General features: G+C 41.4%; 1 protein-coding gene across 1 annotated transcript; it reads right to left on the bottom strand.

The window, feature by feature from the left end:
• Positions 1-24,111: 24,111 nt before the first annotated feature.
• NIPAL2 (NIPA like domain containing 2) lies at positions 24,112-124,359 on the bottom strand (the record flags this gene model as incomplete). Its single annotated transcript, XM_080694747.1, has 13 exons — positions 24,112-24,224; positions 25,603-25,697; positions 26,784-26,847; positions 33,832-33,920; positions 35,774-35,909; positions 44,806-44,902; positions 54,306-54,427; positions 66,862-66,921; positions 85,307-85,478; positions 90,526-90,594; positions 119,350-119,790; positions 120,463-120,546; positions 124,096-124,359. 13 exons carry the CDS (start codon positions 124,357-124,359, stop codon positions 24,112-24,114), a joined length of 1,806 nt encoding a protein of 601 aa, XP_080550873.1.
• Between the last annotated feature and the right edge of the window lie 19,820 nt (positions 124,360-144,179).

Here is a 144,179-nt window from a genome sequence, read left to right as displayed (position 1 = left end):
ATCCTAGCACTTGGGAGGCTGAGACAGGAGGATCACACAGGTTTGAAGCCAGCCTCAGCTACTTAGTGAGGCTCTCAGCAATTTAATGAGACCCTGTTTCCAAATAAAATATAAAATAGGTCTGGGAGGATAGCCTGGAGGTAGAAAGCCTCTGGGATCCACCCCCAGTACAAAACAAAAAACAAAACAGTCTCACTAAGTTGCTGAGGCTGGCTGTGAATCTGTGATCCTCCTGTCTCACCTCCCAAGTACTGGGATTACAGGCCTGTGCTACCACGTCTGGCTTGAATTTCTTTCTTTCTTTTTTCTTTTTTTGGTGGTACTGGGGTTCCTGGAAGCCCTTCTACCTCCGGGCTACACTCCCAGACCCATTTTTACATTTTTATTTGGAAACAGGCTCTCCTAAGGCAGAGCGTGCGGCTGGCTTTGAACCTGCGCGATCCTCCTGTCTCTGCCTCCCAAGCACGGGGATTACAAGCGTGCGCCACCATGCCCGGCTGGCTTGAATTTCTTAACAAAGTTTTTCCCACCATTATTTAGTAAGTATTATGCTCAGGTCTGAGAGAGGCAACATCTGTGTGGGGAGAGAGCCTGAAGAGTAGCAGGTGACGCAAGGATGCCGAAGGTAAAGTCTCAGGTTCCTGCCCTCGCCGAGGATACGGGCGAGCTGGAGACCAGTGAGTCCCGGGGGGTTCACAGAGAGAGAGCAGCGAGACATAATCTTTGCAGGATTCAGCTTGCATGGCATAGATCATCTTGTAAGGAGCTTGCATATTTAGAGAAACGGGAGGCTGCGGAGGGGTGATGAGACCTGTCTCTGCCCTGGCTCCGCAGGATGCTGCCACCACCTCAGGGAGCTCACCCAATAACGTTTTGACATACAGAGCCTGGGCTTGACACGTCTTTGTGGGAATTAAAATATTTGAGTCACCTGTAACAATAAACGTGACTTAAAAGCAAAAGAGAAAACTGCCAAGTTTGAATGCCTCAGTTGATACAGATGTCACCTCTTTGCCCACGACGAGTGTCTGGGACACAAAAGTCCTTTCAGTAGAGCCTTTGGGGCTCTGGTCCCGCCATCGCCAGTGTGCCTCGGAAGTTTGGGTTTGGCTCCAGCAGTTCAACCCTCTGTTAAATGTTGCTGTGACAGCGTGTGACACAGCGCTCGGCCCTTGCTGTGGGTTTCTCCGACAGGACAAGGACTGGCCAGCCTCACTTCATTGGCGTGTGAAGTGACACCTCCTTTGGGAAGCCCTCCCAGTCTCTCCAGTGCAAACCTCACGGCTCCTCCACTGTGCTCCTGCTGGACCTTGGACTTCCTCCCACGAGGGCGTCGGCCGTGTGGAACTTCACACCCTGGATGAGAGGCCTGGGTCACTGCCGGTGCCTAGCACTTTGTTGGTGCAACTCAAGTGTTTGTCCAATAGGTGAATGAAGGAACGGGGAGCCCTGGACGTGGAGGGGAGAAAAGTCTCTCTGGGCTTCTGACTTCCCTTTCCAGCTCCGCCCCATACTGCTCGTTGAAGACTTCCCCTGTGTCTACTTGGGGGATATCATGAAGTCATCCCAGGGAGACGTGAAGGGAGCTGGTAAGATGTATTTATTTGCTGCCCCGCCCGGAGGCCCTTGTACACCACGTGGGCAGTGACTCAATGTCCCGAGAGGCAGTGTGGTCGTTGGCCGTGGCTCTTCACCCCCAAGATCAACCTGTGTCCACTGAACAGAAGGCCTGACTGAGGAGGAAAATAAAATAGAAGTGATGGTGGTGGCTTCCAAGGCTCGGTCAGAAAGCACCGCGGCTTCTACCTTGACCCTTGGGTCACCTGCTTGGAGGAGGCTACCTGCTTAGTGATGAGAACACTCGGCAACTCTGTGCGGAGGCCATGTGGACGGGCTCAGAGTTTATGGCCAAGAGCCAGCACCAATTTGCCAGACTTGCCAGCGAGCCTCCTTGGAAGGGGACCCTCCAGACACAGTCCAGATTTCATATGATTGCAGCCTTAACTGGAACCCAACTACAACTTCATGAAGGACTTAGGGCTAGGTATTCCTCAGCCAAACTGACCCTCAACTTCCAACCCTCAGAAATGATGAGAAAGAATCAGTGGTTGCTATTGAAGTTCCTGTGGTTTGGGGTGATTTGTTACGTAGCTTTAGCTAGCAAATACATTCAGGGACTCAAATGATAGACTTTCAGACATCAAGACCCTTCCAGAGTTGAGCTGGTCATTCCTGGAGTAAGGCTGGTGCTGTGTGTCCTGAGAACAGATCAAAGTCATCTTGCTGCCATCTGCACTTCATGTGGTCGCCTTGCTGGCACTGCGCCCCTTGGGCAGGCTTGGGGTTTGCTTCCCCTCCCCACATCCGGCCTCACCAGCACTTCCTGGTGCCTGCCCCAGTACTTGTCACCACTGGCACAGCTGGCTTCACTCTGTCCACATTCTGCCTGGATCCCAGGACCCCAGGATCCTGTGAGGATCAAAACGCCACAGGTGACTTGCCTCCCAAGTCCTTTCAGGTGCTCAGCCATGGCTATGATCGCTCCAGGGGGAAAGGACTGGGGCAGCTGGGGTTTTCTGCTTGGGATCTGGAGGAAAGAGCTGAAATCTTTTAAGAGAAATGAGCTTGTGCTGTTCCTAAGTTGTTCTAAGCAAAACGATCTACCCAACTGAATAGCAAGGGCCTTGCGGGCAGGGACTGTGTGCCTTCTACTCTTCCTCCCTTCCTGTCTTCACTCACGCATTCATTTGTCCTCCATCTCAGTGCTCACCCATTCATCAATCTGGTGTGCCTTCATTCACTTATTCACCCGAGTCTTCATTCATTCATGTGTTCATCCACTCATTCGTGTGTTCGCCAGTGTGCGTGTGAGTGCCAGCTGCCAGGCATAGTGGCAGGCGCTGTGACGAGGCAAAGGTGACGATCTCTGCCCTTAGGGAGCTGACAACAGACAAAAGAAGTGAAGCAGACTGGGCAGAATATCTCAGAGCACGAGGAACTGTGAAGAAAGAGGAGAGAGCAAGTGTCAGGAGGTGGCCGCCATATTCAGTGAGGCAGAAAGACTCGCGGAGCAGGCAGCACGGGGGTGAAGGCTGATGGAGGTGAAGCCTGAAGCCGGAGTCTTAGGGTTGCTAAGGGAAGAGAGTTCCCTGCGGGGGAGCTGTCAGCGCAGAGGCCCAGGGGCAGGAGCATCCAGGAGCTGTCAAGAGACAGCAGGAGCTGAGCTGAGCTGAGCTGCGTGGCTGGAGGATGCCGGGCTTCTACCTGAAGTGGACTGGGGAGCCATGGAAGAGTCTTGAGCACCAGAGAGTCTTATTCCCCAGCACACTCCGCCCACGTCTCCTTCCCCCACAGCCCTGGGTAGATGGAGGCAGGAATTTAAAGTTCCAGGTGCATCTGCTCATCAGGACCCTCAGCCCTTCCCCTCCTGAGAGGGCCCAGGTGTATTTATACCTTTGGTCCATGGCTGGGATGGCAGGTAACCGGTACACAGGGGTGCAGGGATGCCAAATTGGGCCTCTCTTGCTCTAATTCTCGACATTTGTCCTTAGAGGGGCTGCTTGGAGCAACCTCACTGTGGCTCTGCTGCTGAAGTCCTTGCAGACAACAGTGTGGGTGTCCCCGTGACCACTTGTCCCCGGGAGCTGGCAAAGTGCACATTCTATGCAAGGACAGGAAAGAGGCTGTTCCCTGCAGTCCTGTGACACCTCTGCCCGAGCACACAGCTGCGGGACCAGCTGACCCGGTTTCCTCGCCACACAGCACCCCAGGGTTGGCTCTCACCTATCTGAGCGCTCCCACCCAGGAGCCAGGGCCTTCCCCTACTGCACCGTTCTTCTGCCCAACATGACTCCTCCCTTCTTATCCGATACAGAAGGGCCTGGATTCTGCAGGGTGAGAGGCGATGCGGACTGTCAACACCAGCAGGGTCTGAGGCCTGGGGCCAGCTGGCCAAAAGCCCCAGATGCTCACATTTGTCCACCAGTATCATTGCTTTCTTTTTTGATTTATTTATTTTTTAAGTTTTCTAAATTTTTATGTGGAACATACTGAAAATAGCATACATTCAGACAGTGCTTGGTGCCCTCCCCCCCACTTTCTCTTTCTCCCCCTCCCAACAGTGAGTGTCCAGGTTGACCATGCTACATCCATACTTTTACACATATTCGAATGTAGCTCCTCCATTAACAACCTCAGCCTTCTTCCTCTTCTACCCTTCCATTTCAGCTTTGCTGATATTTCCCCTATGCTGAGATTCCATCTAACCCCAATCAGAGTGGCAAACATAAAGAAATCAAATAACAACAAATGCTGGTGAGGGTGCCGGGAAAGAGGAACTCTTTTGCACTGTTGGTGGGAGTGCAAACTAGTTCAGCCACTATGGAGATCAGTGTGGAGATTCCTTAGAAAACTGGGAATGGATCCACCATATGATCCCGCTCTACCACTCCTGGGTATCTTTCCAAAGGGCTTGAAATCAGAGAACTACAGTAACAGATGCACACCCATGTTCATAGCAGCACAGTTTGTAATAGCCCCAAAATGGAACCAACCCAGGTCTCCAACAACAGATGAATGGATTGCAAAATTATGGGAAGTCCACACAAAGGAATTCTACTCAGCAATAAAGAAGAAAAAAATCATGTCATTTGCAAGAAGATGGAAAGACCTAGAGAACATTATGTTAAGTGAGATCAGCCAAGCACAGAAAGAGAAGGGACATATCTTTCCTCTAATATGCCCCAACTAGGGAGTACTAGGGAGACCATGGAGACCATTGCTTGCTTGCTTGCTTGCTTGCTTGCTTGCTTTCTTTCTTTCTTTCTTTCTTTCTTTCTTTCTTTTTTTTTTTTTTTTTTTTTTGGTGGTACTGGGATTCCTGGAAGCCCTTCTACCTCCGGGCTACACTCCCAGACCTATTTTTACATTTTTATTTGGAAACAGGGTCTCCTAAGCCAGTGCGTGTGGCTGGCTTTGAACCTGCGCGATCCTCCTGTCTCTGCCTCCCAAGCGCGGGGATTACAAGCGTGCGCCACCACGCCCGGCCATTGCTTTCTTTTTAAAAGGATGTTTTTGATGGGTGCACTACAATTATACATAATAGTGAAAAATGTTATTACATATTCATACATGAATATAAAATAGTTTGGTCGATTTCATTCCCCAGCACAGGCCCTCTTCATCCTCGCCTGGCATTGCTGCTTCCTGAGGTCCTGTCCCTTCGCATCTCCTCGGTCACGTCCATGGTCCTGCTCCCCAGGGCGGTCCCCAGGCTCCCCTCTCCGCGGTAGGCCCTCTTACTACCATTTCACCCTCGGTGGACCTTTAACTTTACATGTACTATCTGAGTCATGTAACAGGTACTCGGCCACATCTGGACACAGCCGGAGCTGACGCCCTCCCTCCGCCTTAGACACAGTACTTTATGCTTGCGACGGGCACATTGTGCGTTTGGGACAGCAAAGTCTTCTTGCAAAGCTGGGCCCCAGTGGGCTGTCGTCCTCACCTCCGCACTGACAGGCTCCTTGCTGTTGTTTCTTCTTCATTCCACAGACCTCCTCTGAGAGAAACCTTCCAGCTCTCCGCCCTCCCTGATCCTCTGTGACTCAGAAGCCCCCACATGAGAACATACAGACCACTCCTGCCGTGTGACCCGGTGCTTTCTCCAACAAGGAGGAACCTTTTCTGCAGTGACAAGGAGTCAGGGTTTGGTCCTGGGATGGCGACATTATTAAAAGCAGATTTAGTCCAGAAATGGTTCATCTTGGCCATAAAGCTAAAGGGTCCATTAGGGGGCCAGCCAATCTCTGCTTTTAGGCACAACCACAGTTATGTCATGACTGAGTTGATGGGATTATTTTTTATTTGTTGTGATTTTTTAAAGACCTCCGGAGAGAGCTCAGAGGTCAGTTTCCTTCAGAAAGCTACTCCAGTGTTACAATGTTCCTGTGGCTGTGCTGCCACTGCTGCTGATGTGTGTGTGTGTACGTGCGTGCGCGTGTGTGCACACACACATACATAAGTGTGATGTGAACACACCAGGGTTTCTGCCTTCATCACTTGCCCTCTGTCTGTCTTCTCTAGGCCCAGGGGCTGAGGAGGTGGAGTTCTGGGCATTGAGAAAGGCCGCACGCTTTGGTGCCTGGATTCAAATCTGCTTGGCTTGCCCTTGGCCCAAGGCAAGGATTATCTTCTCCCTGGGCCTCAGTTTCCCTGACTGCGAAAGGGAGCTGATAACTGACTTTGCAGGGCCTCTGGGACTGAAGAAGATGTCCTTCACATGCCACATCTGTAGGAGATGCTCTACAAACATGGCTGTTTTGGTGGGGGGCAGAGGAGTGCATGTGGGAACATATTGACTTGAAAGTCTCCTGAGAACAGAACTGTGTGGACTGTGTGGGCAAGCGTCGGGCAGGGGCGGATCTCCTGGGGAGCCACCTGCTGCTCAGTGCACGAGGTTCCTGGGAGGTCCCGAGGCCACCTGAGCCGAGATGGGTGCTGGCCCAGCACCATCTGCGTCCTTGATACTCTGGCTGACAGGTTGGTGTCTGGTCCAGGCTGCGGAGGGCACAGTGCACATCTTGTATTCTGGGGGATGGAGTGTAAGTGCCTGACGTCATGAAAAACAACCTGTGCCTGGGCTGTTGGTTTCCATGACAGCTAGGGATGAGCAGCCAAGCAACCAGGCAGTTATGCTTAAAAAAAAAGAAAGAAAGAAAGGAGCATGATTTGGGAACCTAGTGACTGCTGTAGCTGTGTGTACGCAGACTTCAGAGATTCATTTATGTAACAAATATTTACAATTCCTTTTATCACACTTCCCTTGATTGAGCTGTGCAGATATCAGTTTTTAAAATAACTGAAGGCTCATGGTGATTCTGGATGGGCTGACTTCTGTCTCTATAACATTTCAGTAACTTTTGTGATATTTCAAAATATTCAGTATTATCTGTGACCAGTGATCTTTGACATTACTATGTAATTGTTTAGGGTGCCACGAATGTTGCACATAAAAGACAATGAACTTATTCCATATATGTCGTGCATGTTCTGACTGCTCCACCCGCCGGCTGGGCCCCACCTCCCCCTGTCCTGGGCCTCTCTGTACCTTGAGGTTAGGTCGATTCTTCACCCTGCAGTGAGCTCGTAGGTGCTCAAGTGGAAGGAAGAGCCACACAGCTTTCACTTTAAGTCAAAAGCTAGAGATGATTAAGCTCACGAGGAAGGCACATGGAGAACAGAGACAGGCTGAGCTCCAGGCCTCTTGGCACCAGTCAGCCAAGCGGAGGATGCAAAGGAAACCAACAGTGGACACACAAAGACCACATTCCTGGAAGCCAAAGCCTAATCCAGGGCACGGCCCTAACGCTTTCATTTCTCTGAAGGCCGAGGGAGGCACGGAAGCTGCAGAGGAGAAGTTCGAAGCTGGTGGAGGCTGCTGGTTACCGAGGCTCGGGGAGAGCAGCCATCTCCATAACCTGCAGGCGTGAGGTGCCTCAGCAGGCACCGATGGAGACGCTGCAGCAGCCACTGGGAAGCTCTAGCCAGGACCTGTGATGACAGTAGCTTCGCCAAACAGCAGGTTTTCACCATAGACAGAATAGATTGGAAGAGGATGCTGGCTAGGACTTTCGTAGCTGGAGAGGAGAAGCTGGCTACTATTGTAATTGTTTTGGGGTGCCATGAATGTTGCACATATAACTGGCTTCTTCCCAGATTCAAAGGATGGGCTGCCTCTCCCATCAGGGGCGCAGGTAGTTGGTGACTTGAACTCGAAGCCAGTGCTCATTTACCATTAAAAAATGTGAGGGCCCTTAAGGATTATATTCAAGCCACTCCACCTGTGTGCTAGAAACAGCACCACAAGGCCTGATGACAGCACATCTGTTTACAACATGGTTTACCGAATATCTTAAGCCCACTGTTGAGACCTACTGCTAGAAAAAGACCTTTTTCCATATATTACTGTTCCTTGACAATGCACCTGGTCCCCAGAGAGCGCTGACAGAGGTGTGCAATGAGATTAATGTCGTTTTCATGTCTGCCGACACCATGTCCATCTATCCTGGGCCAAATATTAAGAAGGAGTAATTTTGACTTTGGAGTCTTATTATTTAAGAAAAATTTTTTTTGTAAGACTAAGGTTGCCATAGATAGCGATTCCTTCACTGGATCTACTAGGCAGGGTGAATTAAACACCTTCTGGAGAGGAGTCACCATTCCAGGGGTCTCTAAGAACTCTAGTGGTTCATGGCAAGAGGTCAAAAGATCAGTATCAACAGGAGCTTGGAAGGATTTGCTCCCAACCCTCACTAGTGGCTCACAGGGTCTGAGACTTCAGTGGAGGAAGTAACTGCTGGTATGGTGGAAAAACAAAGAGCCAGGCCTGGAGGTGGGGCCTGAAGATGCAACGGAATCGCTGCAGGTTCATGAGAAGACTTTCATGGATGCAGAGTTGCTTCTGGATGAGCAAAAGGAGATGGAATGTACTCTTGCCAAAGATGCTGTGAGCATCTGAAAAAGACAACAAGGGATTCCAATAAAATATTAAAGAAACTTAGCTGATAAAGCAGCAGCAGGGCTTAAGAGGATTGACTCCATTTATTTTATTATTTTATTTTTTGTGGTACTGGGAATTGAATCCAGGAGAAAGCTACCTCCAATCTACACTCCAAGCCCTTTTTTAAAAATCTTTTTGTTTTGAAGCAGGGTTTCATTAAGTTGCCCAGAGTCTCTCTAAGTTGCTGATGCTGGCATTGAACCTACGATCCTCCTGTCTCAGCCTTCCAAGTCCTGGGACTACAGGTATGGGCTACCATGCCCAACCGATTGACTTCAATGTTGAAAGACATTCTAGTGTGGGTAAAAAGGCTATTGAAGCCAGCCGTGATGGCTCATGCCTGTAAATCCGGTATTTAGGAGGCTGAGACGGGAGGATTGCAGGTTTGGCTGAGACGGGAGGATTGCAGGTTTGAGAACAGTTGTAGCAACTTAGTGTTAGAGAGACCCTGTTTCATAACAAATATTAAAGGGGATGGGAGTGTAACTCCAAGGTAGAATATCCCTGGGTTCAAAGCCTAGTACTGAACAATCACCCAGCTTGCATGCTGCAGAGAACTCTCTTGTGAAAGGAAGTCTGTCAATGCAACACACTTCACTGTTGTGTTATTTAGGAACCTGCAACAGCAACTCAACGTCCAGCAGCCCCCAAGCACCCTGACCAATCAGAAGCCAGCCATGCGAACATAAGACCCTCCTCCGCAGGAAAGAGGGTGACAGCCCACTCAAGACTCGGATGATTCTTAGCATGTTTTAGCAAAACAGTGTTTTAAATTATGTGCATTGCTTTTTAGACATAACAGCATCACACACTTAATAAACTATGGGATAACCTTTATGTGCACTAGGAAACTAAAATATTCCCATTACTCACTTTAGTCAGATAGTTTTACTGCAGTGGTCTGGAACTGAACCTGCAATCTCCGAGCAGTGCCTGTGTTCAGCGCCTACAGTGTACAAGGCCAACAGGATACCGCAATGAGCATAACAGACAAGATTCCTGTTGAGGGGCTGACCCAGTGGCAGGGAGGGTGCAGAGGCAGACCACGCACGATAAACATAGCAAGTACGTCGTTATACAGTGTTTCAGGGGATGATGTGAGCTATGGAGAGAGAAGAGAGCAGCGTGCTGGGGACCGAGGGTAGGAGATGGAGGTGGGGTAGGTTGCAATGTCAAATAAGGCAGTCAAAGTGGAACTCTTCGAGAAGGTGATTTACGAGCAAAGACTTTAAGAAGTTGAGGGGGTTAGCTGGTAGAAGAGACTGTGCAAAGGCCCTGAGGTAGGAGGGTGCCTGATGCATTGGAGGTAATGGGGCTGGAGAGAAGACAGCTGAGAGGGAGGAAGTGGCTTTGTGGGCAGAGAGGCCGTGGGCACTGGATCACTAGGATCTTTTTTCTTGAGCCTTTCCACACAATGGTCAGCTGGGAGCTGTAGCTAATCCAGGGAGAGATGATGATGGTGATGTTGGAGGTAGAGATGAGTTCAGGCCAATCTATTCATGAAGAGCTGCAGCTGACAAGACAGGCGTGGTGGCGCACGGTTGTAATCCCAGCCTCTGGGGGGCTGAGACCAGAGGATGGCAGTTCTCAGACAGCCTCAGCTACTCAGTGAGGCCCTTTGGAACTCAGTGAGACCCTGTTTCCAAATAAAGAATAAAAAATAGGGCTGTGGGTGTAGCTTGGAGGTAGAATGCCCCTGGGTTCGATCCCCAGTACCACACACACACACAAAAAAAAAAAAAAAAAGAAAGAAAAAAGGAGCTGGAGCTGAGTAGCAGCACACAGATGACCGTACCTTGAGGCAGAAAGGGCTGAGAATGTACCCCCAATGCAGAGGAGACTCAAGGGAGGGAGGAGCACCCTGGCTGATAACAATCGTCATCTGTAATAGCGACAGGTTAGGTAGATCCCAAGGGAGCAGGGCAGCAGGGCAGCTGGGCAAGGCATGAAGGTGGACCGGCAGCCTGTTTCTATCCAGACACCTCCCCAAGCCCACCATGTGCAAAGGAACCTGGGGAGCTGACGGTGGGTCAGACTGGCGGGGAGACTGGGGCAATGGTGCAGGTGGGAGGTCGGGGGACCTCAAAGGAGGGTGGTAGCTGGGGGCCTGGGAAGACGGGCAGTATGAGTGGATGCTGGGAGGGGGTCAGACAGCACAGGTGCCACCAGCAGAAGCAGGTTGATGGTGGTGTGGGACCCTAGCGAGACTGTTTCAGAAGAAAAAGGGGAAGGGGCCTGGGGATGTAGCTCAGAGGTAGAATGCTCTTTGGTTCAATCCGCAGTAGTATCACGAGAGAGGGGGGGGGGGAGGAAGGAAGGAAGGAAGGAAAGAAAGAAAGAAAGAAAGAAAGGAAAGAAAACTCAAAATTTATCATCTAGAAGTCCAAAAAGGGTGCCACTGGGGTTGGCTCCTGGCGAGGGCCATGAGGGCCGACCTTCCTATGCCTTCTGCTGACCTGCGGGCTCAGGCACTCCTTGGCTTATTGATGGCGTTTCTCTCCCTGTCTTCACAGGGTCTCCAATCTAGGCGTATCCGTGTCCAAATTTCTCCTCTTTATAGGGACACCGGTTGTGCTGGACCAGGACTTTTATCCTAATGACCTCCTTTTTTTTTTTTTTTTTTTGGTGGTACTGGGGTTCCTGGAAGCCCTTCTACCCCCGGGCTACGCTACCAGACCTATTTTACACTTTTTATTTGGAAACAGGGGCTCTTAAGCCAGCGCGCACAGCTGGCTTCGAACCTGCGCGATCCTCCTGTCTCCGCCTCCCAAGCGCGGGGATTACAAGCGTGCGCCACCACGCCCGGCGTATGACCTTTTTAACATGGTCTTGGTTATTCTCATGGGGGTTAGGACTTCCCTGTATCTTTCTGGAGGACCCAGTTCAGCCCAGGACAGTTCCCCACAGTAGCACATTGGTTTGATTTCTTTGTGACTTTTATCTTCTTGTCAAGAACAGGATGGTTTTCATCCTGATGGCTTTAGAAAGATATTTATGTAATTGTCGATTTTTAAATTATGGAAATTAAATAAATCTGCCTCACTGGTTCAATCATTCATAAAAATCAGTTAACAAGCTTTGGTTTGCGCTCAGCGATGTCTGCTGATAGACCGTAGAGCCGATGTTCTGCTTGCTGAGAGCGTCCCTGGCCGCGGGACGAATGTTTTTTCCATTATGAACTTTACTGTGTTGTGCAAGCATCAATCAGGAGAGTAAAGCCATGCTGGAGATGGAGATGCGTTCAGCACGTGGGCTGGGGAAAAAGGCCAAATACCAGTTTGCAGAAAAGGCCTGTCACCCACGGCCCTCCCAGGAACGGCTGATTCAGTCAGACCTTCTCCCCAGTGTGTCTGATGACCTGCTGCTTTTCAAGAAGGACTTACAGTCACGTGTGTGTTGTTAGGGGCAGCCCCGCTCAGTCCTGAATGAGCTTTACCGGCCTGGTCCTCTTCTGTCTCTGCTGCTCACTGAGTTCTTGTGTGTGTGCATTATTCTAAAGGGCAAAATGAAGTCTTGGTGCCGGGTGCAGACCCCCTCTTTCCACAGTCCTTTTGTACTTGTGTTCCCAGCTTTCTCTTCCATCTTCCTTTGGGGCCTGGCAGCCAGACATAATTAGATCTATGTTGATTGATTGATTGATTGATTGATTGTGGTATTAGGAATTGAACCGAGGGGCATTCTACTTCTCAGCTACACCCCCAGCCCTATTTTATTTTTTTATTTGGAAACAGGGTCTTGCTAAGTTGCTGACAGCCTCACTAAGTTGCTGAGGCTGGCTTTGAACCTGTGATCTTCCTGTCTCAGTGTCCCAGGTGCTGGGATCACAGGTGTGTGCCACTATGCCTGGCAAATGAAATAGTAGCCCATACTTGTGATCCGAGTACTTGGGAGGCTGATACAAGGAGGATAGCAGGTTCAAGGCCAGTCTCAGCAACTTAGTGAGGCTGTCAGCAACTTAGCAAGATCTTGTTTTCAAATAAAAAAATAAACAGAACTGGGACTGGGGGTGTCGCTTGCAGGTAGCATGCTCCTGGATTCAATCTCCAATACTATATTTACACACAAAAGAAAGAAAGAAAGAAAGAGAAAAAGGAGAGAGAAGGAGAGAGAGAAAGAGAGAGAGAGAGAGAGAGAGAGAGAGAGAGAGAGAGAAAGATAGGGTCCTCAGAGGCGGCCAGCACCTGGCAACTTATGGGTATAAAAAGGGGGTTTGGGGAATTAACCTAATAGACTCCCAGATAAACTCACACGGCATGGAACAAAAAGAAGAGAAATAGAGGGGGAAAGTCGCTCTCAGTGCTCTTTGCAGAGGGGCTTTGAAGTGAGCGGCCCAATGCAGTAAACAGGAAGTGCCACGCAGCTATTTTTATTCGGTGCTGTCTTTACTTTCCCTTGTTTCAGTGGAAAATGAATCTGGATTCCACAAAACTCCTTAGTGAACAACAAATGTCCCCGGGGGCGGTGCCAAGCCCGTCATTCCGCGGCCGTGGTTTGGCCCCTGTTGGTCTTTGCGGAGACCTTGGGAGGCTCAGGGTTGAGCCCAGGCAGGAAACAGGTGGTTCGCTTTAGAGAAGGCCCGTGGACCTGCTGGCCGGGAGCCCTGTGCCCCGGTGACAGATTTTTGTTCTCTTCTGCAGGAGCCTGTCTTGCCGACAGCAGCTGAGAGGAGGGGTCAGTCCTGTCATGTTCTGGACAGCAGCAGTGTCCCAGACTGCCACCGTGAGACTCCTGTGTGAAGGAAAAAGATGGCCAGGGAGTGCCAGGCTCCCTGAGGCTGTCCACCTGGTCTCTGCTGGTTCTGAAGGCGGAGTTGTGGAGCCGTAGCCAGACACGGGGTCACTAGCTGGGCGTGGGGTGGCAGAGCCTGGGGCTGTGCCACTGAAGGTCTCTTACCCTCTGCCACTTCATCTTCTGGTTTTGCCATAAGACTCAACTGCTCAGATTTACACTTCCTGGTGGACAGAGTTGAGGGGTGAGGTGTTTAAAGGACTCTTTTAGTACTTGGGAAGCTGAGAGGATTTCAGATTCGAGGCCAGACAGCAACTTAGGGAGATTCTGTTTTAAAACAAAAGATAAAATAAGGTTGGTGGTATAGCTCAGAGGTAGAATGCCCCTGGGTTCAGCCATACACACACCACCACCACCACCATTACCACCACCAACAACAAAAGGCTCTTTTTTTTAGCTGGATGTGGTAGCTCACACTCGTAATCCCTGTATTTGGGAGGCTGATACAGGAAGATCACTGTTTTGAGACCAGCCTCAGTAACTTAGTGAGAAATTCAGCAACTTATCATGACCCTGTTTCTTTTCTTTCTTTCTTTCTTTCTTTCTTTCTTTCTTTCTTTCTTTCTTCCTTTCTTTCTTCTTTCTTTCTTCCTTTCCCTTCTTTTCCTTTATTTCCCTTTCTTTCTCTTTCTTTTGTGTTACTTTGTTTTGAACTCAGGGGCATTCTACTTCCAAGCTACGCTCCCAGCCTTATTATTATTATTATTATTATTATTATTATTATTATTGTACTGAAGGTGGAACCCAGAGGCTTTCTATCTTTCTACCTCTGGGCTATACTCCCAGATCTATTTTATATTTTATTTGGAAACAGGGTCTCACTAAGTTGCTGAGAGCCTCACTAAGTAGCTGAGGCTGGCTTCAAACCTGTGCAATTCTCCTGTCTCAGTCTCCCAAGCGCTGGGATTATAAGTGCGCACCACCATGCCTGGCTTCCCAGCCCTATTTTAATTTTTAGTTTGAAACAGGGTCTCTCTGAGTCTCAGAGGGCCTCATTAAGTTGCTGAGGCTGGTTTTGAACCTGTGATCCTCCTGTCTCAGCCTCCAAGTACTAGGATTATAAGTGTGCACCACCATGCCCAGCTAAGAGTAGTAACTTTCTTTCTTTCTTTCTTTCTTTCTTTCTTTCTTTCTTTCTTTCTTTCTTTCCTTCTTTCTTTCTTTCTTTCTTTTTTTTGTGGTACTGGGGATTAAACTCAGAGATATTCTACCTCCAAGTTATATCCCCAGCTTGATTTTATTTTTTATTTGGAAACAGGTTCTCACTAAGTTGTGGAGGGCCTTGGTAAGTTGCCAAGGCTGACTTCAAACCTGTGATCCTCATGTCTCAGCCTCCCAAGTACTAGGATTATAAGTATGTAGTCTTGTTTCAAAATATAAAATAAAATAGAGCTTCAGTGTAGCTCAGAGATAGAAATTGCATCCCCTGTACGAAAAAAAAAAAAAAAAAAAGGACTGAATTAGTGTCCCACCCCAGATTCCTGCCTCTGTGACTGGGGAATTGAGCTTTCCACATTGAGAAGGGTTCCCATTCTGTCACCTGCTCCCTCTGGTCCCCTTCTGCACCCCTTTTGTCCCACAGGAATGCCTGGGCCATCACTAAATGCCTAGGCTATCATTAGACGATCACACATTGGCACACTACGCCTTTAAAATAGCAAAGCTGGGATGCTCATTAAGATTAGGATGTACCAGGACTTTTGGTCTTGCTTTTGGGCTCCCCTTCTTCCTCTTCTATCTCAAGTCTGACTCCTTCCAGTTATGGATGCCCAGTGGCCAGTTCTGCTCTGTAGTTTTCAGGAATGCCCTCTGGTCTTTGAGAAGTGTTTCTCACGGGCTGGTCCTTTTCCTTTTCGGCGCCCCAAGCGACTCTCATCTCCTGGGGCCAGTGAGCCCTGTGGACATCAGCCCTGCTGGTGGCCAGGAGCGGCATCTGGCAGCTGCAGGAGGCGCTGGCCTAGACCGTCGCTGGGCGCCTGGCCCTGAGCCGCGAGGGACTGCGTGCACCTGCGCCTGCGCCCGGGCGCTGGGTCTCAGGTGGCTCTTGGCGGCACAGCCGCTCTGCTGGCCCCACTCGCAGTCTCTGCTGCTCTTGCCATGTTTTTCTCCTCACTTTTCCTTCTCTGCAGACAGGTTTGGCTCTTGGTTCTTTTGTTCTCCTGATTCTGTTTCCCCTGGGCTTGCCCAGGGCCCTGTTGGCCTGTCCACCTCTGCACCTCCCTAGGCGGCGGCGTCAGCCCCTCTCTCCTTGGCTGCACCGACTCGAGTCCTCGTCCTTCTCTGGGCCCAGCTGTTTAGGCCTCCTCGGAGGTCGCTTTACTGTTCAGCCCACCCCCCAGCTATGCAGTGTGCCATTGTGCACAGCTTCAACTCAGGCTTCATTTCCTGAACACTTGCTATGCTGAAACGGGGGGTTTCTTCTGTGCCCCCAAGATGAAGCGGGGGGGGGTTCTTGAGAAGAAACCCGGAGTTTCATCAAAGATGAAATGGAGTTTCTTGAGAGGAAACTCGGCGTTTCCTTACCGGGTTCTTGTCTATGATGAGCGAAGAATGACACCGCAGACCGCAGGAAGGGGAGTAAATGGTTTATTGGAAGCAGCAGGGAATAAGGAAAGATGGCTGAACACCCCAAAGGGGCTGTCGGAACTCTGGGGTCCAGCAGCTGTCTTCAGGACAATACTTGGGAATAGCCCAAACCGAATGCCTTCAATTACAGGCTGCTTTCTTCCAGAGTCCATGCAATCTGCCAGAAAGGAGGTGCAGGTCACCCAAGGGCCTGGTCGGCCTTGATGTCCAGCAGAAGCCTTCAGGTCACTACCCGAGAGCAGCCCGGGCCAAATGCCTTCATTGCACTCCACCTTCTCTCAAGGCTAACAGGACCTGCGAGAGAGAAAAGCTCCCCAAAAGGGGAGGGGGTCCCCGAGAGGGGAAAAACCCATTTGGTGGCTGCGCTAGGGGTTTTGCCAGATGTCTGCGTGTCCTCTGTTTGGTTGTGGTGAGTTTGGGATCCTGGGAATTCTGGGAAGCAGCTCTCAGAATTTGCATAGGGTATTTGCAAGTCCCTCGAAGAGTCTCCTTTTAGAAGTATCAGATTTGCTCCAGTGATGGCTCCTGGGTTTGTTGATTAGTAACCAGATGGTTTTGTGAAGCTTTGGTCCTTATCTCTGAACCTTGGAATGGCTGATCTCAAAAGTCTTGGAAGTTAGTATTCCTCGCCCCTCAGAAAATTGACTTTTTTCTACCGAGGCCTCTTCCCTGTCTATTTCCTTTCTATCTCCTCAATGCCATCGTCTATTGATAGTGAATGACTAAGGATGTAGAGAAAATGCCATTAAGTACTGACAGGCGAGTTTCTGAAAAGATACTGATGATTGCATTATATTTACCCAAGTAATGGGGTAAATGCCATAATTCCCAAATCCAACTCTATTTTTTTTTTTTTTTTTGGTGGTACTGGGGTTCCTGGAAACCCTTCTACCTCCAGGCTACACTCCCAGACCTATTTTTATACTTTTAAAAAATGTTTTTCTTTTTGTTTTTCTTCTGTTTTTCTTTTGTTTTTAATTTATTTTTAATTTGTTTTTTTGTTCTTTTTTATATACTTTTTTTATTTGGAAACAGGGTCTCTTAAACCAGCGCGGCTGGCTTCGAACCTGCGCGATCCATCTGTCTCTGCCTCCCAAGCGCAAGGATTACAAGTGTGTGCCACCAAGCCCGGCCAACTCTATTTTTTTTAAAAATTTTACTCTATTTTGCAGAACTAGTGATCAAAGCCAGGGACATTCTGAGGTACACTCTGAGCTACACTCCCAGCCCTATTTTTCACTCTTTATTTTGAAACAGGGTCTCACTAAGTTGCGAGGGCTTCCCTAAGTAGCAGAGGTTGGCCGTGAACCTGCGATCCTCCGGACTCAGCCTCTTAAGTATTTAGATTATAAGTGTGCGCCACCATGGCCGGCCCAGATTTTCGAATCTGTGTCAGAGCAGCTACCCACGGCCTCTGAGCTGCCTTTCTGGACTGGTCTAACCGTCTTCCTCTTTATGTGACCCCATGTCATAGGGTTTCTCAGACTTGCTTCGAGCTGCTGCCCAGTTTCCCTTTCTCCCATTTCTAAATTCTACTTCCAACTCAAAGACCAACTCAACTTCTGTATTCATTTCCTAGGATCACCATAAATTACCACGTGCCCAATAGCTTAAAACGGCAGAAATGTATTCTCTTCCAAGGCCAGAAGTTCAAAACGAAGGTGCTGGCAGGGCAGGACTCCCTCCCAAGTCTCCAAAGAATGCGCTGGTTTCTCCCAGTCCCTGGTGGCGGCAGCATTCCTTGGCTTGTGGTCTCATGGCTCCCGTCTCTGCCTCTGTCTTCGTGAAGTCTTCTCAATGTGGCTGGGTCTTCGCCTCTTAAAAGGACAATTACTGGGTTTAGGGGCCACCCAGGTTGTTCATCTCAATAACCTAAATTACTTTTACAAATAACTTTTCCCCCAGTAAGGTCACATTCACACATCCACACATTCTAGGGTTTAGGAGGTGGACATATCCATCTTGGGGTCACCATTTAATCAACTATAATCCCAATTCCCTCGAAGACCATCGCTTGGCCTGAAGTGACCCTGCCTCTGTTTGGCTGCCATGTCCTTTGTAATGCTCTGAAATACTACTGTGTGGTATAGGTGTTTTGGCACAGTGGTGAGAACAGGAGTCAGAGATGTCCTGGGTTCGAATCCTGGCTCTGCCACTTAGCTGTTGAATGATGCTGGTCAGCTCAGTTAACCTCTCTTGCCAGGGTCAGGGCAGAGTGTGGCACCTAGATCATGGGATTTAAGGGCAGAGTGTGGCACCTAGATCATGGGATTTAAGGAGTCCCTGACTTTCGGGGCCCTGCACATGCAGGGTTGGCCCTCTTACCACCCTGAAAGTAAGATTTTCATGAGCTGCCCTCAATTTTACACATTAGGTATCTCTCTTGACTTTCTTTACCCTAGTCCTTGCCCTGTTTCTTGTCCTTATTTTCTAATTTTTAAAGTGAACATAACAACCTCCCTGACAGAGAAATTGTAAAGAATTCAATCTGTAATTCAAGAAAAAGACTAAGCACAGTGCCTGGCACATAGTTATGATTCAGTAAACAAAAGCAGTTGTTTCTCTAGTGAGACGGTAAGCCCCCAAAGAGCTGGTCTTCTTGTCTAACTCATTTTATATTCCTAATAATTATAAATTACCCAAACTTGAAAGCAATCAAGATGTGCTCTGGTGGATGAATGAATAAACTGTGCTATACCCTGACAATGGAATATTACTTAACCTTAAACAGAAATGGACTACCAAGCTATTAAAAGGCATGGTAGCGTAGGCCTGTCACCCAGTACTTGGGAAGCTGAGGCAGGAGGGTGATAGGTTTGAGGCCAGTCTCATCAACTTAGTGAAGCTCTCAGCAACTTACCAAGACCCTGTTTCAAAAAAAAAAAATAGGGTTGGGGGTATGGTTCAGAAGTAGAATGCTCCTGGGTTCAATCCTTAATACAAAAAAAAAAAAAGACTTGGAGTGACGCTAAATACAGACCACATACTGTATGATTCCAATGATATGACATTCTGGAAAAGGCAAAATGTTGGAAACAGTAAAAAGATGAGGGATTGTGGGGAAGGGGGGATAGATAGGCAGAACCGAGAATATCTAAGGCAACGAAACTACCCTGTTAGCTATTAATGTTATTGTCATGATGGACATGTGTTATTGTACATTTGTCCAAACCTAGAGAATGTATAATACTTAGAGTGAACCCCAAGGTAGGTGTGGTTGGTGTATGCCTGTAATCCCAGTATTTGAGAGGCTGAGATAGGAGGATTTTAGGTTCATCTTCAGCAAGTTAGGCCTTCTCAATTTAGTGTTTCAAAATAAAACACTTGGCTGGTTCAATCTCCAGTAGCGTGAAGCCCAACGTAAAGCAGGGACTTTGGCAGTAATGTGTGGATGTAGGTTCATCGATGTAATGAATGTACCACACTGGTGGGTGTTGATAACAGGGGAAGTCATGCAAGTGTGGAGAAATCTCTATACCTCCTGCTCAATTCTGCAGAAGCAAAACTAAAAAATGCTATAAAAACAACAAATACAAAAACAAAATATTTAACATGTTACATTAGAAATAGTAGGTAAAAAGAAATAGTAGGTGATCACTGATGCCTGTGTGAACTCATGAACATTTGCTAAGTTTGAGGCATTTGGTAGTTTATAATCTGGCAAAAACTCTAAGCTTTAAGACCGTAGAGCAAGAGTTTTTGAGTTGATTCATCTCTTTGTTTCTTCATCGTGTTTAGAAGGTTTAGGTGAGGTGTTTTGGGTCTAGGGAGTAGAGCCCAAACCTCAGAAAAGCTCTGAGGTTGGTTTTCAAATTAGAACCATGAAGGAAGGGCTCTCAAAGTGGGATGCATGCGTGTTGGAAGGATTGGCTCATGTCTACATAGCAGCAGCTCAGATGTGCAAAGTGGCTTTGGTCCATGCGAGCTGGTCCCATCAGGAATGGACCAGCTCCTTCTCGTCTGGGCACTTGCCAGCTCCCTGGGAAGGAGATTCTTTCCTGGAACACAGAGACTATCTTGCATCTTGCCTGGAACTCTATGAAACTCTTGGCAAGGCCTGGCCCAGCTGGGTGCCCTCCCCCAACACCACATTTATTTGATATTGGGACTGATATTCCTCTTTTACATTGTGGTTGGGATTCATTAACTCTCAATAAGGACCCACAATGAAGGAGGAGTTTCCTGCCTTTCTACAAAAAAAAAAAAAAGTTTGCTCCTGTAACTGATTTGCTCTCCTGGCACAGGACAGCATGTTGTGTGGTACCCTAAGGCTGGTGAGAAAGGGGACAGACTTGAGAACTCCTGGGTGGGAAGGCTCTTCCCTGCATTTACCACAATTGCTAAGACACTGTGCTTAATAACCCAAGACTGCTCTATATTTGCGTGGAAACTGTGTATGTGTGGAATTTTATTTTATTTTTTTGCTTCAAGATGGCCATAATAAGAGCCAGACTGTTGATGAGTCTAACGATTAGAAGCAGCCTTGAAAATTCCCCACACGATCGTGTTGGGTTCAGTTTTGAGATCTCGTTCTAATAGCTCCAAATGTGTGGTGTTTATCTAGCAACCACACTAAAGGACTCATATTTTTGGGTGCCAAACACGTGCACCAGGTTTGCAGCTGCCCTCTTCAAGGAGTGCCTCGGGAACCAGCCATGGGGTTACCATCGAGTGGCCTGGAAGGGTGTTGGGAAGGTGCGTTTTAATAACTGCTGTATCGATAGCCATCATATCAGTACTGAATTGGCGAGCACGAGCCAGCCTTCAGAGTGGCCGAGCACACACTCACCATTCCTGGATGCGCTGTGTGCTTGGAAACAAGAAGTGCAAAGAAGACTCTTGGCCCTGGGAACTTGGCCCGACATGTCCATCCATTTGAGTCATTTCACCACTGCACCTGCTGCCTTTGGAGCTAGATGTAGACATTACCGTTATTATCCGTGAACAGCACAGAAATTGCACTCAGCTATGAAATCTATTTCCTGGCTTTCTCTTCAGGACTGTGTGTGGAGTGTGTGTGTGTGGGGTGGGGGTAGTAAAGAATACATCCTGAGTCACTGCTTAAGAAAATTTTATTGTATTAGTTTCTAAGTGATTCTGGCAGTAAAAGGGTTATAATGATAGGGCATACAAGCATTTGAACCAAAAAGCCATCAGATGGTACAGACCTCAGCTTTAGTCTACTACCTGAGAGGTAATTTACAAAGTGACTATCAACTTGGAGTGTGGGACTGGAGAGGCTCTTCCAGTATAATTAGTGGTGTTCACAAAAGAACCACTGCCTTCCAAAGAGAAACTCAGGCCCCGAGAATAAACTTATTACAGTGATTTCTCTCTTATATGAGAGAAAAAAATCCTAGTGCAAATATCAAGACACAGTCCCATGTTCCCATAGTACCTGGTTAGTCATGAACCACGAAGAGCCACTTTTAAAACTCTTTAATGCCCAAGAAATAGAATCAAAAAGTTGCATAGGAGGAACCAGAGTCTAGATCAGGGACATGTAAATGATAGCCCATGGACTGGCCCACCTGTGTTTGCAAATAAAGTTCTCCAAGCACATGGCCATGCTCATTCATGTACGCATTGTTTATGGCTGCTTTTGTGCTACGATGGCAGAGCAGAGTAGTCAGCACAGATATCGTACGGGCAACGCAAACCTCAAAGTATTTACTCTTTGAGTCTTTACTGAAAAAGCTGGCCAACCCCTGGTCTAGACAAATAGTCAGATGAGCCAAATGTTGGCTACAGGTTCCCAACTCACAATGCCAAGAGAAGGACGGTGTTGGCTTCGGTTGCTGTCATGCACTGAGTACTTTTAAAAACTCTAAAATGAGTAAATGAATGTATACTATTCATCTTACTTTGGGGCAGCAATATGGAAGGTTAGATGTGAATGTGTTTTATTTACACCCTGGATTTCTAGTGCACGGTCAGACTGTATAAGTCAACGGCATTCTTCAAAGCTTTTAGTAGCTGCAAGTGCTGGTGGCCACTGAAGGATGGGTGTTATGCTTGTGACTGCAAAATTCAACAATGTTCAAAGCTCTGCACTCCAGCTATAAATGCAGCCCTCCTTAAAACTCTTCAGTCTGTTTCTCAGCCTTTGAATCCAGTTTCAAGATTCACCAGAAATCTGTAGCTTAAAGGCACCAGACACATTTCTTTCTTACCCGAGCCAACATGCTGCACCCTTTCAGCAAAAGATGCCAGAAATAGATGACTGCTGTGTCTGGATTGATGGGACCCTTTCTGCAATGGCAGACATGGTTACCAGGAGTTCAGAAGCCAGATGTGGCCCGAGGCTATTTTTCATACATAGAATTGCTCTCTGTGGTGGTCGCATTTGGCCCGTTGTGGACAGTTCAGGTTAGGATGAAGAACAAAACTGAAAGGCCTGAAGCAGTTAAGATGAGCATCTCACTAGCTGGAGCTGAACCCTCTACACACATGCAAGACACCTGCCTGGAATGGCATCAGACTGGAGTCTAAAGGCATTAGGCAGGAGCGGTCTGGAGGTTTTGAAATGTTATTAAGGATCGGGCTTATGATTTGGTTACAACTAAGTATTCCTTTTTTCTTCTTACTTAAATATTAGGTGGGTTATAAACAATAGACAAAAGGATTCTACCTGCAAGCATACCACTGAGGGCACAGGAGCACCGGGCCTCCCCTGTAGGCTCAAGTTTGACACTTAGCTGTGTTCTATGTCCACAGATTTCAATGGCTAACTTCACAAAGCTTGAGAATAACGACTTGGAGGAGAAAGGATGTGTCATGAAAATATCTCTAGGAATCTAAATGTGACTTTTAGGACTTGGGTTGAAGTTAAAACATATAAACCCACCTAATACATTACAAGATCTATAACAACTTTTAAAGGCACAGGACAGAAAATGTATCTTTAAAAGTACTGTAGAATCATGCAGCTGAAGAAAATGTCACCATTCTATATTTTTATTAAAAAAATAAACAAACATTAGTCCTAATCATTTTTTTTCTCCTTAACATTTCACAGATGTGCTTGTCATACTTGCACAAGGGCGGTCCTAATTTCTGATTGTTCCAATTTTAACATATGTGCGGTCCTATTTCTTAAATTGTCCTTTTAGACTTAAAAAAGTCTGCCAACCCAGGTCTTTGAGTTTGGGTCTATACCATCACAGAATACCACTTGTAAATTTTAATTTTAAAGGGGACCTTTATTTTCAAAGGAGGATTTTTGTTGTTGTTGTTGTTTTTTTTTTTTTTTTTTGGTGGTACTGGGGTTCCTGGAAGCCCTTCTACCTCCGGGCTACACTTCCAGGCCTATTTTTACATTTTTATTTGGAAACAGGTTCTCCTAACCCAGCACGCGCGGCTGGCTTCGAACCTGTGCGATCCTCCTGTCTCTGCCTCCCAAGCGCGGGGATTACAAGCGTGTGCCACCACGCCTGGCTCAAAGGAGGATTTTAAAAGCATTGGTTTTCAGAAACGATGACTCGCCCTTCTAATTCAGGAATAAAAAGGTGAGCTCTTGCCGGGCGTGGTGGCGCACGCTTGTAATCCCCGCGCTTGGGAGGCAGAGACAGGAGGATTGTACAGGTTCGAAACCAGCCACGCGCGCTGGCTTAGGAGACCCTGTTTCCAAAATAAAAAATGTAAAAATAGGTCTGGGAGTGTAGCCTGGAGGTAGAAGGGCTTCCAGGAACCCCAGTACCACCAAAAAAAAAAAAAAAAGGTGAGCTCTTTTCAGGAGGCTCATTAAAGGTGTCCTAGAAAAGAGAAAAGAAAAGAATGCTCTTAACCTCTTTTTTCCAGACTGAGGTTTTGGAGCCCAGCAACTGACAATGCTACAAGCCACATGGGAGAAGCCACCTAGGCCTTCAATGGCCGAATCGTGAACAAACATTTTTGTGTGACATTCCTGCCTGAGCAGCCAGGCTCTAATTAAGATCCAGCTGGTTAGATGATCACTGGGGAGAGGTCCAGGGTGTGGGGAACACTTCAAATTAAATTCCATGAAAACATTGGACTGTCAAAGCTCGGGACAGCTCTGATTGTCTGTAGCAGGGGGAGGATTGAAACGCACGCTCGCCCAGGTCAGCATGAAATGTCTGCTGACGCCAAGTGAACACGTGCAATTTCTGAAGAAGGTGGTATTGGATGGCAGGCCAGCCGCCATCCCTCTGGGCGGTTCAGACCTCCTTCTTCTCTCCGCTCTGACTCTTTGTTGAGTTACTTCCATCAGACAGGGTTCCATAGGATAAGCCATTGGAATCTGGTTGTATTTTGTCCAGCATTTGTTTCCCTGTGGAGATAATAATCTTAAGAAATCATTTGAGCTCTTACAGAATAAAAAGTCCTAATGATTTCTCTTCAATCTAGGCCACATTTTATTATTCTAAACAGAAGAGATAAAAGTCAAGGGAAGAACAGGTTCGCAGAATCCCCTATCCCTTGATATGCGTGTACTGTCCATGAGGGAGCGCCGTCCCTCACCTCTGCCCGTGCCGGGCAGGGAATCGGTGGGCTCAGTCAGGAGATTCATGGGAACCATTCACTCATCTCCAAACCTTGCTCTCCACTGTTCTGTCTTCTTTCCCATATCTAATCTAAGGCATATAACATCACAGGAAAATCGCCTTTTATAAGGGCTTCAAAAGCTGTTCCTGATCCTATATATGGGGTTTTGTGAGACAGAAAACAGAGTTCAAAATAAATAAACTTTATTTCCTACCACACATCATTTCCAAATGTGTCATCTCTAATACACACTCTTTTTCACAAATGTCTACCCTTGCACCAAACGCTCTTGGTTGACGAGATGGCTCACACGGCGAAGAGACTCTCGAGCTCATTTCATAAGACCACGGTTTCTCAGGCTTAGGGTCAAATATTTAATGTTTTTTGCTTCACAGGTATGGTGCTAACAGGATGGTGAAGGACTCTCTAAGAATCTTTCCACTTTCTGCCTGGAAACCTACAGGTCACCCTAAGTTTGTAGCACAGCTGGAGATATTGGGTGTGCAGTGTTTGTGTGTGGGTGCCTCGTACGGACACAGCAGGCTGCTTCCTTTCCTTCTGTTGTGTACATGACCGAGTGAGTTATTTCTTAGTGGACTGAGAACTGGAAAGACGATGCGTGTGAACCGGGTCTAGAGGAGTTTGGTAAGGAAGGGGGAAAAAGGCTACTCGTGTTCCAGCGGCCACAAGGACGTCACTCTTAGCACCTAGTGCCCGAGTCACCGCAGTCCTCTCCAGGAGCAAAGCCCCTGAGCGGCCCAAACTTCAGTCCCCCCCCCCCCCCCGTCCTTCCATGAGCCCTCAGAGGCTCCCCAGGGGCACAGACCCGCTGTTGGTAGCCATTCCCCACACTTGTGCCTATCCCTTTATACTTTAGAAGGATCCAAAATAGAAATTCCCCAAGCATCCCCAAATCAAGAAAACACGGCCAATTCTTTTATAACCCCAGTGTTCTGTAAGAGGCTGATAGTCCATACGTTCTCATTAACATTTACACAGAAAACACTACTTTAGCTTCATTATTAAATGTCATTTTTTGAGGGTAAGAATTATGTTTTATATTTACTTAGTACCTTTAATAATGCCCACAGTTATTAGTTTATAAGAACAAAATGTTTCTATTATAAGTGAGAAGATATATATATATATTTATATATTTTTACCAGGAATATTTCCAAAATCAATATAGGACTGTTGCAAATGTTCCTCTTCTCGATTTCTTGTGACCAAAAATACGCCAAGGAATGAGAGAAAGCACCTGTAAGAGAAGTATTAATAAAGACCACGGGAACACTGAAACAGCTCATGGTATTAAGTAACTGAGCTCCATATTCTACATGATGACATAAATTCCATCGGTTTTGTTTATCCTGTTTCTCATGGTAAGCTGCCTAGAACTTGTCTTAATTGTTGCAGCCAATACTATTTGTACCCACAAGGAAGACTTGGGCAGCTTCCAATAAATCTCTACCCCAGGTTTTTACCATCTGGAGGTTAATTCAGGCTCTAAACCCTTTGGGTAGACACTAGGTCTCGTTTTCTATCCATGCATGCTCAGACCTATTACTGGCATGCAACATGAGTGAAAAAACAATTTATTCTTTAATTTTCTAAGAAATCTCGTTGTCCTTGGCCATAAGAGTAGTCATAGTTTCCAGACCCCAGAAATTTGACCTCGCCCAAACGTCTTGTGAAATTGGATTTTCAAGATAGATGGTTTCCTATGCTGAAAATAGTCTAGGCTCAAGTTTGCATAACAATGGTCATGCTGAATATCAGATCCAGAGAAGCTGGGAAGCATGGATGCTGTGCTAGCTGGAGCCAATGGACACATCTATACATTAGCCCTATACTGTCAAGGTTCTGCTCTTTGTTGGCACGCAAAGCCAGCAGTGATATCCACCGAATCTCTAAGAGGAGTCAAGATGGGCGCTGTCACACAACGAGGGATGCCGCCAGCGAGGGACCTGCTCATTCTTGACCTTTTATTCTGGGTGATCAAAGAGGCATCTGCGGTTCTCTAATTGAGAGCTGATCTAGGAGTTCCCATGGGCATGGTAAGTCTGGTGTAGCACCAACAGGCTGCGGATTAACAACAGAGGCCAGTGGATTTATCTTGACTTTGGCTGGAATGGAAAATTCCCAGTGTTTCAGGACCCTCAGAGGCATACCTGAATCCCTGAACCCTGTGTGGGGTGTTAAGTTGAAAAATTTGTTTCTTTTAAGAGCTCAGGAAGCTGGTGTTTCTTACATTATTTTCCAACTTTCTATACTTCAGGTACAATGCTAAAAATCCTATACAAAAGTAATAGAATGTCATACACCTTACCTTTGAGACACTTACCCAAAAAGATATATAAATACTGTGAGGAAGGCAGCACCGCGGAATTCCTGGTAAAATACGATACCTGTGTAGGAATGGAGGACAAAATCATAGAAGCCTCTGTAATTTTAGGGTAGGAGTATTTATAATAGCTTTGCATTATTTTTAGAATTATGTTAATATTTTTTCTAAGAATGGTTACCCTTAAAATGCAGTTTTAAAAACTTTGCATGCCATACTTGCGGCTTAAATTACTCCCAAAGGAACACAGACATGTAGACTTTATGTAATGAGATTTAACGTGACTTTATGTAATGTGACTTTTTATAAAGAGATTATCATTATTATAAAATCTACATAATTGACACAACTTTTGCAGGCAGAAATTTCTTATCCAGGCCAGGATTTCCTCACAGGAGCATGCAGGAGAGCAAACGCCATTTCCCACCTATGGATTTAGGTTAGGGGTCAGCCAGCCTGGCCTGAGAGGCTGGGTGGACCACTGGGGTCACTGACCTGGCTGCCCACCTCAGGCCAGCTGCTGCAGCCCTGGCTCTCACTCTTGGCTCCGCCCTGCGGTCTGCCAGCCTGGGATGTGCCCATGTGGGCACTGAGGGACATTAGCAATGGGAGAGTTGCTCCAGCTCCATTCCTTCTGCCAAGCCCACTCCCCTCTGCTTCTTCTGGTTTCCCCTTTGAGGCCATGGAAAGCAAGCCCAAACCATCTACTTTGATGGGCTTTATATCTCTGTTAGTCTCAGTGATTCCTTCTTAGTTTAATATCCTAAAGCCTTTGTGAAGGTTTTTTTTTATTAATAAGATATCTTTAAATTATGAATCACTCCAACTTACATCTTTGTGTGGATGGTTTTAGCCTTGCTAGCCAGAGAATGGATATTTATTGAGTGTCTCCTATGTGATGTAGACTCACAGGAGACTCACAGTCAATAAGACCCTGTCCCTTTGTTAGAACTTTCTTTTGTCAAAGCTTTCTTAGTTTCAACCTCATCTCCTCAAGTAGAGAATGAACTTCTTAAGGAAGAAGCCATGTTGAGTTCTAGTAAATATTTGTTGAATGCATGGGCATTTATGAAGCATTTCCTATATTATTACATACTTCTTTTGTAATTATTTTAGTGTTTTCATGTTACTTTGGGCGGATGCATCACCATAATTACTTCTGCAAGGGCATTTTAAGTTGTTTCTAAATGTCTGTTCTTGACTTCCGGGAAGATGGCGACCGAGAAAAGCGGGACTTAAGAGCCCCGCTAACAACCTATCTCTATTACCACAAAATCAGTGCCTTTTATAGCCAGAAAACACCTTCACCTGAGAAACAAAAAAATGTAACTACAAGGGACAGAGAAAAAGAGGGCTGGAAAAACGGGACACCAGAAAGAAACCAGACTGCAGTGCTGCAGCCGGAGCCACGGCGCAGAGCGGCGGGCGCCATCTTTTCTTGCAGCACCGGGCCCAGAGAGGAGGGGGACTCAGAACGAAGCCCAGAGCCACAGAGGAGGTACGCCGGCCTCACGGCTGAGGACACACAAGCAGCGCCATACTGCCAGCGGCAGTGGCGAGTTCACCAGACGGCACCAGACCAACTCACTCAACAGCCCACCAGGCTCCAGAGAGGAGCGGTGGACAGTGAGCCGAGGTGAGCCGCTGCGGATCAGCTGGGAGGAATTCGGCAGATTTCTCGGCACAGGGAGCATCTAAAGCTCCCAGTGGCTGGGCTCAGCACACGCTGCAGGGACTCAGAGTGGAGCTCAAAACCAGAGAAGAAATACGCCAGCCTCACAACTGAGGGCGTGGCAGCAGCGCCATATTGCCACCGGTGGCAGCAGCAGCGAATTCACCGAGTCCACTACAGCTCCATCTGCGTACTCAACAGTGAGTCAAATTGTGGGCCCCAGAGGAGAAATCCCAGTACTGCACTCCCAGGGACTTGACCCAGTGGGGGAGTGGTGGTGGCAGAGATATCACACCATAGGAGAACGCCCAACCTGGCACCCCCCCCCATAGTCAAAAGCAGCCTCGATTGACTCCCTGGGTCTGAGACTCTGTGATACAACCCAGTAAAGGAGTAGTGGGGTCTGAGATACCACAGACTCAAGATCCAGAGCACCTTAAGTGAAGTCGTAGTGACCCAAGGGAAGAACCCAGAGAAGGCACAAACTTCCGAAATCATGGGAAAGAGGAATAACAATGGAGCAATGAATGCCCACTACCCCACAACATCAGAACCCGATAAAACAGAAATTCAGAGATTTCTAGAAGATCAAATCAGGAAAAAAACTGCAGAAATAATAGAGGTGCTTCGAAAAGAACTCAGAGAGAGCCAAAAAGAGATAAAGGATGCAATTAATGAAGTAAAGGCCTCAATTCAAAGCACAAACAACCGATTAGACCACATGGAGAACAGAATCTCGCTCTTAGAAGATGATCATTCCAAAAATGAATGCATAGTTTCTAATCTAGGAAAAAATATCCGACAGCAGGAATCTGACATTGAAGAAATATGGGCCCATTTTAAGAGAGCTAACCTAAGAATAATTGGAATAGAGGAGGGAAAAGTAGGTGAAACCAAAGGGATCAACAATCTCTTCAAGGAAGTAACAGCAGAAAAATTTCCAAACATAGAGCAAGAGGTCGATACACAGGTCCAGGAAACTTACAGAACTCCCTTTAGACAGGATCAGAGAAGAGGATCCCCACACAACATAATTGTCAAAATGACCAATGTGGAAGCCAAGCAGAGAATCTTAAAGGCAACAAAAACAAAGGGCCACGTGACATTCAGAGGCAAACCAATTAGAATCACTCCAGACTTCCCAAACCAAGTCATGAGAGCCAGAAGGGCTTGGAGTAACATATACCAAACTCTGAAAGAAAACAACTTCCAGCCAAAAATTTCCTACTCAGCAAAACTTTCTATCAAATTAGATGGAGAAATAAGAAGCTTCCATGACAAACAGAAACTGAAGGAATTTATGTCTTCAAAACCAGCTCTAGAGAAAATACTCAAAGAGATTAACTACAAAGAAGAAATAGGTAACATACACCAGAACCAGAGAAACAATATTTTCCATCCAACAGACAACTAAGATTAGTTATCTGTGGAGATTCATTATTTATGTTAGTCTTTTACCTATCTCTAAATTGTATTGTTTGCTTTTATTGTTGCTAATTTTTAGGATTTCTAGTTGGAATATTAATATACCTTCAGATATAGCATTTGGAAATATTTTATCCCATTCTATCAGTAACTTTTAACTCTGTTTACATTGTCTTTGGATATATGATTTTTTTTATTTTTTAGGGAGTTTGTATATCCTTCTGTTGCCTGTGCCATTGAAATCATATCCAAGAAATCACTGTCAATTTCAATGTTTAATGACCCAGATTTTCTTCTAAAAGTTTATAGTCTTAAGATTTATATTTAGGTCTTTTATCTATTTTGAGTTAATATTTGTATATAGTATTAGGTAAGGGTCCAATTTTATTCTTTTTCATGTAATTATTATTTTTCAACAATATTTAGCTAAAAGATTATTATTTCCTCCACCAAATGTTTGTGGAAACCTTGTCAAAAATAACTTGACAATATATGGAAGAATTTATCTCTACGCTTTTATTTAACTCCAATGGTTTATATATCTGCCTTTATAACAGTACTACACTGTTTCAATTATTGTAGCTTTATATGGTTTGAAATCAGAAAATATATATCTTCTAGCTTTGTTCTTTTTCGAGATTGTTTTGGGTACCTAGAGTCCATATTCCATATTAGGATAGATTTTTTCTGAAAAATAAATATATAAATATATGATAGTTTCACCTAAAAAAAAAGAAAAAAATATTCTTTGGTAAGAAAGAAAGCAAAAAGAAATATTGAAATGTTATCTTTAAGTTATCAAAAGCTTGGTATCAGACAAATGAAACTGTTCTGTGAGATTATTATTGTTAATTTTTGATAAATTGCTATAATGCTAGATGTCAACCACTAAGCCAAGCATGGGAAGGATAGATGGGGAGGGTATGGGGTGAGGATCGGGTGGGGGCTGACTGGGCAATGTGTGCATGTATGTCTACAAAAGTTTTTTTGTATCTCTCTATGATGTATGAATACAGTGCACCAATAAAAAAAAATGTCTGTTCTTTAGCAAAATAACAGTGAACTTCTCTGTACACATTTCTTCCAGAGTTTTAGGACTGTTTCTGTCATTAGACTGAATTTCTAGATGTAGAGTTTCTATTTCAAAGAGTAGAAACACTTCTTATTTTAAAAACTTATAGTGAAATAAGTTAGATATGATGGTATATGTCTATAACCCCATCTATTTGGGAGGCTGAGATTGGAAGATCATGAGTTCCAGGCCAGCCTCAGCAACATGGTGAGACCCTCATCTCAAAATAAATTATAGAAAAATAGACATAATGAAAAATTTACCATCTAAACCATTTTAAGTGTGTACTCAGTAGTGTACAGTGTATTCACATTGTTAGCACAACTTTTTAGAAATTTTTCCTCTTGAAAAATTGGAATTCTATTCCCATTAAACAATTTCCTATTTCTTCTTCCCCCAAGATTTTGACAGCCACATTCTTCATTCTATTTCTAGGAATTTGGCTATTTTAGATACTTCAAATAAGTGAAATTACACAGTATTTTTTGTGCCTGATTTATTTCAGTAGAATAATGTTCTCAAGGTTCATCCATATCATGGCATGTCAGAATTTTTTCTTTTTAAAAGCTGAATAATATTCCATTATATGTAGACTAAATCTTGTTTTTCCATTCATGTGTCAGTGGACACTCTACTTTTTGGCTATTATAAACAATGCTGTTATAAAAATGGATATACAAATCTTTTCAAGATCCTGCTTTCAATTCTTTTGGGTATATATCTAGAAGCAGAGTTACTGGATTATATGATAATTCAATTTTTAATATTTTTTGAGGAGTTGTCATATTTTTTTCTATAACAGATGCAACATTTTATACTCTACCAACAGTACATTAGAATAATTTCTCCACATCCTCTCTAACTCTTGTTATTTTCTGTTTTTAATGGTTTTCCCTTGCATTTCCTTGATGATGAGTGATACTAAACATATTTCCATATGCTGCTTGCCCTTTTATATCTTATTTTCAGAAACATCTATTTAAATCTTTTGTCTACTTTGAATTCAGGTTATCTGTGGTTTTGTTGTTTAGTTGTAGAATAAAAAAAAGAAAGAAAGAAAGAAAGAAAGAAAGAAAGAAAGAAAGAAACCATTCGTAAGGCCCTTGCTAAAAACTATGAAACTCAGTTCGAGGGGGCTTCTCATGGTGTAGGCTTGTCTGTACTGGCTATTGAAATAAAAAGAACAGGTAAAATTTTACTAATGTAGCAGGCAAAATATGGCATCTCGTTTTAAGTTCAAGCTATGATGGAGGCAGGGTGGAGAAGTTAGCTAAGGGTCTTTTCTTTCATCACACATCTCACACCAGCTGAGCATCTGCCATTGCTCTAGGCAAGTCCTGGCCTCCCTGACTCCTCACATACTCCAGGTGCTGACTTAGATGACCTAGCCCTGTTGTCCTCCTAGAATCCTTCTGCCAAGGAACTGCATTCCTTATACATTTTTCTGCACACTTATACTAATTATTAGGCTGCGTATTGTTTCTGTAACTCTTTTCAGCCTCATTTTCTAATAATTATAGGACACACTGATATGCAATATTTTCTCTCTTGTATCAGAAAACATAAAAATACTAAAAATGACATCTTGGGGTTTAATCTTTTTCTTAGTAAAAGGTTTAATTTTGGGAAATAGAAAATACATTAGTACTTTATAAAACTGCCCACTGGAAGTCACATTGCTTGCCATGAAGAAATACATAAAGTTTACATTGAGAAATGAATGCCCAAGATGATGACAAGGTAAAGACAATAAATAAGCCAGTGTTTGAACATATCAGTACCAAAAAGTTAAAAATGTATATACTTTTTTTGGGGTTTTGGTGCTACTGGGGATGATTGAATCTGGGGGCAATCTACTGCTGAGTTATATCGCCAACCCTATTTTTATTTTTTATTTTGAAACAGGTAAGTTTCTTAGGGTCTTTCTAATTGATGAAGCTGGCCTCACGGGAACCTGTGATCCTCCTGTCTTAGCCTACCAAGTACTGGGATTATAGGTATATGTAATGATGTCTGGCTCAAATTTATATTATTAATGCTACTGCATTTGTAACATTAAATAATTGTTTATTAAAATATAAGAACCCGAACAGTAGAAAAACAGAGGCCAGAATAGGGGAAATTGTAGTTTCCATTTTTAACTTTGACTATCAGGCCCTCCCTGGAATGTCAGCTGGATTTGGGCTTCACTCTCTGATCCAGCTAGAGAAGAGTTCATGGAGTTGGGGAGTTTGGTCCAGAGATGAGACTCAAGGGGCCCTTTCCATTTCTTTAATTATCATAAGAGCTGGAAGAAGAAGATTCCAGAAAGCAGAACAGAGTTGAATGTCTTGAATTCACAAGGCAATCACTGTCTCATAATTAGAACTCACTGAAATAGGATCCAAAATAGGATTGAGCTGTCTCAGGGGCAGAGAACACCGGGAAGACTTCACACAGAGAAGACCAGCTTGTGCTAGAGGAAGTCATGAGAAAATTCTGATGCCAGGCTGAGGCTGGGGAGTTATGGACTCCCGGTTTCTAAAGGACTAAACAGTCCTTAAGCTGGGCATAGTGGTATATGCCTGTAATCCCGGTACGTGGAAGGCTAAAACAGGAGGCTCACAGGCTCAAGGCCAGTCTCAATAGCCTAGTAAGGCTTTCAGCAATTTGTTTAGACCTTGTTTCCAAATAAAAAATAGAATAGGGCTGGAAGTGTAGTGCAGACGTAGAATGCCCCTGGGTTCAATTCCCAGCACACCCTCCATTCCTCCCCTCTCCCCCCAAAATAAAGATCACAAAAGATAAAGATTACAAAAGATTTCTTGATTTTATTTGCTTTGAGAGAGACTTCATGTACACCTGCAGTGGGGGTAGAACCACCTACCTATGGAACTCACCTGCGATAATGGCACTGGTTGTAAAGAAAATGTGGTTAACTGGCACCACCGTCGTTGTACTGTAGAGTTTCGTGGCTTGACTCAGGAACCTAGAGAGGAAGGCATTAGCTGAAGCACGGGCTTTGAAAGCTCAGCAATAAGTTAGCAATAACTTCAAGAAATGCCTGTTCTTTAGCGACAACTACAAAGGGAGGGGAAGTGCAGCGAGAGGGCATTTCCAATCAGCAGTCATAGCTTATATGCATCTGATGTATGAGATCAGATGTCAGGTTTTATGGTCTGTTTAAACCAACAACAGTAACAATGAAAAGCAATTAATCATATTCTGAGGCCACAGAAGTTTGAGTTGGAAGCGGTTCAAGCTGCTGGACCAGTATCATACTGGGGCTGATTCATTAGGATAGACCCTAGAATCTGTTAAATATCATATCTGGGGAATAGTCTAGCTATCCATTGACGTGCCACGTGCCAAGAAAGAAGATGAAGAAGCAAAGGAATGCTTAATGTTTCGAAAACAATGCTGGGTGCTGCAGCTGCAGAGCACATGTGGGAGCTCGGCTCCTCGCTGCGGCCACCGGCAGGAATGGGGTTCCCGCGCTGCACAGCCCGTCCAGGGCTAGACTGCTGTCTGAAGCTGTGAACTGCACAGCTAACACCTGAGTGCTTTAAAATAAAAGCACCCGTGCTTAGTAGGTCCTACTCTAGAGCACTTGAGCAGAGCCCAAGTGTACATACACATGTATGCAGGACAACAAAACGCAGGGATTTGTGAGCGTGTATATGTGCACGTACACACAAATATCCAAACAAACCTCTGCAGGTCATATGAATGGGTAGCCAGGGCTGAGAACCATAGTTTTACAGTATGATGGGGTTCGGGGACTAAAACAGGGGGATGGGGTGCAGTCTACCTTGAACCATGTGTGCCTTTTGAATCCATGAAACTTGGTTTAAGGTTAATAATGCTCATCACCAAATCCTCACAGATACTGTTGGTGGTACTAATTAGTTCAGATGAAAGAGAAAAGAAACAAAGGATTCAAGGATTATGCACACACTCAGTCTTGCGAGGAAATAGCAAATAAAACAGAGACATAGCCCTAGGTTTCTCCAGTGATCCTCTGGAGACCCTGCACCAGGGCCTTTATCCAGCCCGTAACAGTCAGTTTACTCCTGTCATGTACATAAGGAAGCACTCCTGTTCTGAGTTTGATCTCTGGTTTCTTCTCTGGCCCTGGGGTGGTGCTTCGGCACAGCGTTTTGGGGTGAACAGAAAGCTCTCTGGCCAACTCTAGAAAGCCTAGCAGGCAAAGACATCATGAAACGGAGGGGAAGTGATTAGAGTAGAGGGAGACGGGGGCAGGGAAGAGCAGAAATTAAAAATGTTCCATGTCACCACTATTAGGACCCAAGAGAAACATAAAACAATCATTCTTCAATCCTATGGGTGCAAAGAAAATTCTGGCCAAAGATGCAAAATTCTGGGGAAAAGATTTCCCTCCCGGCCAAACGTCTGGTTTTGTCCATCTCTGGGCAATTAATGAGCATGAGCTCAGAAATGAAGGTGAAGGGTTCACGTATTTCCTATATTTAGACTGAAATCCTGGATGTGGACCTGCCCCTTTGATTTATTGCTAATGACAACCTGTGTATGACGGATATTAATTACAAGCAGAAGAGCATCAGGAAAGCATCAAAGCGCACTTAGCCGGACTATGGCTGCATTTTAGAATGCGCAAGACATGAAGGCGATGCTTAGTAAAAGCTTATTACTGGATGTGAAGGGCAAAGCAAGGCATGTGAGCTGCAGAGAAGCTGTAGGTCCTTCACCCTCAGAAATCCCTTGCATCTAATCTTAGTTATCGTCTGCAGCCAATAAAGACGGATGCTTGCAGAACACAGGGATGTTGGAAGATTAGTGAGTGCGTAGACGCTAACTTACTTGACTTGGAAAACACAAGATGCTATCATGACGATAAACATGACATAGAAGATGGGATAAGTGAGTTGCGTTTTATCCGTCAGAGAGAAAGTGATCATGCCTGAGATGGCCTTTACTGAAATAACAGTCAATGAGGCTGGAAAAGAAAACAAAAACACAAATAAAGTACATATTTGAGGTAGAATTACAGATATATATTTTAAGTTTACCTAGTGGAGCAGGTAACTTAGCAATGTGCCAGTTATACTTTAAGAATAAAAACTGTCTTGAGGAGTGCAGAAGATGCCACACTAGCCAAGCAGCAGCTCTGTTGCTCAGGCTGTGTGGGACTTTAAATTTGCTTGAATGAGCTAAAGGTCCGCGGGGCTGGGTACTTTTTGTTTTTGGTGTAAGATATTTCTTTTCCATCTCTAAATGTTGCTACAGATATTATCATCACGAGTAGATGAGAAAGGCAAAACTAATGAAGGGCAAAACTAATCCAGATTGTCCTGGTGGCTTTAAAGGGAAAATAACTAGGGAGCTATACTTAAAAAAAAAATTAAAGCTAAGTAGATGAGAAGACGGGAAAGTAGAGAGCAGCTCACTTCTTGAGTTTTCTGAGAGTTGTACAAAGGATACGCAGGAGCCAGTGTATCTAGTCTGTCTCCTTTATGTTGGGAGATGCCTAGAAGTTAAAAGGCTTTTGACGGAGTTAATCATTTGAAGAGGGTCGGAGCTGAGTATTCATTTCTCAGGGTGAACCACAACTCTAACATTTACATAAGCATTATCTATTTTCAGTGTTAAAGAGAGACGCATGCCTTATGAGAACCAGCCCCCCCCCCATTGTTTCCAAACAGCAACTAAGCAAAATGGACCTGACCAGTTATATTGTGAAAACAGTGAGCATTTTCTCCTGACATCTCTGTAGGAAGAACATCATGTTTTCTTTCTGTCTCAGGTCCCTTTGAAGTTATGGTTGCAAATAATTCCAGGGGTTAGCGGAAACCCACAAAAAGTCCTAAAATAATTATTTACATGAAGTAAAATAATTACAAGTCAAGGCGATGTGAAAGAGAAACAGTCTGTTGCTGTTGAGCTTTCTGGTCATAATATAACTGAGTTTTTTTCTCTTTAGCTTTTAAATAGAATATGTATATATATAAAAATAGCTTGTTAAAGCCAACCTAGAAGAACGTCCCATAATTTCTTTTTCCAAAATCTGAAAATATGCTTTAACTTGAAGGGTACAAGGGCACACTTCCAAATTAGGGTTTTTTTTTTCCAATTAAAAGTCCTAATTAACAGAGCAGATCGGGCAACAACTATAAATGAACCCCCAATCTGAATGAGGAGGCCCTCATGATCAGGCCCCTCTCCATCTTAACATGTCTTTTGACCTGTTCTCTACATATTTTAGATGTCATATCCAACTGATTATGACAATATTCCTCTCTTAGCTGATCAGGAGATTTAAAATATCTATAGAGATCTATGTGTCACTTGATGGCATCAGTTTGTAGGTCAGCTCCTCAGGGACCCTGATTTCCTTCTGAAACATTCTGCCTGAAATTGGAGCACGATGTGGTTACAGTCTTGTGGTCAGAAGAGCCAGGTCTCCCAAAGGGGTAATTAATGGAGAATGCGTTGAACACACTGTTCCATTAGCCTCGGAACTTCAGGATTGCAGAGGACCTTAAAGGTCACCTAATTTAATCAACATCTGATTTTTAAATTGTATTTAAACACAAAGCAAAAACAAAACTAGAATTCTTTATTGAACTGCTAAACAATCAATTTTTGTAATTGTTATATTTTCAAAGCAGGTATAGTGTCACCAATTGATTAAGCATTATTTGTTGAAATTTTGCAAATTATTTCTAGGCTGGTATCCTATACTTAAGAGTTTATTTTATTTTGGGGAGAGGTTGGTGGTGGGGGGACTATTGAAGAGAGGTAAAAATACAAAATTGTAAATCATTATCATTCTAACATTATGCATATAAACATAGAAAAGTACTTATAAATGTATAGAAAAAAGGCTGAGACAACGTTAAGATCCTGTCAGTTGCTATCTAGAGCATTGGGAATATGAATAAACTTTAAATTTATTTTAAAAAATCTATAAAAGTATACATATTCACTTTAAAAACCTGGAAAATGCAAAGAGCATGAAAAAAATTAAAATCACCTGTAATCTTAATACTCACTCCCAAATAGTTTTTAACATTTGGGCACATCATTACTTTTCTATTTGTTAAGTATGAATATGTGAATCATATGGTATTCACTACTTAGCAACCTATTTTCCATTACCATTAAATATTTTCTATGCCATGAAGTATTCTTCTAAAACTCAGCTTTTATTGGCTGTAAAGAATGCTTTTGTATGAATATATATTTTGACAATTCCCTATTTTTGGATATTTAGATTGAATCCATTTTCTTTTGCTATTAAACGTGAGGCTGCAGTGAATATCCTTGAACATAAATCTGTCTATCATTCTGCCCGTTTCCTTTGGAAAACCACCTGGAGGAGAATTACTGTGTTGACAGCCACCGTGAAGGCTTCTGAGACACCCTCGCAAGCCTCCACCCAGAGAATACCATGCTTGCTCGCTTGCACTGTGCTGAGTCCCTTGACATGGATTTTTTTTTTTTAGCATCTTTCTCTATTTTCTTAATGAACAACAATACAAACACATATGCCTTTATCATTTGAACAACTAATTCCATTTTCCCCCAGCGTGTGCCAGCCCCGTTTTTTTTTTTTGAAAGTTAGCCCTTTTGGTTTATTCTTAGTTCCTCCTTCTGTTCCAAGAACTTGTTCCTAGATGCCTAGATCCTAGATCAATGTCTCTTGTTTAGAGTCATAAATATTTTGTTAGTTTTGTTTTGACAACCAGAGTATCTAAGGACAGAGCAGAACTTTCTGGCTTCCCCGGCTTCCTGACCAAGTGGAAGAAACCGTGCTAAGAGGCCTCAGATTCCTTCCAGAAAGGAGATGGCAACTGCTGAGTGCATGGATGTTCTGACCACTGAACTTCATTATAATGGGAGATTACAATGCACCAATACAAGTACATTAAAAAAAGAAAATCACACGATGCCTTATTATCCTCTTAATTATTCCACATAGTATTCATAAAACACAACATCACTTTGTATCCCATAAATTTATAGAACTATAAATTTTCAATTTTTTTTTGTGTGTGTGTGTGTGTGCGCGCACGTGTGTAATAGGCGCTCACAGCCACAGGCAAAGGGAGCCACTCCCTGGGAGCTATATTTCCTCCTTCCTGATTGCCCTCACGGTTTTTCTTTGTTAGCTTCATTTTCATCTATCACACAATTCATATTATAACAATAACAGAGAAAACACTGCACCTGGGTGCTTCCACCCTCTCCCATTCATGTCCAGGGGTTTTCTCTGTACTTTCAAGAGCACTGCAGGTAAGTACAATGTCGTGTGCATTTTTCCATTTTATATAACACTATAAATATTTTTTAAAGCTGCTCCATGACTGTCATAATAATTTTTCAACACTATAAATACTTTTCAAAGCTGCTCCATGACTTTTATCATACTTATTTTTCCTCGCAAAACTCATTAATGATCATTGTAAAATACTTAAGCAGCACAGATGAGCACAGTGAAGAGGGGTGTCTTTTTTCTTATTTTTTACTGTAATAAGGGTACTTGTACTTTCACCATTAGGCTTTTTTAAAAATTAGAAATGAATATTAAACTTTAACATAACTTTTTGGTACCCATTAAGATAACTATGTGATATTTTCCTTTGTATACATTATTTTCAGCTTTGTTAAAAATAACTTTTTTTTTTTTTTTGGTGGTACTGGGGTGGAACCCAGAGGCTTTCTACCTCCGGGCTATACTCCCAGACCTTTTTTATACTTTATTTGGAAACAGGGTCTCACTAAGTTGCTGAGAGCCTCGCTAAGTAGCTGAGGCTGGCTTCAAACCTCTGTGATCCTCCTGTCTCAGCCTCCCAAGTGCAGGGATTACAAGCGTGCGCCACCACGCCCAGCAAAAATAACTTTTTTTTTAGAACTGGAAATTAAACCCAAGGACATTCTATCTCTGAGATACACCCCCAGGCCTATTTTTATTCTTTATTTTTAAACAGGGTCTCACTAAGTTGCAGAGGGCCTCACTGAGTAGTTGAGGCTGGTTGTGAACCTGTGATCCTCCTGTCTCAGCCTCCCAAGTACCAGGATTATAAGCATGAGCTACCACACCTGGTGAAATATAAATTTGTCAAATTTAAGGTTTACAATGTGATGATATACATATACAATGAAATGACTGCCACAGTCAAGTGAGTAAACACACCTATCACTGCACAGTAACCATTTTGTGTGAGCACGTGTGCACATGTGTGTGAACTTTCAATATCTACTCTCAGCAGATTTCACATATACAATACAGTATTGTTAACCACAGTCACATTTTGTATATTAGATACCCAGAACATACTCATCCTATGACTGAAAGTGTGTACCACCTGACCAACACCTCAGTGTTTCCCTTAGTTCATTAAAGAATCATCCTTGCCAGGCGTGGTGGCGCACGCTTGTAATTCCCGCGCTTGGGAGGTGGAGACAGGAGGATCGTGCAGGTTCGAAGCCAGCCGGGCTGGCTTAAGAGACCCTGTTTCCAAAAATAAAAAAGTATAAAATAGGTCTGGGAGTGTAGCCCGGAGGTAGAAGGGCTTCCTGGAACCCCCAGTACCACCAAAAAAAAAAAAAAAAAAAAAAAAAAGAAAGAAATCATCCTTTTTCAGTTAGTTCAAATGTTTACTGAGTGTTCAACGTGACCAGTTCAAGGCAAAACACACCTAGTATAAATAAAAGACATTGTGCCGGGCGTGGTGGCGCACGCTTGTAATCCCCGCGCTTGGGAGGCGGAGACAGGAAGATGGCGCTGGTTCGGAGCCAGCCTCGCTGGTTTATGAGGCCCTGTTTACAAATTAAAAAAAAAAAAAAAAAAAAAAATATATATATATATATATATATATAATAGGTCTGGGAGTGTAGCCCAGGCATATAAGGGCTTCCAGGAACCCCAGTACCACCAAAAATAAATAAATAAGACATTGTGTCTTCATGTGACTAATTTGGTGAGGAAGACAAGCTCATGACAATATATTAAGCATATAAATTGCAAATACAAATTTAAGTGTTACAAAGAAAAATAACCAGTTTCTTTAAGATCACTTGGTCATGAAGTATGATTTATTCTGGATTCTATTTGCTAATGTACTTCATAGGGGATTTGTGCATCAGTAGTTGGCAGTGAGATTAGTTCATACTGTTCTATATTTATACGATCTTTTTCAGATTAGGGACCAGTATTATCTGATTATATTTTAAAAAATGAAAGCTTTCTTCTTATGTCTTAGAATTGTTCCAACAACATCAGAATCAACTGTTCCTTAAAGGTTTGAAGATGTTACCTTTTGAACTGCTAGGCCTGATTCTTACTTGGGATGTGGCTTTTTAAAAGTTCTTTATTTCTTCCATATTTATTGGCCTTAAAACTACATACTTTAAAGCTGGGAGTGGCGGCTCATGGCTTGTAATCCCAGTACTTGGGAGGCTGAGACAGGAGGCTCGCAGGTTTGTGACCAGCCTCAGCTACTTAGTGAGACCTTGTTTCAAAATAAAAAATGAAAAATAGGGCTGGGGGTGTAGGTCAGAGGTAGAATGCCTCTGGGTTCCATCCTCAGTATCACATACACACACAAAAAAATAATATATAGTTTATCTAAGTTTTATACAAGTAAAAAATAAGCAGTTTCTTTAAGTTTTACTGTGTGTGTGTGTGTGTGTGTGTGTGTGTGTGTGTGTGTGTGTGTTTCCACCTATCTAGCGCTCATTTTTATTTGTTTGTTTTTGTGGCACTGGGGATTGAAACCAGGGGCATTCTACCTCTGAGCTACACTCTCTGCCCTATTGTTTTTTTCTTTTGAAACAGGGTGCCACTAAGTTGCAGAGGGCCTAAGTTGCTACCAAGACTGGCCTTGAAGTTGTGATTCTCATGTCTCAGCCTCCCAGATGTTGGGCTTACAGGCATGTGCCTCTCATTTCTATTTTTGAATACTGTGAATTATATCTTTTTGATGGAGGATTTATTTTATTAGTATCTGTTAGGAACTGTTTCTTGGGTTTCTTTTTCTTTTTTCTTTCTTTTTTTCTTTTTTTTTTTTTTTGCGGGTCTGGGGATGGAACCTAGGGGCATTTGACCTCCGAGCTACACCCCCTGCCCTATTTTTTATTCCTTATTTTGAAACCGGGTCTCACTGAGTTGCAAAGAGCCTCACTAAGTAGCTGAGGCTGTCTGCGAACCGCGATCCTCCAGGTTTCAGCCTCCCGAATGCTGGGATTTCAAGCGTGCACCACCACGCCTGGCTTGGGTTTATTTTTCAAACCATTGCTTTTCTGTTTTGTATTTCATTCATTTTTGCTAATCTTTACCAGTTTCTCCTTTCTACAGTCCTTGGCTTTATCTCAGTGTTTTTCTCCCAAATTCTTTTTTTTTTCTTTTTTGATACTGGGGATGGAACCCAGGGGCATTCTACTTCTGAGCTACACTCCAGCCCTATTTTTTATTCTTTATTTTGAAACAGGGTCTTATTGAATTGCAAAGGGCCTAAGTAGTGAGGCTGTCTGAGAACCATGATCTTCCTGTCTCAGTCTCCCAAATGCTGGGATTACAAGTGTGTGCTTCCCAATTTCTTAAACTCAATGCTTTGACTTATATCTAAAATAATTTCCTCTAGCTAGGCGTGGTGGCTCATGCTTATAATCCCTGCGCTTGGGAGGCTGAGACAGGAGGATCACACAGGTTCGAAGCCAGCCTCAGCTACTGAGTGAGGCTCTCTGCAACTTAGTGAGACCCTGTTTCCAAATAAAGTATAAAATGGGTCTGGGAGTATAGCCCGGAGGTAGAAAGCCTCTGGGTTCTACCCCCAGTACCACCAAAAAAAAAAAAAAAAAAAAAATTTCCTCTGAATACACCATTAGTCATTAATTATCAGTTTTAACATTGTTTTCACAATAATTTAAAAAATATGTGCTGCAGTTAAATCTTGGTTTCTCATTTTTCCAGCTGCAGTTTAAGGGTATTAACATTCCCAGGTGGTAAGGTTTTACTGGCTTGTATTTTTTGATATTATTTTGTTTTGTTTTTCTTCCACTGTGATCTGAGAATGTGGTTTGTACTATTTTAACTTCCTGGAATTTATCTAGGATTTTTGTTTGTGGCCAATTATATAACCAACTTTTGAAAATGATACACAGGTAGTTTGAAAGAAGGTATATTCTTTGTTTTCAGGATTTCAATGTTGGGGGTACTAGTTCAACATTAAGAACTCAGACTCTCTATCTTAACTTTTTGTTGTTGTTGTTGTTGTTGTTGGTACTAGGGATAGAACCCTTCCACCTCCAGGCTACACTTCCAGACCTATTTTATATTTTTATTAACATTTTAAAGTCTACCTATCTTCCATGATCTGACAAAAGTCTCCTACTTGTCCTGCATTTTTATTAATATGCTTTTACATTTTTCTGTAGATATTCCATAGAATGTTAGAGATGACATTCTTCTGGATTAATCACCCCCTTTGTCAATTTAATGTTTTCTATCTTGATTCTAATTAAGATGTAATATCATGCTTTCTTTTACTTTCAACTTGAGTTACCTTGTTTTAGATAAAATGGATGCATCTAGCCAAAACATCTTATAGTCAACACAGCCAGTCAGAAGGGTGTGGGTCCTGGAAGCTCCTGTATTAATGCTTAGTGGCTACTTATGGCAGGACGAGGGGTTAGAGGAGAGGTGTCAGAAGGAGGCCTTGGTGGCCTGGGTGGTGGCTAGTTCAGTAACTCTCACAGAGATGAACCCGTGAAAATGGAATGAACCCAATTTCAGAATCTTCAAAATCAATCTGAGAGTTTCTCTGAGGTCCAATTTGCAATCTAAAGCTTTTCTTCTGTATTAGGTAAACTCATTCCATTTACATGTATGCCTATAACTGATACGTATGACCTTAATTCTGCTACTTTATGTTCCTATTTAAACTTTCCTTTATTTTAAATATTTTCCTATGTAATGTACATGTTTTTCTTTCTGTTGTATTGTTGTTGTTGTTCTAGTCTGGTAATTTCAAAAGAAACAAATATAGAGTGCTCTTGATCAACAACATGCCTACATATAGTGTAGAGGGCATTTGTTTCTAAAAGTAACTATTATAAACATAAATCCTCCAACACAAAGGAGAGAACTAGCGATGAGCTGGAAAGCTGAAGTCGCCAGCTCCTCATTTACATGGATGTGCAGCCTGCCCTGACGGTGCAAGTATAACCTACAGTCAGAGCGAAGAATACATGATGCCTGGGGTTCTTATTGGCAATGAGAGGTGAAGGAAGAGTTATAAAGTTTTAAAAAGGAAATACCCAAATGTTTAGTGACATCTCCTTGATATATATGGAAGAGAGAGAGAAAGAGATAGAGAGACATTGAAATATAGCGGGTTTTCCAACATCAAATTTAAATCTTATAAGAAATCTCTGGGAAAAAAAGTAAATGAGTTGGTAAACAATTAGTGAAAGAAATGTGGTATTTAAGAAAACCATACTGCATATATATATATATATATATATATATTTCATATTAGCCATATTTAAAAGTTTTTTTAAAAATGTAAACAAGATAGATTTTGTGAACCAATTTGTGACCTGAAAGTTTCAATTTGGCTCATTATTCTATTTAATATTTATTATCTTTTTTCTTAGAACATTTAATTTTTTGGTAATAAAAATTATAAGAAGTAAATATCCTTAAATATACCTTTAAAAGAAAATAAATCAATTGAAAAGGATAATTTATACAATTTAAACTCAATTTCTTTCTATTGAGCAGAGTCGAAAAATAGAAACAGGAAGGAAGAGAATACTCAAATAGTTTCTTTCAAACCTCATTTACAACTTAACATGGCTTAATTAGAATAAGAACAAAAGCCTCTTACCTAAAAGTGCCACCAGAGCAAGCAGAATCATGATATGCTCCACCCCCTTTCTTTTATGGAAATACAGGAGGACACAGAACAGTAATATTTCTAAAAGCTAGAAATGAACAAGATGAAAAAAAGAGTAAGTTATTCTGTATAAAATCTTCAAAATGCCACAGTTCTCTTTTTGATTTCCCTACAGTCTTAACTATCCAACTGCCTAACACACATGCCCCTGTGCATGTTTACTGGACATACCACACAAATATGAGCAACACTTGATTCTTGATTTCCTTCCTTCCTTCCTTCCCAACTTGCTCCTCTTGGGGCCTTTGTCCCTGCACAAACGGCCTCACCATCCCTGCTGCCCGGCCCCAAACTCCTCGGGTTCCTTCACCCTCTGCCGTCTTCTCTCTGGACTACTGCAACCATCTTCTAATTTCTCTGATTTTACTCCTGCCTCTCAATAAGCCAGCTGTTCAGCAGCCAGAAAAATCATTTAAAAATGCAATTGGGATAATGAAATATTTAATTTATAGAGGAGAATATATCTGATATACATATCAGGTATTTATCGTAACATGACCCGTATTTGTGTGCCTTTGACCCAACTCAAGAAACAGAACCTACCAATAGATCTTGGGAGTCTCTCGGGTGCCCTTCCCAGCTGCACGGGCCAGGAACCACGGAACTGAAGTTTATATTTACCATTCACTTTTTTTTTTATAGTTTATCACATTTTTACATAGTCTCAAACAACACCTTGCTTGTTTTTTTTTTTTTTTTTTTTTTTGCACATGCTTGGACTTTGCAAGTGGAGCCATTTCCCTGGTTTGCTTTTTCAGTCTGCAGTTTGCTTATGAAATTTATCCAGAATGATACAGGAAGCACAAATATAAATTAGAGCAGTCATTCTTTGGCTTAAACATTCTTTGGTTCTCTGTCTCATTTAGATTAAGATCCCATTTCTCTCACAGATCACAATGTCCCAACAAGTTTCTTGGATCTAATTTTGTACCATTTCTCCCTGGCTGGTCCACAAAAGCCAGCCACAATGGCCTTTGCTTTGCTTTTCTTTACCGTCTCCTTCTTTTCCATTTCTCCCTTGGTCTTCTCCCTCCTCCCCATATTTGCCCTTTGCAGTCCTCAGGTTGCTCCCGCCTTTGGGCTCTGCACTAACTGTGCTCCCCTGGTCACTCAGCTCTCAGCTAGAATGTCACCGCTTCTGCCAGCTCTTCCCTGACTACTCTGATCTAAGAGTCTCCCAGTCATCCCGTCAGACCCTAGCTCTAGCTGTAGCTGTTTTATCATCATATCATGGATTTCTTGTCTAATACTATGCATTTTTGGTCTGCGTCCCCCACCAGAATGCCAGCTCCATAAAACAGGGACCTTGTCTGTTCTGTTTGCCATGCTGTCTCCAGTGCCCAGCACACAGTGGGTCACTCAACAGGCATTTATGGAATTAATAGCTAAATTACAACTTAAATTTATTATGAACAACTTGCCCAATAAACAGACCTAATGTCGAATAAAGTGTTCAATAAATAGTAATTGATGAACAACTAAAAATGTCCTTTCCTTAAGAAAGCTTAAGTGTAATTTTGAATTTTGTTGTTTTTTGGCTTAACATTAAAATATTTTTATAGCTCTTAAGACAACCTAAAACAAGCTTTTATTATGTTTTGCTAAGAGATGATCTCTTTCGACTGACATCACTAATATAGACTTGTCTTTCTGATAGCAGACATGTAAAAGTGCAATTAATATATTTTTTTTCTTAAAAATAGTTAAAATTAAGCTGGGCATGGTGGGGCATGCTTGTAATTCTAGTACCTGGGAGGTTAGACAGGAGGATTGTAGGTTTGAGGACAGCCTCAGCAAATAGTGAGATGTTCATAAACCTAATAAGACCCTGTTTTAATATAAAAATAAAAAAATATGACTGTGGATGTATCTCAGAGGTAAAATGCCTCTGGGTTCAATCCCCCTCCCTACACAAAATAATTGGAGTATTGATGCATGTCTGTAATCTCAGTACTTAGAAGGCTGAGACAAGAAGATTGCAGGTTTGAGGCCAACCTGAGGAATTTAGTGGGACCTTCTTACAAAAAATAAAAGATGACTGGGGTCTAGCTCAGAAGTGGAAGGTCCCTGGGTATAGTATCCACAGTACCAAAAAAAAAAAAAAGGTTGGGGTTAGGGACTTTATTGTTTACTTACAGAGCCCTCTCTAAATCAACTTTAGTTTCTGTTTTAGTCAAGGTTCAAGGCTTTTCTTGTTGGTTTGTGTTTTCCTTTAATTCTCTATGGGCCTGGGTAGCTGTAGTGCCGCACTGTGCCCATTTAAAAAGCTTTTCAATATTATATGAAAGATTAAATCACCCTTTGGACTTTTCTTCTCTTGGTAAATTAAACCAATTATTTTACTTTTCCTTATAGGACTCATTTGCCAGATCTGTAATCGAGTTGTGCCACAGATCCTGAGTGTTATCTCCTTGCTTTCCCCAAAGCAGCCACTGACGCACTGAGTGTCCCAGTCTCTGCGCCCTCGCCAGTGGCTAGTGATTCCCCTCCCTGGCATCCCTGGAGCCCAGGCGTCCATTTTGTTTCTCACCTGACACAATCACAGTTTGTCGCTGGAGCACAGAAAGTTCTTCCCACATTAACGCCCAGAGCACGGTGGCTACATCTACTTGCATGCCAGTCCTTAACATTTTGTGGGGATGAGGGTAGTTGTTATCAGTTCTAAAAACCATATGTGCTATATGACTTTTTTTTCCCCCTCAAATTCCATCTCTGTTGCTTCAGATAAATAAAACATGAGCTCTCGTTATTCACAGAAAGACTACGGTTTCCCTGGGTTCTGCCTTGTGCCAAGGGTTACACGGCTCCCAGGGATAAAATATTCAAGCTGTATGAGTTAAGGCTAATACTTTGTCTGCAACACTCTTTCCCAAAATATCAATATTAAAGAAGCTGGGATTTCACAGGTTGCTGTGCTCCAGGAAGAGGCTGCATTGCTGATGGCTCCCTAGGAAGTCAGAAATGAAGCAGCTCCCACGGTGCACTCACTGCGCGCTGTGCAACATCTCAGGGCTCAAAGCACGGAGTCCTCAACAGCCACCGGAGGAGGGAGGCACTGTGGTTAGCTCCATTTTACAGGCGAGGCACTGAAGCTCAGGGGTAAACCATGTAGCTCTGGTGGGCAGCACAGGGTCCCCCAAAGAGGTCCATGTCTTAAAGCCCCAAGGCCTGTGGTTACATCGCATTACATGGTAAAGGGGCTTTGCAGATGAGGAAGGTGATCGGGATTTTACTGGATGAGTTAAGTGGCCCCCAAATCATACAAGTCTTTCAAAGCAGAGGACCTTCCCAGCTGTGATGTAGGAAAGACCTGAGCCAAAGAACATGGGCGACCTCTAGGAGCTGAGGAAACAAGGAAACTGATCCTCCCCTGACAGCTCTGGCAAGGAGCACAGCCTAGCAGCACCTTGGTCCCTGTCCAGTGGGATCTGAGGCAGATTTCTGACCTAGGAAACTACAGTAATAAATTTGTGTAGCTGGGTGAGTGGTGCATGCTTGTGATCCCAGTACTTGGGAGGCTGAGACAGGATGATTGTAGGTTTGTGGCCAGCCTAAGCTACTTAGTGAGGCCTTCTGCAATTTAATGTGACCCTGTTTCAAAATAAAGAATAAAAAATAGGGCTGAAGGTATAGTTCTGGGGTAGAATGTCCCTGGGTTCAATCCCTAGTACCAAAAAATAATTACTTTAAACCACTTTGTTTGTGACAATATTTTACAGAAGTAATAAAATACTAATTTCAGTTTTAGTACATGAAGTCTTTCCAGAGGAGCAGTATCTTCATTTTCTAAATTGATTTTGGGCTTTCTGGATTCATTCACTCATCTATTTGGACTTAAAGGGAACAGTCATTTTGATTTTAGTGGTAAAAAGGGCACTGGCAGTTCAAGGAGTGTTGTAGAAAGACATACACAATTTTAGCAGTGGATACCCCACTTCCTGTACCAAAATCTGAGCCTGAGTTTATCTCCTCTTCTCTCACCAAGTTCTTTCTCAAAAGCATAGCCTTCGATATGGCTTGTCAAAAAGAAACAGCTCTGCAAAAGTTCTCTCCAAGGCCACATTTGGGCAAAGGTTGATCCTTCATGGTCATGTCTATTAATTCTTCATAGAGAGGTGTTTAGTAAAGTGTGTTAGAGTGACTCCCCCCAAAGGAGGTCAGGCTGGTTTTGGATTCTAGCGCTTCCATTTCCCATTTATGTGACCTTGGGCCAGTTGCTGGACTCTCTAAGCCTCTGTGGATGGAGGAGAGGGTGCCCAATGTGGAGGGCTGCTGGGCAGGCAATGAACAGGCTGGGCTGCTCCACTGTACTGTGGAAGTGTCCCCCACTGCAGATATACGGATGCTGTTTGCACCCACACAACAAAGCAAAGGAACATCATGCAAGTGACGCTAACGTCTTATGAAAACACGCAGTTTCCACCCTTTGGGTTTTTAGCACCTGCTGGTGGGTTTTGAAGCAGCTTTGCCAAAAAGGCTGACTTAATCACCAGCTTTGGGTAGAGAATTATTCTGAATGACAAGCTTGGCCTCTGCTGATTTAATTTTTTTTTTTTTTTTTTTTTTAGGAAAGAAAAGGAGCACTGTGCGAATCATTTTGTGAAGGATTTTATGTTCACAACGGAGGTTTCAATTTGAACAGTCTGTTGGAAAATCTGGGTGGGCAAAATGGCCGTGCTCAAGCCTGCCAAAGAACATGAAGTAATTGAGGTTTAGGGCTTCATTCCCTCGTGTGGGCTCTGCAGAACACGTTAATAGGTATTACTCAACGAAAGGCCTTTCACGTAAAGACTCCCTCAGTTGAATTAGCCTAGGGTGTGGGGACTAACAAAATTAGACCTCTTTCCTCAAGGCCTTCTAGCAGTGCCTCTCCAGTGTGATTTTGAAACCCCACTCATTTTTTATTTTTGGCAAGTATTGGCGAGGAAGACTACCTATCTGTGGGAGATAGGTGGGGAGAAGCTAGTTAGTGGGTGAGTAAAGGGGGCTTCATTCTTCTCTGGTGAGGACACAGTAGGCTTCTTTCTTACAAAGGAGCCTCAGACCAGAGGACAAACTCCTGGGCCTAGCTGCTCTAAGACTTCCCCTTAATTAAAACCTTGAGAGTAGACAGATCCATTGGTCCATTTTTACAGACCTATTCTTCATCCAGTAAAAACAACAACAACAACAACAACAACAACAACAACAACAACAACAACAACAAAGTGATAGAGGGAAGAGTGATGTAGCCTGTGACCAGGAAATTAATAGCCTAGGTTGAATCCTTTGGTGATTAAAGATGTACCAAGTCTTATTTCCTGGATAAACTACAGTGCTTGATTATGATATGTCTTATATTGTTTTAACATCATAGAAAACATTTGAAATGAACAAATGTCCTTTTCCAGGGGATGGGGATGATAGGAGCCCATCTGTGATGCAACTTTACAATCCCTGCTTTGAGAAAAGCAAAACTTACCAAGACATTTAAATACGTTTATTCCCTTTATAAGTTATTTGATCAGTCCCAAATAGTAACTCAGGTGTTGTATTTATACTTGGCATATTACATAAACAGAAGGGTGATTTGTCAGAGAGTAGTGTCAGCTACTGTAATTATGATCTTTGCAGTCACACTTTACCAAAAAGGCACAGAATCTGCCTCATCTAAGGACTAAAGTTAATTATTTAGATGTTTAATAGATTTAAACCAAACTTTAGCTTAAAATCTTGGTATATAATTGATCCCATACCTAGACTCTTTAGAGATGAAACTGTATAAGAGATTAAATTCCAAATTAATATAACATGGACCTAGTCCTCGTAGAATCTGCCAGTGGTGCTGTCAAAATGTGACTTTACTTTTTTAATGTCTTATAAATACCTAGAATTACATTTTTCTGTGTAGCAGCTACTTTCAAATATACTTTCTTATTATAATATAATTTTACTAAAGTATAGGTATCTCCCAGGACTATAAAATTCTTGCTATAGGAATTCTTCTCTATAATGTAGGTATCTAATAAGTGGAATGAATGAGTGAATAAATAAATTTAAGAGTTGACTCTAAAGAATGGCAAAATTTCAAAGTATTTCTTGTGGAAATACAAGGGTCAATGGAAAGTAGTGTTGTGTTTTTAAATGTTTTCTCCAATATTAGAATAATAAAAGATGCATCATCATCAAGTGATGTAGTTTATTCTAGGAAATAAGTCTTGATGAATCTTTAATCTACAAAGGATTCAACTCAGGCTATTAATTTTTGGGTCATAGGCTACATCACTCTTTTCTTATTCCATGAATTTGTTTTGCCTGTAGGCAAAAAGTAGTAGTGTGTTGGTAGGACTTCAAGTCTGGATTGTCATGAAATATTCAACAAAGTATAAAGAAGTAAATCACAGAGATTAAAACCCCTTCTAGTACTTACAGTTGATCGATGAAAGCTGTGATCATCAAGGAATGAGTGTGGAGGACAAGTAGAAAAATAAATGGGGCAAGGAGAGAGCACAAGTAGGAAAGACCTCAGGAAGGCTAATCTGAGCTAGGAATCCCAATCCTACAAGTAGGGGTTGGGGGAAAGGGCTAAGAGGAAAGGTAGGAAGTGACAGAGCTAGGATAGAAACAAAGTCCATGAGAATGAAAGGCCATAACATGTCAGAAATTGGTGTTTCAATAGGTAGGGATTTGTCACTGATGGGCTGATCGAGTCACCAGTAAAAAGTCTACCCCTGGAATAATTGAACTGGAATAGAACAGACAAGTAAATAGTTCAATAAAACATAACATGGCCTGTGGAAAACTCAGGAAATGGAGCAATTAACTTGGTAATATCTTCATAGAAGAGGCCCCATCTGAGCTAGCCCATGAGGGTGAGTTTGCAGGTTGTAAGGGCATGGAGAGGATATGGGTCTGTTCTGGTTGGGGTCTGGAATATCTCTTCAGAAGCATGTCTGGAGAAGGTGGGTTACTAGGGGTGTGGCCTTGAGGACTATATCTGTCCCTGGCCCCCTCCTCTCACTCTCTGCTCCTGGCTGCCATGAGCTGAGTCCCTCTCCTCTGCCACAACCTGCCATCTCCATGTTTCTGCCACCATGATGTTCCAGTTGGCCATGGACTGAAGCTCTACAACTATGTGCCAACAGGAACCTTCCCTCCTTTAGGTTGGTCTTGTGAAGTCTTTTGTTCACAGTGATGGAAAAGCTAAACTAATACAGCATCAAAGGAGGTATGGGTCAAAGGACTGCCCTGTGTCCTGACAGAGGGAACCATAGTCTCAGTGACACTGGGCTGTGTGGCTAGGGTGGGCTACCCGATCAGATTTGTTGTTTTAGGGGAAAACTTTTATAAAGAGTGTGATGATAAGTAGCAGGGGAGACAGATTCATTAACAGGCAGCTGGTAGAGCCTGAGCAAGAGATGATGAGAGCTTGAATTAATACGATGGCAATGGGAATGTCAAAGAGGGGTCAAGTTCAAGAGACTTTAAAATACTCAACAGGATGAGGAGTAGGGTGGGGAGTAAAAGTGTGGGAAGAGTCAAGTATATCTCAGACTTCCAATATGAGAGGCAGACACAGAAAATATTAGCAAGGAAAGAGTTTGGGGGAGAATATATGGAGTTCATTTTCTGATATGTTACCTTTGAGGAACCTACGGAATATCAAGGGAAGAATAATAATTAACAAAGATACAGCTGGAGCACAGGAGAGTCCTGGGGAAAAGAACTAGGTTTGGATTTGGAAGAGGTAGGGTGAAAAGTTGGACCACTTTGGAAGACCTTGGGAGAGTATATAGCGAAATAGGTATGAGGGTTGGAAGGGGAGGAAGTGCCCGGCAAGAGCCTGGAAGGGTCAGAGAGGGAGAGGAGAAATGGAAAATATTCTGAGGAAGCCAAGGAAGAGAGAGTTTCCAGGAGAAGATAGAGGATGGGCATGGAGTAAATGTTGCACAAGGTTCAAGAAGAATCATTTCCCCAAAAGGCAATTCCATTCAGCAATATCCAGGGAAGGACCTACTAGACTGTAATGAGAGAGGAGTGAACAGGAGCTGAGAAAGTTGAGGGGCCAGCAACAGTAGACCATTTGAATACATTTTTGGTGGTGACCAGAAGAAGAAAAATAGAGTAGTTTATTGAAGGGTGTGTAGCCTATAAGGAGTTTTTGGAAAACAGGGAAACCTAAGTATCTCTAAGGGGTAAGAAGAAGAGAAGTAAGTAAAGAGAAAAGACTTGTGAATATTTGTGCTCTAGTGGTCAGAATTATCTGTCAGAAATGGTCAGATATATATAATTCTTGTCACATAGACTAGGAACTGCTGCCATAATACTGTGGGTCACACTTAGAGCCAAGTTTGTCAGCAAGCATGCCCCTGTAAATGCCAATGTTATCTTTTTAAATACCAGGCATGCACAATAGGATTGAACTATTTTGTTTAAGAGCAAAGGCTGCCGGGTGTGGTGGTGCACACTTGTAATCCCTGCACTTGGGAGGCGGAGACAGGAGGATCATGTTGGTTTGAAGCCAGCATTGCTGGCTTAAGAGACCCTGTTTCCAAAAATAAAAAAGTATAAAATAGGTCTAGGAGTGTAGCCTGGAGGCAGAAGGGCTTCCAGGAACCCCAGTACCACCAAAAAAAAAAAAAAAAAAAAAAGAGCAAAGGCTTTTTTTTGGTTGTTGTTGTACTGGGGATTGGACCCAGGAACATTTTATCTCTCAGCTATACTCCTAGCCCACTTTTTTATTTTTTATTTTAAAACAGGGTCTAAGTTGCAGAAGGCCTCACTAAGTAGCTAAGACTGGTCTCAAGCCTATGATCCTCCTGTCTTAGCCTCCTAAGTACTGGTATTGCAAGCATGTGCCATCATGCCCAGCTACCAGATAACTTTTTGAAGTCACTTCTAATCCTAAAAGAGTATGCTTCTGTATGCTTTGATTCTTTTTATTAAATCCCAAACTATTTCACAGATCTAGTTCTTGGTTAAATGCTCAGCTAGACATCCAAATTTTCTTACCTGCCCTTTCTAGAATATTCTTATTCTCCAATCTTAGCTCAACTCTATAACAAGTTGCATACCAAGCATTTCAATCATGTTTTCTTATATTCACCAGGTACAGCCACTGTATCAAATAATACACTCCAACTGACAGCTTCAAATACAAGCACTGTCTCATTTCTCATTTCATTCTTTCTTTTACACATCTCTCAAGATCATACTATGGCTGCCTGCTTTTTTCTGACAATCTGTTATATTGCTGTCAAAAAGGACATTTTTTGAAGATGCTTCTACTGTTGATGGTATTGCAAATATTTCATTATTGGTCAAATATACTTACATTTTGAAAAGCTATTAGTATTTGAGCAAAAAAGGTTATATTAGTTTTCTAACACTCTCAGGCACTGGTGATCTAGATAATATCACTTTAGGGATAGTAAAATATTTAGAATTCTTACCACATAGATCAGGAACTGCCAGCCAACGAAGTAATACTGTACTGTTCTTGCTGAGACAGCCTGAGTTATATTTGGAGCAAAGTTCACCAATAAATATGTTCCTGCAAATGCCAACGTCATACCTGTAAATAAAATGGAAAAGACAAACCCAATTGAAAGGGGACATTTAAAACTTTTTGTTGATGTAAATATTACTTAGAATCTTTCCTTGCAGCACCAGGCCCCAGAGAGGAGGGGGACTCAGAACGGAGCTCAGAGCCACAGAGGAGATACGCCGGCCTCACGGCCGAGGACACAGCAGCAGCGCCTTACTGCCAGTGGCAGCAGCGAGTTCACCGGACGGCTCCAGACCAACGCACTCAAAAGCCCACCAGAGGAGCGGTGGACAGCGAGCCGAGGTGAGCCGTTGCGGAACAGCCGGAGAGATTCGGCAGATTTTTCAGCGCAGGGAGCATCTAAAGCTCCCAGTGGCTGGGCTCAGCAAGCCCTGCAGGGACTCAGAGCGGAGCGCAAAACCAGAGAAGAAATACGCCAGCCTCACGGCTGAGGGCGTGGCAGCGGCACCATATTGCCACCGGCGGCAGCAGCAGCAAATTCACCGAGTCCACTACACCTCCATCAGCGCACTCAACAACAGTGAGTCAAATTGCGGCCCCTAGAGGAGAAATCCCAGTACTGCATTCCCAGGGACTTGACACAGTGGAGGAGTGGTGGTGGCAGAGATATCACACCATAGGAGAATGCCCAGCCTGGCACCCCCCCCATAGTCTAAAGCAGCCTCGATTGACTCCCTGGATCTGAGACTCTGCGATACAACCTAGTAAAGGAGTAGTGGGGACTGAGATACCACAGACTCGAGATCCAGAGCACCTTACGTGAAGTCTTAGTGACCCAAGGGAAGAACCCAAAGAAGGCACAAACTTCTGAAATCATGGGAAAGAGGAATAACAATGGAGCAATGAATGCCCACTACTCCACAACATCAGAACCAGATAAAACAGAAATTCAGAGATTTCTAGAAGATCAAATCAGGAAAATAACTGCAGAAATAATAGAGGTGTTTCAAAAAGAATTCAGAGAGAGCCAAAAAGAGATAAAGGATGCAATTAATGAAGTAAAGGCCTCAATTCAAAGTACAAACAACCGATTAGACCACATGGAGAATAGAATCTCGCTCTTAGAAGATGATCACTCCAAAAATGAACGCATAGTTTCTAAATTAGAAAAAAAAAATCTGACAGCAGGAATCTGACATTGAAGAAATATGGGTCCATTTTAAGAGAGCTAACCTAAGAATAATTGGAATAGAGGAGGGAAAAGAAGGTGAAACCAAAGGGATCAACAATCTCTTCAAGGAGGTAATAGCAGAAAATTTTCCAAACATAGAGCAAGAGGTTGATACACAGGTCCAGGAAACTGATAGAACCCCCTTTAGACAGGATCAGAGAAGAGGATCCCCACACAACATAATTGTCAAAATGACCAATGTAGAAGCCAAGCAGAGAATCTTAAAGGCAACAAAAACAAAGGGCCAAGTGACATTCAGAGGCAAACCAATTAGAATCACTCCAGACTTCCCAAACCAAGTCATGAGAGCCAGAAGGGCTTGGAGTAACATATTCCAAACTCGGAAAGAAAACAACTTCCAGCCAAAAATTTCCTACCCAGCAAAACTTTCTATCAAATTAGATGGAGAAATAAGAAGCTTCCATGACAAGCAGAAACTGAAGGAATTTATGTATTCAAAACCAGCACTAGAGAAAATACTCAAAGAGATTAACTACAAAGAAGAAATAGGTAACACACACCAGAACCAGAGAAACAATATTTTCCATCCAACAGACAACTAAGATTAGTTATCTGTGGAGATTCATTATTTATGTTAGTCTTTTACATATCTCTAAATTGTATTGTTTGCTTTTATTGTTGTTAATTTTTAGGATTTCTAGTTGGAATATTAATATACCTTCAGATATAGCATTTGGAAATATTTTATCACATTCTATCAGTAACTTTTAACACTGTTTACATTGTCTTTGGATATACAATTTTTTTTTTTTATTTTTTAGGGAGTTTGTTTACCCGTCTGTTGCCTGTGCCATTGAAATGATATCCAAGAAATCACTGCCAATTTCAATGTTGTGAGGTTTAATGACCCAGATTTTCTTCTAAAAGTTTATAGTCTTAAGATTTATATTTAGGTCTTTTATCTATTTTGAGTTAATATTTGTATATGGTGTTAGGTAAGGGTCCAATTTTAATCTTTTTCATGTAATTATTATTTTTCAACAATATTTAGTTAGAAGATTATTATTTCCTCCACCAAATGTTCGTGGTAACCTTGTCAAAAATAACTTGACAATATATGGAAGAATTTATCTCTAGGCTTTTATTTAACTCCAATAGTTTATGTATCTGCCTTTAGAACAGTACTTCACTGTTTCAATTATTGTAGCTTTATATGGCTTGAAATAAAAAAAAATACATCGTCTAGCTTTGTTCTTTTTCGAGATCGTTTTGGGTATCTAGAGTCCATATTCCACATTAGGATAGATTTTTTTCTGAAAAATAAATAAATAAATGTATGATAGTTTCACCTAAAAAAAAAAAGAAAAAATATTCTCTGGTAAGAAAGAAAGCAAAAAGAAATATTGAAATGTTATCTTTAAGTTGTTAAAAGCTTGGTATCAGACAAATGAAACTGTTCTATGAGATTATCATTTTTAATTTTGGATAAATTGCTATAATACTAGATGTCAACCACTAAGTCATGCATGGGAAGGAGGGATGGGGAGGGAACAGGGTGGGGATTGGGTAGGGTCTAATTGGGCAATGTGTGTATGTATGTATACAAAAGTTTTTTTTTTTAATCCCATTATGATGTATGAATACAGTGCACCAAAAAAAATTAAAATTAAAAAAAATTACTTAGAGACAGAGAATTTCTTGTAAAAAGTACTTTTACAGTCCTGCCCTATTAAAATAAGATTCACCATGGTGTATTCATTTCGCATCACCCCTCCATGCCAGTCTGGTATGGAGCTGTATTTCTATTTTCTGTATTTCTATCTTTCTAATAAACTTCTTTAAATCTTAAAAAAAAAAAATAAGATTCACCAAATCATCCTTAGGTAGCGCCGCCACACCTTCACCAAAAGATATTGCCTTAGACGGGGGATAAGAACCGGGGATTGGATGGGTCAGAAAATACTCCTGATTTTTCTTGATTGTTCCGGATGAATCCTGACCTCTTTAGGGAAGCTTTTCTGAAAGGTAGAGAAGGTCAGAGCATGTGTGTATGGAGATGTGAGGACACATCCATCCAAACTGACTGACTGTTTCCAGTCTAGGTCCATCTAGATGGCGATCACAGAGCCCAGAGGAAAGGGAAGTCTATCACATGATGACCTGCTCTGCATGAAGCACATCTGGAGCCTCCACATTCACTCAGGTGATTTTATGCTTTAATACTCTGGTAAAGGTAAGTCTTAGCCACTACCATTTACTGGACTTCTTTCACCAGAAGTAACAATGGTGGGTGCTGATCCTTGTTGAAGCATTTTAATTAATTGAACCTAAGGTCTAGAATTCCAGGCTTAGCTTGGTAAAAATAAATCACATCACAAGCCTAATGACAGGAGCGTGTTCCTGTTACCATTTCAGCCTTCCTTACAAGGATGGAGGGCTGGCGTGTGGGCGGGGTGGCCACTGGAGGAAGATGAAGGGGGTCTGCCCTTCTGAAGAACACTGGAACCCGCTTATTGAATATATAATTAGCAACCTAAGAAAAACTGACACGCATACTTTTCAGATAGCAAACTTGAAAACATAATTCAGCAGGTTTCATCACTGAGATAGGCACTGTGGCTTTGATTTACAATCAACATCAATTACAACCTGAAACAATTTGGTTTGTGTATAAAATCTCACAATTTGAAGGCAACGGTTTTCCATTTCTTTTAACCACAGGATTTAGGTTTTAAACTCTAGTTTCTGAGAACAGCATTTGGTTTTTCTCATAAGCTAGATAACACCTACTAAGGGTACTGTAGAAGCTATAAATAAATCTCCTCTAATTCGTTCTATAGTACTTTTTGAAGACAGATATTATAGACATATTTTAAAGCTACTTCTAAAGAAGACCTTTAAAATGAAAAAAACTATGCATTATTAAACATTGTAATAAAGGCATAATAATAATAAAAAAATATATATATGAACTTGGGAAAAATTATTGGTCAGTTCTTCTTTAGAAAATAAAAATTATATGAGATAATTATTCCAAATTAGATTCCCAATGAAAGGAATGTGTTCCTCTCAGAAGGGAGATATTTTAAAAAGTCAAATTTTTAAACTTGGTATAGTAAAGTAGCATCAATCCATTGAACATGTGTGTGTGTGTGGTGTCCTGGGAATTGAACCAGGGGCATTCTATCAGCAAGCTATATCCCCACCCCTTTTTTATTATTGTGAAACAAGGTCTCACTAAGTTATCTCATACTGTCAGCCTCAAATTTTGATCCTCCTTTCTCAACCTCCCAAGTACTACTATTATAATTATGCGCTGCCACCCCACCTCGCCACTGAACACATTTTAAAAAGTCTCAGAATTTCAACTGTTTCTTTTGTAAGGTCCACACTTCTTGTTTATATTAAGCTCCTCTACCAGATTTTCTTTGTCTCATCGAACAATACCCAGTGTCAGTTAACCTTCCTGTTTTACTTTCATGTTGAGTTGGTAACACACGTATGCTGTACAAAATTCCAGAGACACAAAGGTGATCAGTGGCGATGTAAATCTCTCCCATGCCCCAGTGGCCACAAGTTCCTCTCCCCAAAGTCCACCACCACCACCGAGTCCTAAGGCTTCCTTTCCAGACGTGCTTTATGAGCGTGTATGTGAGTACACATGAGGTTATTTTTGTTTTTGTTTTGAACACAAATGAAAGCATATTATATGCACTCTTTGTGTTTTGCTTTTTCTTTTTCCAGTAGAACATCTTGGAAGAGTGTGGTCGCATCCTTTTAAGTCAGCATGGTTTTCCATTATATGGTGGTAGCAGTATTCATTTCTTTTAACTTTCAAGATTGTCTCTGTTTTACATGCTGGTCCATCCCTCCCTCTTTCACATCTGCTTTTCTGTTTGCCTTTTGTGCACAGCTCTATCCAGGTATATCTTCATTGCATTTTAAAACTAAAAAAAAAAATGGCTGATTTTGCAGTCATAATTTCAAAGTCACTGCTTTCCTTGTACATTATTGCATCTGAGCCTCACATCATGGTGAGTCTAGTCAGTAACTCTACGGTAGCTCACCCATTCTTTCTTCCTACTGATTTTTATTTCAGCTACACATCACAACTGCAAAAGTAGTTCTGGATAGCTGCTGCTAACAGTTGTATACTTGTTTATTTGATGTCATTTGTCTTTTAAATATGATTTAATGTCTTCTTCATGAATCATATGCCTCTTTTCACAAGCATTTAAGTGTTGAAGATAGTAATTTGTACTTCCATAAATAAATTGTCTGAAAACTTATTTATATCCACTTTTTTCTAAAAGTGGCATGGTATGTGAGTTCCTGCTATTTTTATTTTAGTGAAGCTGCAAATATTCTTTTGAAGGACACAGACTTCTGACTTAGAAAAGTTGCTCATTTACTTTCTTGCCCAGTTGCCCAAGAAGTGATAAGGATGTGGAAGATCCCAGAGGAAGCAGGCAGTGTGGGCGTGTCCTGGCCCAGAGCAGTTACACGTTTGGTCAGGGCTTCCAATCCTGCAAGTCTAATCAGTTAAAACTGACCCAAACATTTCAAATGTCACTGCTACCTGCTAGCAAGAACTCAGGCAAAGTGTTATCTAGCTGTAACTTGGTCTCCTCATCTCTAGGTGCGAATTAAGTCATCATGCCTCCTAGGCCCCAGGAATTTAAGCAGCTGAAGATGCAAGAGAGCTCACCTGGAGATCCAATGTGACAGAAGACTTAGGATAGACCCATCTTGGGATGAAACCAAATTCATGTCTGTCATGCATCAAAGGTCATCTGAGTTCAATTTAAAAGTTAATCTAGCCGGGCGTTGTGGCGCACGCTTGTAATCCCCGCGCTTGGGAGGCGGAGACAGGAGGATCGCACTGGTTTGGAGCCAGCCTTGCTGGCTTAAGAGACCCAGTTTCCATATAAAAAGTAAAAAAAAATATAGGTCTGGGAGTGTAGCCCGTGGGAGTGTAGCCCGGAGGTAGAAGGGCTTCCAGGAACCCCAGTACCACCAAAAAAAAAAGTTAATCTAAAATTGTGTCTCTAATGTATACAGCCCAGGGATGAGCAGGAACTGTCCCTGGGATCAAAGGAGACAACGATGCCTCCTTGACAATGGAAGGTACAGGCGGGAGGGAATGGTTGACATCTTCCGATCATTTAGTGACCACTTCTCCCCATTGGTGGTAAAAGAAAACAGAAGAAAGAAAACTATCCAATGAACACAGAGAAGCAAATATGGCGGCACTACGCTGACTGTTCAAAGCTAATCTCAGGAGCTGTTGCTCAAAGCACCAAGATCTGGGTATTGGTGGAGACCAAACTGAGGCAGCAGGCAGCTGTGGGTAAGCTTCAGGTGGGAGCCAAGGTCGTCTGGGTGCTGACACTGCCCGTGATTCAGGTAGGGATAGAGACCTATCTCGCTCCCTCATTTCCAACCCTGCAGTGATTATATGTTCTCATCAGATACAACTGGAGTGGTTTAAAAGTCCAGAGTGGGCTGCTGAAAATTCCACACTTAGCTTGACACAATATATAAATAATTAAGTATCTTTCTATAAACATGTTTCTAACTAGGTAAAGAGCTAATCTCTGTTCCTTACAGTAGATAGATGAAGTACTCTAGGAAGGGGTATGCCAAAGGAAGGTAATCCTTTATTTTAAGGTGATGTTCTCTAACTACTGACTTCATAGACAAGTACTGCTGATATGAGAGTTATATTATGAACAGCAGCATATCGAAATGTGATAATAGAAACTATAATTGTTAATACTAACAAGCACAATTCCAAATGCTTCATATACAACTAATTTAATAATTTTAAAATTATTGTGAGTCCCCCATATCCACAGGGATTCACTGCAAGGCCCTCAGTGGATGTCTGAAATCTTGCATAGAACCAGCCCTTTGTATGGTGTTTTTTTCCTCAGCAAACCTACCTATAATTAAAGTTTAACTTATAAATTAGTAAGAGGTTAGGAGCAACACATATAATAAAATTGAACAATTTTAGCAATCTACTTTAACAAAAGTTTTTTTTAAAAATATGAGTTTTTTATTTCTGGAGTGAGCCATTTAATATTTCAGATTGCAGTTTACCGGGTAACTAAAATCACAGAAAGCCAAACTGGATAAGTAGGGGACTACTGTTTACTGTATAACAATAGTATTGCAATATACACTGTATATAGGTCATACAGTATATAATATACACAGTATATAATGTACAATCTTAAAATATCACTATATACATGTAGCAAACGAGGAAAGTGAGTCACAAAGGAAACAACTATCTTTCCTAGGGTTTTCCAGCTAAGAAGTGCAGTGTGTGGGTTGGAACCCCGGTAATTCTATTACATTTTAATGCCTCTTGTACGCATTACGGAACAGGGATGCTGAGTGGAAAGCTCCGGCTGTCATTCACATGATAGTCTATATAAGTCCCCCTGCCCCAGCTATTCAGGGCATAAACTGAGGCTGGATATAAGAAATTGTTTCCTCCTAGAACAGACTCTTAGGGCCTTTCATGGTACGGCATCTAGTTTCTAAAACTGGTTTCAGGAAACACCAGTTTCAAAAGCTAGATGCCCCAGCATGAAAGATGCCAAACAGTTGAGTATACTTGGAAAGAGGTGAGTTAAAAACAAAACAAACTTGAGTTGCTCTTTTAATGGTAGACCTCTCAGACCCACTAATGCACTGATGCTCATTCTAAATTACTTAGAGAAGGATGTGACTGCCATACTTCCTAAACATATTTGACCATTTACACTTCCCTGAAGTAGTGTTCTAGGGAATAAATCATTCGTTGAGAAATAACTGACCTTTAACCAGACCTGGCTGGGGAATGTAGCCTTTGTTCTAGGAGACTATCTCCTGTAGACCCCTGTGGACAGGAATGACATGTCACTGTGAGTCCAGGGAATCAAGCCTAGGATCTGGTTCCTCTGTGCAGCTGTTGGCTGGCACCTTCAAGGAGTTGAGTTCCTACCTGAGGGCAAGACTTGCATTCTAAAATCCACGTACAGTTCTTCCTCAAGCAATGTCCCATTTCTCAGATCTTCTTGAATTTTGTCCCCGTTCCTCAAGTGAAAGCCAACTAGCTTCCAGCTTCTGGCTTGACCTGACTTCTGGAAGTCTTCAGAGTTGTTGCTATTCTTTAAATATTCAGCTAACCTGTTCAGTCCAAACAGGATTGTTGTCTGATTCCTTTCATCCCTGAAACATGTTTCTGGATTGACAGGTTTTCAGTGATTGCTTTTGGGGGATACTGGAAGCCACAGGATAAGCTAGAGTCCTTAACACCAGACCCTTGGGAATTTTCTCCAGTAAGTGCAGTTGTTCCAGACTCCAGTCCCATGTAGCTGAGCCCTTGACCGGGAATTCTCAAAACTATGGTGAATACAAATAATCCTGGCCCTGGCATCAGAAAGGCTCCCCTTTTTTGAGGCGGCTTTGAAACCAAAATGTCTTATCTGTCCTTTCAACTGAAAATAATGCTTCATCTAGCAGGACCATTACTCTAAACACTGCACTCAAACCATGCTGTCTCAGATAAGCAAAAAGGAAGGAGTTAGCCTTCATCTCACTATTAATCTCGTGACTTCCCATCGAGGGAAACCTTGCATAGGTGAACTAATTTGGTTATAGGTCTCTGGGGAGTCCCAATGGGTTAGCTGACTGTAGTTTCTATTCCTACATTGATATTATCTGGGCTTACATTGACAAGGATCTCACAGGTGATTAGATTTGATACACTCGATGACTGAGGGAGAAGAAAGAAGAAAATACTATAGTTTTTGGCTGGTCGAAGGGGAGAGAAATTTGGTGCTTTTTTTTTTTTAAGAAAAAATAATCATTAAGATAATTTAAAATTATTAATCCACTAAGAATCAGAGCAGAGTCCAAAGCCTGTCATTGAGTTAATAATAGCTGGCGATTCCTTTCAGACACAGCTTTTGTGAGGTCATTTTTCTGAGGCTAGTGGTGAAAAGCTTCCTGGCCACAGAGCAACATTTGGCAATAAATTCGTTCAGCTTGTTTCCACATGGCCCCCAAATCTTCATTTGTTCCATCATGAAAAACAAACTTTCATTTGCTTGGAGCAGGGAAAAATAAATGATTTTCCTTCTCACATTTTGACAATTTAATTTTTACCATGCTCATATGTTAATCTTTAAAAAACACCACTAACTACTCTTTCCTCTGTTTGGTTTCAGTCTCAGTTTTTAAAAAATGCATTTTTTGCTTTTAACAGAAAGCTGAATTTTTTTCTCAAGGCAATAGCAATAAAGGCCCAAAGGAAATACACATGACTTAACAAATTACTGAATGTGGTGGGGAAATGTCCTTCCCCAGACTTCCCTGAGTAGGAGTGAGCTATTCCATCTCAGATGGTGATAATCTTACGATAGTGTTTGTTGGAGAGAAAGGTTTGGAATAGGTGACCAAATCATTTTTTTTATTCCCACTTCACTAAATGAAAGGCAAGAACTGATTGCTTTTAACTGTAGCATGAAACAAATGTGACATCAGTTATATAGCCTAATTCAAAAAGCATTTAGTTAGAAACACAAAAAAATATTCCCAACCAGGTTTGTAGGAAATGTTACCCAGATTACTGAAGCTTGAAAAATATTTTAAACATGGTTCCCTCTGATTAGCAGAGTAGAGTGGTGGGCGGTGGTGGTTATAGTAGTTACGATAGTGACAGCTAACGTTTTGAGCCCTCATTATGTGATAGGCCCTATTCTAAAAGTTTAATACATGGACTCATTTAATGTGGAGAGTAAATAATACCATCTTTGTTTGAAGATGAAGAGATTGAGGCTTAAGGAACTTATATAACTTTGCAGAGTTATCTGAAAACTAGAAACTCACCCCAAAACATCACATCAGGCCCCAGCTTCCTCAGGAAGCCACTGTTAGAAAACTGGTCCATCACCTACTGGTTATATGATCTTGGGCAAGTTATCTGACCTCTGTAAGTATCAGAGTTTGCTTCTGTAAATGGGCTGTTCTTATATCCAAATAAGACAATCCATGTAAAACGAAACCTAGTAACTAGCGAGAATAAGTATTTAATAGATATGAGCTGTTGTAATACAAAAAATTACCAAAGACTCTTAAAGAACTACTTTGAGGTTGTATTTTTGTTCTCTCTCTCTTTTTTATGTGTATGCATGTGTTTGTGGGGTTTTCCCATTGCTCATGTTATAGTTTTAGTATTAACTGTTGGGGATCTCTTGGCATTGTAGAGGACCATATAGTAATTATGAGAGACATAGGGGGAGAGTTTCACATTTCTCAAAGTGCTTTATATCAGTTATTCAACTGGATCGGCAAAACAGTCCTATCTTTGTCAGTAAACTGGGACTTAGAGAAGTTAAGCAATATTAGGCTGGCCACACAGTGAATAGCAGGATTGAATCCAGATGTGACTCATTGAGAGGGAGTTTAATTTATATCCTTTAATTTGTCGAGATAATTGATTTCTTCTAGTAATGTTTAATCTTGGTTTTCAATTTTTATTTATTTTTCTCCTAATCTTTATAAGCAGCAGTTGTGGTACAGTAGTAAGCTTACTTTATTATCTTGTACCTCTGTTAATACCTGTGTGTTCATCTCCTGCATGCCCTCCCCCAAATCCTTGGATGTGGCCTACACCTGTCCTACCTGCACACTAGTCCTGCCATGCTACTGTAAATAGTTCTCCCTAGCCAGAGCCATTTCTCTGCATTCTAACCTAGTGGTTCTCAACTAGAGATGATTTTGCCCTTCCAGGGATGTTTAATGTTATCAAAATGGGGTATGGGGATCTAGAAGGAAAAGGACTGTGGGATGGTAGACACCATGCAATGTAGAGGATGGCCCCTACAATAAAGAGTTGCCCAGCTCTCAAATGGCCACGGTGTGAGGTTCAGGGATACTGTTCTAAACTAAAGGCTCGTCGCATTATGTTATTTTCTACTTACACAAAAAGTTTTTATGTATGTATTTTATCATGGGCTGTAAGTTTTGTTGTGGGCAGAGATTCAGTCATAATTATCTTTTTATTACTGAATTTCAAGGTAATAAGCAAATCCTCCATTATATTCATCTATGTTATCTCATATATTAGATTAATCAGTAATCAACCATTCACTACAAAAGATGACAAATATTAGATAAAAGGATTAAAAGTATCTTTAAGAAGTTTGACAGATGAGAAAAACAACGAGGGGCCAATTTTTTTAATTTATAGGACTCAGGCATTGGCCATTCTTATTTCTGATTTCACACGACTTCCCCCAAAGGGCTCCATAAACCAAACATATAAGAAAGAGTATAGAAAACTAACGTGTTGGAAAAGATGCAATTCATATATGAACACATTTTAAAAAACTTTAACCATGAAAAATTTGACAATGTCGCCTAAAAACTCTACTAGCAAATCAAACCAAGAGGAAAAGAAAAAGTGAAAACACTTTCAAGACATTAGGCTCAAGGGGAACAGGATCAGGGGAAAATACTGCTCAGCATGCCAGCACTGGTGTCACATTTAGCGCTCACATTGAAAAAATGATCTCCCTGGAAGAGGGAAGGCATTGTTTTATTTCAAGCGCCTAAAGTATCCGTATTCATTATCATATGTCAGCAGCAATTCAAATAGGATTTTGTCAAGGAAGAAAATATGAATCTCTATAATTCTTCTCACCAATGATATTTCCAACAAAAGCAAGAAGATATAGCAGATACATGATAGCTTTGCTCTGTAACATAAATCCCTCTTGCAGCCAGGAAGCCTACTGTTATTTTCCATTAGTAACTGTATTTCCAAAAAACTGAAGAAAAATCTTCTGTTACTTGGAAGGAGCTAAATACCTTAGGTCTTTACTCTTGGTGCATCTCATTTTTTTTTTTTTTTGCAATTTTCTTTTTCTGTGCAGTATAAAATGTAACAATATTGCAAGTATGTCCTTTGAAGTGGAATAAGTCTACTAGGTAACAGAGTTGTTCTTGTTGGATTTTATTATATTCATAAACGTTTTATAATAGCAATATTATAAAATAATAATTCACTTTGGCTAATACCACGGACAGTGGTCATGATGAAAATGAAAATGGGATTATTTCATGGGAGAAGAGATAGTAGCTCCAAGATAGAATGGCATTCAACTCTGACTCAGATCCACATTAATTTCAGTCATTTTTCCCCCAGCTTTAAAACACACTTTTTTTTTTTTTTTTTTTTTTTACAGACAGTACTATTTATTTCTTGGTCCAACAATGTTATAATTACATGAATTAAGTAATTACTCACCTAGTAAATCGGAGGCTCTCAAATTTTCTTTCAGAAACATAACAGAAAGAATGGCACTACCTATAAAGAAAAGGGCCATTAGTGGTAGTTCCAATAAAACAACAGAGATTATGCCATTTGAAAGAAGTTCAGCATTTCGGTCTTTTGCCTGCCTAGCTATGTCCTGGTCAGAGACGCCCAGCAGTTGTGGCTGTCTGGATAACTTGCTCTGGACGTGGACACTGGCCTGGTTTACAGTAGCTCTGGAACAGAGTGGCTGGGTTAATGCCTGGTACACAGGGAGGGCTTGACAAATGGTACTGCACGGCTAAACAAATGAATAGAAAGAAGGAAGGAGGAAAGGAAAGATGGGAGGGAGGGAAAAGGAAAGGGAAAAGGACTAAAGAAAGGGAATAAAGGCAAAAGGTGTAGGAAGGGCTGGAAAGGTGGGAAGCTATAGAAGGGAAGAAAGAATGGAAAGAACTTCAATTCTGTCCCAAGCTGGAACCCCTAACACAGAGACCTCTGTCTACTTATGAATGCCAAAATCCAGGATTCCTTTTGGTCTCCCTCTTCTTCACACTTTACCTCCAATCAGTTGTAGAGACTGTATTTCACCACTCCTCTTGTTCTCTCCCTCTTTTTCATTTCCCAGTAAATGCCGAAGCTCAGGCCAGCGTTGCCTCTAGCTCAGACCATCAGAATAGTGTCCCTCTGGACCCTTTACTCTCCCCCTAACCCCAAACCACTACCAGAATAATATCTCTAAAATGCAAATGGAATGTAAATCTCCAGCTTAAAAATCTCTCAATGATATCTTGTCATCAACAGGACGAAGCCCACACTACTAACACAACATTCAAAAGACAGCCATGATTTATCTCCTGCCTTCCATCTCTTATATTTAATGTGCATCCTTAGTGAAACATGTAAACATAATTCCCAGAATCTACCATGGATTTTCATGTTCAAGGGCATATACAACTCTGCCCCTGTTCTGGGATCAATTCCACACTCAACATCACTTTTGGAATCTCCCAGGTGAATTTGTCACTCTATCTCTACGTTGGGGTGACCCCTGTATATAGGTTTTCTGTTGTTGTTATACATAAGATTTATTTTGTCTTTGTTCAAAAGACTATCGGTTCCTTTTAGCGTGAGATGTCTTCTCATTTTTCTAAGATCTCCCGTGTGTAGCTGGCATCTAGCATATGGTAGGTACTTATTGTGTGACATGAAAGAGTATTTGTGGGACTCCAGTCCTGTAGTTGCTGACTCTTGTGATGTCTTAGACCTTCTTGGCCATGACTGATGTTGCTGGACTTTCAGCCCCACGTCCTGCCATGATGGTGAGTTGAACCTCCCTGAGTTGTTCTCCTAATGGGGCCATTCCTCTATGAGTACCGGCACTGAAGAACTCAGAATTGCAATAATTTTTAAAAATGCACAACATAACTGGCATTTTAAATTTTTACCAAAGATTACTAAGTGGATTTGTTATTGTTGTTATTGTGGTGGTACTAGGGATTGAACTCAGGGGTTTTACCTCAGAGCTACACTCCCAGCCCTATTTTATTTTTTGTTTTGAAACAGGGTTTTCTTAGGTTGTTGACAGTCTTGCTATGTTACTGAGGCTGATCTTAAACCTGTCGTCCTCCTGTCTCAGCTTCCCAGGTACTGGGATTATATGCATATGCCACTACACCCAGTTAGCTGGATTGTTTAAAAAGTTAAAACAGAGGAAATAAAAATATCATAAATAATATCATCACCTAGACAAAACTTCAGTTAATATGTTGATGTTTTTATTTCACTTTAGTTGAGATCAAATTATAATACAACTTTTGTCAGTTTTCTCAGTTATATTAGAAACGGCTTGCCATGTTATTAAAAATTCTTCATAGACATGATTTTAATGTCTGTATAATAATCCATTAAATGGCTGGTGCAGTTAAATATGTATTTTTGACATACTGGTAATTTAACAAAATTACACATTTGTACCAGAAACCCTCATTTAAAATAAGCTGGGATGCTTACATGCTTTTTCTCATTTTTTCCCCCCTTGACTTAGTTCTCTCTCCTCTGAGCTCATCATTGTCCTTGCAAACTTTCCCTGGGCAGGTTATTTATAGAAATGGTCATTTCACACAGAATAAACTGAGCATAAGAAATGTCCATCAAACATGTGTTTAATTGGGTGGCAGGGCTCTAAGATATTAAGGCAAGATTTCTGTAGATAAACTAATGTATGGATATTAAATGAAGAACTAAGTTTGGGATAGGTATAAAAATACATGAAAAGTTTCCATTTTAGGTTTGGACCAAAATAATTCAGGGAAACTAATTCCACATATGAGAGCATTAGAAAGACATAAGATTCAAGATCCGTGCAAACAGTCCTGTCACTGATTTCTTTTTTTTAATTTTTCTTTTTTCTTTTTCAGTACTAGGGGTTGAAACCAAAGGCATTCTACCTCCAAGCTACACTCTCAGCCCTATTTTTTATTCTTTATTTTATTTTATTTTATTTATTTTTTTTGTGTGTGGTACTGGGGTTCCTGGAAGCCCTTCTACCTCCGGGCTACACTCCCAGACACCTATTTTGTATTTTTATTTGGAAACAGGGTCTCTTAAGCCAGCACATGTGCCTGGCTTCAAACCTGCGAGATCCTCCTGTCTCTGCTTCCCAAGCGCGGGGATTACAAGCGTGCGCCACCACGCCTGGCTTTATTCTTTATTTTAAAACATGGTCTCACTAAGTTATGGAGGGCCTCCCTAAGTAGCCAAGGCTGGCCATGAACCTGCGATCCTCCTGTCTCAGCTCCCAAGTACTGGGATTACAATCATGAGCCACCATGCCAGACTCCCAGGCCCCCCCCCCTTTTACTTATTTTTTAAATTTTTATTGATGAATTGTAGTCATATATCTTAATGGGATACAAAATGGTAGAAGCATACATGCACACACCACTCATTCGGCCCCTCCCCAATTCCCACCCCATTTCCTCTCCCTCCCTCCTTTTTGGCCTCCTGTTTGGCTTACTGATGGACTGATAGATTTAGGAATGTGCACAATGTGCATCAGAGAATTCCTCCCCTCAACTGTCCCCTTCAGTTAGGTCTCCTTATTTGCTCATCTATAGTTTCTCCTTCTTTGGCAAGCATGATCTATTAGTTACTGCTTACTCCTTTACTCACTCAAGGCTGAAATAGTTTATATTATTATCAATATATTAACTCCTGTTTATTATATGCTGAATTTTCAAAAGCATATAAAACAGTATAGTTTATATTATTATCAATATATTAACTCCTGTTTATTATATGCTGAATTTTCAAAAGCATATAAAACAGTAAGTTCAGATATGTAAATTTCAAAGTATCAACCAAACCAAGAACAAAATTCCTCCTTCAGATGGGAAATAATGGGTTTTCTCATGTTGGAATGAATGTCTTTCAGATTCATGGTTCAATTTCAGTCCTTCATACAGACAGATTTAGAAGCGTAAGGCAGGAGGAGGCAAGAAAACTCTTCACAAACCAACGATGATCTGACAACAGTGAAGGAAGTCAGAAAGAAAGGCAAACAATGATGGCTGATTCTCCCAGTGCATTGAAGCCCAGAGCAACTTTAGCCTTTTCTGTAGGAAGTTCTAGGGTAAAAATTGTCCATAAATGATTTCCTTTGGGTAGAACGTCCAAGCCCTGTCATGAATGCCATGCAAATTTGTGATAGGCAGAAAATAGTCTCCCAAGTAAATCTACATCCTAATTCTCAAACTTGTAAACATGCCATGTTAATAAAGGGAAATTCAAGTCAGTTATGGGATTTAGGTCCTTTTTTAATTAGTTGGCCTAAATAAACATAAGAAGATTATCCTGGATCATCTGTGTGTTCACAATGCAATTGCAATGTCCTTAAAATCATAGGCTTTTGGTAAAACTCTTGGGTATTCCAATAATGTCAATAGGTAGGGACATGGACATTTCTACATTAATGTTCAGAAAAAATTAGAAATTTCAATAGCATATATATATATATATATGTGTGTGTGTGTGTGTGTGTGTGTGTGTGTGTGTGTGTGTGTGTGTGTATTATTTTATTTTAAATTTTGAAACAAGGTCTTACTGCATTGCTGGGGCTGGTCTCAAACCTGAGATTCTCCTGTCTCAGCCTCCCAAGTACTGGGATTACAAGCATGCACCACCATGTCCAGCCCTGTCACTGATTTCTTGTGTAGTTAGATAAAAAATATTTCCAAGTGGAAAGACATTATCAGTAAAATAATAGGTGAAATGTTGCTACACTAAAACATACCAAACGTATTCCACTATGGCCGTCCTTGAAATGACTAACTCACAGCAAAGGATTCCAGTAAAATGGAAAGAGGAGCTTTTAAAGTATAGGAGACACAGAGTTATCTATTCCCAGTCCTGAGCTTTACAACTGGGAAACTGAAGTCCAAAGAGGTGTGTATTCAGCCTCTGATCCACTCTTCTAACCAATACTTAGCAGAGTTGAAAGCAGCACCCATATTTGCTCATTCCCAGTCCAGAACACTTTCTTTTAAAATTTTTTATTGGTAGATAATAAGTATACAGAGTAGTGGTTCTACTGTGGCATATTCATGCACATAACATACTTTGATCAGTTTCATTCCCATTTGCTCCCCTCTCTCCCTCCTCCTCCCCCAATCCACTCCCTCCGTCCCGCTGGCCTCATTTCTGTTTTCATGAGATTCCTTTTTTCCTTTCTTCTCTCTGGCTTCCACACATGAAAGGAAACATGTGGCCCCGACTTTCTGAGTCCGACTTATTTTGCTTAACATGATGCAGAGCTCTTTCTAGTACACTAAGTGCTATTACTTCCCTTGAAGTCAGAAAAGACATCCTTTTCCTTTTTTTGTTGTTGTTGCTAAGCCACAGATTCACAAACAATTTTACTTTCAGAAGAAAGGGAGGGATGTAACATGGGAAATGAATTTGTCATTTAAAGCAATAAAGGCATGATTATAACAAAAAACTTGAAATAACGCTACGTGCATCAAAACGAATCAATTGCTATTAACTTTCAGGTTTTATGAAAAATAGGCTACTTTCCTTTTCTGAAAGAATTTAGAAGTCTAATGCATGTCCATACTCATTCAATGACATTTCTTTTTGTTTTAAGAGAGTACTAAATTTTTCAGCACACATTTTAGATAAGAAAATAAGATTTTCAGTTTTATTATCTAGTAAAGTAAAAACAGAACATTCTACTATGATACATTTACTTATAACTCATTTCTATGCAAAACATGGAAAAACAGGAGCTATGTTGAACAAAAAGACAGAATCTGAATAACAGTTAATAACACAACTTCTAAATATTCTAAGTAGAGTAGTAAATCTTTAAAATGAGGGAAAAAATAAACCATAGTACTTCCATACATCTTTGCAATCAGGTATCTGTCCAACGGAGCCCTCTCTAGTATTTGCTATAGCAATAAGCATTGCCCAACAGTCAGGCAATTGTTACATTTTCATTCCTATAGTAAAATTCAATATTCAAAAGTAGAAGGAGCATTTCAAGATTAATAGTTTAAAAAGCGTTAAAACAGAACACACCTGCAAATTAAACAGACTCATAGCAAGCCCAGTTATTACTGAGGACTGACCTTAGCATTCAGTTTTGTGTGCATTTTTTGACTTGAGGCATCTGGGGCAGAGTCTCCTGAATGTTTTTCCATGTGGTTTTCACAATAAGTGCTCCCAAATCTTGGTGCTAATTATTAAGTGCTTATATATATATATAATAGGTATACAGAAAACCAGAAGCAAATATATGCTCCTAGGCACTCAGTATTGTGGAAGGTTAACAGTATGTTCCTCCATGCAGAGAGGCTGTTTCCCCAGGCAAAACTCACTGCCCACAGTCAATGAACTGTTATTCTTGGCAAGTGAGACATGTTTACAAAATCTGACACCCATTCCCCCCCCAAGCTTATCAACAATCAATGCTACTGCAATTGCCCAAAGAACCATCTTATCTTGAGGCCTATGTAAAAAAAAACGTGTGAAAGGTTAATTTGAGCTGAGCTGTCTTCAACTCCTTCTTATTTCATTATCCTTAAGGAAATGCCCAGCTGGAAAGGATGAGGCTGATTCACGAGGATGCTGTGCTGTTAAGCTGAATAAGGACAAGAACTAGCCAAAAGACTTTCTTGCTTTCATTACTCATAGTAGCACTGTGGGTACAGAGGAGAACGTCCTACAGGAGATGCTGGAGCCGCGAAGCTGCAGAGACGGCCGCGTGCTACGCAGGGAGGGTTAATACCTGGGTTGTCTTGGCTCTGTCAAGAATAAGTTATCTTCTGGGTTTTATTTCTTTTTATGTGTGTATGGTACTGGGGATTGAATCTAGAGGCATTCTACCAGTGAGTTTCACTCTCCACCCTTTTTATTTATTTATGCTTTTACTTTGAAACAGGTTCTGGCTAGATTGCCAAGGAGGCTGACCTTGAACTTGTCTCAACCTCCCAAGTACTGGTATTATAGAAGTGCGACACCACACTGGGCTTGGGAGTTATTTCTTAAACATGTGAGATAAAGCACATATGCTTTGTGGTCACCCATTTTGCTTGAATGTGTTATAAACAGCCAGTTACTTAAGAACACATAATCAAGCTATGCCCTTTGTGTTTCTTCAAGTAGCTTGGAGTATTTGAGGGAAGAGCAAGAGGCTGGCCCTACATTTTACAAGATGACCAGCCTGTGTGTGCAGGCATGACTTAAAGCACCAAGATAGGATGTCCTACCTTTTCCTTACTAAGCGGTGGATCCCACCAGTAAGGGAAACCAACCCAAACCCAATGGATACATGAATGGTCAAGAGCACAAATAATCCACAAATGAGAACAGACAAATATAGGAAAAAGTCCAACATCACCGGTAATGACAAGAGGCAAGTACAGCGAGGTGCTATTTTCACACACGGTTTATGGCTGGGTGTTGACAAGAAAGCCATGGAATAGACTCCTCAACATTGTTAGGGTTACTGTGAGCTGATATAACCCTTTTGAGGAGGGATTTCACAACGTCTCTCAAGAACATCAAATGATTTAAATTGACCTAGTAATTCTGTATCTGTCCTAAGGAAGTATTCCAAAAAATGGAAAAGAGCCTTGAGCCTATCACTGTAAAATGACTTCTCATAGTGGAAAGTTGGAACACTCTAAATGCTCAGCAATAACGGATAGAATATTATGTAGTCAATAAAAATTATGATGGACTATTGTAGGATGTTAGTAAACATGTTTATGCTGTAATATTTAAAAAGGTAGAAGTCTAGGATGTGAACACTTAGAAATAACAAAGGTGAAGCCGGGCGTGGTGGTGCACGCTTGTAATCCCAGCAATTGGGAGGCTGAGACTGGAGGATCGTGGTTCGCAGACAGCCTCGGCTACTTAGTGAGGCTCTTTACGACCCAGTGAGACCCTGTTTCAAAATAAAGAATAAAAAAAGGGCAGGAGGTGTAGCTTAGAGGTCAAATGCCCCTGAGTTCCATCCCCAGACCTGCAAAAAAATCAAACAAACAACAACAACAAAAAGGGTGTCGAAGAATTCTACTGAGAGTTTGGCATGGAATAATGAACTCCTCTTGTCCCACAACATCCCGAGAAGGTAGGTGTTGTTCTACTCATATTAAAATGAGAAAGCTGAGGCTCAGAGAGGCCAACTCAATTACAGAGTGTGCACAGTAGCCCCAGAGCCAGGGTCTAGACCACAACAGTCACAGTGTATTTTTTGAAAAGATGATGTTCCATTAGATACAAGGAATACATTTTAGTGGTCTACTGCTCAGTGCAGTAACCACAGTAAATAATATGTATTATATATTTCAAAATTGCTAATAGATTTGAAACCTTCTTCCTGTAGGTATGTTAATTGTTTTAATTTGATCTTTCTCCCATGTACACAGACATCAAAACATCACATTGTACTATATGAACATATACAATTGTCGGTCAATTCATTTTTTTAAATAATTAATTTAAATTTTAAATTGAATTAATAAAGATCATATGCCAAAATGCAAACCGTGGTTCTGTAGGAGCTATGGGGGAATTAAATGACAGCAGGAAATACTATCTATAAGGGTAAAGGACATGAAATCTTCTAGTATTTTCCCTGCTACAAAACTGCTTCTGTGGGACAGTTTAGTCAAGTATTTACTTAGCCTTAACATCCTAATGCTTTATGCTCAGAAAGAAGCTCTGCAACAAGTGTAACGAACTGACTTTCCTTGGTAAGTCAGCTCTTGTCTTTTTGGCCAGGTGTCACTCTGGATAGCAATCACAATGAAGACTTGTTCTGGTCAAGGCTGACAAAGATGACTTAAGCATAGGTACTCTGACTCAGATCTGCAGACGAAATAGAGGCCAAGCAAGTTTTCAGTGGCTCCAGCCAAACTAAGTCTAGATGTGAGGAGCCAGTCCCGGGACTAGGTCTATGCTCTGGTGGGTTCCCTCAGCCTCCTGACTGACTTAGGAGTCAACCCAGCTTGCCCTTCACTCACCTCCCCGCGGGTGCCACTCAGCATGCGAGGCTTAGCCCAACAATCGCTATTAGTATGGAAGTTATTTAACTTAATGTGGTCAAGAGCTGATGCTCTAAGATTGGGACACAGGAGAGAGAGAGAGAGAGAGAGAGAGAGGGAGGGAGGGAGGGAGGGAGGGAGGGAGGGAGGGAATAGCTCTATTGATTTTCTTGTGCATGAGAGTTTAGATAAGTTGTACAAATTTGATTTGGTTTTTCTTCTGTAATTGCTATGAATGGGGATTAGTAAATGAGAATTTAAGTACTAAATTTCTATGTTAGTAGTAAAATTCAAAAGCAGATTTGAACATGTTAGTTTAGACCTTTGTGCCTGTAAAATAATGGATAGATGACTATTTCTTTTTTCAATTTGTAACATTAAGGTATATGTATGCTTAACTCTATTTACTCCAGAAGTAATGACTTTTTAACTTAAGTTTTAATAGTACAGAAGAGATTTCAAGAATTATTTAAATGCATATAGCATGGCTATCTTTAAATAATTCTGTTCACTTTCATTTATTTCTATTTTTGCCTTTTATTAGTGTGTGTGTGTGTGTGTGTGTGTGTGTATACATTTGTGTGTATTATTGGAGATCAAACTCAGGGTCTTGTGTGTTCTACGCAAGGTTTCTGCCACTAAGCTATCTCCACAGCCCCACTACTAATACTTTTTAAAGACAAATTTAGCCCAAAGCCAAAGAATCAATTCATTATACTTTTCTCAGATATAATTATGGACATGATTCTTATCTGATTTGGTAAGAAAGATAAACTCCTGTGTGAAAAGATTACAAACTCAAATGCTTACAGACCATCTCTAAAGAAAAAAAAAATCGCCGGGCGTGGTGGCGCACGCTTGTAATCCCCGCGCTTGGGAGGCGGAGACAGGAGGATCGCGCAGGTTCGAAGCCAGCGGCGCTGGCGTAAGAGACCCTGTTTCAAAAAAATATATAAAATAGGTCTGGGAGTGTAGCCCGGAGGAAGAAGGGCTTCCAGGAACCCCAGTACCACCAAAAAAAAAAAAAAAAATCAATGAGGGTTGGTGGGCTGTGGTGATGGGGGCTATAGTGAAGAGGGCTGTGGTGATGGGGGCTGTGGTGAGGGGAGTGGGCTATGGCGGTGCATTGTTGGAGCCAAACAAAACAGCAGGGGCCAGTTGTCATTTACAGCCACCAGTGCGTGAACCCTGATCTAATCTGCAAATGAGAATTTCATCAATTTTCATTTCTGGGACATTTAGTTTATTATTTAGCCTCTATGTTCTTAGTAGAAACCAGGATGTATATTATAAACCATGTTTATAATAGAGAAATTTGAAGACAAAATAGAAAAAAAACCCCACCTTTCTTTCATTAAAAAAATACCCAATGACATGAAAGAACATATTTACATAATAATGCTACAAACAGAACCTTACATGTAAATATCTGGCTTGTGGTTTCTGACCACTTATAATGGCAGCTTTATTGTACTGCTAGAAAGCAAACCACAGAAACACTTTTATGTCAGGGGGATCAGGCTTCAGGCATGGAGACGCACCGCGCGTGCTCACGGGCTCCGTCAGCTCTTCCCATCCTGAGCTATGTGCTGCAATTACCATTCCCTGGTAGTTGGAGAATTTTAGGGAAAGAAAGTATGTCAATTACAATGTACTCCATGGAGCTAGGACTTGAAGCTTTGAGGATGTGACAGTTTGCAAAATCAGTCCCACCAGTTTGAAAAGTCCCACCCTCCATGTTGGCAGAGGGAAAAGTGTCAAGAAATTCGTGTGGATGAAAAAAAAAAAGGCTATTGTTATTTTGCTGAAGATGACAAAGATACAGTTATTGTTCAGAGGGAATTTACATAGATCCAGATGAGAAAATTTACCTGGATTAAGAACAATAATCCTTTCTTTTTACATTTTTCTTGGCATGCATCGGTGATTAAATTTGAAAAGACTCCAAAGGAGTAAAAATACCGCCACTGACAAGATTAATGCTGTATTACAAATTTAATAGCATATTACTTCATCAACAGCAATTTTTCTAGAAATACTTTGTGGCATTCTCAAAAAATAAAGATGGGCGGAAAAGATGTTTCAAATAAAGTTTTAGGCTTCAGGAATGCTTTCTGTGGAGAGTGTATGGGAAGACATAACATTAAAACATCAAAGTTTTATTTCACAGTTTCTGCAGGCTGGTTTTGGGACAAACGTGCTGAAGAGATAATTTGGCAAGCCACTTAGAAAAGAGCTATTCTCTGCATATTTCAAGCATTAAAGTCGACATCCATGTGAACTGCCACTATCGCAGACATCCAGAGGGTTTCAGCACTGTGATGACTTGATCCAGGCTGGCACGAAGCTCGCTGCTCCAAAGGACAGAATTTGTGGCGTCAACTTTTGTGTAATGCTACAGGTCACTTGCTCACTGGTCTGTTTGTGTTTCCTTTCATTTGTTTCTAATAAAACTCCTGGAGACCAAAGTTTCTGCTTGACATGACTTCTTTGGAATTCCGAAAGGGCTCACCAGGGTTTTCTGGCTACGCTATGACCATCGCCTAATGGATTGCAGATACATTTCAGCTTCAGGCTTCAGAATGGCACCCCAGAAATACACGAAACAACATATATTCTATATCCTGAATCTCAGTTTGAACAACAGCTAGCATGTGAGGGAAAAGTAGAGATGGAGATGTTTCGGCTGTTGGCTTCACCCTCTCCTAACTTTCTCCGTGCAGTCGGCCCTCCAACCTTTATCTGAATTAGCTCAGTATTGGGATGACCCACTACTTCTCAGAGGAAATTATACTAGGGCCAAGGAGACCTTGCTGCTATTAATTTTATCTTTTTGTACACAACCCCAAGGGTTTAATTTAATATAATTCATCCTAAAGTCAATCTACTCATAACTCATTTCTATTCAGCTTGGTCGTGATTAAGTAAAAAAAACGAGCTTAAGTCTTACACCGCACCTGGCAGAGTGTACACTCCTTTAGTATTAGTTTCTTACCTTTAAGTATTTCATCTCAAGTACTGCCAGAATTTAACATGGAAAAACGTGGTATGTTCTCTGAACTCTTTCCTGGTTACTTAAGGTCAGTGGACTCAGAACTGAAAACTTTCGCTGATGCTTCCTGGCTCCCTCCTTCCTTCCCTCCCTCTCTGCTCCTACACTGCCATCCATCCTCACGTTAGTTTTATCCTGAGTGAAGTCTATCATGGATCTCCTTAATTTTATGTGGCTTCAATTCTTTGTATTGTTGATAACCATTATTTTTAATAGTCTCTAAATTTACGCATAACATAGATTACAGTCATGGGAATACACAGAAAACAGACAGCATTAAATGAGAGGCCACACTTTGTGAATGTGCACACAATCTAACTCAATGCCCCAGGGATAGGCTCAGGAACCTCTCAGTATTCATAAGAGCAAATAGTAATAAGTGCCTTGCAATGAACCAATGAACTGTTTACAAAACCATTGTTCTCAGAAATTCATTTTTTCGGTACTAGAGATTGAACCCAGGGGCATTCTACCTCCTAGCTATATCCCCAGTCCTTTAAAATTTTTTTTAATTTATTTGGAAACAGGGTCTCATAAGTTGGGGAGGCTGGCCTTGAATCTGCTATTCTTCTGTCTCAGCCTCCCAGGTACTGGGATTATAGATGTACACCACCATGCTAGGCTAGGAATTGAGATTCCTTTTTGCTCCAAGTGTTTTATTCTTCTAACACCCTAAAACAGAATATCCTATTCCTATTTTGTCAAAATTCCAATTCAAACCAATTCTATAGCTGGTAGAATGTGATTTCCCTGTGCTATGCCCTGTATGAGAGACACCACAAGTAACAAGACACAAAACCACCCATCTCCTGGGTCTCAGCTAAATGGGGAGAAGGAACACTTACCAGGTCACTGTGAATGACCAGCATCTCTGAAGGGGACCATAGCTCAAGGCCACTGTGTATGGGCTATGCAGGCTGTAAGGTGCCCAAAGACTCTACACACCTGCCTCTTAGACTTTATCAATTTATTATTTTTCTGGACAGTTTTCTGACAGATGGCACCAGAATGACCTGCTCTAATAAAATAAGTATTATAATAATTTGCAGACGGGCAGAAATAAAGTTATTATGAGAAAGAGCTGAATTTTTCTGGCTAAAATTAAAGGTATCACATAAACGAGAGGAGGGCCTGTGTCATGTGGGAAGAGTGCAGATAACTGGGCTGTTTAACTTAGTCTAAAAGCCAGAACAGGCCTCCAGAGGAAGAGGGGTTCCTTCCATGGGAAGGATTAGCAGTTTAAAATTTTGTAACAAATGCCACAGAACTTCTTTCTTTTGGTGGATTTCTAGTATAACAGATACTTTCCCAGAAAGTACATTCTTATATTGCAGTTGGATCTGTAGTTAATTTGCAAGTGAGCAAAAGTGCTAAGAACCCAGAGCTCTAACAAGAGAAGCTGCTCCCATCTAGACCTCCATTAAGGGCTCTGACAAACACCTATACCTGCTTCTTAAAATGTGTTTTGTCTTTGTTCGTTATGTGGAAATTATGATATTTTCTAACATGTTTCAAGAAGGAAAATGTGGAGGAGTTGGAGGGCATTGCTGCTAATGGCTGAACAAACGAGGCGAGAGGATTCTTCCTTTCTGTTCCCTGCGAATTAACAATGATGTAGATGAGAACAACCAATCGCATTTCCTGAGTTGGTTCATCCATTTCGGAGATTTTAGCCATTAGCCATCTTTGGGGCATGGGAGTAAACTCCATTATATAAAAAAGTATACTTTGCTTATATGTGATAATAATAATTATAAGCAGCAGTGACGATAGCTAGTGTCATCGTTACGTCAAATTCTCTTCTTTGGTGGCTGAGTTTACTTGAGTCTTTCAAACAACCTCTGAAGTAGGTCCAATTTTTACTTCCATTTAACAGCTTTGTGCTGTGAGGCAGAAATTGGTTTAAACAACTCACATGAGGTCCCGGAGCCTACCAAAGGCAGGACTGAGGCCTGAGCCCGGGCAGCATGGCCCCTGGGCCCTGCACTCTTGATCATTCCACTAGTACCTGGAATACTGAGATGATTGCCAGCCTAGGCTCCAGAGGAAATGGAAACCTTGGAGCTTTCTTAATGAATGGAAATGCAAACACAAGTCAGTATCTAGAATTAACTATACTGTCAACATAACTAGCATTTAATCCGAATAAACTTTGAGACCTATCATCCATTGAGAAAGATCTTCAACAACAACGGCAACATAGAGTGGCGTCGTGATACGAAGATACCACGGCCCCAACCGCTTTCAAACAGCTGGTGCTGTGCTGGGCCCTGGAACCCCCTTGAGCCAAAGTTGCTCTCATTGTACGTCTGCCGCGCTGATGGGTTCTCAAGGCTGAGTCTCTGGCAGGCTGTAATTGCTTGTGAGCACTATCTCAGGTTTTCTGCAGAGACTGCTCTTCCTTGAGATGCCCCGTTATAAAAGCATCTGTGCTCCATAGGTTTCGGAGGCCGGCTCACTGCCTGCCTCCGCCTCTGGAGGACTCACAGTGGCGCAGGCCTACCACAGGCTCTCAAGAAGCCCTGACACCAATGAAACCAGTGGTAACCCCAAACTGTAGAAACCTGTTTGGCTATGGAATTCTTTGTTTCTTAGAACACCTGAGAATTTGCACGTAAAACTATTGCTGAGAATGGCTGCCTGCACGTCAATGAGGAACAGAAAGAGGAAGAAGGAAAGATAGAAAGGATGATGACGGCTCGAAGCAGCAACCTGTGAAGGAAGTGAACTGAAGCCGCCGCAGGCTCACCACAGTGCTCCTCATTACCTGCCCTTACATTAGGAAGGAGCTCGACTACGCAGGACGGAGCCACAGGTCTGACCTATCAGCAGCAGGTCTGACCATCGTGTGCGTGCGTGGGTGCGTGAGCGTTTACTCCCGCAATACTTGTTACTTCTAGATTAGAAGAAAAGGAACCCAGTATTTTGGTATGAACCAGACCATTGAAGGCAAGGGTGGAAGTATTTAATTATTTTTAAATTTTTACTTAATGTGAAAAGCTTTAAAAGATAGGATAAAAATCAGAAAAGAGCCAGGCGTGGTGGTGCACGCTTGTAATCCCCGCGCTTGGGATGCGGAGACAGGAGGATCACGCAGGTTCGAACTCAGCTGCACTGGCTTAAGAGACCCTGTTTCCAAATTAAAAAAACATAAAATAGGTCTGGGAGTGTAGCCTGGAGGTAGAAGGGTTTCCAGGAACCCCAGTACCACCAAAAAAAAAAAAAAAAAAAAAAAAAAAAAAAAAAAATTAGAAAAGAATGTATAATTCCCCATGTAAAACTGCAACACATATGTGTATTTTTTTTTTAATTAAAAGGAAGGTTTGATTTCTTTCTTAAAACCCCCAAGGAAAAAATGGGGGTTGATTCTAGCACAGAAAAGAGTGGACACTATGCTTTCTGCCTATCTGTAGGCACAGCCATTTGGTTTGTTTGTTTGTTTGTACAGTACTGGGGATTGAACCCAGGGGCATTCCACCTCTGAGCTATACCCCAGTCCTATTTTTTATTCTTTATTTTGAAATAGGGTCTCACTGAGTTGCAAAGGACCTCACTAAGTAGTAGCTGAGGCTGTCCTCGAACTGTAATCCTCCTGTCTTAGCCTCCCAAATGCTGGGATTACAAGTGTGTGCCACCACGCCCAGCCAGCCATTTGTTTTGAGAATATTTTTTCTTGTGCTTTAGTTGACTGAAGTTTGGGGACTTTTTATAAAGGGTACTGGTATAGTAGGGAGCCATTCCAGGGTAAATCTTCATTACAGCAGTCCCTTCCATCTACAGCACTTCACAACAACCTCAGTTTCAGCTCTGGAGTGCTAGAGCAATGTTACTTGTATTACTGTGTGCAAAGATTCTAAAAGGAGAAATAGTTTGTGTTTGAAGTTATAAATTCACATTTTGTGGTATTGGAGACTGAACCCAGGGATATTCTACCTTTGAGCTATGTACCCGCCCTATTTTTTAGTCTTTTTTTTTTTTTTTTTGCAGTATAGGGGATGGAACCCCAGGGCATTATACCTCTGAGCGACATCCCCAGCCCTATTTTTTAGTCTTTATATATTTGAAATACGGTCTCAGTAAGTTGTGAAGGGCTTCGCTAAGTAGCTGAGGCTGTTCATGAATAGCGATCCTCCTGTCCCCACCTCCCGAATGCTAGGATTACAAGTGTGCACCACCATGCCCAGCCTATTTTTTATTCTGAAACAGGGTCTCACTAAGTTGTGAAGGGCCTTACTAAGTAGCTGAGGCTGGCCATGAAACCTCGATCCTCCTGTCTCAGCCTCCCAAGTACGGAGATTACAAGCATGTGCCACCACACCCAGCTAAATTCACTTCCTTGAATCATTTAAAATAGTCAGAAAGGGAGGTATCCAACCACAATCAGAGCTAAGAACACACAAGAAAAATGACCTGCAATATTAAGAAAGACCATGGGTTCTGAGTTCAGAGGCTGGTGAATCAGCCCTGGAGGAAACTGAGGAGAACAGGACATACTTTCTGAGTAGAAGGCTGGAAAACCAAGGATCTGGCTATTAATGAGCAAGTCCTGCCAGGATGGGCAGATTCATAGCATCACTGAGGTGTGTGAGGGCGATTACCACTAACCCTCAGCTTGGGCAACTTGCAAATTCTCATCTCAACTCTCTCCCCACCAAATAGGAAAAAGAAACTTTCCTAACACTAGGAGGCATGAAATAAATGGAGAGTTTCAATACTACGTGGTGCACTGAATCCTCCACTTGGCACCTATCTAAGGGAGAGCCTGGACTTTTTCCTTCGGCTGTTTCATGGAAACGGAGCACAAAACAGTAAGAAACAAAACTAAAGACCAGCACTAAATACAGTCAATCTGAAGAACAACACATTTTCAGAATACCTGGGAAGGAGGCCAATTTGACAATCTAACAAGATATTTTATATGTCACTTCTTAGATTTTGAGAAGAAAAAAAAAAAAACCCTAGAGTGAATGTCCATGAAATGTGCTCTGTGCAGTAAACAGAAGATATACTCACTTGCTCATTTTATTGGGATGTTAAAGACAGCAACTGACTACATAAATTCTTCCCTCTGAGGTTGTTCGATGGAGGAGCTACATACGAATATGTGTAACAGCATAAATACAACATGATTAGCCTGGACACTCTCTGTTGGGGGGGAGGGAAAAGGAGGGGAAGGGCATGAAGCACAGAGTAAAAGTACACCACTCTCAATATGTTCCACTTAGAAAAAAATAAAAATTAAATTAAAAAAATTCTTCCCTCTTTAGAGAAATTTCAGGATGGGGATATTTAATGTTTCTAGAAAGTGAAGTAAGTATTCTTTGTGAAATATTCTACTATCACACATCATGAAAGTATTTTAGAGCATTTTCAAAGATTAAGAAGTGAAAGCTATTTTCAAAATAAAATGAAATTTTCTTTGGATATGCATTACTTCAGTTTAGGCTATGCATTCTTTAAGAATATAATATTCTAGGGAAAATATTAAAATTGGAATATGTAAGACATGGTATGCTTGATCTAATTGTTAGCAATGACTATCAACTTGTTTCTAGTCCTAAATTCTCCGTTCTAAATTTACAGAATTTTAGAAACATACTGTTTCCATAGCAGCAGATAAAGAGAAAAACCAAAAAGATTTTATTGATTTTAACAGGGCTTAGGAAATTTGTTCTCCTTCTTAGCAGTGATTTTTGCTCTTTTTAAAATAAGTTTTTAGCAAAATCTCATTTGACTCTTTTTTAAATGTATTTAGTAAATCATATAAATCTTGAAAGTAGATCATTGTAACACACTGTAAAGTTGCACACTTATGGCAATGTAGAATAACCAATATTTAATGCTTGTGTCCAAGAGATGCTAAACTATGAATTCAGGATGAGATATCAAAGGTTTTACCTATAATGTCAGTTCAACGTGTGAATAAAATATAATAGCAGTACAAATGCTTTTTAGAGGCTCTATTGATATATAAAAACACAGCATCATCTGGGTGTGGTGATGCACACCTGTAATCCCAATACTTGGGAGGCTGTATTGGTAGGATCACAAGTTTGAGGCCAGCTTCAGCAACTTAGCAAGACCATATTAAAAATAAAAAGTAAAATAAAAAGGGGTGGGGGTATACCTTGGATATAGAATGCCTCTGGGTTCAATACTCAGTAACACACACACACACACACACACACACACACACACACACACACACACACACATTTTCTTTTTTGTGTGATATTGGGGATGGAACCCAGGGGCATTCTACCTCTGAGTTACACTCCTGGCCTTATTTTATTATTTTATTTTGAAACAGGGTCTCACTAAGTTGTGCAGAGTTGCTGAGACTAGCTGCAAACTTGCAATTCTCCTGTCTCAGCCTCTCAAGTACTGAGATTATAAGCATGCACTACCACACACAGCTTAACATTTTCAATTACTTTTTTTTTTTTTTCCACGGTACTGGGGATTGAGCCGAGGGGCATTCTACTTTCAAGCTACACTCCCAGCCCTAGTTTTTATTCTTTTATTTGAAATAGGTTTTCAATAAGTTGCAGAGGGCTGCACAAGTAGCTGAGGCTGAACATTTTCAATTACTTTTAACTTATTAAGATATAGACAGTGAGAATTAGGTCTAAAAATGTAAATGGTATAGTTACAAAATGCAAGTTTCTTCATGGTGAATATATCAGGAATAACTGAAATTTGAAGCATGACTCTATGTGAACATGCTAAGAAAACAGAGAACAAACTTTCTTCTTTTGTGATGTATGCTTTTTGCCAATTATCATGATCTCTTTAACATGTCTATTAGTCAAATCACAGAAAAATGGCCCACCTGTGACAGACATACAGCCTAGTGGTGCGATGAGGGTAACGGGGGCAAAGCCATAGGCTGCAAAGTTCCCTGTCTCTCCCACGGCCATCAAAAGGACTCCACTCCACCAAAGCACACTCTTGCAGTATGGCCTTGGATGCTCTTGCCGTGCCAACTGGAGATGAGAATATTTCTGAAAATAAATCAGAAGGTAAATAAGAAAACAATTCTACCAAACTAAAATGTGCTTTCAAAGTTTGGGTATCGTAAATTTACACCATGGTCTTTACATTTATTTGCAGATTATTATAGAATAATTACTATGACTTCCTATTTGTCCCAAGCATATTAACCACAGAAGCAACTCATATTCATATAGCATCTTATGGTTTGAAGGACCTTATAATATCTTAAGAGTTTCAGCCAATATTCTCAATGCTGTGATCCAGAACAACTGTCCACACAATTTAGAGGAAGTCAGATTTGTATGTTCGCAGTCCTGGAGATTTCAGAGGTTCAGTCCACGTCGGGCCAGGCCTGTGGAGTTCAGGGTATGGTGGTGGGAAGCAGAGACAGGGAGAGAGCAAGGCTCTGCTCTCACATCTTGGAGGCCAAGAGTGAGTGAGTGAGTGAGAGAGAGAGAGAGAGAGAGAGAGAGAGAGAGAGGAAGAAGGAGAGAGAGAGAGAGAGAGAAGGAGAGAGAGAGAGAAGGAGAGAGAAGGAGAGAGAGAGAGAGAAGGAGAGAGAGAGAGAAGGAGAGAGAGAGAAGGAGAGAGAGAGAGAGAGAGAAGGAGAGAGAGAGAGAAGGAGAGAGAGAGAGAAGGAGAGAGAGAGAGAAGGAGAGAGAGAGAGAGAAGGAGAGAGAGAGAGAGGAGAGAGAGAGAGAGAAGGAGAGAGAGAGAGAGAGAGAGAGAGAGAGAGAGCGAGCAAGCACAAGGGGAGGAGAAACCATAATCCCCAAAGCCACATCCCTAGGGACCAAACCCCATCTCCAACATGGCTGCATACTCTTCATGAGGTCTTGGGGGACAATCTAGATCCAAACCACTACAGACCTTATTACATATGCACATTGTTTTACTTTCATAACATTTCTGTAAAATTTGAATCACTGTCACTACTTAAAGATGAGGTGTATGTTAAGAAGTTAAGAGACTTCTTAGAGCACTATCAAAACATTTCTTCTAGAATGTCAAATAACTCCAGACTCCAAAACAAACATAAAATAAAGAGAAATTATTAAAGAGAAGATTTTTGAAATAAATTCATATTTATGGGTAAAAACACCTATCATAACAATGTAGGGATGGGGGGTCAGTCTGACTCATATCTGGTTTGAATATTTGTTTTTGTTGGTTTGTTTGTTTGTTTTCCAATAGTAGAGATTAAACTCAGGGCCATTCTACCTCTGAGCTACACCCCCAGGCTTTTTTTTTTATTGTTTAGGTTGAAAAACAGTTTCACTAAGTTGTAGAGGGCCTAACTAAGTGGCTGAGGCTGACTGTGAACCTGCTTTCCTCTTGTCTCAGCCTTCTAAGTACTAGGATTACAAGCTTACTCTACCAAGCTCGGCTCTTGTTTGAATATTTCTTTGTATTAAAAAATATATATATATATATAATGGGCTGGGGATAAAGCTCAGTGGTAGAATACTTGTCTAGCATGTGCAAGGCCCTGGGTTTGATCCCCTAGCACTGCAAAAACAGACCAAACAAACAAATTAACTACATATTTATGTATGCATGTATGTATATGTATGTATGTATGTATGTACGTATATTTATACATTCCTGAAAAACTAGCCATTATATAAAGATACTTCCCCTAATTATTTATAAGAATTTTGTGCAATTCTAAATTACTTAAAATATTTGAAAAGAAAATAATAAAAGTGCTAGAAGAAAATGTGGAACAGATTTTAAAATATTGGTGTACGGAACACCTTCCTAAGTGATACGAAATTCAGAACCCAGAAACCAAATATTTTATTGCATTAAAAAACTTGTGTAAAGCCGGGAGTGGTGGCGCACACTTGTAATCCCCGCGCTTGGGAGGCAGAGACAGGAGGATCACGCAGGTTCGAAGTCAGCTGCACTGGCTTGGGAGACCCTGTTTAAAAAAAAAAAAAAAAGTATAAAATAGGTCTGGGAGTGTAGCCCGGAGGTAGAAGGGCTTCCAGGAACCCCAGTACCACCAAAAACAAAACACACACACACACACACACACACACACACCCAACCCGCCCCCCCACCCAAAAAAAAAAAAACTTGTGGTGTAGGCCAGGCATGGTGGCTCACACTTGTAATCACAGTACTTGGGAGGCTGAGACAGGAGGATTGCAAGTTTGAGGACAGCCTCGCAACTTAGTGAGGCCCTCCACAACTTAGTGAAATTCTGTTTCAAAATAAAGAATAAAAAATAGGGCTGTGGTGTAGCTTGGAAGTAGAATGCCAATGGGTTCAATTCATAGTAGCAAAAAAAAAAAATACAAAACCATAAAACTTGTATATAGAAAAAATACTATGAACAAAATTGAAACACAAACAATAGATCGGAGTGAGAAAAAAATACTTGTAATACATATAATGCCCAAAGCTTAGTGCTACTAGTATTAGAGAAATTAGAGAATTCCTACAAGTAAATAAAAAAACAAAAACAGAGCATCCAAGAGATTGTATACAAAGAATATGAAATAATAATTTATAGAAGTAAAATTACAAGTGAGAAAAGATTCTTAATCTCATGAGTAATACAAAAGACTTCAAACAATGAAAGGCCATTTGCATCTGTCAGGTGCTCTTCCTGCCCTCACCAAGTAACTAATGGTACATAGCATTGAGAGTATGGGGCCTGGTCACAGCAAAATGCTGTATGAGGATAACACGGTACAACTGATGTACAAGTTAGTTTGGCTGGTCCTAGCAATCTCTCCTCTCTCTCCTCTTCTCTTCTCTTTCTCTCTCTCTTTCTCTCTCTTTCCTCTTTCTCTTCTCTCTCTTCCTCCTCCTCCTCCTCCTCCTCCTCCTCCTCCTCCTCCTTCTTCTTCTTTTTCCTCTTCCTTCTCCTCTCCTCTCCCCTCCCCTCCCCTCCCCTCCCCTCCCCTCCTCGTCTCGTCTCGTCTCGTCTCTTCTCTTCTCTCTTTCTCTCTCTCTCTCTCTCTCTCTCTCTCTCTCTCTCTCTCTCTCTCTCTCTCTTTCTTTCTCTTTCTTTCTGTCTCTCTTTCTCTCTCCCCCCTCCCCCAAGGATTGGACCCAGGAGTGTTCTACCACCAAGCTATGCTCCCAGCCCTTTTTATTTTTTGTTTTGAAATAAGTTCTCACTGGGTCGCTGTGAGTCTGGCCAAGTTGTGGAGGCTAGTCTTAAAACTTGAATGTAATCCTCCTGTTTCAGCTTCCCAAGTATTGGGTAGCATTTGCTATCACACCTGGCTTCCTTTTCAGTATTTTAAATGACACTATTCTTTGACCAGTAGAATGAAAAATATATGTATATCTATGTCTATGTCTGTATTATATATATTTATATATACATATAGATATATTCAATTCATTATTTTTTAATCACAAAAACCAACTCATAAGTCCTAAGGGATAATTAGGACTTATGGGATGGCTTTGCTATTTATTTATTTATTTATTTATTTATTTATTTATTGCAGTACTGGATGGAACCCAGGGGCATTCTACCTCCGAGCTACACTCCCAGCTCTATTTTTTATTCTTTGTTTTGAAACAGGGTATCACTGAGTTGCAAAGGGTCTAAGTAGTAGCTGAGGCTGTCTGTGAACTGCGATCCTCCTGTCTCAGCCTCCCAAATGCTGAAATTACAAGTGTGTTCCATCACACCTGGCTTGGTTTGATGGTTATATACATTTTGGAACATCTACCCCAATAGATACATGCTGCTTATGCATAGAAATTGATCTGCGAAAAATGCATAATCAATAGCTGTTACTTCTGAACAAAGAGGGGACTGTCACCCTTTTCTTTTACATGCTTTGAATTATTTTTTATACGTGCTATAGTTTGGGGTCTGAAATGTCCCCCAAAGGCCCAGGTTTTAAAGGTGTGGTTGCCAGCATTTAGAGCTCTTGGGAGGTAATGGAACCCTTAGGTGATAGGGTCTATTTGTAGAAGGAAAGATAGGTCACTGGGATATGCTGTGAAGGGGATGCTGGGACCTTGGTGCCCCTCCCTCCCTCTGTTCCTCCTCCCTTCCTCTTTCTTTCCTTCTTGGCTACCCCAAGGTGAACAGGCCTCCTCAACTATGCGCTTCCAATATACTATACTCTGCCTCCATGCCCCAAACAGGGCCAAACAAGAACTGAAATGGTGAGCCAAACTAACCCTTTTTCTTTATTAATTGATTTCCTCATATATTGTGTCAAAGTGATAGAAGGATAATGATTTATTTTTTTAGTTTTTCCAGTAACATATTTCTTAGTAATTGTTAAAATTATATTGGGTTAAACTATGTACATACATCTGTCTGACACTCTATACCCCGATATGTTGTAAAATTTATAATGCACCAAATAAAAAATTATATTAGATCATATTCTAGCAAGGGCTTGTATAAAATTATATTAACATTCTGGGAGCTATTTCAATGTTTGGTTTATATGATTCAATAGTTTCACATACTGCAATTGTTTCATTCAATTTCAAATGGATTCATTAAATGATTCAAAATTTTTATTAATTCATGATTTGGCTTAATATTAATATTTCAGTTTTGAGTTTCACAAATTAGCAATTATTCTAAGTTGTTAATTATTTTCTGTTAAAGATCCTATTTTATGTTCCACATTCTTTCTTTAAGAACTTTATTCCATACAGATATATTTAATACTATCTTAAATGAAGAAACAAACAAAAAACCCTGTACCCTTATAAACTCCTTCTAAAAATATTTGTACCCTAACTGAGAGTAAAGGCTATAAAACAAATCAAGATGTCTAAAATCAAATCAGGTAATTCATCCACTAGACATAGTAGGCACCCTGTCTAGAGTCCATGGGCCAACACAAACATTTAATTTCTCTTAAAATGAGCAAAAGGGAAAATTGAATATAATTCAGCTTGGATTATATTTGTCTTTATCTCAATTATGTAAAATATTTTTTAAAAATATTTTTTATGGAGGAAAGAGCCACAAAGGCCAAAGTACCCAAGTCCCATGAAAGTCACAGTGTGTTTCTGGATCAAACAACAGAGTTAGAAAAATAAGGTTTTTCTTACCTGAATATTTAAGGAAATGCTGATTACCAAGTTTCCTAAAATGGCCAGCAAAACTCCAAAAAGGTGAATCTGTAAAAGAAAACATTTTCTTTAAATAGTAGTTTAATACTTATAGAATATTTACTGAAAAAAAAGATGAATTTAAGTTGCTATATTCACTCATTCATTCATTCATTTTTTACTCATTAATTCATCCAGTTGTCAGGGTAGGTTTGGAATGTGTATGTGGTTTAATTGGGATTAGTTTTTCACTTTAATAAAATATTTTTGAGGGCCAGGAGTGGTGGCGCATGCCTGTAATCCCAGGACTTGGGAGGCTGAGACAGGAGGATCGTGAGTTTGCAGCCAGCCTCAGGTACTTAGTGAGGCTCTCAGCAACTTAGTGAGACCCTGTTTCAAAAATAAAAAGAATAAAAAACAGGACTGGGGGTGTAGCTCAGAGGTAGAATACCCCTGAGTTCAATCCCTGGTCCTACAAAAACAAAACAAAAAAAAAAAACAAAGGCAAAACCTTTTTAGAAATAACTCAGTCCTTTACTGAATTCTTTAGGTATTTGTCTGCCTCACTCACTAAATATAAGGGCAATAGCCATCAGGCTGTGACTTTCTCCCTCTAAGATGCTTCTTTTATATCTTCTCTGTCCATTTTCTCTTAATATATGCAGAAGGACTGTTGTATGAAAGAAAGATCATCAACCTGGAGTTAAAGGAAAATCTGAGCTGGAGATCTGCTATTTTCTACTTGGATTCCCTTGAACAAGTTAGTTCACTTCTCTGGACTCAGGAAGAAGGGGGTGTTGGATAGTTGTTTCGGGAAACCACCTTACCTCTACCGTTCTGGGATCTCCACTAAGGAGACACTCCATGTTCCCACCACTCCCCAAGGCAAGAATCCACAAGTTCTCCCTGCAGTTGACTGTATAAAATACAAAACTACTATTCCAGCTCCCTTAACCTGCCCTCTCCTGGCCTGTCCATGGCAATCTGACTTGCTTGACCTTCTTTGGCATCAGGCACACGCCACTCTAGGGTCAGAAGGGACACTGGGTCATGGCACTCCCACTCCCCTGGGCAGCTCCTTCCCTGAGCCCAATCCACTCAGACTTCACCCCTGCCTGCAGTGGGCCACCTTCTTGAGACCGACCATCTCAATCCATCTTCACATTCTTAGCTCTAAATGGTAACTATCCCTCATTTCTTCTTTGATATTGCCATGCATGTCATGAGCTGTACAAAGAGAAGGCAAATTCTCTGAAGGAGGAGAACGAGTCTTATGCTTCCACTGAGTCTTCTACATCATTTACTATATGGAATAATGAGTTTAACTAAGAAAAACTTAAAATTATATGATGGCTTAAATAAGAACTATAGAGAAAAAAGAATAATTTCTTACACAATGCACATGTTTATCATAGAAGCTCATGACTTATTTGATGACTTCAAAAGATATATTTGCTGCTCCTTTCTCAGTATCAAGGTAAAATATTCTCTGTAATTATAAATTAGCAATGATACAAGGAATCTATCCCTCTCTTATTCTACAGTACATAACTTCTAGCTAGCTTCAAATTCCAAGGAGCTATTTGAATTTCAAATGAGCATTACAACCGCAAGAAAACCTTTTCAGAACGCAGAATGTCTTTGAAGTTTTAGAGCTCTATTACATGAGCTGAAATGAAATTCAGCACTTAAAAATGAAGCAGAAAAGTTGAAAACTCATTTTATAGTTGACATATAATATCCATGGTCTTTAATCAGTTAAGAATTTGCTTTTCCTAATAAAGGCGCTTGGCACCAATTTTGATCACAATTCCTCATGGGGGAACAATTGTATTACAATACAATGCTCTATTTCCATGCTTTCTACTTACAATCTAATGTATTTGGCAATAATCATGAAAATAAAGATTCAAAAGAAATTTGGCATCGAATAGATAATTATGAAAATCTTCCATAATCATAAAAGTAAATTGTTAAATAGAAATAAGTGACTTTAAAATTCTTTAAATCATTCTCTGGACAGTTTGAATGATATCAGGCTGAGTGTTTTAAAAAAAATGGTGGCAGGATTTTGCCATGATTTCTTGGGCATGAATCCAAAAGAATACACACACACACACACACACACACACACACACACACACTGATAAGCTGGTCTTTAGAAGGATGAATAACTTTTGTGCATCAAAGTACACTGTCAACAGAATGAAAAGGCAGCCAGTGAGATGGGAAGCAACATTTGCAAATCATATATCTATGCAGGGATTGGCTCCCAGAATACGGTACGTGCAAAACACCTTCAGCTCAAAAACAACAACAACATGGCTTAAGAGACCCTGTTTCCACATAAAAAAGTTAAAAAATAGGTCTGGGAGTGTAGCCCGTGGGAGTGTATCCCGGAGGTAGAAGGGCTTCCAGGAACCCCAGTACCACCAAAAAATAAAAATAAAAATGAGCAAAGGACCTGGATAGATATTTCTTCAAAGAGGAGATGGAAATGGCTAATAAACACATGAAAAAAATGCTCACCATCACTAGACATTAGGGAAATGCAGCTCAAAACCGCAGTGATGTACCAACAAGGATGACACCAAGTGACATGGCTATAACAACAACAACAAAAACAAAAACCCAGATGCTAACAAGTCTTAGTGAGGATACAGGTAAATCAGAACCCTCGTGCCCTGCAAGTGGAAATGTAAAATGGCGTAACGACTTTGGAACAGTTTGTCTAACAGCTCCTCAAAACGCTTATCATGAAATTTTCATTTGCTTCAGCAATTCCACTTCTAGGTTGATCTCCAAGAGAAATAAAGACATATGTAAACACAGAAACTTGTACACCATGTCCATAGTAGATTTCTTTACGATAGCCCAAAGTGGAAATGACCCAGATGCTACAGCTGTACTATGGAATATTATTTAGCCATAAAAAGAAATGTTCTTCCCTCCACATACCAACTTGCTTCCCCTCCTCACTGTCTGTGCTGTGAGACTGGCAGTGATACCTTTGTAGGTGGACATGGCATTATTTAAACAGTTCCCTTACTCAAGCCTCCTTTCCCCCTTCCCCTCCAATCCCCTTCCACTATCCTGCTGTGCATATATGTTCGTGCCACTTTGATTTTCACCATCATGTATAATTACAATGCACCAATAAAAGTATGTAAACAGGAATGAAGTACTAATATATGCTAGAAACGGATGCTTTAAAAGTTTTGTGCTACAATTCATAATAGCTAAAACATGGAACCAACCTAGGTCTCCATCAACAGATGAATGGATTGCAAAATTATGGGAAATGCACACAATGGAATTCTACTCAGCAATAAGGAAGAACAAAATCATGTCATTCGTAAGAAGATGGAAAGACCTGGAGAACATTATGTTAAGTGAGATAGGCCAAGCACAGTAGAGAAGGAACATATGTTTTCTCAAATATGCACAAACTAGGTAGTATTGGGGATACCAGAAGGACTCCAGATAATCAGCAAAGCTGAAATGGAAGGGTAGGAGAGGAAGAAGGCTGAGGTTGATTAATGGAGGAGCTACAGTCGAATATGTGTATAAGTGTGAATGTAGCATGGTCAGCCACATGCTGACCATTGGGAGGGGGATAGGGGAAGGGGGTGTAGGTCATCAAGCACTGTGTGAATGTATGCCATTTTCATTATGATCCACATAAAAATAAAATATATAAAGTTTTGTGCTAAACAAAATGTGGTCTAGTCATACTGTGAAATATTATTCAGCCATAAGAAGAAATGAAGTATTGCTACATGCTATAAATGAACAAAACTTGAAAAGTTTGTACTATGTCAAGAATCTAGTTACAAAAGACTCGTATGATTCTACTTATATAAAATGGCTACCAGACGCGGCAGCAGCGCCATACTGCCGGCGGCACCGGCGAATTCACGGGACGGCTACAGCAAGCCGAGGTGAACCACTGCAGAACAGCCAGGCGGGATTTCTCCGCTCAGAGAGCATCTAAAGCTCCCAGTGGCTGAGCTCAGCACACGCTGCAGGGATTCAGAGTGGAAATAAAAACCAAGAAGAAAAACGCCAGCCCCACAGCCGAGGGCGTAGCAGCGGCGCCATATTGCCACCGGCGGCAGCAGCAGAGAATTCACCGAATCCAGTACAGCTACATCTGCGTACTCAAGAACAGTGAGTCAAATTGCAGGCCACAGAGGAGAAATCCCAGTACTGTACTCCCTGGGACTTGACCCAGTGGGGGAGGGGCGGTGGCAGAGATATCACAGCATAGGAGAACGTGCAACCTGGCACCCCCCACAGTCTAAAGCAGCCTCTATCGACTCTCTGGGTCGGAGACTCTGTGATACAACCCAGTAAAGGAGTAGTGGGGTCTGAGATACTCGAGATCCAGAACACCTTAAGTGAAGTCATAGTGACCCAAGGGAAGAACCCAGAGAAGGCACAAACTTCCGAAATCATGGGAAGGAGGAATAATACTGGAGCAATGAATGCACACAACCCCACAACATCAGAACCCGATAAAACAGAAAATCAGAGATTTCTAGAAGATCAAATCAGGAAAATAACTGTAGAAATAATAGAGGTGCTTCGAAAAGAACTCAGAGAGAGCCAAAAAGAGATAAAGGATGCAATTAATGAAGTAAAGGCCTCAATTCAAAGCACAAACAACCGATTAGAACAAACGGAGAACAGAATCTCGCTCTTAGAAGATGATCACTCCAAAAATGAACGCATAGTTTCTAATCTAGGAAAAAATATCCGACAGCAGGAATCTGATATTGAAGAAATATGGGCCCATTTTAAGAGAGCTAACCTAAGAATAATTGGAATAGAGGAGGGAAAAGAAAGTGAAACCAAAGGGATCAACAATCTCTTCAAGGTAGTAATAGCAGAAAATTTTCCAGACATAGAGCAAGAGGTTGATACACAGGTCCAGGAAACTTACAGAACTCCCTTTAGACAGGATCGGAGAAGAGGATCCCCACACAACATAATTGTCAAAATGACCAATGTGGAAGCCAAGCAGAGAATCTTAAAGGCAACAAAAGCAAAGGGCCAAGTAACATTCAGAGGCAAACCAATTAGAATCACTCCAGACTTCCCAAACCAAGTTATGAGAGCCAGAAGGGCTTGGAGTAACATATTCCAAACTCGGAAAGAAAACAACTTCCAGCCAAAAATTTCCTACTCAGCAAAACTTTCTATCAAATTAGATGGAGAAATAAGAAGCTTCCATGACAAACAGAAACTGAAGGAATTTATGTCTTCAAAACCAGCACTAGAGAAAATACTCAAAGAGATTAACTACAAAGAAGAAATAGGTAACACACTCCAGAACTAGAGAAACATGATTTTCCATCCAACAGACAACTAAGATTGGTTATCGGTGGAGATTCATTATTTATGTTAGTCTTTTACCTATCTCTAAAGGGTATTGTTTGCCTTTGTTGTTGTTAATTTCTAGGATTTCTAGTTGGAATATTAATATACCTTCAGATATAGCAATTGGAAATATTTTATCCCATTCTATTACTAACTGTTAACTCTGTTTACATTGTCTTTGGATATACAATATATTTTTTTTTTTTAGGGAGTTTGTATACTCTTCTGTTGCCTGTGCCATTGAAATCATAACCAAGAAATCACTGCCAATTTCAATGCTGTGAGGTTTAATGACCCAGATTTTCTCCTAAAAGTTTATAGTCTTAAGATTTATATTTAGGTCTATTATCTATTTTGAGTTAATATTTGTATATGGGATTAGGTAAGGGTCCAATTTTATTCTTTTCCATGTAATTATTATTTTCTAACAATATTTAGTTAAAAGATTAATATTTCCACCACCAAATGTTCGTGGGAACCTTGTCAAAAATAACTTGACAATATAGGGAAGAATTTAGCTCTAGGCTTTTATTTAACTCCAATGGTTTATATAACTGCCTTTAGAATAGTACTACACTGTTTCAATTATTGTAGCTTTATATGGTTTGAAATCAGAAAATATATATCTTCTAGCTTTGTTCTTTTTCAAGATCGTTTTGGGTACCTAGAGTCCATATTCCATATTAGGATAGATTTTTTTCTTAAAAATAAATATATAAATATATGATAGTTTCACCTAAAAAATAGAAAAAAAATATTATCTGGTAAGAAAGAAAGCAAAAAGAAATATTGAAATGTTATCTTTAAGTCATCAAAAGCTTGGTATCAGACAAATGAAACTGTTATGTGAGATTATCATTTTTAATTTTAGATAAATTGCCATAATACTAGATGTCAACTACTAAGCCAAGCATGGGAGGGAGGGATGGGGAGAGAATGGGGTGGGGATTGGGTGGGGGCTGACTGGGAAAAGTGTGCATGTATGTCTACAAAAGTATGTATCCTACTATGACGTACGAATACAGTGCACCAATAAAAAATAAATAAATATAATTAAGACATAAAAAAATAAAATAAAATAAAATGGCTACCATAGGCAAATCTTTAGAGACAGAAAGTGCATTGATGGCTTGCTGAACGAGGGGTAGGATGAGCGACTCAGATGATAGTTAAGGGGTTTCCTTAATAAAGTGAAAAGAGTTCTAACGTGGAGAGTGATGATGGTGAGTATGCTGAACACCAATGAGCTGCCTGCTTTAAATGAGGGAATTGTATGGTATATGAATTATATTTTGGCGGAGTTGTTAATAAAATAAATACAATTAAATAATCATAATAAATTTAGTATTTCTACACAAGGAAATAAAAATGCTACAATGTAACTATCTTAATTAGTCCCTTCTTTAAGAAATAAATAACTTATTTCTGCAGTTGATTATATATATAATGTATATATTATATACATATATGTGTACATATATGTGTGTGTATATATAATACTCTCATTCCTAGATTTTTGTTCCATTTATTTTGTTTACTCAGTTTTTCTCTTTTATCTTCTTTATTTGGACTCTTAACTCACTAGCTTTCCTTATTTCTTCTTACCGATTAATACATGCAAACACAGCTATACATTTCCCTTTAAGTAAATAGAAATACCTTCTATTTCAGCTGCATGCCTAGTTTGACTGTACAATCATCATCACTTGGTTCTAAATGGCTTCTGATCGTCTTATGATTTGTATCTGAGCCTTATGTTACTCTGAGATGTGTTTTTTGAATTCTAAAGGAATGAGCTGCTGGTTATCACTTTGTTACTAGTTTTTAATTTTATAGAGTTGTGGTCAGAAAACACTGCATGTGAATCAGCATCTGCTTTATGACAGTACGTGGTGTGAGGTGAAATTCATTGCATAACCTGGTAGTGTGTGGTCAAGTTTTGTAAGTGTTCAGTGTGTGCTTTCAAGTGCTTAATTGCCAGGTTAAGATTTTATACATATATACACAAATATTTATATTACAAATTTTTATATGTAGTATAACATACATTATACACATACATTTTAGATGTAATTATATTTTAAACACATACATATATATACATACATACATATACATAATTATAAATATATCCTATACCCATCTATATTTTCTCTACATATTCTATTTCCATTCAGCCCTTGTTAAAAATCTTCAATACCTTTACTAGATGATATTATTACTATTATTATTATTACTACTACAATACTGGGGATTGAACTGAGGGTCATTCTAACTCTGAGCTACACCCCCAACCCTATTTTTTTTAGTGTTTTTATTTTTGAAACAGTGTTTCACTGAGTTGCAAAGGGCCTCACTAAGTGGCTGAGGCTGTCTGCATCCATGATCCTCCAGTCTCAGCCTCCTGAATTCTACATGTGCCAACACACCCGGCTCTTAACTAAATTTTAGACTTCTTTGTCTATCAATTGATAAGGAAGTATTTTGAAAATCTGCCACAAACATAAATTTATCCATTTTTTCCTTTCAAATGCATTAAGTTTTGCTTTACATATTTTAAGGCTATAGTGTCAGGTGTATACACATTCAAGAATGCTTTGATCTTCCTACTCAATAGTTCCTTTTATCATATGTATGGGTACTTAATCTCAATATGGTTTCTCTTTGGAGTCTATTTTATCTGATATTAATATAATATAATCACTTTCTTTATGATATTTGCCTCTTCTATCACTTCACCTTCAACATTTCTGTGTTGATTACATATATATATATATATATATATATATATATATATATATATATATATATATTTTTTTCCCTGCAGTACTGGGGATGGAACTCATGGGATTCTACCTCCAAGCTACACCCCCAGGCCTATTTTTTATTCTTTATTTTGAAACAGGGTTTCACTGAGTTGCAAAAGACCTCACTAAGTAGTAGCTGAGGCTGTCTGCGATCCATGATCCTCCTGTCTCATGGTATTACAAGCATGTGCCACCATGCCTGGCTGTGTCGTTTTATTTTAAATATTTTTAGTTAATAGATTTGTATATATTTTCTGAGTAAACTGATGTTGTAAAGTGAACATATACATTGTGGAATTACTAAATCTAGTCAATTAACACATGCATTACCTACATGGCTGGCATTTTCGTGGCACAAACATGCTACATTCACTCTCTTACAATATATTGTTAACTCTAGTCACCATGTCATACAGCAGATGTTTTGAACACACTTCTCTTCTCTGACTCAAACTTAGTGTGCTACGATCAATAGCTCCACCCAGCTCCCAGCTACTCCAGCCCCTCTGACCATCATCATGTCATTACATTTTGGTTGGGTCTCCTACCATAGATAATACCTGGATTAAAAAATGGCAAGTTCAGTCCATTTATATATATTGTGACTATCACTATATTTTCACTTATTTCTACTATCTTTTTTGTGCTTGCTTACAAATTTCTCCTTTCCTACATCCTGTTATTTTTGAGTTTTCTTTATTCTTTCCCCCCTACTCTTCTGATATATCATTTCTATTCTTTAAGTAGCTACTATAAAATTTTTAAATCTTTTTATCTTTAATTAATTAATTAATTAACTTATTTTGTGGTCCTGAAGATGGAACCCAGGGGCCTCTACCTCTGGGCTACGCCCCTGACCGATTTTATATTTTATTTTGACAGGGTCTCACTAAGTAGCTGAGGCTGGCTTCAAACCTGTGCGATCCTCCTGTCTCATCCTCCCAAGTACTGGGATTACAAGTGTGCGCCACCATGCCTGGCCCTTTTTATCTTTAAATAATTATGGATTCACAGCACATAGCTGGTTTCAAAGAATTGTACAGGCAGGTTCCAGGCATCCTTCTTTTAGCCACACCCCCGCCATGTTAGCATTGGCATCTCATGCAACTGGAGTAAAATATCAAAACCAACAAGTTGACCTTTCTCCAGTTATGCATGCACTCACTTGTGTGTAGGTAACCACCGCAGTATTCATCTGCACCATCACCACAAGACTCCCTTATGTTGGCCCTTGATAGATTCTCTATCCACACTCTCCTCTCTCTTCCCTATACCTAGCCCACAGCAACCACTAATCTGTTTTCCATCTGTGTACTATTTCACAAACATTACACAAGTGGAATTATCAAGTTTGTAGACTTTTGAAGTTGACTTTTTTTCCACTCAGCCTAATTTCTTTATGGTTCGCCCAAAGTCGCTGTATCATTAGTTCATTCCTTCTAGCTGCTGAGTAATATTCCGTGGCACAGATATGTCGCAGCGTGCCCCACCATTCACTCAGTGAATGGCATTTGGGTTGTTTCCAGTTTGGGGCTGTTCCAGACAATGCTGCTATGAGCATTCGTGTATGAATTCTTCATGAAAATAAGTCTTTGTGTCTCTGGGATAAATGCCCAAAAAATGTAATCGCTGGGTTGTGTGGTAAGTCCATTTTTAGTTCTGAGAAGAGCTGCCAGACTCTCTTCCAGAGTAGCTATATAATTTTACATTCCCACCAGCAATGTATGAGCAGCCTAGTTTCTCCACAAATTTATCATGCATTCTTGACACAAATTCCAAAGTTAATCAATATTCTCATTCTTCTGAGCGCTATAAAAATTTCTACTTGCTTTAACTACATTCTCTTTTTTCCTAGCTTACACGTGATTGACTGGTATATTAGCATTTGACTAATTCTGTCATGTTTTTGTATCCTTGGGTTAGTCATTGTTATTTTCTTGGATAAAATGTATTTTTAGAGCAATTTTAGGTTCACAACAAAATTAAGCCTAAAGCAGGGAGATTTCCCATACGTCTCTTGCCCCATGAAGCCCAGCCACTCTCATCACCAGCATCCCTTCTGCCCTGAGGATACATTTGTGATGTTTCATGACAATCATAAAGTCCACAGCTTATGTTAGGTCTCACTAACATTCGAATGGGTTTTGTCAAATGTATAATGGCATGGATCCAGTCTTATAGACACACAGGATAGTGTCATTGCCCTAGAAATTCCCTGTGCCCTGCCTGTTCATCCCTCTCTCAACCCATCTGACAACCATGGATCTTTTTATTGTCTCCATAGCTTCCACTTTCCCAGAATGTCAGATAGTAGGACTCACATCGTATATAGCTTTTTCAGATTGGCTAACTTCTCTTAGTAATATTCATTTAAGGTTCTCTTTTGGTCTTGGGAGATTTTTTTTCTTTAGCATGGAATAAATATTTATTATATGGATTATCACAGCTTTTTTTTTTTTTTTTTTTTTTTTTTTGCAGGTCTGGGGATCGAACTCGGGGGCACTCAACCTCTGAGCTACATCCCCTGCCCTATTTTTTATTCTTTATTTTGCAACCGGGTCTCACTGAGTTGCAGAGGGCCTCACTAAGTAGCTGAGGCTCTTCGTGAACCGCACTCCTCTGGTCTCAGCCTCCTGAATGCTGGGATTACAAGCGTGCGCCACCACGCCCGGCTCCCACAGCTTATTTGACAATTCACCTGCTAAGCAACCCACCGGATTGCTTCCAAGTGTGGGGCAATTATGAATAAGGTTGTTATAAATATAACAGTGCAATTTTTTGTGTACATGTAGATTTTCAACTTCTTTGGGTAGATATTAAAGAGTGTGGCTGCTGGATTGTATGGTAAGAGTATGTTTGGTTTTGTAAGTGCCAAACTATCTTCAAAAGTGTCTGAACCATTTTGTCTTCCCACTCACAATGAATAGAATTTTCTAGCCATTGTTACTATTTTTTTTATAAAATACTTGTCTGTTTATCCATGTTTCCCATTTCTTTGCTCATCACTATCCACTTTTTTAAAGTATACATTTCAGTTGGGCGTGGTGGTTCACACCTGTTATTCAAGTACTTGGGAGGTTGAAACAGGAGGACCACTGAGAAGAGCCTCAGAAAGTTGTGAGGCCCTCTGCAACTTAGGGAGATCCTGTTTCCAAAACAAACAAACAAACAAACAAGCAAACAAAACCCAAAAAACTAGAAAGGGGTATAAATGTGGCTCAAAGATAGAATGTTCCTTGGGTTTGGCCAGGTATGGTGACACACACTTGTAATCCCAGTACTTGGGAGACTGAGACTGGAGGATAGCAAGTTTGAGACCAGCCTCAGCAACTTAGTGAGACTCTCGGCAAACTAGCAAGATCCTGTTTCAAAATTAAAAAAACAAATAGGGCTGGGGATGTAGCTCAGAGGTAGAATGCCCCTGGGTTCAATCCCCAGCACTACAATACCACAAAATAAATAAAATAAAAAGTAAAGTAATCTCAATACCTGAGACAGGAGGATCGCAGGTTTTGAGACCAAGCTCAGCAACTTAGTTAGACTCTCAGCAGCTTAGCAAGACCCTATTTAAAAAAAAAAAAAAGAATAAAATAGGGCTAGAGATATAACACAGAGGTAGAATGCCTCTGGGTTTAATCCCCAGGACCAGAATTCACAAAAATAAATAAAATAAAAGATAAAATATACATTTTCAATGATCTTTAGTATATTCACAGTTGTGTGGCCAATCCACTAATTTTAGATATTCTTCTGCGCCCAAAAGAAACTCCTTTGCTAGCGGTCCCTAATAGACAACACCCTTTCATTCCTCCCTGAAGTCTCTGACAACCAGTATATCTCCTCTGTCTGTATGCATTTATCAGTTCTAAACATTTTAATGTTTAGATAGACTGCTTTGTCTATCAATTGATAAGGGAGTATTTTGAAAATCTGCCACAAACAAAAATTTACCCATTTTTTCCTTTCAAATGCATTAAGTTCATACATATACTACATAGCCTCTTATATTTGATTTCTTTCATTTAATATGTTTTCAAAGCTCATGACATTTTATAGCATGTATCAGCATTTAACATGTGGTACCATGTATCACTGCATTTTAAGGCTATATAATATTCCATTTTATGTACATACCACATTTTATTTGTTCATCAGTTGATAGATTTATGGGTTGCTTTACTTTTAGAATATTATGTTCTTATATCTTGCTTTTTTTTCTAGGTTCAGTGTCCTTCTGGAAGAAAACTTTTGTATCTTTTTCAATGACTTTCTTTGAATTACGAATTCTCTTCCCACCCCACAAATATCTTCATGTTATCTTTTCTCTCCAGTAGAGAAGAATTAGAAGAATAGGTAGATAGTTATTTGATACTTTGATAATACTATTCTGTTGTCTTCTGGCCATTGTTGTTGTTTAGAAGCTAATGTAATAAGTCTAGTAGTCATTTTTCTCAGGATGCTAAGATTTTTCTTTGTTATTGGTGTTTTGTAGTTTTACTACAATTTCTCTACACATGATTTATTTATTTATTTATTTATTTATTTATTTTTGCTTAGGAATCATTTTTCCTCGATTTAAAGATCTGGTCTTTTACCAATTTTGTTAGGTTTTCGACCATTATCCCTTTGAATCACTCTATCCTGTATTTTCTCTATTGAACTCTACTTACTAGACATTATATACCTTTTCATATTTTCCTCCTTGTTTCTCAGTATCTGTTGTACCAAATCCTGGATAATTTTTCTCAGCTCTATCTTCTAGTTTGCTTTCCTGACCTCCTCCTCTGAACTGGGTCTTAGGTACATCTGTCAGACTGGTTCATATATTATACTGCAACTTTTGACAAGTCCATTCTCCCTCTAGATCACAAGCGCCTTGAAAGCAGAGCTGTGACTTCCTCATGAACTCTTCTTTATAACCCTCATGCCTAATATAAGATCTGGCACAGGGAAATCGTCTATTAAATGCTATTTGAACTGCATTATTACCATACTGATTATAAACTACCTATAAATAATAAATCTTGACCACTGGCCATGGAAAGACCTCAAAAGGAGTAACTATTCTCTAACAAACCGGATTTGCATATACTAACCACTCAGTTTCTTCAAGGGCAAAAGTTTGTTCCCGAATTCAGATTTTGACAATTAAGAAGGTCTGTGAGTATACGTTGCTACCTTTTTCTTGCTGACTTTTAACATCTAATGATCTCATACTTTACTGAAAGAAAAATAAATATATAAGTACAAAGCAGGTACTAGAAACAGTTCCCTGATGACACTCAGTATAAACTGGCATGCTCTTTATGTCCATGTATTAAGGGTTAAGTCCATGGGGTGGCACTTCTGGGTGCTGTGGCCCCTTAGGAGGCAGGGCCTGGTGGGAGATCCTTAGATTACGTGGGAGGCAATTGTGGGAGCCTAGCTCATTCTTCGCTCTTTCTCTTCCTGGCCGTGAGAGGGACAGTGTGCTCCACCATATGTTCTCCTCATTGCCACCAGGTGCCCCCACCAGAGTCCTAGCAAGAGTCTGTCCAATTACAGACAAGAACCTCTAAAACCATGAACTACCATAACCTTTTTCTCTTTATAAGTTAATTACCTCATGTATTTTGTTAGAGTGACAGGAAGCTGACTGGCAAATTACACTTAATTGTTGGAGAGGGAAGATTCAAATTTTCAGTGCTTTTAAGAGAAGGTGGTTTGATTACCATCAAGGACATGCAGTATCTTGCAAAACCACTAATAAACATTGTTCCTAATTACAGGCTCTAGCAAATGGGCTTTCACGACTACAAAATCCTCATCTGTAATCAGAGGTATGATTTGCATACAGTGAGCAGGCCCTTATATGTTTTTCATCCAATTAGACTACAGATGTCTAGTTTACATTATTATTTGTTCAACACATTATCTGTTTTCTAACAGGTTAGAATTAGTGGAGGCTTAGACTCCCTCTGTCTGTCTGTTTCTTTCTCTCTCTCTCTGTATTGCTCTTACCCCCTTACTAATCCAGAGACTAGTCAGGCAAAAGAACAGAGGATCAGAGAAGAAAAGTGACTTATGCAGTGTCACATGGCTAGTTAGCAGCCAGATTTTGGCCCCAGTGCATCCAGGTCAGGTCTGAATCACTTTTCATGGACTTTAATGGGGAAACTTCTGGCTGGGCAATGTCAACATGCCACATTTTTTTAATTAGCCGAATCTGTTTCCTTTTCTCAGTGCAAATGAAATAAAGCAAAGACGACAGTTAGGAGAAAAGGTTGTTTCATGACTTAATAATGTAGTTCATAAGCACAGGCCAGAAACACAGGAGGATGATGCCCTTAATTTTTAAGAGCCCACTGTTGTCACCACTGCAGCTTACTCTCTGGCTTTTCTAGGACAGATGGTGGCAGCCATAGCAAACAATTTATCTAGAATGAGGTCTAACACATCAGTAGTGATAAATACTAAGATGACTTAATTTTATTTGAAATAACAACCTTCCATTCTACTTTTCTGTGCCAGACTGTTCTGTAGATATTTCACGTTGACCTGTATTATTGTGTTATTGACCTAGAATCCGTGAGTGGGGCAGTCTGGCCAGATGGAGATGGAATATGATAATACAGGAATGTGGGGAGTTGGTAATAGTTTGACCCAGTTCTGGCTTTGAACTCAACCATATTATCCTGGCTCTGCCTTCAAAACACCAGCTTAGAATCAGACCAATATGGAGCTAATACAGGACTCAAAAGAACCATAAATTCTTTTGAACACAGTAAGTCATATCCAACCCATGATAGGAATAATGCTATCTCCTGTTCTATGCGCTTAAACATGCCTGATCTGGAAGTGAGAGATCTAGCTTCTAGGATCAGCGGTGAGGCAGGCTGTGGTATTTAGGTCAATGATTGCTGTAGGAGTGGCCTTGAAGGCCTGTTTGTGGGCAGTTATGTCTTAGAAATGGACATTCGGCTCACCTCATCCCATAGTAAAACTCTTAGGAAGGAGGTAGGGTTATTTTAAATTTGCCTTAGTAAACAGGTAGGCACATAACCCAGCTCCAAAACAGGAAGGGAAATAAAGACATACAAATTCTTAGAAATATATCCCTAAGTATTTAGGGATAAGGGCTCACAATGTGGGCTACTAACTTTCAAATTACTACCTCTACTTATATCTATGTATAGAAAAAAAAAACCTAGGAAATGTTTCACCTTGTTAACAATTAATGAATATCTAGGCGAAGGACATATGGGATTTATTATATTAATCTTTTTACCTTTTTATAGATTTTTAATGTTTTCAAGCTAAGAAGTAAAAAGAAAACCCTGCTTTGCAGGCTCAGCGAAATTAAAGAGAATATGGGTTCACTTAAAATAGGGTTTAAAGAGGAGATGATAACAAGAAAAGAAATAAAAAGGAAGCTGGCGGAACCAAGAAAAGATGTTAAGGAGAAAATAAAACCATTACCCAACTTAAAACCACATGTAGACACTGCTGGAGTAAAACACTGAATGTGGAGGAAAGGATCTGAAACGAAAGTGATCAGAGAGAAGATGGTAGATATGGAAGACAGACAGCTCCAGGAGTGCACATCAGATGTTACTCATTCACACATCTATTCAGTACTTATGCAGCAACTGCTAACTATTAGGTCCTGTGTCAGGAATCAAGGATGCAAAACACCCTCAGGAAGCCCAGAAGGAGAGAAAGCAGCCAATAACAAACAGACCACAGCCTGTCAAAGCAGTATTAGAGTTAACAGAACATACAGGGGTAGAGGAAGAGGACCAATCTGCCAAGATCGGGGACCGTCTTCATTTCCTCCAGCTGCTGTAATTGGTGACCTAAAATAACAAAGTTTATCCTCCCACAGTTGTGAAGGCGGTCCAAGACCAGTTTTGTTAGACTGAAACCAAGGAGTGGAGGCAGCTAAGCTCCCTCTGGGGCTCTTGGGGAGCACCTGCCCTTCACCTCTCCCAGCCTCGGCAGGCCCATGGCTCCCTTGGCTTGGGGCTGCACCGATCTAGTCTCTGCCTCTGCATTCACATTGCCTTTCCCTCTTCTGTGCCAAGTCTCCCTGCATGTCCCACTTGTAGGAATACATGCAATGGCATGTAGAGTCCATCTGAGTGATCCTGGATAATCCTATATCACCATCCTTTACTTAATCACATCTGCAAAGTCCTTTTGTGCTGTTCGAGGTAACATTCACAGATGACCTTGGGATTAAGATGTGGACATCTTTTGGGAGGTCATTATGCAGCCTTCTCCAGAGAGGAAATTAGGGAAGCCCAATGGGAGAGGGTGAATACATTCTGGCAGAGGATGGAGCAAGTGCAATGGCATAAGATGCTGAAGGGCCTTGAAGTGAAGGCTCTCTGCACGGCTCACTGGAGAGGCAGGCAGGAGCCCTTGAGAGCCATGGATCTCAACAATTGGTGTTAAGAGAAGGAGAGGCCCATATTTGGCTTTTAGAAGACTCATTCTTCCTGTAGCATTATGTTAGTCTGCTTCTGTCACTGTTAAAAAATGCTCAAGATGGTCAGGCGTGGTGGCGCACGCTTGTAATCCCTGCACTTGGGAGGCTGAGGCAGAAGAATTGCGCAGGTTCGAAGCCAGCCTCAGCTAGTTTAAGAGACCCTGTTTCCAAATAAAATATAAAATAGATCTGGGAGTGTAGCCTGGAGGTAGAAGGCCCCTGGGTTCCATCTCCAGTACCACCAAGAAAAAGAAAAAAAAATGCTCAAGATAATCAGCTTAAAAGGAGGAAGTGTTTATTTTGGCTTGTGGTTTCAGTCGATGGTTGCATAGTGTCCCTTTGCTTTGGACCTAAGGCATTACAGTGCATCCCTGTGGACACATGGGACAGAGGAGACATGTTGTTGGCTACTTTGTGGTGGCCAGGAAGCAAAGTGACAGAAAGTGGAGAGGCCAGGGTCCCAATATCCCCTTTAAGGGCATGCCCCCAATGACCTAACTTCCTCCCACTAGGCCTTACCTCTTAAAGGCCCCCATCTCCCAACAGCACCCCAGGCTGGGGACCAAGCGTTCAACATATGAGCCTTTGGGGAAAGTTGAGACCCAAACTATAGTAGCTATGGAAGAGAGACATTAGGGAGGAAGAACAGGGAACAGGAAGACCAATTAGGAATCTTCTTCAAGAGTTCAGACAAGAAATAGAAGCAATGATAATAGTTAATTACAACAGCACTATAAAGAAACAATATTCACAGCAGCAAATGTTGGCCGTCAACCTTAAGTATGGTAATGCCTTTTAGAATACTGGATGGATTAGACTATTCTTACCACTAATCTCACTCATTCTTGCAGATAATTGAGTTGTCTGCAATACTAATCCAGAGTTAAAACTATAATCCTATATGTGAAAAAGAAGAAAGAAAAATTTCCAGCCAGAAACAGATTTTTAATTTGTTATCTTGGTTATTGCATGCTATAAGGTTATTGCATTCCTATTCTAAGAAAGTCTTAAGACATTGGATCCAAATCTGGTGATTAAAAGCCAACAGAAAAGGTCAGGGTTACATAACACCATATATCATTCCTCTTCTACAAGCCATGCATGCCAATTTCTAATCAACCTTAAAACCTAGGCAGAAAAACTCAACATATTGCTTGCCATACAATTAAGAACGATTACATTTTGTCTTTTACTGGAGAGCAAATTTACTTACATAACTGTACAATCCTTATTTTTAAAAAATAAACTCCATCAAGGATAAGCCCCAGTTTTACTGAGAATCCACCATGTTTTTTCTTCTGAGAAATTTACATTTCAGCAGAACAAATTTATGGCAAAAGGAGTATATTTAATAAAACATCCTTTGGGGGATTTTTAATACTTTGTTAAAAGGAGAACAACAACAGTCAAGTAAAGGCATAATTCCAGTTAAAAAAGTCTTAATCTTGGTTCCAGTCCTTAACAACCTACTCTTATATAACAATGAAATGGGGATTCTTGAAACCAGGGCAGACATACTGAACATAAAGAAGGCTATTGTTTGCATCCAGATTGACAGAGGATCCTATAACTTTCATATTTTGCAACATAATTTTAATTATATAATCATAATGCAACTTTTTGTTTCCAAAGAAGCAGGAATGTAGGCGGCCTAAAAGGCCCGGCCTGGGTTTGGGATGCGCTGTCCACCCTGCAGCAGTGAGCTGACTTCCACTCTTGCCTGGTGCACAGAGTGCACTCCCTCCAGGGGAACAATGCCTGCCTTGAGTTCCTGCTGTCTGCCAGCCGTTTCCCCATGAACACTGAAGTCTACTGAGTTTTCACCTTCATATGGGAAGGGATCCAGTGCTACTCACTGACTTAGCTCTGCCGGAGACTCCTGAAGCCCTGGATACCCACCAGACCAGATCTTTCTGAAATCAATGCAGGAGTCAAGTTCAAGTTGATTATCTTGGACACTGTGACTTGGGCTCTTCACAGCCTCCAAAGGGCCAGTCCTTACAGCCAAGTCAATTTCTCCTGCCTTCCAATCCCCCATATTCCTGGCAAAATTCTCACATCCCACTGATCCAGTAGCCAGGTCCCAACAAACCTCATGGACAACACACACATTACACCCATGGGATTCATCTGTAACTGTTATTTGGGTCAAAAGACTCGTAAAATGTTCTACATGTTTATCACAAGCACCCTCTACTTCATGGCTGTGTGGCAGCTGCTTATAACATGAGGTCTGCTCCAATCTTGCTCAAAGAACTGCCTATTTACCCACCACTGCGACTCAGGCAGTCACAGCCTAAGGTATATTACGATATTTCCTCACGTAACAGCAGTATGCTAATCCTAGGAGTTTAGTGTGAATAATCCATCCGGTAATATAAGCAAGAGTTACCACTTGAAACCACTTCAAACGTTGTTTATCAAGTATTCCTTTTTATAATTTAAAAAGTTTATTATAAACTGACAATTTGTAACTATATATATTTATAGGATATAAAGTGATGTTATCATTTATTATTACAATGTGGGCTAATTAAATCAAGCTAATTTTCATAGCACCTCAAATTCTTATCCTTTGTTTTAAATGGTGAGAACATTTGAAATTTACTCTTAGGAAGTCTGAAATGCACAATACACTATTATTGACTATATTCACCACTACTGCAATGGAGCTTTAAAAAAAATCATCTAATTCCTCCTGAGACTTTGTACCCTTGAACCATCACCTACCCAGTCCTCCCGTTTTTCAGTCTGTGCGCCAACACTCTACCCTCTGCTCCTATGAGTTTGATTGTTTCCTATTCCATTATATACGTGAGAACAGGCAGCATTTGCCTTTTAGTGCCTCGCTTATTTCACTTAGCATAATGTTCTCTAATTGTTGAAAATGAGAGCTTTCTTTTCCTTTCAAGGCTTAATAGTATTCCATTTTCTTTATCTGGTCATCTGCTGATAGACACTTAGGTTGATTCTCTAACTTGGCTATTATGAATTTCAAATACTGCAATGCAGACATATCTTCAACATTCTGACTTCAAATCTTTTGGGTAAATATCCAGAAGTGGGATTTCTGGGTCATATAGTTATTCTATTTTTAGTTTTCTTAAAGAAGTTTTTCAAGTATTTCTAAAGCATTCTCTCTCTCTCTCTCTCTCTCTCTCTCTCTCTCTCTCTCTCTCTCTCTCAAAAATACAGCTACATGTTGAAGGCACCGTCTATGTTTCCTGCCATCTTGGATATCACTGCCCAATATTGCTCTTTTGAGAAGGGCTCTCTGCTCATTATTGTTATTTGTTGGGCTATTGTTTGTTTGCATTTCTGAACCTCACTCTTGACTAGCAGAGGCCTTTCTAGAATCTCTTTGGTGGGGGCTGGTGTAATGGCACATGCCTGTAATCCCAGTATTTGGGAGGATGAGACAGGAAGATTGCAGGTTTGAGGACAGTGTCAGCAGGTAGTGAGACTCTCATCTACCTAGTGGACCCTGCTTCAACCTAAAATAAAATATAAAATAGGCTGAGGGTACAGTTCAGAAGTTGAATGCCCCTGGGTTGAACCCCTAGTAACACACACACACACACACACACACACACACACACACACACACACACACAATATATCTTTGGTGGGGTGGGAATAACTCTAGAACTCCGATAAGTCGTTTCCTAGAGAGAATGTTAATGAAAGTGTTTTAAAAAATTAATCCTAGAACCTAAGCGTTTAAAGAGATTACTGTTCAGGTCCCACCGGCAAAGATGAGGCAGGCTACATGAGGAGCTGTTTGGGGCCGGGGGTGTTCATGTGAGCCGGATACAGAAAAGGAAGGCCTTGGGTGAGCTGAGTCCTAGCCTGAGGTTCCCACAGAGACAATCCCCAGGAGAACTTGAGCCCACCTGGTAAGAACTGCTGTTTGGGCTATACAGCAACCCTTTCTCTTGGTTATAGGACCCCTATTCTGTGGGAACACCCAGCCTTCTTTAAGGTTACCCACATGCTTCAGGGACCCCAGGCTATTGTCCTAGCCTCAGTGACTGGTAGCGGGCAGAACACAGACTGAACCCCATACAGTCAGACTGGACCCCATGTTTTCTACTGGTGTTTGAGAAAATCAAACTTCTGTCCTGGGAGTAAAGAAGATGTAACCCAGAGAGGTGAGCCTGCTACAGGTGGGGATAACTCCAGTGAACAAAAGTTGAAAATAAAGCTGGGCGTGGTGGCACAAGTTTGTAATCACCGCGCTTACGAGGCAGAGACAGGATCGCGCAGGTTCAAAGCCAGCAGCTCTGGCTTACAAGACCCTGTTTCAAAAAAAAAAAAAAAAGTATAAAATAGGTCTGGGAGTGTAGCCCGGAGGTAGAAGGGCTTCCAGGAACCCCAGTACCACATACACACATACAAAAAAAAGCTGAAAATAAGTGTGAGAAATAGTGTTCACCATAGTGTTAGGGTCCCTGAACCAAAGTTACTCTGAACCTTGAATTCTTTTAGCTTTTTAGTTCAAATGGATTAATTAATTCCATTACTTAAGCCATTAAAAGTTAAGTTTTAAATACTGTGTAATCTAAAACCTCTGAACTTTCAAAGCATTCTTGATAGAGAAGGTAGTTCAAAAGCAAAAAGAGAGACTGATTCCTATTGCAAGCTAAAGAAGTCAAGCCAGTGCTCCAAATTTGTGAATGAGGGGAACAGTTTGAGACCTGCAAGAAGGTGACTTAGGAAACCAGTGCCCAGGTGGCAGGTGGGCAGCAGGTCATTCATTTTATGCAAAGCTGGTATGGTATGACCTGCCAAATCAGGGCGGGTCTCTGAAGGAAAAATGGTTGAACACAATCCGCAGCGAGAGGTGGAGTGCACACTAAACATGAGTCCACCTATATTTACATTAGGGATCATCAGCCAGCACTCCCTGGGGTGCGCCAATATGACAAGAGACCAAGCTAAGAGCGACCAAGGCGGGGCCAGTGACGAGCTGAGGCAACAGGTGTAGTGGGGTGTGGTGGTAAACACCTGTAACCCTAGCTACTCCGTAGGCTGAGGCAGGAGGATTGCAGGTTCGAGGCCAGGCTGGGCAACTTAGCAAGACCATGTATTGATAAAAATAAAAAGGGCTGGGATGTAGTTCAGCGGTAGAATACTCCTGGATTCAATCCCCAATACTAAAAAAAAAAAAAAAAAAAAAATTCTGAAAACTACGGGAAGTAGAATCTTACTTGCCCATCCCCCAGGCAGTTAGGGCACTCTGATGATCCATGAAATACTAACTAAAGAACCTTTACTTTATATAAAAAATATGTCCTTTGGAACATGGAGTATGGTTAACAAAAGGTCTAAACTGAACAGAGGAATAATGGTTCTTGGGGAAGGGACAAAACAAAAACAAAAACAAAAAAACTGACAAAAACCCAAGCCAAGATAAATGGCACAGTCTTATGTTAACCCTGAATGAGCCTCCTTGGGCTGAAAGTGCTGGTCTTCTGGTTGGTTAAAATATAGTCAGGACCTATGAAATATCATCATGCTACTGCCACCAAATACCTCCATCAGCTGTTACCAATGCTACTCAGCCTGTCTCCCCGAACAAGAAGTCTGGAATGGGCAGACACCTGGGAAGAATCCTTGCTTGGCACTTCAAAATACCAAGTGTTCCAGTTAGAAACACTTCCGGTTAGGAAGTGTTCTGGAATGTGGCGACTCTTGATGAGTGAAGGGAGAAAATATTGAAGGGGGTGAGGGAGGCACCAGGCACACAAAATAGTGATTATAAGTTACAGGAAGCAAAGTGACATCAAATGGCCAACTGATTTTTCTTATTTCCATTTACAATAAGCCAGCCCCCAAATTACTATTTATTAGAAATCTATATTTTATGAAATTTCCTGTAATACAGGTTGATTATAATACAACTACTAAAGCTAGTGCTTGTTGGATACTTTCTGTATGTTGGGCTCTTTGCTAAGTACTTGACATTTATTAGCTTATTTTATTCTCACAAAAACCCCATAAGGTATGTGTGAATGCATTTTTATTTCCATTTCAATAGAAAATGTCAAGAAATGGAGAAATTAAGAAACTTCCCAACACGTCCAGTAAAAAAGATTGAACTGTTAAAACTGTACTAGATCTCGAGACAGGAAGATCACAGGTTCAAGGCCGCCTTAGCAACTTAGCAAGACCCTGTTTCAAAATAAAAAACAGAAAGGGCTGGAGGCCCAGCCAAAAAGCAGAACAGCCCTGCGTTCAATCCTCAGTATGACAAAACAAACAAAAACCATATATTGTACAGGAACAAAAAGAATAGGTTTGAGAATGTCTTCCTTTCCATGGTGATCTTTCAAAGGTCAATTTGAACAATTAGCAACATTTTTAAAAAGAAAGTATTTAAGTGATTCTTCTAAGCAAACAATAGGAATGTGGCATTCATCTTCCTTACCAAGTAGGTAGGGCATGCAAGCTGGAGAGGCAAAGGATGCTAATATTTTTAAACCTTTTGTAACTATAGTATATAATAGACACAGATAACTGGGAAGAGAACTTATCTAGATGAATAAATTACTGTAACGAATTATGGTAAGTCAGATTGAGAAACACAAATAGGTCTCTACCGGGGCCTCCCTGTTGCCCCAGCTCCTCACAATGCCCTCCCTTCTGCCGAAGAACCACTTGCCAGGCTTTGGGACACCCATTCATGCTCCTCATGGGTTTGCCGCCTAAGTGTGGGCCCCTAAGGACCATAGTTGGATATTGTCTTTTCTTCTGCTCTTTTAAGTCTATTTAAATCTATGACTTCTTTTTCCATCCGTTCTCCCCTTGTCTTTTCCCTTGTAAAAATGATTTTGGAAGAAACCAGTCCATGTTAACATGTAAACTGGAAAGGTTTCTCACAGCCTGGATTTGGCTGACAGCATCAATGCGAATATTATAACTTGTTAGCATGAATCAAGCCATAAGGAGGGTGTCAGGTAGATTTAAATGCAAACACCTGTTCTGCCAAATTCATAAGCCCATTAAAATTCAGTTCTAACAAAGTGTCCCTCACCTTTCTTTTTTAAACAAAACCTTAGACACAGTTGCTTTGATGTGACCCTGCCCTCTCCTTCCGTCTTGATGCCATGTACATTTATTTCCAAGAAAACCTGGTAAAGAAAAAAAAATGCCACATTGAAGGTATAAGAAAGGCAGAGAATCAATAGCTATAAATAAAACAATACAAGAACAACAACAAAGGATTTTTCTTGGGAAGGAAATGGAAATGACCAGCATCTTCTACTGAGCCCTTTCATTATTTAAAAATTTGGCACTTGTCTTAAAGAGATGCTTGTATATGGATGTCACAAAAGAAGAAATACAAATGGCCAATAACAAGACAGTTGTATGTAGCTACCAGCAGAAAAATAGATGATAGCAAAACAAAATCAATAGAAGGGCAATTTAAATCTCACTGTGATTTTTCTTAAGTACAGCAAGACAAGCCATATTCATTTCTCCACTTATATTTATCCTCACCCCTACATTCTTTTCCAGCCTCAGTCTCTAGCAATGGCCTTTGGGCACGGAATAAAAATAGCTTTGCCATTAAACCTCCTTGCTATAAGATCTTGGGGCAAGTTATTCAGCACAGGTTCCTTACATGAACAGTGAGGATAATATGTACCTTACGAGATTATTGGGGGACTCAAATGAGATAATAGCTATAAAGTGTCACATAGTAAATGCATAACAAATGTCAGGCTCTTCCCTTTGCCTCTTCCCTGCCAAGTTGTATCAATTTCCTTTTAAATATGTTGACTTTAAACATTCAAGCCATTGAGAATCAAAAGTTCAAATAAAGGACATAAAAAGTTCTGAGTGTTCATCTCACCCTATGAAGGTTAAGCCTTTCTGACAATGTCCTTGTGAATTTAGCTATGGAGAGAGATGCATAAACTTTAAGAACCAGCAACAAAAACCTGCTTTGGCAGTCTTTTCTGCTTCCTCTTCCCCTGTCCATTTCCTCCACCACCTCTCTGGGTCGGTCCTTAATTACTCAACCACAAAGCATGAGGGGGCCTGGAAAGCTTGGACTCCAAACTTAACTGTACTGGTAAAGAAACTGAAGCCCAGAGAATCTAGTGACTTGCTCGGGTTCATGGGGCCAGTTAACAGCTGAGACAGGACAAAAGTCAATAACATAGGCTGCAAGTTAGATGCCTCCAAAGGTGAGCAGGTAAAAGAAATGAGAGGAAAGAAAGGGGCCAAAGGCACAGGAACTCCAGCTCACAGTGATCCGGTGGGAAAGAGGGCCCCGAGTTGCTAGAACTTCCAATAGTTAAGGAGATGATGGAAACTTGAAATGTGATAGTTAATCTCATTCTTAAATGTTGGCAATGTATTAAACATTTCTTTAAACTTCTTTGCAGGTCAAATAAGACACATCCATGCAATGGATTTATGCACAGCTGGGCAATTTGAGGCCCTTGGCTTCTGCTAACCCTAATTTAAATTTCTTTTATTTAATTTGCTTTGATTCTTGCAGTCCTTGCTAAAAAAAAAAAAAAAAAGTTCAATGATTCCCAAATGTCTATAATTTCTCACCAATGCTTTAAGTCAAACCAGGACCATAGCCAAGGCTCCAAACTCTTTTTCTACCTTACAGTCAACTCCATCTTCCATAGCCACGGTGACCAGTGAATTATACTCCAGGTATGCAAATAGTCAAGCAAAAAACCTACCTAGAGCTGGGCTTTGTAGAGCATGTTGGTAATCTCAGTACTTGCAAGACTGAGGCAGGACCCTCCTTTCTCCTCACCTCCCCTCCTTCCCTTTTCCCTTCCTTCCCCCTTCCTTTCTTCCTTCAGATTGAACCCAGGGGCATTCTACCTCCAAACTATACCTCTAGCCCTTTTTATTTCTTATTTTGAAACAGCATCCTGCTACGTTGCTAAGGGTCTTACTGAAGAAAGGAAGGGGGAAGGAAGGGAAAAGGGAAGGAGGGGAGGTGAGGAGAAAGGAGGGAAGAGCACCTGCCCAATTCATGGGGGCTGCCCTCTGGTCCCTGGGCTTTCCCTCTCCCTGGAATGCTCTCCACCTGTGTATTCCTATAATGAAACCCTGTCCATCCTTTAAGTGTCCAGCTCAAACCCCACTCTTATGAACATACCCATGACAGCCCCCACTGAAAGCCACCTTGCTCTGAGTTTCCAACGGCTTTACCCCACTCCCGTGACACTTGGGCACATGCTCTTGCTTTGAAGTCACATCTTCCTCACACCTAATAATATTCCTGGAAAGGAAGGGCTTGGGTCTGAACTCCGCTGAATATCCCCAAAGTGTTTTGTACAGAGCAGTGAGCTCAATAAACATCTTAGAACATTATCCTTTTGTACTGACAATGAGTGAATCCAGCATAAAGAAAATATCCTTGCCGAACTGTCACATCTGTACTTCTGTAGTGGGCAATTTCCCCCCAAGTCCACAGCTCCTAGGTGCAAAAGGGCAATGCCCTCACCTTCCTGGATGCCCAGGATGTCCTCCCTATTGAGCTACTACTTTCTTCTGGCTTTGAGATTTCTCCCTCCCTCCAGAGAGAGAAAAATCACTTTTCCACCCTAGCCAACATTGCTTCTGAGCAGCCACTGTTAAATATTCACCTACTACACAAAAGCATTTCAGGGAAGTCCTTCTTTTCCAACTGAGAAAGGCTGGGAAAAGCTAATCAGCTCAGCTCTGATCATCATTGTGAAAGGCCCAGCCCGAGCTGGGCTCTTAGCAAACAGACACTGTGCAAATATTTCAGATGTAATAAAAGTGATGGACACAAATAAGTATCACTAAACTTCAGCTACCCAGCAAGCAAGGATAATTATGATGTGGGAGTCACAAACATACTGTTACACTTTGTTTTTCTGGAGATGTCTTTATGTTCAGCCATCTCGAATCAGTTATAGTCAAAACAGGAAAAAAAAAATGGACTCTGTTTTATTTTTACTGGCCTAGCTAACACTAGGTCATTCAATACACTACGTGTTCAATGGATTTAAAAAATCAATTTATACTTTGCTTAACACAAAAGTAATTACCCTTGCAATTACTGAAAGGATAAAATAACACACTCTTACAAGATTGCCAAAATTTGCACAATAATGAAAAAGCCAATAGAGCCTTATCTCACACCGGCAAAAGCCTAGATGTCAGCTTAGTAATTTCATTTAACATATACTGGATACACCCTTTCTAACATGTACAAATATGCACCATCGAAGGCAAGTTAAGTCCTGCAAACAGTATTTGCCTCATGTTCAATAGCACATGGTCACCTGTGTTGGGTTATCAGTGAGCCGAGACAATCAAGAATTCCAGGAAATGGTAAAGAAAACTTATGACTGCAGAGTTTTCCATTATGAAAACAATGTCTTCCTGTTTTGGATGAAGCTGTTTGTGGAAGGGCACATCTTCTAACCTGGTTTCTTTACCAAGAGGGTATAATGCATTCTTAAACTTCTATTGGGAATGCATAGGCAGAGTATAACGATATGTTCAAAGACACTCCCACGGAAAGTGATCATTTTATTTGTAACTCCTGTGGGCAAAGAGAAATGGGATAAGTTTCTCAGTCCTCCCAGCTTTTCCATTTTAGTATCTTTTTGTGGTAAAGGGGACTTGAAATAATATTCTCCCTTGTGTGAGACACCTATAAGGTGAACATGCTTATATTTTTTCTTTCCTTTTTTTAATTTTTTTTTTTTTTTTTTTTTTTTTTTGGTGGTACTGGGGATGGAACCCTTCTGCCTCCGGGCTATACTTCCAGACCTATTTTATATTTTATTTGGAAACAGGGTTTCTTAAGCTAGCGAGGCTGGCTTCGAACCTACAGGATCCCCCTGTTATGGGGATTACAAGTGTGCACTACCACACCTGGCTTTAGTACTGAGGTTGGAAGCCAGGTGTATTCTACCCCCGAGCTATGCCCCAGCCCTATTTTTAATTTTTTTATTTTGAAACAGGGTTTCATTGAGTTGCAGAAGGCCTAAGTAGTGAGGCTGTCCACAAACCTGAATCCTCCTGTCTCTGCCTCCCAAGTACTGGGATTGCAAACCTGCACCACCACGCCCTGCTCTTTACTCTTTTTCTTTTTTTCTTTTTCTTTTTTTGTACCAGGGACTAAAGCCAGGGGCGTTCTACCTCTGAGCTATACCTCCAGACCTATTATATTTTGTTTTGAACAGGCTATTGGTTAAGTTACTGCGCACTGGCCTTGAACCTGCAATCCTACTGTCTCAGCCTCTCCCGTACTGTAATTACTATGTACCACTGGGCTTTTTTTTTTATCTTTTATAAAGAAAGAAAAAATGTCATCTGGGTTCAGAAACTAACATCCAAAACATTTTTTTTCAGTCGTGAAAGGAATCTAGACCTTTGATATTGGTAAAAAATCTCCCACTTACATCAAATGCAACAAATATTTTATGATTATATTTTTGTAAACTAAAAAGATTCGTGGCTTTGTGGAAGAGCAGGAACAAAGTAACACACTTATGAAAACAGGAGCTGCAACCCACTGCATCCAGCTGCCTGCCCCTACTTGAAGGACTGTAAGTGCTGCTAGCGGCAGGGCTCCTTTATTTTCCTCTTTTTGTTTTTTTAATGTTAGCTCCAGCCAAAAATAAACGAGCAGCTCCAATCATCTTTGATCTGGTCACATTTCTGGCATAAACGGGTGCTGTTTAGGATGACAATGTCTTCCCACAGGGCCGGTGATGAAAGCTGGGGCCATGGATGCTCCTCACGCAGAAAGGTGGCGGCGGCTCACAGGGGCCCCGGGGGGGGGGGGGGGACCCCGGCCCGCGTCTGCGCAGAGGTGACATTCGGATGCCCTCAATGACTTTCTGGCTCCTGAGAACTGGGGTGTCACTTTTCTTAAGCTGTAAAAGGACCCTAGAGTGAACATGAGTGGACATTCACCCCCACGCCCCTAGAGCTCCTCTGGAGCAGAGGGCCGGGAGGGGGGTCCCTGGGGCCGGGACCCTGGGCGGGCGCGCTGGGTGCCCCCGAGGCCGGCGCCCGGGGGAAGCCTGGGGTCCCCGCCTGACAAGCGGGGCTGGAGCCTGCGCGCGTCAGCATCCTGCATCCGCCCTTTGCCATGGAGGCGAAGGCCGAGCCCGCGCGGGGATGCAGGGCGGCGGCCCTTACCTGGTTGCTGCGGTACCACGCGCCCGACAGCGAGCCATTGCCCGCGCCCGGCTCCCAGTACGTGAAGTTCCGGGCCAGCTCGTCCAGGGCGGCCGAGGCCGCGTCCCCGAGGCCCGCCATCAGGTCTGCCTCCCGGCTGCGGCCGCCTCCCGCACCCCCTGCAGGCCGCGCCGCAGCCACTTCCGCCGCCCCGGCCACCTGGCTCCCGCCCCGCCGCCAGGTGCAGCCTCCGCCGCCCCGCGCACCTGCGCCGCGCAGGAGGCCGGCCCGGCCCGCGGGCCCCAGGGGGCGCCTCGTAAATAAAGGGCCCAGAGAATGGGAGAGAAAGGAGCCCTCGCTTAACCTCTCCCCGCAATTCCAGCCTCTGTCACACGTGTAAGGACCTCGCTTATGCATGTGAAATCGTTTGCATCTGGGAAGGTCTCCACTTCCTCCAAAACTCTGTCAGCCATGTGAGAATCAGGATCGCAGTCATTAAATCTCAGTGCCAACACCTGAGGGAGTCCTAACGCGAGCTCTACCTGCCATGAAGGAAGGAATCCCCCAGGGTAGCCGGAGAATTTCAACGTGTCTTTGGTAACTGAATGGGGTTTCCTTCAGACAAATTCAGAGGAGTCGCTGAAAAGTTGCCAGCTACTGTTCCGTACAAATTTAGGATGGGAGAGAAGTGTTATGAATGATCTCAAGAACTCTAACCAGATGTTCTGGTTTTACCTGCTTTCATAATCTTTGTTGCTGCAAATGACCTGTCAGGTCTCTGCGTCTTGGAGAAGTCCATGAATCTATAGAGTTGCCTGAAGTCCTAGGCCTTGGAATTCTTTTATTTACACAATGATGAGATTCTTCTTAAATAATGTGCGCTTTCATGAAAGAAAAAGAGACCTCAGAGAAAAGGGAATTGCTGCCTGGCTGGGAACTGGGAGAAGGTTGTGATTGTTTCTTAGGGGGATATGTAAATGAGAAAAGAAAGTGAGAAAAAAAATTCTAGGGAGTTTTGTAGTTTCTTGCTGGAGCGGGCAAAATGCTCAGTGAACTGTTAATAATGGAGTTAACTTGTTTTAAGAGGCGGATTTATTTAAATAACCCGAAGAAAAAGGTGTCTACTTGTCTTACTTTCCACAACATCACAACATCATTAATTTCCACAACATCATTAATTCCTGTTGGTGACTTTATCAAGAGCTGCTTTCTCTTGATCTGCATTAGGACACAAGTAACAGGCTATCCAAATAAGAGCGGCTTAAGCATCTGTTATCTCAGAGGGAATGCTTCTCTGTGTGGTTCCATGATGTTACTTGGATATTTCTGTTCTGTCAGGCCTAACTGACCTGGTTCCTTTAGAAAAGAAAACTTGTTCCAGAATCCCCTTGGGGGTCTTCTTCCTCAGATCCTATTCGCCCAGACTGGGTCACATGCCCATATTCTACCTGCAAGGAAGGCTGGGAAAGTGATTCTGAGGCATTGCAGCTTGGAGAGTGGGTGGGGAGCTCTGTCAGCCAGGAAGAACAGGAGGAGGTGAGGGTGGCAGAGGGGGGCAGCCAGCGGTGCCTGGCACAATCACTTTCGTGCTTTGTGTCAGCCAGCTTGCACGTAGTCTTGCTGTTTCTAACTAGCAAAATACTAAATAGACCGCGCGTTACTGTCCCTTTTAAAAGCCTCAAATCCTCCACATCAACACAAGAAAGCTCACACGCGTTCAACCTGCCGTGTGAGACCTTTTCATGATTCAGCCCTATTCTCTGCTACTCAACTCATCTTCACTTTGTTGTTTAACTTAAAAAAAAATCATTTCCAGTTTCCTCATATTTGCTTAAAACCTCTCATTTTGGAGGCAGGCAGTACTCGGTGCAGGAAGACGCAAGGTATATCCTATGTCGTGTGGTTTGTTCAGCAGATTCCAAATGCCCTCTCTGTTGCTGCTGCTGTCCTTGTGTGTGGGGTGGTTGAAATGCAGGATTCGTGACCAGAGCTCCTTCCCACACAGTTCACAGGAGGCGGAATTCCTGCCGTGTGAACTATTTTGGTCCCAGTGCAGTAGGCGGAGCTGTGCAAACTGTTCTGTGCTTTGTGATGGCCTGGGCCTCTTGTGCGATTCTTCAGGAGATATCTTGTTCACTTGCAGGATGCCAGAAGTGTTTGATCAACCTCCTGTCCGCAGCCTGCGACCCGGAGGTCTGTCTTGCTCAGTTAATTCAAAGAATTCTATTCTGGTGCCACATCATTTGAAGCTGTATTTCGCCACGACCTTAGAGAGCAGGGTTACATTTTTCTCACCTCTCTTGGGATCATCCGCTCGCAGCATAAATGAAACTTTTTTTTTTTAATTCAGCTTGTGCAAGAATCAGCCAACACTAGTTGTCTTACAAAAAGCATTTCACAAATGATGAGTGTGTAAGGCTCCAAGATTAATTCGGGTGTCTCATATCATGTACAAAAACCAAATCCAGATTATAGACTTTAATGAGAAAGGCAAAACTTTAACTCCACTAGAATAACATCATGAGGCTATCCATACAGAATGCAGCTTGGCAGTTCTTAAAGTGCAAATAATGAAGACAGGCTGTGTTCAAATCCCGACTCCCTTGCTCATTTGCTATGTGAATTTGATCTGGTGGCTTAATTTCTCTGAGCCCTCCATTCGTCTATCCATAAAAGGGAGATAACAAGGACCTGAAACACAGGAAGTGCTCAGGAAGTGCTGGCTACTGCTATTTTTAGTCTTAGAATAGAGATGGATTCTTTAAACAGGTAAGAAAATAAAACCACAGAGGAAAAGATTAATAAATACAGTTATAATAAAAATTAAGATTGTTTTTTACACAGCAGTAGACAGTATGAAGTGCGAAAAGATGTCACAAACTGAGAACCCTTATTGACATATAAGATGACAAAGAATTCATATTTAGAAAACATAAAGAATTCCTAAGGTCAATAAAAAAATTAGGGGGGTGGGTGTAACTCAGTGGCACAGTGGTTTTCCAGTGTGCATGAGGCCCTGAGTTCAGTCCCCAGCACCAAAAAGAAGAAGAATCAGATAAATTAGTAGAAAAATGGGTGAAAACATAAACAGGCATTTTTAATAAGAAAAATAGGAATGGCTAATAGTTATACAAAATATTTCTATCTCACCAATAGCTAGAAAAGTACAAATTAAAACTTCCAATCCTAAGCATTTTATACCTGCTGGTTGCAAAAAGAAAGTTTTGTTTTGTTTTGCAGTACTGGGGATGGAACCCAGGGGCATTCTACCTCCGAGCTACACCCCCTGCCCTATTTTTTATTCTTTATTTTGAAACAGGGTCTCACTAAGTTGCAGAGGCCTCACTAAGTAGCTGAGGCTGTCCGTGAACCGCAATCCTCCGGTCTCAGCCTCCCGAATGCTGGGATCACAAGCGTGCGCCACCACGCCCTGCTCAAAAAGAAAGTTTAAAAAATGTATATGCCATGAATTGGTATGGATGTTGAGCAAGAGAAAGTCTTATTCAACACTGATATCATGGACATCGGAAAGAGTTTGGCAATGTTTGGTAAAGATGTGCCTATGAATTTTAAACTCTTAGGTATATTTCCCCAAGAACTTCTGTACATGAAGAGCAGGGGGGATGTACAAGAATAACAGCACTTTTGAACAGTGAGAAAACTGCTCACCCAGCTAGGAAACGGGAAGTAGTTTAGGTGTCCATCAACAGGAATAGTAGACAAATAAATTCTGATGCCTTTCTACAATGGAATAGTATATAGCAATGCAACTGTCTGAATGTCAGTACCCAGTACCCACATTGACATGTGTGAATCCCAAAGTGTTATATAAGGTTTAAAGAATGAGTACATAGGTTATATATAGCATGACAATGCATTGTTTAGATAATACATTGTTTAAGAATTTAATTAGATGAGAGGAAACCTAAAGCAAAGCAAAGGAAGACATAGACCTTGCGTAGTTGGTATTGGCATGCTGTGTTTCCTAAATTGAGTGGAAGATTACATGAGAAATATATATATATTTATATAAATATATATTTATATATTAAATATTTATTATATATTATATAATAATATATTATATTATTATATATTATATTTATATATTAAGTATATATTATATTAATATATATATATAAATATATTAAAAATATATATTTTGGGGGGGGTCTGGGGATGGAACCCAGAGGCATTTGACCTCCGAGCTACACCCCCTGCCCAATTTTTCATTCTTTATTTTGAAACGGTCTCACTGAGTTGCAGAGGGCCTCACTAAGTAGCTGAGGCTGTCCCCGAACCACAATCCTCCAGTTTCAGCCTCCCAAATGCTGGGATTACAAGCGTGCGCCACCACGCCCGGCTCTTTTTATATTATTTGTAAAGATACACATTTATGTCATGTATGGTGTGTGTGTGTGTGTGTGTATGTGTGTGTGTGTGTGTGTTATGGAGATTGAATCCAAGGCTATGTTTTACCTCTTATCTACACCCCAGGCCCTATCTTATTTTCAATTTTGAAATAGGGCCTCTCTCAGTTGCTGAGGGCCTTGTTGAGTTACTGAAGCTAGTCTTGAGCCTGCAATCGCCTTCTCTCAGCCTCCAAGAACTAGGATTATAAGTGTGTATCACGATGCCCAGCTCATATATGCTTTTTTATAACTATATGTCATAACTAATACAAAAGACCAATCCTGAAAAAAAAAAAAAAAACCACACAAGGTTTTGTGGTCTGAAGTTCCAAAAGTTGAGGATGTGTGGACCTGCCTTGTTCCGCTCATCAGCTGCAGGACTTTGAGTAAATTCTCTGAGGTTCAGTTTCCTAATTCTTAAAATAGACACAATCATACTTGCCTCAAAGGCTCTTGTGAACATTGAGTAACAGATAACGCGTGAAGAACACCTTGTAGTCCAGCTCAGTTTCTTCAATGCTTGTTCAAGCCAGGAGCCCAGGACAGGAAGTTGCATAAGCCTGAGCATGCGCTGTAGAGTGAACAGACAAGCCGAACAGGTAGGCTCCAGGTTACACATTAACTCAGTAGGAGGATGGGAGAGGACCAAGACGATGCAGCCAGCTCAGGCTGGAAAGGCTACCTGGAGGGCGTGGTGGCTCTGGTGCATCCTGAGATGAGTTAGTCCGAGCAGGGCGAGTCGGGGGTGAGCACGGCTAGCAGAGGGACCTGCACAAAGGCAAGGAGGTAGCCGCCACCGTGACTGTGTGGATCCACGTGAAGCAGTTTTACGGTGGCCTTGGATAAGATGAGGTAGAGTGGTCCCTCCATATCCATAAATGTTTGATTCTAGGACCAACGCAGACACCAAACACGGAGAATCTTCATGGCCCTCGTATAAAATGGCACAGTACTTCCATAGCACCTGAACAGTCCTCCCAAACACTTTAAATTGCCTTTAAATTATCTGTAATACCTAAGACAATGTAAGCGCTATATAGAGTTGTTCTATTGCATTATTTAGAGAATAATGACAGGAAAAAAAGTATGTGCTTGGGTCAGACACCTTTTCCCTCCCTATATTCAGTCCACAGTGGGTTGGATTCAAGGATGAGGAACCCGAATACAGAAGGCTATGTGCCCTAAAATAAGGGCAGGGGACCAGGAAATTGAGGGTGTTGCATGCTGGGTTTCCAAGGCTGGAGTTGACGTGTGTGTATGTGTGTGTGTGTGTGTGTGTGTGTGTGTGTGGTACTGGGGGTGGAACCCAGAGGCTTTCTACCTCCGGGCTATACTCCCAGACCTTTTTTATATTTTATTTGGAAACAGGGTCTCACTAAGTAGCTGAGGCTGGTTCGAACCCGTGCAATCCTCCTGTCTCAGGCTCCCAAGCACGGGGATTACAAGCGTGCGCCACCACGCCCGGCTTGGAGCTGACATTTAATGGGGAAGCATGGGGTCACTTTAGATTAGGGAGCATCAGGGCCACACCATGGCTGTGAAAGACCTCTGGGGGCGGGCGGGTGCGGTTCAAGAGAGAAACACCCCCAATGGAGACCAGTTAGGAGGCTGCTCTGCTCCTGTGAGGGTAAGTGACAAAGGCCAGAGAGGAGAGAGATTTAAGACAGGCTTAGAAAGCCAGCTGGCTCAACCTATTGATGGAGCAGGGGAAGGGAGTGTAAGATGCGATCTAGTTGGGGCTACTGGGCGCAAAGGTTACACCATTGACTGAGGCAGAAAAGGCAAGGAAGACAACTGATGGGGAAGGGGCGAATGTGGTCTGAGTTTGATACTCAAATGAATTTGAGGAATTTGATGTGCAGGGCTATGCTAAGGCTCAGCGTCGAGGGCCAGGCCATGGAAACAGATCTGAAAGTCACCGGCATACGGGGGGTTGAGACTGGCCAGAGAGGTCATACGGCCAATATCTTTTGGAGCAGCAGTTAGTAAGCATCCTCTGTAAAGGGCTGGGTAGTAAATATCTTGGGCTTTTGGACCATACAGTCTCTGTAGCAGCTGGAAGGGGCTCCTAATGTGACTCTGCCACTGAAATATGGAAGTCACTACAGACAAGTACATGGACGCGCTGTGTCCCAACGAAACTCTAATTACAAAGCAGGTGGCTGGCTGGCTGGCTGTGGCCCCTGGGTCACAGCTTGCCGACTCTTATCCTAGAGAGAGAGCAGCTGAGCACAGAACAAAAGGCCAACCACCTGAGCGAGGAGAGAACACACTGGTGAGGGCTCATTGCATGTCAGTGACAGGATCCCAGTTCCAAGGGGGATTCATGAAGTCATAATTGAGACCCAGAAAGGCAGAGTAGGGACAGGTTGCCAGATGTGGGAATGTGATGTGGGGAGTGGGCTCCATTCTCAGTTACAGTTGCCTCTCCCCCACATCTGTCTTCACAGCCTGTTGTAAAGGGAGCAGGCAGAGGCGATCAAGGGCCCACACAGGGGGACATATGCATTAAGGTCTCCACCCATCGCTGGCTCAGTGCCTGCTGATCCTCCCTGCAGTGTCTTCCAGCGAGGGTGGGCTTGGCGGCCTGGCTGGCTTGGGCCATTGGAGAAACGTGGATGGAGTGGCAGTTCGGGGCCCAGACCTGCAGGGGTGTCCCCCGTTCGCCCTTGTTCCTGCGCTTCTGGCCGAGAAAAGAACACCACAAGTAGCCACTCACCAGAAGACCTGGTCTAGAAGAGCCTCAGGAGGCCAGGGTCCAGAAGGAATGTCAGGACAGAGGGGGAGTGTGGCAGGAGGGCCCACGCCCCCATGCAGGCAGGAAGCACAAGCATGTGCCGTGATGCTTAGTGGTGGCTGGGGCGCCTGCGCAGGGAGCAGCGCAGCCTCCAGGAACAGCTTTCAGCCCAGACTGCTCAGTAGATTTTTTTTTTTTTTTTTTTTTTTTTTCCAGGATCAGCGTGGTGTGTCATCTGGTCTCCGAAGGCTTCCCCTTCCAAACAAGGCTTCGGAACCCTGTCGAGGACCCTGTGATGTCACCAACTTGCACATGCTCCCTGGAGAGAGGAGCCCAAAAGAAAAGCCCTCTCCTGCCCTCACGCACTGAGTGATGTTTGTGTCCTATTGGCCCGTGTCTTTGCACCCCCAGCCCTTTATCATTAATATTATTTTTATTGGTGTATTGTAATCATACATCCTGGTGAAGTTCGGAGTATTAGAGACATACATGCACACAGCACTCGGAAAGCCTCCCCACAACTCCCACCCCGCTACCTCCTCCCCCTCCCCTTGTATGATTTTGAGATTGACTCTGATAATTATGTATATGCACATCATGGTCACTGAAGGGTTTTCTCATTCAATTTCTCTCCTTCCACCAACTTCTCTCCCTTAGGTCCCACTAGAGTTTCTCTTCCTTTGTTCAGAGTCTCTTTTATAGCCAAGATTTTCACTAGCTTTCACATATGAGGGAAAACATCTGATCTTTCATATTTTGTGACTGACTAATCTCACTTAGCATAAATCCCATCTCCCCATCCTGCACAAGAATCAACTCAGGATGAATTGAAGACCTGCAAATCATCTGCAAACACTAGACAAAGGGAATAGGGTCAGTGCTCAACATATAGGCACTGGTAGAAACTTTCTCAATAAGACCCCCAAGGCACAAGAAATTAAGACATGGATTAATAAAGAGCTTCTGTAAGCAAGGACACCATCAAGAACCTTAGTAGAGAACCAACAGATGGTTTCCTTTTCATCCACAGATTAATGGATTACAAAACCATGGGATATACACACAGTGGAATTCTACTTAGCTCCCCCTCCCCAATTAAAAAAATAAAACAGGAGCAGGGCGTGGTGGCACACGCTTGTAATCCCTGCACTTGGAGGCGGAGGCAGGAGGATCGTGCAGGTTGGAAGCCAGCCGCGCTGGCTTAAGAGACCCTGTTTCCAAATAAAAAAAAGTATAAAATAGGTCTGGGAGTATAGTACGGAGGTAGAGGGTTTCCAGGAACCCCAGTGCCACCAAAACAACAACAACAACAACAACAAAAACAAACAAACAAACAAAAAACCCAGGAAATAGTAGCACAATTCCTAAAAAGCCAAAGATGGGAGAAGATATTTGTCAGTTACTTCTCTGATAGAGGACTAGTATCTAGAATATACAAAGAACTTAAGAAACTTACCATTGAAAAGCCCCAAATAACTCAATAAAAAATGGGCAAGTGAACTAAGTAGATACCTTACAAAAGAAGAAATACAAATAGTAAATATATGAAAAATACTCAACATCATTAGCAATCATAGAGACGCAAATCAAAACTACACTGCTTTACCTAACCCCAGTTAGAATGACAATTATAAAAACACAAACAATAATAAATGCAGGTGAGGATGCAGGAAAATAGGAACTCTCATACATTGCTGGTGGACTTGCAAATTAGTGCAGTGGTTTTAGAGATCATTGTGGAAGTTCCTTTGAAGAATGGGGATGGAACTTCCATATGACCTAGCTATACCACCCCTGGAATCTACCCAAGGAAGCTGAAGCCAGACCACCAGAGTAACATGTGCATGTTAATAGCAGCAAGAGAGAAGAGAGAAGAGAGAGGATGTAGTCCCCAAGGGCATGCCTCCAAGGATGCACTCCTTCAACTTCCTCCTACAGTTTCCACTGACAATGCGGTGAAGTGATGGAGAATCCGTCAGTGGATCTATCCACTGGCACAGTCCAAGCCCTCATGGTCCGGTCACCTCCCCAAAGCTCCACCTCCGATCACTGCTGCACTGGGTGAGCCTTCAACATGTGAGCCGTGGAGGGGGTTCCAGATCCAACCCATAATGACTTTACATCAGCTCACCCTGGGGACCAAGCCTTTAGTACATGGACCCTTGGAGGACATTCAAGTGGTGACATGTGCTTCCTGCCCCCGCGCCTTTTCCTCTAATGACGAAAGTAGTAAAGGGAAAGCAATCTCCTGGTGGAGGAGAGAGATGACTCATGCAGCTAGATAGCAAGATCGAGAGGGTAGGGCCACCCTGTTTATCTTGCAGCCTCAACAGAAAGAAAGCCTTTCCTACTGGCGAGAATGAAATACAGCTGCTCATACATCATTTTACCTTTACAAGGGATGGCTCAGTTCTCAGGCTTTCAGGCTTGTTCCATCTGCTGCCCCAATGGATCCGACCAGGAGGATGTTCAGAGATGTCTAGACCTTCTCTTAAGTCTAGACCAGGGCACTCAACTAGAAACATAAAGTAGGCCACAGTTGGAATTTTAAACATTTTAGAAGCCATATTTAAAAAGGCAAAAAGGAATGGGTGAAATAACTTTTAACAAATGGATAAAATTTTATTTTATCCATTATATAGAAAATATTTCAACATGTCATCAATTTAAAAACAATTAATTTTTTTGTACCAAGTTGGAATTTTTGTGTTTCGCACTTGGAATATATCTCAGTTCAGAGCAGCACGTTTCAAGTCCTCAATAACCACACACGCCCAGTGGCTACTCTCTCTATGCAGGGAAGCACAGACCAAGGAAGGAGACCAGCCTCTCCTCCCACCTACCCCAAGCCCACCCCTCAGCCCACTTCCTGTCTGAGGATCCACTTCCTTCCCAGGTGGCTGCTCTGGAAAGTGGCTTCCAACTTCTTGGAAGAGAGGCGCACTACTCACTTGGGTGTGTCTTACCTGTCTTGCCGGAAAAACCACATCAGACTGACACACCCATAATCCCAACATTCACCCCACGAGATACATATGCACAGCCAGGAACCGACATTTCCAAACACTTCCAAGCTTGTTATTTGCAATAGGCGACTATTTCAAATCACCCTTCTCTTTTTCTGGCATACCTTTGGAGAGCTTTATCCAATGTGAATTTGCTTGTATTTAACACTTTCTAATCATTCATTTGTTCATTCAATTTGAGTGCTTACTAAGTATAATGGAGTTATAAAAATGGTGTCCAGGAAAGATCTTACGCCCTGGGAAACCTTAAACTTGAGTGATATGGGCAGACGATAAGCAGTGTAACAGGGAGTAAATGTTAGAGGCACTGTGGAAGCTACTAGCATAGTGACTAACCGTTTACAGGAGTGTGTGTGTGTGTGTGTGTGTGTGTGTGTGTGTGTGCGTGTGTGCGTGTGTGTGTGTGTTTGCATACATGATTACAGGTGTGTTTGTACACATGTTTACACACATGGTGTGTATGGGTATATATGTGTGTGTACACATGATTACAGATGTGGTGTGTGTGTATGTGTGTATGTACACATGGTTACAGATATGGTGTATGTGTGTACACATGATTACAGACATGGTGTGTGTATGTGTGTATACACATGGTTACATATATGTTGTGTGTATACACACAATTACAGGCATGGTGTATGTGTGTGTGTACACATGGTTACAGATATGGTGTGTGTATGTACACATGATTACAGACATGGTGTGTGTGGGGGAACAGCCAGGGAAGTATGTGGGGAAAGGAGGACAGCATTCAGGTTGGGGGAACACCCATGTCCCAGAATGGAACCTGCATCCTGCTGGAGTCCAGGAAGGGTCCATCTGTGGCTTGGAGGATATGCCGGGATGGTAATGGACAACCATGGTCAGTAGTTTGGACTTTATTTAAAATCGACCATAAAGATCCTGGGAACTTCAGCTCTGGTTCTGATTTCTCACCTGCATCTTTATCCCGCATTCCCAGCTGTTTACAGTGCATTTTCATGTTTTGATTAAATTCAACACGCTCAGTATCACTCAGCACCTTCACTCTATTCAGTGTTCCAATCTGATTCCCTGTCCTCATTTTTCTGTCTTTGCATAATTTCAGTCTCCTACTACAGCGACGGCATCTTTCATTCCTCCCATATCTTCACCCTCTGTACCCAAGCTGTCACCAAATCCTGCTAATTTTTTTTGACTGAGCATCTGAAGGCTTTTGGTTCAGGCACTTTCTGGCTCCCCTGAAGATAATTCATCACTCATGTTTTAAATAATAACTTTAAATTTTCACCAGGGCTATCAAAATTCCAAGTGGTATAATTTGTACTCTTTTGAGATATCATTTTGGAACACACCAGTGGTTTTTAAAATCACATCAGATTATAAAGTAGGAAAATAATTTCAGTGGTCCAGAAAAGCCCCAAGTAATTTTTATTGGAAAAAAGACAATTTTCAATGTCATGTTTATTCTTAGATTCTACTGTCTTCTTATGTAGTAAAAAGTTCGGGCCTCCTTTGAAAGGCAGAGGTTTTTTGTTTTTTGTTTTTTACCTGAATAGAGAACCCATTAACAGGGCCTTCTGGTGCCCTAATTGTGCCCCACCCTTTCTTTATATTCTCTAAATACATTACCTGCAAGTTTACTCACCCTCAAACAATGCTCAAGCCTGTTTAAACTTGTCCTTGAAGTGCCTTACTTCATGTTGGCTCAGCAATTCATTATAACCACACCCTGAAAACTGGACATGGAACATATAAAACACAAGGACCAGATTGCATTTTGTGTCTCAGGAATAAATGATAATTTCCCCCAGTTGTATTTTGTCATATTTTAAACAAAATATCCACTGGCTGGAAATTCCATTTCAATCAGTAAGTGTTTGTGGAGATTTATGGACTGTTCAGCATGCAACTGCTTGTTAGAGGTATGGAGGCCATGATTTCTAAGCCAGGACGCATGGTGTGACAATGGGACGGGGCACTTGAAATCAGTACTACCCTGGAAAATTTGGGCTGTATGATTGTCATAGTTACAGGAAATGCAAAGAAATGTCCCTCGAGCTCACAACTTTATTGGAAACACAAGCCAGCACACATTCAGTAATGTCACCACCGAGTAAACAAGTTAGTAGATGCCTTGTAGGGAGGTACTTTGTTAACTGGGCAGATAACAAAAATATAAAGGATATAGTCATTTTCAATGCTTTCTCAAACAAGGTAGGCCTTTGCAAGGGCCAGTTTTATTTGTCACCTTGGCTAGGCTGTGATGCCCAGTTGTTTGGTCCAACACCAGTCTAGATGTTGCTGCAGAGGTGTTTTGACAGGATTAACATTTAAATCAGTAGACTCTGAGTAAGGTAGATTACCTTCTATAATGCGAGTGGGTCTCATTCAATCTGTGTTATGGTTAGATGTAGAATGTTCCCTGAAGGGCTCTTGAATTAAGATTCAGAGTTGATATAACTAAGTCATGAGGGTTGCCATCTCATCAGTACCTAAACCCAGTGTAATGGATTTGCCGGGGCCGGTGGGGTTTGACTGGGGAAGGAGCATCCCTGGGGTCTGGCTTTCAAGACTGCACTTTTGTCTTTAAATCCCCTTGCTTGCTTGCTCTCTCTTGCTGTTGGCCTCCATGGTGATTTGAGAGCCGAGCCTCCTATCTATCTATCTATCTATCTATCTATCTATCTATCTATCTCTATCTCTATAAATCTCTGTTTCCCGACACTATGCCCTCAGCTTTACAGACCCTAGCCTGACACGGTCCGAACTCTGAAATCTCCAAAGTCTATGAGCAAATAAATCTTCCTTCCTCTAAGTTGTGTGGTCAGGCTTTTTTGGATTATGGCAGTGAGATGTTGACCGAGACCATCTGTTGAAGCCCTTAAGAGCAAAGATTGAGGTTCCCCCCGGAAAAGGGAATTCCACCTATAGAGTGCCTTCACACTCAAGATGACAACATAGACTCTGGCTAGAATTTCCAGCCTCCTAGCCTGTCCTGCAGATTTTAAGACTCTCACAATCAAACAAGATAATTTTTTAAAAAAATATTGGATCTGTTTCTCCAAAGAAGCCTGACTAACACAGCTCACATACAAATTGTTATTTATTTCCCATTTTGAACATGATTTGTGAATTTTAAACATAATTGTATAATGCCCCTTTTTCACAAATGGCAACATCCCACTTAACAATATGCCCTCAAGCAACGTTTCTGAACACATGGCATGTACTTTGAAAGCCCACCTTGCTGCAGAAGAGAACATTTAGAAGCCAAAATGAAATTGTCACATGAAAAAAAATTGAATTTCTCATGAAATGAGAAAGTAGGCAATGCCAACAGATAGAGGAAACTCAAAAGGGATTCAAAAAAGGGAGACAATGGGAAGGAATGCAGTGAGAAAGCAACTTTGGCCATCTGATTTAAAAACTAGGGGAAAAGAGACCACAGGGTGACAGGCCCTGTGCCTATGAGTGTCTCTACATCAGAAGGATATTCCAGATAGAAAAGAGGACAGAAGAGCCAGGTTGGTCAGAGCAATTGGGGAGTAATCATCAAAATTGCTTGGAAGTAAAAAAAAAAAAAGAAAGAAAGAAAGAAAGAAAAAAGAACAAAGAATGTATTTAAGATGAAGAACTGTTAGGTTAGCACTAGATTAAGGTTTGAGGGCTTTTCCATGAGCCTTTCAGTGGAAAATAGTACAGGTTGATCTGTTCCACAAGGAAATGTGCTTTGTAGCAAGATAATTCTAGATAGAATAACAGATAGTTGGTTTACGCATCTGATTTAAGAACTTAGCAGGCCCACTCCTGTGAACTGGCAATAGAAAATACTTGGAAGGGGAAAACTTATGAATAATTAGGTATAATTAGGTTGTCAGCTCATATATCATTATGCCTTGCCTCTCAGGGATGTTTTGCAGATTAATTAGTTAATGTTTGTAAAATAAGCTCCAAGTGCCATGTATCATTGGCATAGAATCTGATTTTCAGTGTGGTGAGTGTAATTAAGTCATGTTGATTTCATAGGAACCTTCACTGCAGGGCAACGTCTGTTTGGGAATGTTCTGGGACACGGGTGCCTGGCTTCTCACACTGGCATTCCATCAAGGACAGCTCCTGGTGGCAGGCATTTTTTTCATCATGTGTGATACACACCTCAGGCAGGATGGGGCATTTAAAGTGTCAGATTAGAACTGTGGCTGCTATTGATTAAAAAAAAAGTTGTATCTGTACATTGACATTCAACTTGACAGTACAGTAATTAAAAGAGGAAGATTTAACTTGAAGATCTGTAGGGGAGAAAATATTAAGGGTCTTTCTGAGCCCCAGGCCATCCTTGCCTATCACATGACTCAGTCTTTAGTTAGGAAAGTAATGCTTTTAAACTCAGAAACAGCTTTAAATATCCCCAAGCAAAGAGTGCCGTGGTGCAGGCCTGTTATTCTAGGGACTTGGGAGGCTAAGGCAGGAGGATTGTAAGTTCAAGGCCAGCCTGGGAAACTTAGCAAGACCCTGTCAAAAAAGAAAAAAATCCCAAGCCATACCTGTTAGTAAGCTGGCTTCGAGGTTCAAACATGTAATTCATATTTTTAGATTTGTGATTTTTGAGAGTAGAACCAAACTAGCCTAGAAAAATATTTTCAACATTTTGGTCTCAGGGTCTCTTAATCATCTAAACAATGACTAAAGACCTCAGAGAGTTCTTGTAATGTCTGTTGCGTTAGAATTAAATTTAAGAGAAAAGTTTAAACTTACTTCTTCATTAAAATAATAAGCCCAGTGCTTAATCACGTAGATAAGATACCTTTAATGAAAATATCAGAAGAGTGTCTTTGTTTTACATTTTTGTAAGTTTCTTCAATGTCTGGTTTAATAGAAAACAGCTGTGGCCCCATAGCTGCTTCTGCATCCAATCTGATGGGATACATTGTTTTGGTTGAAAGTAGATGAAGAAAATTTGGCCTCACATAAATCTGTAACTGGAACGAGAGGAGTAGTCTAACAGCCTTTTTAGATAATTGTGGTTATTCCTTTCTGAATTGACACCAAAACTTGACAAGAAGTAGTTTCTTAACCGTTGGTTTCTGAAACCATACTTTTGCAATTTACTGCATTAAAAGTCCACTGGTCTATCTTGTACCAGGATCAAGCACTGGTCATTTGGAAAATAGCAATTCACTGAGATATGCCAATCCTCCAATTGTTGACACATTTCAAGATCAAATAATCACTTTCATTAATACCACCGATTTCATCATAAATTCTTTAAGTATTGATATGCTGTCAAGTTTTCTCAAATTCTCATTTTGACTTGAAAGCTGGAATTTTATTATTGGCAATAAATACTTTCAACTGTTTCCCTTGAAGTGATAATCTTACTTTGTTCATTTTAGGGAATATGTCTGCCAAATACCCATATCTGAATAATCATAGTTTGTTTTCCAGTAAAAATGGAATTCCATTTTTTTTAGAAAAGCCAACTAGTTCAGCTCACCACTTGAATAATCACAGTGTGATTTTCCTTGAGTCAAAATTATAAACAGTATCCACTGAAATCTTTATGAGAATTTCTCATTTTTTCACATGGCATATCAAAAACGATGTGTGCTCAAGGGTCAAGATCTAATAAAATGAGTACATTTTGTGCTTAATCGATGTCAGAGTTAATGACACAGTAAGAACAGTCTGTGGGTACATGGCGGTGACATTTATACTTTCTGCTAGTGCAGTTTGGTGCTCTGCGTTAGATGGTGCTGTTTTACACCTGTTATCCAGTAGTTTCACTTTTTTTTTTTGCATTTGATCCTCCAATGCAAATGTCAACACTGTAAAAAAAAAAAGCAACTAATTTTTTAGTTTTATTATGAAAATAGTAGTGAACTTCTGTGCTTCCTTGAAAGGGTCTTGGGATGTCCAGCGCTCCATGATAAACACTTTGAAAAGCACCGGCATAAGGAATTCCCTGAAGCCGGGTGTGGTGGTGCATGCCTGTAATCCCAGCACTTAGGGGGCTGAGCCACAAGGATCATAGGTTTGAGGACAACTTCAGTAAGTAGTGAGACTCTCAACAATCTAGTGAGACCAGGTTTCAAAAATAAAAATGAAAAGGGCTGGGGGTATAGCTTGGAGGTAGAATGCCCCAGGGCTCAATCCCCAATATCACAAAAGAAAAAAGAAAAAGAAGAATAAAAATTGCTTGAAGGTAGAAGAGGAGAAGGCAAAGTATTTATTTATTTATTTATTTATTTATTTATTTATTTATTGTGGTACTGGGGGTGAAATGTAGGGGTATTCTACCTTTATTGAGCTAAACTCCCAACCTATTTTATTCTATATATGTGTGTGTGTGTGTGTGTGTGTGTGTGTGTGTGTGTGTGTGTGTGTGGTACTGGGATTCCTGGAAGCCCTTCTACCTCCTGGCTACACTACAGACCTATTTTATTTTTGGAAACAGGGTCTCTTAAGCCAGTGCGGCTGGCTTCGAACCTGCGCGATCCTCCTGTCTCTGCCTCCTAAGTGCTGGGATTACAAGCGTGCTCCACCACACCTGGCACTATTCTTTTTATTTATTTATTTATTTATTTATTTATTTATTTATTTTGATGATACTGGGGTTCCTGGAAGCCATTCTACCTCCGGGCTACACTCCCAAAGGCTACACTCCCAGACCTATTTTTTTTACCTTTTTATGCGGAAACAGGGTCTCTTAAGCCAGCAAGGCTGGCTCCGAACCAGCGCAATCCTCCTGTCTCCTCCTCCCAAGCGCGGGGATTACAAGCGTGCTCCACCACGCCTGGCACTATTCTTTTTATATTTTTAAAATAGGGTCTCACTAAGTTGCTGAAGCTGGCCATGAACCTGCGAACCTCCTGACTCAGCCTCACCAAGTACTGGGATTATAGGCATGTACCACTACGCCAGGCTCTTACTTTTGGTTTTAAATGAAATATACCTAGAAATTTTTAATGGCTCATTCTGCCACTTCTTGGTTCAGCTGCAAATGATTTTATAGTGTGATTACATAAGAAACATTTTGTTTCTAGAGTGCAATGTACATAATACTACATGAAATACACTTTGATTTTTTATTTTCTCTGAGAAAATCTAAATGAGGTTTATAAAATCTGAAGTTCTTTTCTTCTGTATTATGGATAAATATAGACAATAAAACATTATAAATGAGGCTATGTTGAGAACAGTACTATAATAATTATTATTCTCATTTAAAAATCAGTACATTCTCAGGATCTAGTTTTATGTTCTATTTAATACTGCTCTGACTTCCTACTCTGTCAGTCCTTTGAGAACTATTACTCTGGCAGATACAACTAATTGTAAAAGACAAAATCAAATGCCAAGCATTTTGGTTTTGGGCTTTAGAGTTAAGTGTAACTTCTTGTTGATAGGAAGAGAGATAACTAGAAAGCAAAATATCAGAGATAAAGAAATCTCTTTCCCTTTTCAGTTTTTGATCCCTCCCTGCTTCTCCCCCTTGCCTTTCAGGGTATTACTGTACAATCTCTCCCCCTCTTCCTCTCTCCTCCTACCTACATTTAAAAGTATTTTTCAAAAAGTCTATCCTGCCTTGATTCTTAAAAACTGGTTTTCCCTTTGTTGAAGGTCCAGGTGCTTCCTAGCCCTGTCTCCTTTCCTTTGTTATCATGTATTTCCCTAGTTTTAAGCGATGTATAGGAGGGGTTGGTGGAGGAAATGACTGAAAGTGAGCAAAAAGGCTATCTATACAGTTGCTCCGAAGAGAGACGGCGAGGCCCGGATATTAGGGAGATGCCACTGGGAATGGAGACGAAGGAACAGACCCAGAGACTGGGCTAGTGACTGCAGTGGGGATGCAGGAGAAAAAGATGGCTTTGAGGTTCTAGCTTGGGTGAACAGGTAAGGGAGGAGGAGGAGCTGACAGGGAAGTGCTGATTTCCTCTTCTAAAACATATTGTAGATCTTATGCAGGTGCCAGAAGATACTGAAGCTAGAGGCTTGAGCCGAGTAGTCTGCACTGAAGCCATTTTTAAGCATAGGGGTATAAATGAAGTCACTGGTGTAGGAAACAGAAGAGAAAGGGAACTTGGGAGCTGAAAGAACAATAAAAGAAGGAATAGCCCATGGAGAAGCCAGAGAAGAAATGCGGGAGACCAGTAAGGAAAGAGTAACTTATAGAGAGGAGAAGGAGTTGGGGCCACAGATGAAACACAAATTTACAGAGCTCTGGGGGAAGGAGCTTCTACGCCCTCTGAGCAAACCACATCAGAGTGATGCTCGAGGAGACGCAAGATGTGGAGAGACAGGTCGGAAGGTTTGCAGCCAGCAGCCCTGGGCTTTCATTCCCTCCTAGTGCTTGCTAGCTGTGTGCCACATAAGCGCAAACCCAGATATGAAACAGAAACAACCGGAGGCTGATCTGGGTGCAGCGGATAACCAGAAACATATCATCAGGTCAGAGAGAGTGTAGCTGTGTGAGTTGAAGAAGTTTAAGAACACGAATAGGCGCACAGAATTTGAGGATTTTTGCAGGTATAATAATGGAGGGGAATATGTGACTTAAAAAAAGAAAAAATGATGGTTCCTCATCCAGAGAAGACAGAATCAAAGAGTAAGTTCTCCAGAAAAGAGAGATTTTTTTCCCTTTTCCATATTCCAGAACTGACTCTACCTTGTTTATTTGAGGTATTCATATGTTATATAGTTTGATGCTCGATGAAAAGAAAGAAGAAAAGGAAGGGGAAATGTATATATTTATAGGAAAAGTCTTCCTTAAGGGTGAATGGATTTTAAAAGTTTTTCTTTATTTTCAAAATGTGCTCTAAAAGTTTTCAAGGTGCTTCATACGTTATTCTCAAGGAGTTCAGTAGCATCACTGAAAAATCTTCCTGTCTTCTAAGCAGGATCTTCAGATGTGCACTCCCTCTTTTGAATCTAAGGGTGGAAAGTAAAACGGAGGCGTGGGGGACATAGATTAGTGGTGATCTCAGTGGGCATCTCCCTGAGTCACAATATGAGAGGAGTACAGAAGTCTTATTTCAAAATGAAGACAGAGGATATACAATCATTTATTGTGGTTATAAAGATAACATATCAGTTTGGGTAGTAAACCAACATTTTTGGACCATGATGCTGGTTCTTTAGGAGAAAAAAATTAGGTCAGGGAAACATAAAAGCATTGTGTCCCACTATCTTGGAATCCCTAAATACAGTTACCAGCCTGACCTCTAAGCATCAGTTCCAGAATACTATGGTCTTCACCGGCCACACACTGGAACAGGATCAGCGGCCTGGGTGTGTGCATGGTACCCACGGGTTGCTGAGACTATTTCTTAGGCACCATTGGTGACTTCAGGAGTGGCCTCAATGTGGCTCACCTGGCTCTGAACGAAACCAGCGAGCTCACCAGCATCTACATTAGTGTGGACAAGCTGAGGATTAACAGCTTTTCCAAATAAAAACCAAGGAACACTAAATGTGTCATCATTGGGAGGTGGTACTCTGGGTTTTAAGAGGATTTGGACACATACAAGGATCATTACTATGTTATTAAGTTATTAAGTATCCATTTATAAGTTATTTTATATTTGCCAAATGCAAATATAAAAATCATTTCTTAATTATTCAGGCATTGAAGTCTTGCATCACTAACCACATATTTAAAACAGCTTGTGTCACTTACAAAAGCCATTTAAAATATCAAATTATTAAATTTCCTCTGTTCCAGCATCCAACTGCCTTTCAGCCAAGATTAACCTGTTTATTACTTTATAATTAAATTTTAAAAAGTGTTATTTTTCCACTTATCAACAATTCAAGTGCAGAAAAAGGAGGCCATACATGCATATATTCTCCAGTTCACTGTTAAAAATCAAGAATTAGCCGGGCGCGGTGGCGCACGCTTGTAATCCCCACGCTTGGGAGGCGGAGACAGGAGGATCGTGCAGATTCGGAGCCAGCCGCGCTGGCGTAAGAGACCCTGTTTCCAAATAAAAATATAAAAAATGGGTGTCTGGGAGTGTATCCCGGAGGTAGAAGGGCATCCAGGAACCCCAGTACCACACATACACACACACAAAAAAAATCAAGAATTAAGCCGGATGTGATGGTGCACACTTGTAATGTACTTGGGAGGCTGAGACAGGAGGATTGCAGGTTCATGGCCAGCCTCAGCTACTTAGTGAGGTGCTCTGCAACTTAGTGAGACCCTGCTTCAAAATAAAGCATAATAATACCAAAAAAAAAAAAATAGGGCTGGGGGAAGCTCAGAGGTAGAAAGCTCCTGGGTTCAATTACCAGTACTGCAACAACAACAGCAACAACAACAAAAAAAAATCAAGAATTAAACTCTAATTTTTTTAACCTAGTCTATATTTATTCAGTATGCCAGCAACATGCTGTTAAGAGAAAAGAAGGAAAATAATAAAATTAAAAAACGATGAGCTTCAAGTTGAACAAAGGAGTACCAGTGAAAACTTCTCCATGAGCCAAGAAGGGCTGTAGTTCTCGCTCCAAGTCCATCACCACCAGCGGGCAGATGGGCTGAAGAGTAATGTAAGGCTCCAGAGGTGCCAAGTTCTCTGCGTAGGCAGCAGTCTTATCCCTGCTGTCCAGGGAGGGGAGACAGGGAATGGCCTGGAGCTTACAGTTTCACGTAGCAGCTCATCCCACTGTTAAGGAAACTGTGGGCTTAGCCCAAAACAATGGAATTCAAATTTGGAACCAGACCTCACCTGATATATTTTAATTGATTACCACGGGATTGTCCATCTGTTTATAATTTGAGTGTCTTTTTTCGGTATGAGAAATGTTTTCGTGCAGGGTGGGACCCATGCTCCTCTCAATTTCTATACGGAAAAAATATTTTCTATCTTTTCATTGCTTTGCTGAGTAGCTTTCAACAAACTTTTGGAAAAAGTCTGGATCCAGATTTATAAAGTATCAACTGATGCTATGCTAAAACAATGTGGGTATTTTATGGGCTGTAAAGCTCTTATTATTAAGTAATTTTTTGGTTATGGTAATTTTAATAATAGTAGTAGTAAACTATTCTAGAAGTTGGAAGGCTAATAAACCTTTAAAAATCAGTTGGGATCATTTAAATTAAATTTACACCTTAAAGACTAAATTCAAAATATTATTTGGCTATGACCTCCTTTTCTGATTTATTTAAGTATCCCCATTTAGATGGCTCACAGAAATTGATGCTAGGACAATGGGGCAAAATTCTTGGGCCCTAAATTTTATAAATGCAAAAATGGCTTTATTATTCCAATTAAATATGCTAATCTTCATTGGTTCAACTTTCTTGTATCTAAATCTGCCTTTTATGAGTTTCTTATCAAAGTTTTAGCAGTTGATATAAGACTTTGGAGCTGTACTTCTGAAGGAGAAAAGAGCAGATGATTTCAAGTTGTGTTGTGGCAGGACCACTCTTGAAGCTCCAGCCTGGACATTATTTTGTGTTTGTTCTGTCTAATTTTTAATTACAAATTTCTCAGGTAATTCTGATGCACACCAAAGTTAGAAAGCAGGTGAACTATATCAGCCCAGAGATCAAATCCTTTCACAGCATTACATGTTTGATTGATTGATTGATTGATTGGTACTAGGAATTGAACTCAGAGGCATTTTACTGCCAAGCTATACCCCAGCCCTTTTCATTTTGAAACAGGGTTTTGCTAAATTACTGAGGGTAAGTTGGCAAGGCTGGCCTGAAGCCAGTGATTCTCCTATCTCAGTCTCCCAAGTACTGGAATTACTGGCATGCACTACCATGCCAGGCCTGATTCATAAAGAGCATTTGTTGGATATAGTGATACCCATTTTTTTGTGCTGTCTATGGATGCCTTCATGCTACAATGGCAGGGTTGAGTAGTTGTGGCAAAGTCTATATGGCCACAAATCTGAAAATATTTACTATCTGCCCTTTAAGGAAAAAATTTGGGCAATTCCTGAACTAGATGCATAATATAAAAAAACACAGCTGGGCGTGGTGGCGCACGCTTGTAATCCCCACGCTTGGGAGGCGGAGACAGGAGGATGGCGCAGGTTCGAAGCCAGCCATGCTGGCTTAAGAGACCCTGTTTCCAAATAAAAATGTAAAATAGGTCTGGGAGTGTAGCCCGGAGGTAGAAGGGTTCCATCCCCAGTACCACCAAAACAAACAAACAAACAAACAAACAAAAGACACTTTTTTGAATCCAGTTATTTCAATTTATCCATTCATTCTTTCACCTAGACAAGCAACCTAAAAAACAAACAAAAACCATAGAAATATCCCTGGGGCTAAGAAAGATTTTTGATTTTGTCTTTACCTTTCTTCAAGCCTTTCAACTGTTTCAAGTAGAAGAACTATTAAACAGGATAATACAGTTTTAAGAACTGAGTGTAGTTGAGTCAGGCATGGTGGCACAAACCTGTAATCCCAGGACTTGGGAAACTGAGATAGGAGGATCACAGGTTCGAGACCAGCCTCAGCAATTTAGCAAGACCCCCTAGCAACTTAGTGAGGCCCTGTTTCAAAATAAAAAATAAAACAGAGCTAGGGGCATAGCTCAGAGGTTGAATGCCCCTAGATTCAATCTTTATTACTCACCTCCATCCCCAAAGGTTGACCATAGTTGTTGAAGGTTTGGGAGATTCAGTGATGTTCCAACTTGTAGCAAAATGACTCAACACTATGTTAAGCTCTGTTACTAAGTGTAATATAAATTTAGTGCTCAGCAATTACGGTGAAATTCAAATATAAGAAAAAGGAAAGCTATTTAGAAGCATCCATCTCAAAAGGTGAGTAATATCAGAAAGATTATAGGGTTTAGACGTGTGTTTGAATTCAGCAAGGCAGGATAATGAGAAAAGGAGTTAATGATCTCTAAGTCGGCCCAGCCAAAGACTGCACATAATAAAACAAGGATGCTTTCTGGTGATACAGTACAAAAAATGCGCTCTACACAGTATGAAGCATCTTGAAATGTGAATAAATTGGAAGAAGTTCCAAAAACAATAGATATGCTTAAGTGAATGGGAGGACCGCATCGCAGCGAGTCTTTTGATTTACATAGCATGATTGCTTCAAGGCGCACACAGCCTTTCCCCAGAGCGGGGTTGGATTTTCCACCCAGCGCCTGCAGGAGATGTTGAATTGACATCACAGGGAATTGTCAGCAGAGCAGAGAGACTGATTGTCGGGCTATGGAGGGAGCTGGAGGAGGGAATTAAGTTCCTTACACCTTGTTCATCATGTCATTCACTCCCTTTTTCAAAGATCTTCAGTGACTTCTTATTACTTAAAGAATTACGGTCAAAGCGGGCTGGCATCCTGGTGTGCTCTAATCTGTCCCTTATGCCGGTATCCTTCAGCATTTCTCTGCCTCTTACCTCGGTTAATCAGTACAGAGCGCTCTTGCCAGTTAGGGAACCATTAGCATTCTCTTTTACAGACAGGTGAGCTCAGGTCCAGTCGACTGAGTCAACTGCGGAAAGTCAGAGATCAGGAGGTGGCTGCCATCAGGACGGGAATTCACATCCTCCACACCAGACGACATGTTCATGAGGCTTTTCTCCTAAGTTAGTCTCAAAGCACATCTGTCCCTTCTCTATGTGGAATGCCAGCTTCCCAGCTCAATTGGTCTCTGGTAGCAAACCCTTCCTGAACCCCCATTCCTAGTACTTCTTCTCTTTTGTATGCATCCATATTTGATTTTATTATTTTATTTTGACACTGCTCCTTTTCCTGAGTAGCCTACCCTGCTTTGTGGCATCCCTTTTGGGTATTTGTATCACACAGCGAGGTTCTTAAGCTGCTGTCTGACTTTGCACATGTCCCGCATGAACACTCTCTTGTAGGGAGTGTTCATGTTGCCCTGTATTTCTTTTCTACACCACGACGTCTCAGTACATGAAGAAAGCGGGGCTTCACTAAGTATTTGTGGGACAAACAAATGATTTCATTCTCATGCTATCTCTGAATATGATTAAGAGAAACTGGATGAAACCGAAAACGTGGACCAGGTTGAACATGACAGATGTGTTTTTAATAGCACATTCTTTTCTGTTGAATCAAAGTGTTCCAAGGGCGACAACTGATGCTCCGTGTTTAGCGGAGGCCCAGAGGCAGAGGGGCTGCCCAGCCTCAAACCGGGCACAACATAAACCAGCTCAGAAGAAATGAAGGCTTGGAGTATATACCAATAAGATAGTGCTTTTGTACCTTTTACTTCTCAGGCCAGCCACTCACAGACAGTTGGCACAACAGGGAGAAAGAGGAAGATAGTATTTCCCCAAACACCCCATGCTGACATGGCCGCATTCTACCTCCCTGGGGTCAGCGCTTCTCCACACTCCCTGGCCTGTGCTCAGAGGCCTAGCTGTGACAGGACAACTGCTGCCTCTCCAAGGTCTTCTCATCTCTCTTTGGCTGTGGAGTTTGGAGCAAAACACAGTCATTAGCCTTTGCAAAGTCTGGTAAATAGGAAATGAAAATCACAGAAGCTTCAGCTCACAGGCGGGTGCCTCCTGCGGTGCAGCTTAGATGCCCATTTAAGTCCACTCTCACTCAGAGCCAACCTCACCCCACACCCCATGTCTCTGAGTCGTGCGCCTCCCGTCACCCCATTTCCACCCAGTCACCGCGAGCTTCCAGGATCCATGCATGAAATGATTCAGGACTGATATCGTCTTCTACGCCGACACCTG

The sequence above is a fragment of the Muscardinus avellanarius genome, assembly GCF_963383645.1.
Source record: "Muscardinus avellanarius genome assembly, chromosome: 4".
Classification (NCBI taxonomy): domain Eukaryota; kingdom Metazoa; phylum Chordata; class Mammalia; order Rodentia; family Gliridae; genus Muscardinus; species Muscardinus avellanarius.
The sequence above is the reverse complement of the archived record's forward strand: the minus strand, read 5'-3'. Positions and strand labels throughout refer to the sequence as shown.